A 144,179-nucleotide genomic window follows, 5' to 3' on the forward strand; every position below is an offset into this window, starting at 1 on the left:
GATGCTCTTCTTGGGAAGCCCAGGCAAGCAGGACTGTGCTACTCGCGGCCAGCCAGGCGCGATCTCGTCCCTTATTGCAGCCGGTCCTCGCGGGCAGAACAAGCTTAGCAGGATCCTGCCTCCGCTTCCGCGCTGCTAGAGCCCCGAGGGGATCAGCTTGTCTCTGGATCGGTCCTGATTCGGCCGAGAGAGATTTCTGCGGGGCGCCTTTGTTACGCCCGAGAGGGTCTTTGAGTTGAGCGAGGCTGCAGGAGCAGGTGCCTTCAAGCCCGTGTTTCCCTCCCCCAGTAAAGTCCCGGGATCTTCCAGCCTCCCAGCAGCTTGGAAACGGAGGACTGCGATTCGTTTAACGATGTAACAAATGCAGTAGTTAGTCGGGAGATCGCTGTATTCAGCCGCTGACACGCTCCAGTTTTAAAGGTCGCTAGACTCTCTGCCTTCTGCCTTTCTCTGCTTGATGCGTTATTGCCAATTCCAGCCCAACTTTCCTCCAAAGGTCTCAAGGTGGCCTCCCCACCACGGTTTTGCACTCACAACATGATAAACCTGGAAGCCAACCAATGATGAGGAACCAGTAGCTCTTACAACAACAACAACAACAACAACAATAACTTATTACCTATACACAGCCCATGTGACTGAGTTGCCCCAGCCATTCTGGGCAGCTTCCAACAGAATATAAAAACACAGCAAAACATCAGACCATTAAAAGCTTCCCCATACAGGGCTACCTTCAGAAAGTCATATAATTGTTTATCTCTTTGACATCTGACGGGAGGAGGGCAGGTGCCACTACCGACAAGGCCCTCTGCCTGGTTCCCTGTCACTTCACTTTCCCCAGTGAGGCAACTGCCAGAAGGCCCTCGGAGCTGGACCTCAGTGCCACGGGAAGTGGAGATGCTCCGTCAAGTATGCAGGACCAAGGCCGGATTACATATTCCGTTATCCCTAATTTAGGAATGCAGGATGTAATTTTGAATGTAGATTTTTACATGCTTGCTCTGTGCTGGATCCAAAGCTGTGACTAATGGATAAATATTTGGTGATGTTAATTCTGTGAGCCGCCCCTGCCCCCTCCCCAACTGGGCAATCTTATACTCATGGTGTATATATGTGCAAATAAAACCATATATCCTAAAGACACCACAGTCTCCACTGGTCTTCATTCCAAGGAAAGCAAACCTTGGAAAAGTGCTGGCACCCCTGGAGTCTCTCACTATTCACAGTATTTATTGTGGCATAAGCTTTTGTGGATTTGAGGCCACTCTTACCAGATGCACAAAATTAGTGGTGCTAGACTTTGAGGTCAAAGTACAGGGACCCACCAAGTTGTTGTTTTTTTAATTTTCAAAAACTTTTTATAGGAAGAGGGCAATGGGCCAGGCACATCCATGGCTGCAGATGCTCATTTTATTATTTTTACTTTAAATACTTTTTTCCTGCAATGAAGTGTTGCTTATGCCACGCTTATGCTGCCATCAGGGCAGCAAGATGTAAACCCTCATTTGATCACTATAGTTATAATAGTCCTGCAATATTTTTGCAAACTGGTAATGTGGGCTGTTGCTTTTGCTCTATGTATCAGGAATGTAGAAGCAGTTATAAAGCACAGAATGATAATGGAGAGGTAGGAGGAGAAAAATGTTAGCTGTGGGCTTTACAGCTAAAAAACACATAATGGCCTTATCAAGATCCTTTATGCAGCTAAATCCAGGGAATAAAATTACCTACCGGTAGTTGTTATCCTCAATTAGTAGCTCTATATGCACATGGGTGTAGAGAATGGACTGTAAATAGTGAAGTTAAATGGGAGTGAAATGTGGAAAATAACAGCTTGGGACAATTACATTAAAGATTAAGTGTATGCAAAATAAGCAGTGACTATTCACAAAAGCAATGACTGGTAATTTAAGAATTATTTAGTAACCACACTTATAATTCTGCTTTTCTATCAGTGCACAAAAGGTGGTTTATAGACAAAAGTAATGCCTTGCATGTCAATACAAAGGATATGAAAAGCAGCAGCGACAGGGAGGGAATAAGCAAAATTCTGGTCCAAACTTTGGCATGTAACTATTATTCCAAATCCATCTTCCTCTCTTCTTCACCATCCTGTTTGGAACACAGCATGTGTTATGAGAGACTTTTCACAAATGTCAGCTGTCTGCAAAGTTGCAGGAATACAAAGCTTTTCAGGATTGCATATACAAACTTCCTGCTCCAGTACTTTGGCTTTTTTATATATGTATAGAAATGGGATCAAAGATAGCTACATTTAATAATATGAAATTCCTTTACATACCAGAAGAGGGGACTCATCTTGTGAACATGGCCCACTACCATATTTCCTCACCAGGGGATGGAAGAGCGGCGCATACATTTCAATAAATAGGAGTTTTAAAACATTGGCCTGAATTCTCTGTCAGCAGAACTCTTGGGTACAAAATATTACCATCAGCAAAAGGGGGGGGGGATTTTTGCCAGCTTCCCTCTGTAGCCCCTTGGTCCCCTAGAAAGCTACTTCAGATGATGGGGTAACTGCTGCCACACCCAGATGTGAGCAGGGGAATACAAAAATTGTCTACCTCCTGCCAGTAGATCATCTTGGCTGTGAGTCCTGGAAGACCTGCTCCCTTCCTTGCAGGCCTTTTCCCACCTGGCCTAGGAGGCTGGGGCCCTGACTGACTCCAACTACAAAAGCTGAGACTGCTGAACAGACTCTTGGGTTGGGGTATTGTTTAGAAGGGGTTGTTGCTGTTTTAGATATTATTTTGTATATTTATTTTAGATCTCATTATGATTTATGTGGAAATAGTTTAATTTTGTTGTGTACAACTTATTGTTCAGACTACTTTTGTTACGTTTGTAATTATGTGATATTTCTCATGTTGTTAGCGGCTTTAGCTATGAAAAGGCAGACATACAAATAAAATTATTTAGGTATGTACATCGAAAGCCCTTCCACAAACAGAAGAAGTCCTTTTGCTTTCAGAAGCAGTTATTTGGATCCAAGCTGTAATTTATTGTAAAAAACAATAGATATTGGGAGAAATATAATTTAGAAGAGGAAGCAAAATGCTTAATATACAGTTACTAGGCAACATCTTTAGTACTGGGAGATTGCCTATATACAATGCCACTACTACAGAGAACCTTAATTCTTTATATCTACTCAGTCAAATGGCTCAAATGGGAGGCAGTCTAATTACTGTTCGTGACACTGAAAACAAAAGCGGAATAGCTGACATTATTCCTTGTTTAGTGCAATTTTTGTGAACATTCCTAAATTTTTATATGCATGTAACTGAAGTCAGAGGGTAGACCTATGCATTTTGTTTTCAGCTATCAAGCTACATTAAGAAGTCCAAACATTACCATTGTTGGAAATAATGCATGGCTATGAATACCTTTTCATAATATTTTCCTCAACTGAGTTCTTGATTACTGCAAGGCTTTCATAAACTCTATACTCATGTTCCTTTGCATATTTGAGGTTTACCTGTTTTCACTTCACACCTGTATTGGTAATGAACCACCAGTATGAAAGTATTTCTTTGCATTTGCATTCTTTGCATTCATTTCAGCTCCTTCAGGTTGAAAAGGTTGAGTGAGGGGCTGTGATATATTAGAAAAGGATATCCAGAATGCAATATGCTAGGACTGAAAAGCAGTGCCTATCTAGGTAACCCAACCTTTGTTCTTTGGAAAGCTTGAGGAGTACCCAAAATTTGACGGTCTATATCCTGCTTCTGGACTTCCCATAAGCATCTGCTTGACTGTTAGGAAAAGACAGTGTTGCGCTAGATAGACCTTTGGCCTGATTCACCACTTTTTATGCTCTTCTGCAGAGACCCGCCTTCACAAAAACTGTTAGGTGTAAACACCATATACTTGAGCTATTAAGAGTAGAACCCTACAATTTTCTCGATGAAGTAAATTTGCACTTTGCCTACACTATTGCCATTCTGTCTCCAATTAACTAGAGCCAGAATGGAGATGGTACCATAATTTGTTTTCATTTCCAACGGCAAATTAGCTCTGAACAATTCTGTGGCTTGTTCTCAGGCATGAACAGCTCCGCCAAAATTGCATGCAACCTCAAGGTTCACTCATAAAACCAAACCACAGTTTAAGACTGAACCAACCTATTGTTTCAATCCTAAAGATGCAGGCTTCGAATTAAGCCCTATTGAAATCGATGAGACTTGGGCTACAAAAACCACTCCTATTTCGCTTCCCAATATTTTTAAACCTGAAGCTCAGGGTCCACCTTCAGTATCTCCTCTCATAGTAAATGATCGGTTATTGCTTAGAAACCAATGGATTATTATTTCTACAGTATTATACAACATCTGTCAACACAAGAGCTTGGTTCTGTACATGTTTACACAAAAGTCACTCCCGGCAGTGGGTCTTATTTAGGAGTGGGCACTGAACAGGAGATGGTGTCATTCTGTAGGCTACATGTTGCCCATACACAATTAGTTATTGCTCCCTTCTTTTAAAGATGAAATAGGAAGCTAACTATCTCAGACTACCGCCATAGCAACAAACTACTTTATCTACAGCATATGCTTTTATCAGGATTTCATCCTTATAAAAATATGCAAAAAGAAAAAAACATATATGCAATGCCTTGGCTGAAAAGCATTGTACAATGAATAGCATCTGTGGGGGAATAAACTCTATTTGTGAGCACAAGACAGAGTGTCAGGAAAGAGGAGAAGCCTAAGCTCATACTTCAATGACTGAAGAAAAAAAGAACTTTTATTCACTTTATTTCAATTCTGCACAAATTTCTCCTTCATCAGGGCCACTGTTTCCAGGATAAAGAAGGAACAGGGCTGAAAATATTCAGGCTCAGTACAAAGATAGTCTGACCCAACTGACATGGTCATTTCAAAAAAAGAGCAATGATGTTTATAAATTCAATTTTAAAAGCACTGCATTATCATATGCTCTAGCAATATTCATCTATATGCACATTATTTTATTCAAAATGTTTTCAGTCTATAAAAAATGTACTTCTTTGAAAAAGAAAAGTTAGTTTACATCCTGTGTAAAAGCCCATGTTCTTAAAACCAGCAAGTCCCACAGGTATATGAATCGGCACATATTTAAAGATGCTGAAGTTTCAGGGTGAACTTGGGCTATTCATTTAGGGACCCACATATTTCCATGTGTATCAGGCGCTTTGGTGTAGGGAATATTCCAAATCCATGGGCGATCTGCAACGAGGAAGAAATGGACAGATTTACACCACAGATACAAAACATGATGAGCCAACTGAGAAAATTAAATTAGACCTTCCATTCCTAGATTTTGATAGGAGTTAGATGTTTCACAGCCACTTCATTTTTTCACCAGCTATTAACCTTTAGAAATGAGGTTTTGCTACTCAGAAACTTGTTTGAGGTATGATTAGCTTTGACCTTTATAGCTTCGTTAGTGGGGAGTGCCCAGCGCTGTCCAGTTATTTTTAGAAACCAAAAAATATTGTGATTTTTAAATGGACAGTCCAATCTGTGGGTTTGAACCCGTTGCACCAAACTCTGGGTGACGTCAATCCAAGGTCAAGTTTTCATCTGCCATCTTGATTCAAAATGGCACCTGGCATCCAAGCAAGGCCACTGTTCCCACCTTGCGAACCCTTGCGCCATGTTTGGCATTGATGTCTTGAGAGGAGACACAATCTATGTCAAAAAACAAAGTCATGTCAAAATGAAGTTTTTGTCCATTATCGTGATTCAGAATGGCGCCCATCATCCAAACAGAAATGAAATCTACTGCCCTTACTTTGAGAAGCCTTGTGTCAAGTTTGGTGATGAAATCTTTGAGGTATGATTGAGCTTTGATCTTTATAATCACACAACAAAACACACAAGCAGTTTGTCCCAAGGAGCATCACCCTCTTATAGCAAAGTTTAATGTTGGGACGCATAGCCAAGGGCACTAACTGGAGCATTAATCAATATATTGAACATGTATATGCCAATTTGCTTTGTCAGAATCTGCAATATTTCATTTTCAGCTTAGCTTTATCTTAGATGCTAGGAATGGTTAATAAGACACAATCCACCTAAGCAATACTTACCAAATCCATTTACTGTTACAGCACTCAGACAATGGGGGATACTTTTATAGCCCTATTAATACCCTACTTGAAACCAAGCCTACAGCTTGGGGAGAAACTGGAATGCACAAAGAATACTTCTACACTTCAAAAGGAGGAGCAGGGAAGTTCAGGGGTTGGGATAGTTTTGTAAAACCAGGTACAGAGAACATTATTTCATTTGTAAAGAAAGGTCAGAACTGCATGACACATTACAGCAGAAGGAATACCAGGGTACAATTTGATTGATGTAACAGCAGCAAGACTATTACCTGAAATTTCCACAAGTGCACAAATTTCTCAACTATGATTTTAAAAAATAAATTTGTACCCAACCCTTCCTCGCAATAATCTTGTAAAGTTGGTTAACCAAGGCAACTCAGAGGGCTTCACAGAAGGGCAGGGACTTATAACCAATACTATTTAAAAAATATGTCTATCGTATATACTCGAGTATTAGCCGACTTTTTCAGCACATTTCTAATGCTGAAAAAGGCCCCCTCATCTTATACTCGAGTGAGGCAGGTGGCGGCAGCGGAGGGATGAGCGGCCCAAAAGGAGTCCTTTCTCGCCACTGGTCCCACCGCTACCCGCCTCTCACAAGGGCAGGCACAGGAGCCGCGGTTGGGAGAGCCTGTTCTTGCGGGTGGCAGAGGCAGAAGCCACTGTCGGCGGAGGAACAAGCAGCCCAAAAGCAGCCCTTTCGTTTCAGGCTGCTTGTTCTTTCTCCGCTGCTGTTGCCGCCACCACCAGGTTTGTGGTGTGGTGAACCGGATTATACTCGAGTCAATAAGCTTTCCCAGTTTTTTGTGCTAAAATTAGGTGCCTCAGCTTATATTTGGGTTGGCTTATACGCGAGTATAGGGACACGGGTGGCGCTGTGGGTAAAACCTCAGCGCCTAGGACTTGCCGATCGTATGGTCGGCAGTTCGAATCCCGCGGGCGGGGTGCGCTCCCATCGTTCGGTCCCAGCGCCTGCCAACCTAGCAGTTGGAAAGCACCCCCGGGTGCAAGTAGATAAATAGGGACCACTTACCAGCGGGAAGGTAAACGGCGTTCTGTGTGCTGCGCTGGCTCGCCAGATGCAGCTTGTCACGCTGGCCACATGACCCGGAAGTGTCTGCGGACAGCGCTGGCTCCCACCCTATAGAGTGAGATGAGCGCACAACCCTAGAGCCTGGCAAGACTGGCCCATATGGGCAGGGGTACCTTTACCTTTACCTATACGCGAGTATAGACAGGCTTTTATTGTAGCTCATATAATTGTTTTGCAGTTTTCTCCTCTGGTTTTACTGATTTTGTGTTGTTTTGATTTCAACTGCTATTCATTCCCTTGAATTTTTTTTTTATTGAATAGGATTTCTACATAAAATTACCAATTTACTCTCAATTTTACATAGGGGATGTCTTTGGAAGTACTGCCAAGGCTTTTTGGTTCCACCAGGCTTTCTTAGTGCTCTAAGCTGTCACATATACATAACATTTTAAAAGCTTTCTGATGATAGACGTACTTTTAATTGCTCCATACTATTGTTTTTATTCGTGTTGCACATTTCCTCGGAAATGCGTTACCTTGAAAGGTAGGAAATAAATCAATAAAGTAAATGGGATAAATAATAAATCCAGGTAAAAAGGGAAGAAAGGGGGACCAAAATGATCAAGGTTGAGGAAAAGTTGCAGCATTTGGGACTTCCTAGTTTAGCGAAAAGGTGACATGATATGAGTTTATGAAGTGGTATGTATGGCAGGGAGGAAGTGGGCAGAGAAACGCTTATCTCCCTCTCCTGTAATGCTACAACTCGTGGACATTCAATGAAGCTGAACGCTAAAAGAATCAGGACTGACAAAAGAGACTACGTCTTTACACAGTTGCATAGTTGGACTATGGAACTCTCTCCCACAGGAGGCAATGGCTGACACCAACTTGGGTGGCTTTAAAATGGGATTAAACAAATTCATGGAGGATAAACCTATCTACGGCTACTAACCATTATGGCTATGCTCTGCCTCCAAAGTTGGAGACAGCAAATAGTTCTGACTACCAGTTGTCCTCTTGTGCCCGGGTCCTGCTTGCAGGTTTCCCACGGGCATCCAGTTGGCCACTGTGAGAACAGGATGCTGGACTAGACTGGCCATTGGCCTGATCCAGCGGGTTTTTCTTAGGTGGCTGAGCTAGAAGGAAACAGGTCTCTACAGTGTATTTGCAGCTATGGCACTTTCCCTTCTATTCCGGTGCAATTTTGCAGTTCCGGTTCTCTCAACAGTGTGCATGTCATTTTGGTGGTTGGCACAATACACAGACTGGAGAAACCCAAAATAAAACGCCCAATAATGCAGAATCTTTACAGACTTATAGAATCTATTTAAGTGTGTGCAGCTTTGCTAACCAACGATTCCTGCCGTGTTTCTACTCGTCTTCTACAGAACCACTACGAGGCAGGGAGAGAGACAAATCGGTGAAGTCAAACAGAGGCCCAATGTTTAAAAAACAAAGATGACCAAGCAGAGGCTGAAGGAGCATGTCATCTAAACAACCAGCAAGGTCCCCATTGCAGGCCTTCCTCAAAGCCTAGGGCGTTGGAGTTTGTTTGCAACAAAGATTCTTCCTCTGGCGAAGCTTCAGAGGTTGATTACAGACTATCAAAAGGGCTGTCCTATACAAGCCAAGTTACAGTATCTGAGTGATGCCAAGGTCATTGCTAAGAATTAATACCTTGGATACACTGTGTAACAATAGGCAATGTGTGCTGCAAAAAATAATAACGACAAAGCAATTTGGAAACCTCACACAGTGGTACATGCAGCAGCAGTACATTATGTACAGCAGAACAGAGCTAGAAAACTGCATTCATTCTAGTTACGGTAGAAACTATAGCCTTCTATGGTCTTCGCATTTGCTAATGAAAAATGGCCTTATTTTAACATACAGTGGTACCTTGGGTTACATACGTTTCAGGTTACATATGCTTCAGGTTACAGACTCCGCTAACCCAGAAATAGTACCTCAGGTTAAGAACTTTGCTTCAGGATGAGAACAGAAATTGTGCTTCGGCGGCGCGGCAGCAGCCGGAGGCCCCATTAGCTAAAGTGGTGCTTCAGGTTAAGAACAGTTTCCGGTTAAGAACGGACCTCCAGAATGAATTAAGTACTTAACCTGAGGTACCACTGTACAATAAAATAAGACTGATACAACTTTCTCTGAAGATTTAGACAAAGTTACTGAATTGAAGAATGTTAAAGCAATCCATTAACATTTATTTATACTGCCTTAACAACAAGTGTGAGATGGCACCTTATAAAAATTAGTGTTTAGCTAGGCTTGTTTAACAGGTCTATAGAAGGGATTTATTTCTGTCTACTTTTCCTCAAAGTTGTGTTGCTGTTTTTAACACTTTTAGACTTCCCACTAGTTATTCATAGAGCTTTACAAAGCAGTGTCACACTTCAAACCCTATGCTTTCACTGGAAAGGAAGCAAAAGGGTGTAACAGATATGCAGGGAAAAGACAAAGAGGAAGAAACAAAGTACAGTATGCAGACATATATTTAACCATTCCAAAGGGAGACCCCACATATTGGTATATCCCCTGCTTGCTTTTTTCATGGTGGTCCTGAGTTGTACAGCTCTGGTCCACAACAAGAAAACAATGAAGATTTTGCAGAGCTGAGTTTACAGCTTAAAGTCCTGTCCGATTTCTTTCAATAATACTTCTCCACAGGTTGTAGACTGATAGAGCTGCAGAACTGCGTTGTCAACTTAACTTAGGCAGCATTCCTTAGGTACCTTTCCCAACGTCTCCTAAAGGGCTGTCAACAGGAACACCTTATATTGAAAACATTGTGCTCTGCTAGGACTTAGCACTTCAGGTTTCTTGGGATACTTCACTGGATAAAATCTTGCGGCCCTTTGGCAGGTGTGCAAGATTTTGCTTACTGAAAACCAGAGGAGGGTGGAGAAGAAGGGAAAAGACAATTTCAAAGCCTTTCCCTGAAAAGAATCTTCTCAGAGACCCTCAGGGGTTCTGCAGTTCTATGTACCAACCTTTGAAAAGCTACCCCACTGACAGAATTCTAATGCACACAAAGACATGCTAAAAACCCAGCTTCAAAATTAAGGGAAAGCAACAATGCTTCACATTTTCTTGCTCCTTCTGCGCAAAGTGATGATACCCATTTGTAAAACAGACATAGCATTTCATCTTAAGTATATTAATCTACTGCACAATGAACAAAGAAACCTTTGATTGTATCAGCCAGAATAAAACACTCCTCTCAAACTGCACATAATAGGAAGCCGTGAAATTATGTCTCCTGCAAATGCAGCAATTTGCAATGATTTAAAGAGAGACAATGTCATATAGCAGGTCAATTTCTGAACCTTTGGATTTACGACATTTTTCACTGCCAAGAAGAAAACGGAGGCTATTCAGCTCCTCTCAAAGTCAGGAAACGAAGAATCTAGAGTTCTCCATAAGCAAGACTGTTCAATAAATGGGACCAAGGTTGGCCGACTGCATCAGTGGACCAAAGAGGTAAACTGCCTGACAACAGCGAATGAAACTTTCAGTACATTCCTTTCCTCGACTTGCACACATTTTCTCCCTTTGTGCTGGTGGAGCACAAAGTTATATTTGTCAAAAAAAACCACCAACATTCCATCACAGCAGCATCTCAGGATCACATCAAGAGGTATAGAAGTCTTATTTCTCTCTGTACAGCAGGATTTGCTAGCAGAAGAGCAGAAGCCAGGCAGAACTGAGCAAGAAGCAGGAAGAGGTTGAAATGCTATGCTCACTTGGGACTAGTCCCAGCAAAATGTTACACCTGAATAAGAGGAGGCATCAATGAAAGCACTCTAGAGCCAGTGAAGATCCCAGTCACACCACACCATGATGGGAGGAAAAGAGCCCTATCGATGCTGCAGCTAATCATATCACCATCAGGAATATAGAAGTCCAAACAAGGAAATACAGCTTGCTAACAGCACTCTCTCCCTTCACAATTCCAGAGACCTCGGGTGACACATGTGGGATTTTCTGATAAGATAACATGATGGAAGGGGACATAATGGAAAGGTAACTGCAGGAGGCAGTAGAGGACAGAGGTGCCTGGCGTTCTCTGGTCCATGGGGTCACGAAGAGTCGGACACGACTAAACGACTAAACAACAACAACAACAACATTTTGTACAAACAGCAAGCCAAGGCAAACAAATACAGGAAGGACAAAAGTATTATGCTTTCTTAAGACTCCTTAAGGACACAGGAGGTGCTGTGCTCTATACCACAGAGCCTAGGGCTTGCTGATCAGAAGGTTGACGGTTCGAATCCCCGCGACGGGGTGAGCTCCCGTTGCTCGATCCCTGCTCCTGCTAACCTAGCAGTTTGAAAGCATGTCAAAGTGCAAGTAGATAAATAGGTACCACTCTGGCAGGAAGGAAAACGGTGTCTCCGTGTGTTGCTCTGGTTCGCCCGAAGTGGCTTAGTCATGCTGGCCACGTGACCCGGAAGCTGTACGCCGGCTCCCTTGGCCAATAAAGTGAGATGAGTGCTGCAACCCCAGAGTCGTTCGCGACTGGACCTAATGGTCAGGGGTCCCTTTACCTTTAAGACCCCTCATAGATACATCAGAGACAAACACCCACCTGGAAGCCCAATGTCACATTCTTGTAAATGAATTTGCAAGGCACCCACACAGGTATGCAAGGGAGGGGAAGGGCATACATTTCTGAAAGCCCAATTTTGGCATATAAGCTACCTGGCACAAATGGAATCATAGGACCAGCCTATCAAAGATTGAAAGGCTATTCTATTTGTTGCTACTTGTGTCCCATTCTTCTTCCAAGCTCAGCCCATCATTGTAACAACACTTGGGCAGATCCATAATGACCTACCTGAGGGTTTTTGAGCCAAGCAGGATTTCCAAAGTTTGGCTGTTAAAGTCTAATCCCCAGACCTGAAGCACTAGTTGCCACAGCTAGTCTTATAATGTGGAGGATCTAGTCCTTTTGATGAGTGGAGTTAAAGAGCCAGACAATTCCGGTACTTTAAAAATTACTTCCATTGGTCTCTTTTGGATTAGTCTCACTTTCTAGATATCATTTCCCTTAGCTCCCATCAATGATTATAAGTTTTTTTCCGCCAAGAGCCAAAGAATAAAAAGATATTTTGCTCAAGTGTAGTACTTGTCGTTCTTCCCTACATTTGAGGAGGACATCTTACCTTTGCTTTCATACTTCTCTGGGGGCAGATCATAAGGTACAGGAAACGATAACACCGGCTCATCAGAAAACATGTTTTCCTTCACTTGAAAGTAGCCTGCATCCAAGCCCTGTGAAAGGTGCACACACACACACACACACACACACACAGAGAGAGAGAGAGAGAGAGAGAGAAAGAGAGAGAGAAAGAGAGAGAAGTGATGTTACATTCAATCCATCACTTCACTTCCTTTTATCAGAAAATATCCATGAGGCTTGCAAACATATATTCTGCTTACATTTCCTTCTTCCATTCTATATTCCTTGGGACCACATTTATATCACTGTGATGGGCTCCCTGGTTAGCAGCTACAACATATAGCCCTGTATCCAGCGTTAGTCATACTAGGAGTAGATACATTGAAATTAAAGGGCCTGAGTAACTTAGGTCCATTCATTTAAATGGGTCTACTCTGATTAGAACTTGGCTAGATGTTAAATAGCTCACCCAAAGCAAAGAAACAGACAATTTATTAGCTTTGTAAATGTCTTGTTCCAAACTGCACAAGACCTCAAAAGGGCAGTTTCACAACTTTTAGGAACTGTGATACAGATGCACATTGCCTGATGGACTGACGTCATAATGGTATTTATGTATTTATGAATACATAAAAAGACTTGATTGCATTCACTAAATGAAGCATTATATGGAATTAGATCAACTCACAAATTCTGATGGCACGAAGAGGACTCCTAGCTCATATGATCGGATCATCATCTGTGTGCCATTTTTCTCAAACACTCCCCAAGCAGCCTTAGAAAGATTGGCACTAGAGAGAGAAAAACTCAATGAAAGAGGGACCGCCCATTTCTGAGACTCACAAGAAAGAAAGAAAAACATCAAAATTGCTACCTATTTTAATTAAAAGAGGGCAGAGGGGCCAAATGATCATCAAAGCAGCTGTTCCGGAGGAAATACAAAAGAAGCCAGAAGACTTACCTTGTAACTAGAAACCATGCAATCTTCTGGAAGTCTGGAGATGATCTCATGTAAGTCTTAATGTGCGGCATTGCGTGGCTACGACCTGACGTCTCTGCTGACCACTTGCTCAAGTATTAAAAAAATGAAAAGGGAAGTTTTAGGTTAAACCTTAATTAAGATGTTTCCAAATTCACATCGTTCCCAAGCATTTCTGCCAAGCTTCAAATACAGGCCTGTTGGTTTCTGCTTCCCTCACTGAGCAGCAGAAGTGCTTGTCACAAGACAGGTGTTTACATTCCACACAGTCTGTACTGTTGGAGGTTTTCCCACGGGAACGGGAGACTGGATGTGACGTACACTGGTTTCCTGTTTTTCACTGTTCTTTGCAGTTTCAGTTTGAGATTCTCTCCGTGCCTTAGAGGAGAGATGACGCTTTCTCTGCTCTGGCAGAGGGAAGATGTTTTTCTGTAACTTACCAGCTTTGAACTGTAAATAAAGTAGTATAGAGCATGTTGGCTCATACTTCTCATCATTCCGCTGTGCACTGGACACTGCTTATCAACAACAAGGCCAACCCCCATGTTATAGATAAGAGTGTACAAAGTTTGAAGTGGCTATCCACATCTACTTTCAGTATGCACAGGAAAAGTCTTCAAACATGGTTTATGCCCTTACTACACGTACTGTGCAAAGCAGCATTCTGCAACCATTCCTAGAGCATATGACCGGATAATGATCAACTGTGCAGGTTTAACCTATTGCTAAGCACCCCACCAGCACTCTCACATGCAAGAATTGTCAATGGGCACGATGCGCTTAGATTCCAGTCACAATTAACTAAACGTTTTACCCTTCAATTTACAGATTCACTGGATTCAAATTACACTTGACTTAAACCAAGGAATGTATGTATGTTTACAAAAAATTAACAGCAGGAAGAGCACATTGTTGCTGCTCATCACTGTCTACTGATGATGTTCTTTTTTTGCAATCAAGACATAAAATAACATTTGTTGGATCAGGCCACCTCAGTTTCTGAGAAAGCTTAAAGATTTTATAGGAATGTACATCATAATCCAATGAGTTTTTAAAATGAACTTTCCAAGGCTTCTCTGATTTCCTTGTTTGTATGCCTATTTCTCCTGCAAATGTAACGGATCTTTTTAAAAAACAAACAAGCCCAAAATGTCATTAAATAAAGAGGAGATAATTTTACTTACTGGAAGTAAGAGTGCAGCCAAAGCTGTTTCTGTGCTGTTTGTATACTGTACGGAAGAGAACCACCAGCTTAGAGAGAAAGAAAAGACCCATTACTCATAGTTAAGTGTGGCATTGAAATGGTTTCTCACAATAGAATAATGAATTATTCACAAATTTTCCCTATACATGCACAAAAAAACCAACAGATTTAGTAGGATTTTAAAAAGCAATTTACACCCCAGCCTCTTTAAAGAATACTCTATATGCAGATTTTCGATTATGTGAAATGGAACCTGCAGTACATAAAATAAACATCAAGATGGAACAGTCAATTGGAAGTGACACGGAAAATGCCAGCAATAACTTGCTAGTTCACATTAGTAGAGCATAAATTAACTATGCAATATGTCTTCTATATTTGATAAATGTATTTAGTTATGAAAATATCAAGGCCAAGACAGTTTTTTTCTGATGGGCGTTTGGTTTGTGTTGATTCTCACCTCCCACTCTGTTTTTTTCATAATGTGTTGATCCTCTATTCTTATATTCTTAGGCTCTTTGTATTTTATTACATAATTAACTTTCGAGTGTGATCTGCCTCAGGAGCCATTATGAGGGTTGAAAGAATGAATAGAGAAAAATGTTTTTTTTAAAAATAAGTTTTAAAATACCATGAAACTTCTAGAAACTCTTTCTGTTGTTTTTCCCCAACTTTATAATATCCCCTTTCTACACTGCACCCAAAGGCATATGTTTTTACCTGGATAACCTTCTAAACTCTGTCTCACGTTGTCCACTGATGGGTAAACCTAAAGTAACAAATTGTAATAACTAGTTAGCTATAATAAATTGTAGCTCAGTTGACAGCTATACTCTATTGAAGCACAATTAAGCTCAAGCCATTCGTGCTAAGTAACAAGGTAGCAAACAGCTTAAGCCACAGCCCTACTTGGAAAAAGATCTGCAGAAATAAGTAAGACTCTCAGAATTAAAAATCTTTAAAAAAAAATAAAATAAAAGTGAACAGTGAGTTTTTCATACAACACGAGTATGGTGTTATACATTAACTCAGGAGAATTTTTAAATGCACAAAGTATATCGAGTTCAATGAGGCTTAAACATTTGTCTTTTGCTGCATTCAACTCTAAGAACTTCAAAAGGATTTGGAAGATTACCTGCTAGCTGAAGTTTTGAAGGAAAATGTGTGGGGGTTTTTTTAATTTAAAAAAAGCAGTAAGTAATAAGCAAGCAATACCAGGTGAACAGGAACATCATGATTTGTCAGAGTCTTTGTGTTGTTTCCTAGAGAGGTCAAACTGTCTCTAAATTCTGAACACAGCCATTTGGACTGATCAGCTCCCAAAGATCCAATGCTCGAGAACTGTCCTATTACAGGCCAAGAATGCTGATCGGGTAGCTGGGTTGCATGCTCTTTCAAAAGCTGTTGGGTAGAAATTGGATACAAGAACAAAACATCACCACCTTTGGCAATTCAAGTTGTACTGGACAAAGTCACTTGATTAGCTGAAGTATGACAAAGGGATTGCTTATTATGAAGGACGTCATTAATCTGATTAGCTACTCAGCCAGCATCTCATCCAACCCTCCTTTACCACCAATGGATTCATAATAGGTATCTGTGCTGAATGCTTAGTTTCTCCCTAAAAAATACCATGACAGAGTTCCCTCATTGTTTAAAAACAGTGGGAAAGTCATGTTATTATGTTAACAGTAAAAATGGCCAAATCCTTGCGTACCTTATGGAATCACAGAATCCAAGTTGGAAGGGACTGCGAGGGTCATCTAATCTAACCCTCTGCAATGCAGGAATCTTTTGCCCAATGTGGGGCTCAAACCCACGACCCTGAGCTTAAGAGGCTCCTGGCATAAGCTCCATGAATTAGTCTCACAATTGCATGGTTTGGTAAGCTGGTACGAAGAACCATAGAATTGCAGAGTTGGAAAGGACCCCAAGGATCATCTAGTCCAGGGGTCAGCCACCTTACCACGCCTCGGGCTGGTGTCTCCAGTGCCAATCGCGTGGCGGGCCAGAGGGTGGGGGAGCGCGCGCCCATACGCATGCGCACGTGCTATTTCTGGCGCACTTCCGGGTCGGAGGAGCACCGGAAATAGCTTGTGCGCATGTGCATGGGCCTCATCCGACCCGGATGTGCACCGGAAATAACGCTTGCGCATAAGCTATTTCCGGTGCTCCTCCGACCCGGAAGTGGGCAGTCGTGCAGCACAGTGCCGGTAAGAGCGGGTGGCGGCGCGGGCCAGATAAACGAGTCTCTTGGACCTTATCCAGCCTGCGGGCCTTAGTTTGGGGACCCCTGATCTAGTCCAACCCCTTGTAATGCAGGAATCTCAACTAAACCATCCATCCTCTGCTTTAAAACCTCCAATGAAGGAGCATCTACAACCTCCACTGCTGAACCTATCTTACTGTCAGAAAGTTCTTCCTGATGTTTAGTCGGAATCTCCTTTCCTGTAATTTTAACCCACTAGTTTGAGTCCTCCCTTCTGGAGCAGGAGAAAACAAGCTTTCTTCATCTTCAACACCACAGGCCTTCAGATATTTGAAGATGGCTATCGTATCTCCTCTCAGTATTCTCCTACATATACGTGGGGACAAATTGGGATAAGCAAGGAAAAGACACCTAGTTTTATGAACCCACAGGATCTAGTTAAGAGTGTCATCTCCTCCCAATTTCTCCAATATGATTTGTGCCATCACCTACCAGCAGTGCCCTCTTCTGCCATTTTACACAGACCCAATATATATATATATATATATATATATATATATATATATATATATATATATATATATGCAGGTTTTGGTGTCCTCGGGTGTCTTCCCGTGTAAAAGTTGGGGTGTCTAGGCGACGTTTCGACGAGGTCTCACTCGTCATCTTCAGGCTGGTGCTTTCGGCTTCTTGTTACTGGAACAGAGCAAGATCTCAGTGTTTGAGTTCCTATAAATACTGTTGAGGGGGTGTGGTGTATAGCCTCCAATGTTCTGGGCAGAGAGGAAGTTCCCAGGCTAGTGTGCCTTTTCTTCTTTTGTTCCTTAATTACTTGAGGGATATCTTGAGTGATTTCTTGAGTGATATCCTGAGTACCACTTAGGTGGGTCATTAGGTGTGGATTAGTTGCTAAAGTCTTTGTGTCTTGACCTCTTGAACTTTGTGAAGAGTTTTTCTGAGAAGATGGCTGTACTGCACTTAGTTGTGCTCTGGCTTGGCTTCGTGTATAGGGGCGAGCTGTGGTTTTGTGGCCTGTGTCAGCCAGATCTGTGTAGGGATTGCAGGGGGGTGCAGCATCCGGAGGTGCCACCATGGTTTGGCTACTGGATGGTGTCTGTAATTTATCTGTGGAGAGGGTCTGGGTTTGGGTCTGGTGTGGTTGATTGGTGATAGCGTTCTGTGTGCCTCTGGATCTGGTGTCAGTTTTTGTGGGGAGGGCTAATTTCCAGATGTCTGGCAAGCGGGATGTGTCGTCACGCTTGTTCATGTTGTGAGGGTGTTTCTCTATCTCGATGGCTTCCATGATTATTCTCTTGTGGTGATGTTCCATGTTAAAGAGCAATTTGGAATCTGCAAAATTAATTTCGTGTCCTGTTTCTTTCATGTGTTGGAAAAGAGAGGAAGTTTTTTCTTCTTTTTTGACGGCATTCTTGTGTTCTGCGATACGTGCATTTATTCGTCTGTTTGTTTGTCCAATGTACGTGGCTGGGCAGACTTTGCAGGGTATTTCATAGACCCCTTGGTTTTCCAACTGGATTTTATCCTTGGGGTTTCTGAGGATATTGGCTATTTTTTGGTTGGTGCAAAAGGCTGTTTTGATATTGTGTTTATGGAGGATTTTGCTAATTTTATCTGTAGTGCCCTTGATATAAGGAAGGAGGGCCATGCCATTGTTTTCTTCTGTGTCTTGGTTTTTGGGGGGTGTTTCTTTTTGGATTAGCTTCGTAACCCTGTTTTGCTGGTATCCATTGGCAATTAACACATTTGAGAGATTCTGTAACTCAGTTGTCAAGTGGTCTTTGTCAGCCAGGCGTTTGGTTCTGGAGATGAGAGTCTTGGCTACGGAGTTTATTTGTGCAGGGTGGTGGTGTGATTGTGCATGTAAGTAGCGGTTGGTGTGTGTTTTTTTCCGGTAGATAGTGTGTCCTAGGGAGCCATCAGTTTTTTTGTAGATTAGGACGTCAAGGAAGGGAAGTTGGTTGTTGGCTTCTATTTCCATAGTGAATTGTATTTTGGGGTGTAGGCTGTTGAGATGTGTGAGGAAGCTATCCAGTTTTTCCTTCCCGTGTGGCCAAATTACAAAGGTGTCGTCAACATATCTGAGCCAAAGTTTGGGTTTGTGTTCTGACTTGTCTAAAGCATTGGTTTCAAAGTGTTCCATGTACAGGTTTGCGATGACCGGTGAGAGGGGTGATCCCATAGGTGCTCCTTCTATCTGTTTGTATCTTTGTCCATTGTGGATGAAGTACGTGTTGGTTAGGCAGTGGTTGGTCAGGTCCAAGATGTATTCGGGGGGATTGTATTTGTTTTGAATGGCTGTCAAGGCTTCATTAATGGGCACTTGTGTGAAGAGAGATACAACATCGAAGCTCACAAGTAGGTCATTAGGATGTAGGTTTTGCTTCTTTATTGTTTCTATGAACTGGAAGGAGTTTGGAACGTGTGAAGAGATGGATTCTGCATAGGGCTGAAGTTGCTTGGCGAGAAATTTAGCGAGATTTTGTAGAGGTGAGCCTATGGAGCTGACTATTGGTCTGAGTGGTGTTCCTTCTTTGTGTATCTTGGGGAGGCCGTAGAGTTTGGGGCATCTGGATGATTTTTCTCTGGGGATGATTCTTAGCTGGATTTCTTCACTGATAGGAGAGGCTTTTATTTTGGATTTGGTGGTTTTTTCCAGATAGGTGGTGGGATCTGTTTTTATAGGTTGGTAGGTAGGATCTTGGAGTAGGTTTGATAGTTTTGCTTGGTAGTCCGATGTGTTCATCACAACAGTGGCATTACCTTTGTCTGCTGGGAGAATGATTATGTTGTTGTCTTTCCTCAGGTTGGTGAGTGCTTTCTGTTCTTCTTTGTGTAAATTGCTTCTGGGTGGTTTGCTGGAGCAGAGGATGTTGGTGACTTCAAGTCTGATTTTATTGGCTTCATCTGGGTTGATTTTGGTTAGGCTAGCTTTGACTCCGCATATGATGTTTTCCGTGGGGATGCGTCTCGGGGCGACTGCAAAGTTGAAACCTTTGGAGAGTACTTTGGTTTCAGTTGTGGTGAGGATCCTGTCTGATATGTTATGTACTGTTTGTTTCATGGGTTGTTGTGGAGGGTGGCTGGGCTTCTGGCGTTTCTCTAGTTTGTGCACAATCACACCACCACCCTGCACAAATAAACTCCGTAGCCAAGACTCTCATCTCCAGAACCAAACGCCTGGCTGACAAAGACCACTTGACAACTGAGTTACAGAATCTCTCAAATGTGTTAATTGCCAATGGATACCAGCAAAACAGGGTTACGAAGCTAATCCAAAAAGAAACACCCCCCAAAAACCAAGACACAGAAGAAAACAATGGCATGGCCCTCCTTCCTTATATCAAGGGCACTACAGATAAAATTAGCAAAATCCTCCATAAACACAATATCAAAACAGCCTTTTGCACCAACCAAAAAATAGCCAATATCCTCAGAAACCCCAAGGATAAAATCCAGTTGGAAAACCAAGGGGTCTATGAAATACCCTGCAAAGTCTGCCCAGCCACGTACATTGGACAAACAAACAGACGAATAAATGCACGTATCGCAGAACACAAGAATGCCGTCAAAAAAGAAGAAAAAACTTCCTCTCTTTTCCAACACATGAAAGAAACAGGACACGAAATTAATTTTGCAGATTCCAAATTGCTCTTTAACATGGAACATCACCACAAGAGAATAATCATGGAAGCCATCGAGATAGAGAAACACCCTCACAACATGAACAAGCGTGACGACACATCCCGCTTGCCAGACATCTGGAAATTAGCCCTCCCCACAAAAACTGACACCAGATCCAGAGGCACACAGAACGCTATCACCAATCAACCACACCAGACCCAAACCCAGACCCTCTCCACAGATAAATTACAGACACCATCCAGTAGCCAAACCATGGTGGCACCTCCGGATGCTGCACCCCCCTGCAATCCCTACACAGATCTGGCTGACACAGGCCACAAAACCACAGCTCGCCCCTATACACGAAGCCAAGCCAGAGCACAACTAAGTGCAGTACAGCCATCTTCTCAGAAAAACTCTTCACAAAGTTCAAGAGGTCAAGACACAAAGACTTTAGCAACTAATCCACACCTAATGACCCACCTAAGTGGTACTCAGGATATCACTCAAGAAATCACTCAAGATATCCCTCAAGTAATTAAGGAACAAAAGAAGAAAAGGCACACTAGCCTGGGAACTTCCTCTCTGCCCAGAACATTGGAGGCTATACACCACACCCCCTCAACAGTATTTATAGGAACTCAAACACTGAGATCTTGCTCTGTTCCAGTAACAAGAAGCCGAAAGCACCAGCCTGAAGATGACGAGTGAGACCTCGTCGAAACGTCGCCTAGACACCCCAACTTTTACACGGGAAGACACCCGAGGACACCAAAACCTGCATTCCTGTACCCGTGAAAATCTACGAAAGCATATATATATATATATATATATATATTGGGGGGGGGTCATATCAGAACACCAATGACAATTCAGAAACCAATGGAACATCAGACCAAGAACATTCCAACTCACAAAAGCTTATGCCTCAATACCTCACTATGGTCAATGTCTCTATTGTACCCAGAAAGCTAAAGAGTCTCATCTCTCCATGCTATATCAGGAGGTATGGTCTTCTCTGGCCACACACTTCTCTGGTCTTCTCTGCAATTCTTTTTGCTAAATGTAACCCGCCACTACCTTTCGTGTACCACCAAATTTTGTGTACCACCAAATAGCCCAGTTATCAAGATAGCTTCTAAAACTGCACAATTCCCTCGGTGTTCAGCACAGAAGGCGGCTTCCTGTTGTTGTACTCTAACTCTCCGCACTGGAAGAGAAACACTAACACCAAGTATTTTATAGATATTCCATTTACATTTGTGTAGCAAGTTAGAGACATGCTACTACCCTGAGCCACCAACTGAAGATGCACCTTTCTCTCCCTGTCAGTTTCCACTGTCAACAAAGAACTACTGGAGGCAAGCCTTGAAAAAGAAGAGCTTCAACAATACATCCTTAGAGGGATAGGAATAAAAATCCAGTACCTTTCTAAGTCTGAGATGACCCCATTTCTCTTTTTCACTGCCTTGGTATCGGCCTGGAGTTGACCCAAGAAGATATACTCTACACAAAAGATGTAGACACAAATGAAAGGATGCTGAATCATGGTAAAGGTTACAGTGCTTTTCCAAATTGCGCTATTATCAGGCATTAAGTCTTCTCAAAGATGCTACTGCCTAGTTAAATTGTTCCAACATGCAAAGAGAAAACGATTTTTTAAAAAATCAGCAACCAGCTTTCAGTTAGAACCTTAATTTTATCACTGCTCCATTCTCATTGTATCCCTTCCCTCTATCATTCTCAACATGCTAAAAAAAGAGAAAAGCAAGCCAGGAATAAGGATTCAGTGCAATTCGTTGCAAAAGAAACCCCTCTCAGATTATGTACCTTGTCTCTGAAAGATCATGCTGCTTGATTATTTCAACCCATTCATTGAGAGTAGGAGAACCGTAAGACCTCAAATAGCTTATTAGGTCACACTTAAAATTGGTACGAGATTCACCAGCAGATTCAGCAGCTCCAAGTGGCAGTTTTGGATACAGAGGGCTTAGCCATATTCTGGAGGACAGAAATAAAAGAATGGCTGATGTATTACCAAATGGTTATATTGCATTTAGAACAACAAATAGTTTCGTTAAAGACTCAGTGTGATGGCCAACTAATGCTGGATCTTGCCCTAACATGTTATAGAAAATGCTTTCATGGAGCAGAGTTAATTTCTATCAAATTCAAAGAATAAAGATTTCCATTCTTTTCTCTCTTTTTTACAATTGTGGTGCGTCATCTTTCAAAAGTAAAGCTCAGGGAACAGGCTTATTCTGCCCTTATTTAAAGGAAATATTCAAGCGTAACAATCTGGAAAATGTTTCAAATCTTGAAGCGAGATTCAGCTAAGTTGTTGCATGCACGGAATGCTGTTCATTCATGCAACCGGACTTCCCACTCCTCGCCTTCCCAATGCTCCCTAAATCTTCTCCGGACAGCTGAGGAATTTAGCCAGCTTTGAAAACTGCCTAAATATGTCCTTTGTTTGAATATCCTAGTAGGAGATACAAAAAGGTAAGTAGCAATAGGCGAAACATTATGTGGTAGATAACTTTGTAATACGCTACTTTTACCTCTAATAACAATAGTTATTATATTATAGTTCAACTGAGGAGACAGGACCTTCCTTAGCTATGTAGACAATTTTTCAATATGAGCTGCGTTGTCTATTGCCAACAAACAAACAAAAGAGCTCTTGTATCACTTAAGTCTATCCACATATGTCACTGACATATTTTCTTTGTTTCTCATAAGAATATTGGTATAATTTCTGTATCAGGAAAGAAACTAGAAATCCGACTTAGAATCAAATCTCACTTTACTACTCACCTGCTAAAAATGCAGTAGGGGAAAAAAGTATGCTTTATAAAGAATAAAACGTACCTGGATCATATTCTCTGTAAAAAGTAAAGACTGCATTTTATGACTTCTGAGCAGCCTGACCCAAGCAACTATCGTCTCAAGATGAACTTAAGTTATTAGAGCAATAAACTAACTAGGAGTCCTCTATTTATATTTATAAATATGAAACAGTGCAAGACTGACAATTCCCTGTAATAGCTGAAATCTTAAAATTCACTGTAGATAAATTCATTAGAACAATCCCCTTGAGGCATACCAATGAACAGAGTGAAGTGGTACCCAGTGATTACTGACATTATTCAATGGTGGAATACATTCCTGGAATTTTGCTGGTAGGGTTATGGAAGAAGATCTCTACTTTAGAAATCATGCAGTAATCAATGATACTTTCAATTATAGTACTAGACATTATACCATCTACAACCAAAATACAGATAAGGTGATAATAAATCTACAATTCATTATTTTGAAATACTTCATCCTGTGTGACTTTATTGTTTTGTTTTAGATTCTACATTGGATAAGGAATGGGGCTTATTAGCTGTGCCACTGTCTGGACTGGAAGTTTGCTACTGGGTTTTATAACGGAAGGCATTTGAGGCAAGCCAACAATGGATCCTCTGGGAAATAAGGTAGCCCAGAGACCATTAAAGAGGAAATAATATATGCCATGTAGCCATAAACCACAATATTAAATGCCTTTCTAAACAGTGAGTGGTTGTGCATTACCTCTGAGAATCCTGGACGTATATACATTAAACACATGCAATATACAAGGTTTTAAAAAACCCAATGATACAAATGACAGTCATACAACATGCTATTTTATTCTGTGAGCTGCCATGAGATCTCACGATGGGTGGGGTACAAATAATAAATTATTATTATTATTTTATAATAACTTTCTTACCCTTGTGTTTTCTGGTACCAATCATCATCAATAAGGTTGGATGTATGTATCACCACGCGAAGCCCTTCTTCGTAATGTAACAACATCATTTTCCTATACAAAAGTGTTGTAAGTATTATGGGAAGGGAGCACCAAATACAGCAAAAATGAAAGAGGGCTCAAACGCACAAATGCAACTTCAGAGCATTCAGGGTGTCCTCAGATATAATACTTTATATTATAGCTATAAATATGTTTACGAGGACATTGACTTTATGGCTGTTAAAATATTTCTTCAATCTGGCAGTAACACTCAACTATGTATCTCAAACAGTTTCAGTCTGGATTTTGACCTAGGTATGGAACTGAAACTGCGTTGGTCATCCTCCCTAAGAAGAATGGGGCAAGAATGATTAAGGTGGTGTTGGAGGACTTTTGCTCAGACCAGTGGCATTTCTGATACAGAGATCCTTAGAGCAGTGTTTCCCAACCTTGGGCCTCCAGATGTTTTTGGCCTACAACTCCCATCATCCCTAGATAGCAAGACCAGTGGTCAGGGATGATGGGAATTGTAGTTCAAAAACAGCTGGAGGCCCAAGGTTGGGAAACACTGCCTTAGAGCTCTATTGTGTCCACTGTGCTGTTTAACACATGTGCTGTTTAACACATGGTGCAACTCTAATTCTTTCCGTTAGAGTCTGGTAAAGAGGAGGAAGTTCTGAGCAGGCATTTAGAGAGTGAGCACTGAATTAGACAAGATCAAACAATAAAAGCAAGGCACAGCTAGTAGATGGATTATCTGTCTAGGAAGGGGATATACATCAAGTTTTAGGTGAAACGTCACGGTATCCTAAGGGGCACATTCATAACATGCGGATACTAACAAATACAGTTTTTATTGTAGGTACCCAGGCTACATCGCTAGGATGAAGTCAGGGGCGGACTTTCATAATATGGTGCCTAAGAGAGGATAAAATTTACCCTCCCCCCATTTATTTTTTACACAATGATTCCTTTTGGAACAGAGTTTGTTAAAAGTGCCCTCGCCTTCCATTCTGTGCGTGCTCTCAAGTGCACTATTTAGTGATTCCCTCAGCTCAGCTCCCTGTGCTGGGGAACCACCTGCACCACCCTAAATCCGGCAATGAAATAATTTATACCAGCAGCTGTTCATGTATCAACTGTAACATCTCTTGGACAGACAGACAGCTATCCATTCCCTGAAAAGAAATAGACTAGATGACTAGAATAGTAGAAGTTTGAACAATAGCATTTTATTCTCTTTGGGGAAAGTAGGAAGCATGGTGTGGCGATCACACAGGGTCCCCGGACGTTTGTTAAAATTAAACCAAATAAACAGGTTTGTTTTATAAACATTAACAAGTTTATAGTTTCTCAGATAATTTTCTTGTCAGTTTCTTAACCATAGTTTCTTTACTGGCCTATACCTTCCTAATACCTTCTGACTGATTATCTCAACTTTTGACTGACTCCTCTTAACAGATTCTCTCACATCAGACCAGCCCAACCCACAGACTTATCCTCCCTCTCTCTTCTCTGACTCCAGACTGACTTCTTAACAACTCTAACTCCTCCCCTTGAGTTCCTATAGGTTAGTCATTTTACAATTAGTTAACCCTTTCCTTATGAACCCAGTATGATGTCACACACCTAGGAGGGCAAACGCCACACATGGGTTTTATTTTTGCAACTTTACTAGCCCTTGTGACTGCTGAGGACACAACAGCAGCCAGCACTTCCACGTGAAAGGCACCAAACTAGGAAGGCACCCTGTATTCCAATGACCAACCAGATACCAGCAAGGTGTCTACAAGCAGGACAACAGTCCTCTCCCACTGTTGTCCCCGCCCAACAACTAGTCTTCAGAAGCATGCTGTGCCTTAAGCTGGAGTCATCATGACTATTAGCCAATGATAACCTGATTAACCGCCATGAAAGAGTGTTTGGTTGCAGCAGGCTTTAAATAGAGGGATATATTCTTGGCAGCCACCCTTACTAAAAAGCACTGACTGTCTTTTTTTTGCTCACTAGGACAATAGTCACTAGGCCTCCCCAACCCAAATTTTATATTAAAAAGCCAATTACCTATCCTTCTCAAAAAAATCTACTCACATGGCCTTTTATTATTTAAAAAGGAAATATTGTTAATTAGGTCCACCATTGTCCTTTCCTGTTGGTGTAACTACCATATTTTCTGTGTCCTTTGTTTCAAAACTTTCATTAAGTAAATTATAGTAGAATGCTAAACAGAAAGCATGCCATGTGTTGCCTTGGCTTATTCCCCTCAAAGAGCCAGGTTGCCTTAGAAACTGGTACTTAGGAAGGAAAATGGCAAAAAATATGCCTAGCTCATAATGCTGACTCATTCCAAGACCACACATAATAGCATTGCTAATGATATGAACACATGAAGTTGAAAAACAACAATAGCTTACTCATAAATTGAAAAAACTGTGTGCTATAGTGCACAGCAAACAATCAAGGTCTGAAAGACTATTGAAATACTACTTCTGAACAAAGTGAGGATGCTATTAAAGGCACTCATGGGTGGGTTGCCTCTTTCTGGTGGGTGCTACTTTGGTGTGCATTTTATTGGTTTTTTTGGGTCCTGGTATTTTACCTGGTTTGAAGGGATGGGTGGGTTGAACAACACAAATTTTTATTTTATGAAATTGATATGCTGTGGTAAAACTGTTTTAGTTTTCCAATTGTGCAGCAATGCAAGTACCGTATTTTTCGCACTATAGGACGCACCGGACAATAGGATGCACCTTGTTTTAGAGGGGGGAGAACAAGGGGAAAAAATTCTTCCGCTCTCTGACCAGCGCCCCTTCAGCGAAGCGGCAGGAAGCGCTGCGCAGAGAGTGGGAGAATTTTCCCCCTCTTGTTTTCCCGCTCTAAAACAAGGTGCCATTTAAGGTGCGTTCAGGCGGCTACCTTGGAAGCCTGGAGAGCTAGAGGGGTCAGTGCGCACCGACCCCTCTTGCTCTCCAGGCTTCAGGTTCCTTTCGACCTGCTCTTTGGGGCTGGCGGGGGGAAGCCCACCACCAGCCCCAAAGAGCAGGTCTGGGAGCAGCGGAAAGGCGCAGCGGAGAGGCTGCTGCCATAGTCACGCGTCACTTCTCCAGCTGGGAGAGGGTCGCGGGGCTATGGCTTCTTTAGCCCCGTCCGCGCTCTCCCGGCTGGAGAGGTGACGCACGGCTATTGAGGCTCCTGCCATAGCCGCGCGTCACCTCTCCAGCCGGGAGAGGGTCGCGAGGGGCTGCTTTAGCTCCGTGCACGCTCTCCCGGCTGGAGAGGTGACGCGCGGCTATGGAGGCTCCTGCCAGAGCCGCGCGTCGCCTCTCCAGCCGGGAGAGGGTCGCGGGGGGCTGCTTTAGCTCCGCGCGCGCGCTCTCCCGGCTGGAGAGGTGACGCGCTGCTTTGGAGGCTCCTGCCAGAGCCGCGCGTCGCCTCTCCAGCCGGGAGAGGGTCGCGGGGGGATGCTTTAGCTCCGCGCGTGCTCTCCCGGCTGGAGAGGTGACGTGCGGCTATGGAGGCTCCTGCCAGAGCCGCGCGTCAACTCTGCAGCCGGGAGAGGGTTGCGGGGCTATGGTGTCTTCGCTCCATAGGACACACACACATTTCCCCTTCATTTTTGAAGGGGAAAAAGTGCGTCCTATAGAGCGAAAAATACGGTATATACAGTGGTACCTCGGGTTCGTACTTAATTCGTTCCGGAGGTCCGTTCTTAACCTGAAAGTGTTCTTAACCTGAAGCACCACTTTAGTTAATGGGGCCTCCTGCTGCCACCACACCACCGGAGCATGATTTCTGTTCTCATCCTGAAGCAAAGTTCTGAACCCAAGGTACTATTTCTGGGTTAGCGGAGTCTGTAAGCTGAAGCGTATGTAACCTGAAGCGTATGTAACCCGAGGTACCACTGTAATCATGTTGTGAGTCCCCCCCGCAAGGAACAGCCAATAATGTAGCCTAAGGGCAGGGAACGTCATGTATTCATGCTGCTGCCTCACATGGCAAGTGTTCCTAGATGTTACGGCAAGGAAGGGGGGAGAATTTGCATCCACACGGCAATACGTAGGCCACTTCTTAGCATCATATCCGTGTTAGAAGTATCAGGACCACTCTTTGTGCTGTTACAATACTGTACACAGAAAACACAATTTAACACAAAAGGCTACATAGACAATGCACAGGCTTTTAAATAGCCACTTAATTGTAGCAGGCAGGCAGAGGAGTTGTTAGGCAGTGACAGCTGTGGGCTAGCAATATGGTTAATGGTCCCCTCCCTTACCTCACTGATATGCAGAAATGAAGCAGGTGAATATTTCCCCAACACTTTACCCCGCCCCCAAATATAGAAAGCTTCACCTGCTAGTAAGGTTCTCTGTGTTAAAGGCACAAGATCAGGAAAAGACTATAAAGCTGACAACCCTAGCTAGTAACTTCTGTGCACCTATTTGCAAGGCTGATTTAAAGTATACATAACAGAATCAAGGTGCAATTGCAATGGGGCACTTCCTTTTCAAGACTTTTGCTTACCTTCTTTCATTACCTGAACAAATCTAAAGGCCTCACATTGTGTGCTGTGAGTACACAGGGGCTTTTCAGCTCTTCCCTTCCAGCTGCAGGCAACTTCCCCAAAGGTGGGGGCCCTGTGGAGCAGCACTCCATGAGGCATGAGAGCCTGCCACTAGAATAAGTTGAGTCAATCATCCTCTTGCTTTGGGCACAAATACACCCCAAGTTGTAAACAGTCAGAACTTTTCCTATTATACTGAGATTTAATTATTATTGTTTATCTATTTAAAATCATTTGTACCTCCCTCTTCCTCTCTAAGGAAATAGTTCCTTAGTTATTACCATAACTGGCTTTCCCCAATATAATACAGATTACATACGTGTGGTGTGTTCCAAAGGCAATATCCAACTTTGCCTGAAATAAAAATGCAATTTTTAAGAAGTCTTTTCTAGTACAGAAACTCTTAATATTATACAGTACTGCCTATAATGATTTAGGATCAGTTTTTTATTTTGCTTTGGCTTACTGCTCCCTGGTGGACTCAACACATATTACACCATAGCCGTCTCACCCAATACTAAACATGTCATCTTCAAATTCTAAAAGTCAATCTACAGATTTTGCATGCTGTTCTCTATTGCCAACTGTTCTATTATAGCTTCAAGTATCTTAGGCTGCATATAGAAGACTCAAGAGAGGTATACGAGAGACCACAGGGAAATGGAGAACTCTGATCAAATAAAAATATTTCCCGATTGGTAACATTGCCATAAATATAGTCCTTCTTACAGAAAACTATTAATGGACTGAGGATCAACAGCCACCCCCAACCAGGTGCCCTCCAGATGTTTAGGACAGCAGCTCCCATCATCTCCGACCTTTGGTCATGCTGACTAGGACTGAAAGAAGCTGTAGTTCAAAACACCTTGAGGGCACCAGGTGGGGTAAGGCTACAGAAGAGAATACTTTATCTTTTGTCAATATGCAGGCAAGATAAAAATAATTACCTGGCATAAGCGAACATTTTTATAAGGATGTGCCTCTTCATGTAGTGCAGCCTTGGATTCTCGCTTCTCCCCATGGATTATTAATAAAGGTTTGTCCCTTAGAGCAAAGGAAACTTCATTAGACAACTCACTGGTGATAAGGACCGCACAAACCTCCAGCTGAACTACTGGCTATAAGCTGCTTAATTATGCTGGAAGTATGTATTGTCAACTCCAACTGGAAATGCCTCTCAAGATTTTCAAAAAAGTGTTTTCTGACAAGGGACATTCCCAGCCCAACAAGGGGCGTCAGGGATTGAAACTGGGACCATCTGCATGTAAAGCAATTGCTCTAGCATGGTGCTACATCCCTTTCCCATGTCAGTCAATGTAACTGAATGATTGGGAGTGTAATGTGGACTCCCTTACCCTCCTTCCCGCAGGTTCCCTCATGCATCTTCCTTCACTCACTTTCACGGTCTTCTTTTCTTCTTTTCTTTGCATCAAGTGGTACATAAATTTTATGAAATACCGTATTTTTTGCTCTATAAGACGTAACAGACCACAAGACACACCTAGTTTTTGGAGGAGGAAAACAAGAAAAAAAATATTCTGAATCTCAGAAGCCAGAACAGCAAGAGGGATCGCTGCGCAGTGAAAGCAGCAATCCCTCTTGCTGTTCTGGCTTCTGTGATAGCTGTACAGCCTGCATTCGCTCCATAAGACACACACACATTTCCCCTTACTTTTTAGGAGGGGAAAAGTGAGTCTTATAGAGCAAAAAATACGGTAAATACTTTAACCAGGGGAACACATTATGTCCCTGTAAACCATGGTTAGAACCAGGATGGCCCTCACAACAAGTTTGAAACAGATATGCAGATATACAGATATGCAGATATACAGATATGCAAACCATGGTTGCAAGACAGCCCAGTTTGCACTGTTACAGACATAAAACAATGCTGCAGTTAAGAACTGCAGACTCAGTCCAAAAAAATTGGAGACAATACCCCACTATTATTCCCCAGCAACTTATATTCAGTGGTATACTGCCTCTGAACATGGAGACTCCATTACATTTATGGAGATGAAATCTCTAAAAACCAACATCACATCATTACAACAAATTTAATCTCACAAAAAGTATGTAACCTAGACCATTTTTATGTCGATTCAATTGAACTTTAAGAAAAGTTCATCATCTTGTCAACTGCCCTGAGACCTTTGGATGAAGGGCGGTATGTAAATTTAATTAATAAATACAGTAATGTGAAGAAGAAGAAAAGCACTACAAGAGGGAGCTCCTCTCAAAGAAGCATACCTGAATTCCTTTGGATACTGTTTGACAAGCCACTCCACATCTATACAATAGTTAAACTTTGTCATGAAGAGAAAAAGAAGGAATAGTTAGAACCTGTGTGCTACCTTTCCCCATAGCAATGCTTACTGAAAGTTTAGAGCAGCCTTGTCCGACCTTGGATTTCCCAGATGTTGTAGCTCAACTTGTGGAGACCCAAGGTAGGGGGACAGTTGGTTTAGAGAGATTTTTATTTCCTAATTATAGGAGTCATTATACACACTAAGCAAGAAAATGCTTACCCATGTAACTAGCACCTTTAAAATGCAGGACATGCTTAAGTAAGGTTTTTACTGCTGCACATTAATTAGGCTTCATCTGCCACACAATGTATGAATATAAGCAGTCTCATTTAATTTCAAGGTATATGCAGCATTAGCAAAAAAATCAATCCAACACGGCAAAAAAATTATCTAACTAAATGCATAAAAAGGTGCAAATAGGAAAATAAAAATTGAAACCTCTTCCCAAATATTAGGACAAATCATATTCAGCAGAAAGTTATGATGGGGCAAAACCTTTATCAGGACCAGTTAAAATGTCACAAATGTCAGCAAGCTTTAAAGTTCATTACACCCTTTCCTCTGAAAAGCTTGCTTGATGCTTTTTGACATTTTAGTTGGTCCTAATAATGGTATTCCTGAGATGGTGTTTGATTTTTCCCGCCAAATGGGCAAACAAGCTGACCAAAAAGTTATGTGCATCTTCAGAAAACTCCTTTAAATGCCCCTGCAAATCCTATGGGTAAGGGAACAAGTAATACTGCATTGTGTTTTAAAATAGCAACATGAATGTATAAAGTTACCTGAGCAGAAGATACAAGAGTTCCAAAGAGGGGAGACAAAATATCTGTCATAAAAATTTAAAGTTTTGTAAATAAACATTTCTACTGAAATAAACATCAGCAAATTTGTTTTAACAACATTAACCATAAGTCAAATTCAGGGTTGAGACATGTAACTGAAAACAAGCCTACCTCAGAAAAGTGTAAACTACTATTTGTTCTTTAACAAGCTGCATACTGTGTCAAAATATTCATCAAATGATCTACCACTATTCCATACGTTCAGGCCCTAAGTGTTTATGTGAAGTTAGGATTTTTTGTCCCACTTACAATGGGACACTTACATTTATCATTTTACACCCTACTGGGTGTTAAGTGTCATTTTAATCTCTGGTCACATATTTTGAAGAGATGCTTTTCAGAGCTTTTCACCATACCTTTTTATTCTTACCATTCTGAACCATTTGTTGTCAGAAAACCAGGCAACCTCAGGATCAACCCCAGCTACAGGACATCCATAAACAAAGTTAAAAGCAGAGATCCCAATACTAATACTCAGGTGATCCTTTTTCACAGATCCCTCCATTACGAGAACTGTCAATTTATTATCTCCGTCCTCTTCTGTAACCAGTTAGTGATTCCTAAGAGGACATGTCCTCTTATCCCCAAACTACTAAGCTTATTCAGGAGTCTTTGGTCACAGGCTTTATTAAATAAAAACACCTGCTAGAGCTTTAAAGGTAAAGGGACCCCTGACCATTAGGTCCAGTTGCGGACGACTCTGGGGTTGCAGCGCTCATCTCGCTTTATTGGCCGAGGGAGCCGGTGTACAGCTTCCAGGTCATGCAACCAGTATGACTAAGCTGCTTCTGGCGAACCAGAGCAGTGCATGGAAACGCCGTTTACCTTCCCACCGCAGCGGTACCTATTTATCTACTTGCACTTTGATGTGCTTTCGAACTGATAGGTTGGCAGGAGCAGGGACCAAGCAACGGGAGCTCACCCCATCGCAGAGATTCAAACTGCCGACCTTCTGATCAGCAAGCCCTAGGCTCAGTGGTTTAGACCACAGCGCCACCTGCTGTTTAGTATCACCTAAAATGCTATGCTTTTCAATTGAAACCACTGCTAGTCAGCAAAGATAAATAAATCAAACGGTGTACATGTGTGTGAACCCCAAGCTAGTTTTCTGACCACTGCAAACTTTCATTTGTTTAACACATTACACTGCTATGCCTCTATACACCAGCTACAGTAACATTTATACCATCTCTTAGAAAAAGCTAACACCCAAAACGTGTATGCATTTATCCCCATTCCGGTATACCATTACTTACCTTTTATGTGTAGGGATCCAGAATTGTACTTTGCCTTAATTCCTTTGACTTTAGTGAGGAAGAATCTGAAAGGGTTTCGTCCATTTAATAGATCCCAAGCATCTTGTACTCTGTCAGACGGCTCTGTCGTTTCGTGGCTTGGTGGAAGTTTATGGTTTGATAGGATCCCCTTAGGAGCACAACTCCTTTCCTGCCCGACTCCAGCTGCTGCACCTCCTTTCCCCCTTCGCTCTTTCAGATCGTCTTCATCATCATCATCACTACTAGAAAGGCACCAACCTAAACCTTCTTGAGAAGGCTTCTGTTTCTGAGCCGGGGCCACTTCCTGCGGAAAGCTTCCATCGCTATGCTCCAGGGGAGATGCTTTTCTTTTGTGAGCAGTTTTCCTGGCCTCTGAGCAAGGGTAACGGGGACCCTTCTCTTGCCCAGTTTGCTGCAGCAAAGAGGTGGACGGCATCTCGCTGTTCGTTTGTTCCCCTGCACTCTCATCATCACTACTAGACACTGTCCATTTCCCATGCTCACTTTCCTGAGACATGGTATCGTGCCTGGAGGATCAGGGTGGGTGGGGTGGGGAGCAGTGGTGATACCTAGGAGGAGCTCAGGGGTTACTATGCCCACCTCCTCATCACACTCCCCTTTCACTTTTCCCGTTGTTTTCGCTTTTTCACACGTTCTCCTCCACAGCCCACACCCTCTTCCCTTCAGCCCAGTGAAGGGCCAGTTAGCCACGGGTGACCTTTCAAAAATGTCTTTTTTTAAAGGGCTAACGCGGGTGAAGCTGGCGCGTTCACCTACCGGGCGGCTAAAAAAAAGCGCTAAACTCAAACGCCTATTTTTTATTTTATTTTCAGAGCGGCTGACATAAGAAACACGGCAGAGGAAGAGTTTGGGTCGCTTCTTGCAACCGAAAGCGGACGGTGTCCTGGCAGGAGCCTTGCAGAGCTATCCCTTTGCGGAGGCCGCCATTCCCTCAGGAAGGAAAGAAACAGGGAAAGAAGCTCCTCAAAAGCAACCGGTGCTTTCGAGCCAAGCGCGTTCAGGGCAGCGTGGAGGAACCAGAACCGCCAGGGGCGGCCCTATAATAGAACGAGCTTCCGGTTCCGGGAGAGTAACCGCCCGCCTCGAAACCATATGACAGACGCCTCACCCAATCAGACGATTCCTTCGGCCCAGATGGGGGAGAGAGTGGGTGGGGACAATAGCGGCTTTCCCGCCTCGCGCTTCCAGCCAATGAGGGGCGGCGTTGGGGTTGCTAAGGAGAGCGGTTGGGTTGCCATGGGAAGCTTGGCGGCGGTTTGAGGCAGCGTCTGCGATGTGCGCTTGGCGTGAAGAGGCAGAGAGCGGATTAAGTGGCGAGGAGAGTCGCAGGAAGCGGTGGGTTAAAGTAGGTAACGAGGTGTGGTGTGTGTGTGTTGGGTGTTCTTTAGTTGCATTTGTGTTCCACTTTTCCTCCGCTGTCTTTCGTCCTTACAACAGCCCTGTGAGGTAGGCCAGGGACTGACTGGCCCGAGACCATCCCAGGCAGCTTAGTGGTGATTTAGACCTGGGTCTCCCCAATACGTACTCCTAAACATTTCATCATAGATGCTGGAAATCCTCGGTATTTGGATGTCTAGTCTTTGCTTGAAGGTCAGTAGCGACCCACCCCCAACACAAAACCCCCCAATATTGACAACGACGACAACAAAACAGTTTATTTATACCCCGCCCCTCTGGCTGGGTTTCCCCAGGCACTCTGGGCAGCTCCCAACAGAATATTAAAAACACAATCAAACATCAAACCTTAAAAACGTCCCTAAACAGGGCTGCATTTAAGTTCCTCTAATGTTCAATCAAAATACACCCTCTTCCATCGCAAACACATTAGGTATAGCCCTCCCATCTAAGGCAGAAAAGATAAAGGCTTTGCCCTCTTCTAAAGCGTCAGCCCTTCATTAGAAGATATTTGAGGAGTGCTATAATCCCACCTCAAATGGACGTGGGTGGCGCTGTGGTCTAAACCACTGAGCCTAGGGCTTGCTGAGCATGTCAAAGTGCAAGTAGATAAATAGGTACTGCTCCGGTGGGAAGGTAAATGGCGTTTCCAAACATCAGCTCCCTCGGCCAGTAAAGCGAGATGAGCGCTGCAACCCCAGAGTCATTCGCGACTGGATTTAACTGTCAGCGGTCCTTTACATTTACCTTTTTATAATCCCACCTCAGTCTTTTTCCTTCTTCAGGGTACTGTATGCTTGTTCAACGTTTCCTCATAAGGACTTCATTTCCTGTACTTCTGTCCCCTTCTAGTTGGTCCACATCCTTCTTAAAGTGAGAAGTCCCAGACCTGGACACGTTACTCCAGATGAATCTAATGAGGAATTGTTACTTCTCATGACTTGGAAACTAGCAAGAGGCTTGGGTGCTTGTAGGCTGCACTCTGGGCTAGACCAAAGACGAAACAAGGCTTCATTCCACCCAGGTCAAAGACTCAGTTTGGCACACACAGAAACCCCACACATTGGGAACCTCAGTTGTGTCCCTCTGGAGGCTTCACCTCGCTAGTCCCTCCATAGCTAGCCAAATAATTAGACACTAGCCAAATTATCTGCAGTGTGTTGGTGAAAGGTAACTGCATTTCCAAAAGTATTAATTCCACAGTTCACATCACACGAACAATTGCCCTGATATATCAGAATTAATTGTAAATACTTAAGGTAAACATGCACATGTTTGCAGACCTAAATATCTTGAAGGAGAAGCCCTATTCTATTCAAAGGGAGTACAAGTGGTTGTCCTACAATTACAGACCTTCCCTTCAATTGATTTATTCACCTGTTTAATGTGTGCTTCACCTAAGGATAGAGACAGACCTGGATAACAGTTGTGTTTTGTATTTTGTACTTCCAGAGACTTGGAATCAGCCATATTCCTCCTTACCTGTTGTCCGCTGTAGCACTTATTTGAATATCTACTCCCTCACTAATACTCCATCTTTGTACTCTTACCAGATGCAAAATCATGAGATCACCATCAGCCAGTTCCACCCCACCCCATCCCCTCACACTTTGTTTACCATCTGTAGCCTGATGAAGAATTATTGAAGTTTGCACACTATTGTTATAAGTCTTGGGTTTGTGGGTGCAAGTTGCCCATAATTCTTAGAATTATTAAAAGTTAGAACAAATCAAGGTTTGATTAAACTGTGCTGGAAAACCCTGGATTTAGCTTATGCTAACAAGCCAGGCTGTGTGAGTGAGAAAGTTGATTAGAGTGTACTGCTGATAATGCCAAGGCTGTAGATTTGGTCCCTGTTAGGGACAGCTGCATATTCCTGCAGAGGACTGGACAAGATGATCCTCAGGGTCCCTTCCAACTCTGTGATTCTATAATCAGTATGGTGATGGCCTTTTAATGGCAAACTCCCGTAGGGAATTTCACAAAACAAAAAAGAATAAGCAGAGCCCCTTGGAGGATTAGTAGAGCATTGGATCCTGTATATTCAAAGCCACAGGTGCCCCACCAGCAGAACAAAAATTTGGGGGCTTTTTGTTTGTTAGCACCAGCAGAACTACTGGTAATACCTTACTGCTCACCTGGACACAGCTGCTACCTATAATAAAGAGAGATCTGTGGCTGCCACCATCAACATTGGGATTAAGAATAGAATTGCATTCCTATTATGATTTTTTTTGACCTGTGGAGTAATCCTATGCACGTTTACTCAGAGATAACACTTACTGTGTTCAGTTGGGCTTTACTCCTAATAAGTATGCTTAGGATTACAGAATTGAACACACATTATAATACTCTGGGAAGAGATATTTGTCCCACCACCTTAAAAAAAATGCTGTGCCAAGAAATATGGCAGTTTTTCTGAGCAGTTTATCCTTTGTTTAACTATTACTACAGTTAGAAAGTTTATTTTTTGTTTTGCACATTCACCTCATACCAGTGCTATAATTTCTGTGAACATTTAGAACTAGTTGTCTTTCTGCTGTGTGGGTGTCCAGGATGTGAGAATTGCTTCTTGCTCACCTGCTGTTTGAGAGTTTCTCATCTCCGCTGTATTAAAAGATTGTATGTAGGTGTTAAAATTGTGAAAGCTATTAGTTGCTCCTTTGTGTGTTTATCCAAAAAGTCTAAAGTAGTCCTGGTGTGTTTTCAGGACCTGATAATTTGCTCATGCATTTCATTAACAGTTTTCTCCACCAAGTGCTTCTATTGATAATCAGTAGGCAATCTGCCATTTTTCATTTCTGTTTGGGTTACTTCATAAGCATGTTCCTGCATGAGGCTGTAACAAATAATAAAGTCAACAAGCAGAGATTTCTATTCACTGGTCCAAGTGTTTAATGAGAAATGTGGTTAGTTGATTCATTCTTAGTCTCTCTCAGCATTTTATCTTTCACAAGCATTCAGAGTACATTAGAATATTTCTCAACTGCTGGTATCTCTGCAGTCTTGCTGTTATCTAACTCAAGATTGCTTTTGACAGCATTTTCATTACTCTTTGATGGACATTTTAGTGGTTGTTAAAAAGTAAAGTCAGCAGTTGTTGTGATGGGGGGAACTGAGATGCTGTAAAACTGGATCTTTGTTGTAGGTTCCCCACCACCACCCTTTGGCAATATTTTCTAGATCCTAAATTCATTATATTTAACTATTGGGAGCCTGTAAGGTGTTTGGCAAAAATAGTAAGAAGGTGCCACTGCTGAGCAACAGCTGGCGGGGGGGGGCAACAAAACCTCTTTGTTGACTTGGGCCTTTTTTGATGTTTAGGACAGTTAACCTGTTCAGCTGCTTATTTTGTTGTTTTTACCTGATGAATTTTTATAACGTGTTTTGTTATTTTCTGATTTTTATTTAATTTTATTTCAACTCGTTAACCACTTAGAGAGTTTTTTTTCTCTCTAAAAAGTGAAGCAGTTTATCTTAGAATCATTGAATTGGAAGAGACTCTGAGGATCATCTAGTCTAACTTCCTTCATTGCAGGATATATGCAGCTGTCCCACATGGAGATCAAACCTGCAACCTTGGTGTTATCAGCACTACACTATAATCAACTGAGCTACCCAGTATATAAATTATCTAAATAATATCAGTGATTTTAAGAGCAAAATATAATAATCTCTGGGTCCCTAGAACAGTGTTGTACCTTGATCCCCTTTTACTGTTTTATTGTAGTGGCGTAAGAAGCTTGGGCTTTTTAAAAAAATAAAATTAATTGAAGAGATATATATCGCTTTAATAAAAACATCACATCTAGAAATAATAAAAGCTTTCAAATCCACATTTAAAATAAAATATCCAATTTTTGCTGGTATGAGTCATTAAAATGAATGATTCTAAATCAAACTTTAAGGATCACAGGCTTTTAAAACAGACCAAACTAGAACTGGGCAGTGAATTCTAATCCAAGATTAGACAGAAATGTGATCAAACTTGATTACTCATTTTCTTTTTGCCAAACATACGTCAAGAAATTCTTGTTTTAAAATCATTAATTACCTTGTTGTCTTTAGGCATTTGAGGCATGTGATGAAGACCACAAAGGATATTTAAACAGAGAGGACTACAAGGTGGCTGTAGTGATGCTGTTTGGCTATAAGCCCTCAAAGGTAAAGTTTATTTTCTTCCACCCTGTCTTGAGGATTGGCATATTCATTAAGCACCCTAAAATAAAATAATATATATAACATAAAATAATCAGATAAATATTCTGTAGTTTACGTTTCTTGAATTACGAAAAGTCTTCAAAGTACTGGGGTGTTTTTTCTCTCTCAAATTGCAGGAAATGGCAGTGAATGTTGGCCTTACCTCCATTGTGAGTTCTTGTATTTAAGTACCTGTAATTGACACAAATGTCTCTTATTTTAAGGTGTAATGTTTTATTATGTTTTAATATGTTGGAAGCTACCCAGTGTGGCTGGGGCAACCTAGTCAGATGGGTGGGGTACAAATAATAAAATTATTATGATATTATTAAAGGAGAGTCCCTTAAAGCACAGCACCCCAGCCCAATAGAAGTCAGTGGGTGCATCCTACAGAATCATCATAGATATCATTTGTTTCTAGCTTCATAAAGTATCCCTGAGATTTTGCAAGTGTAATGTCCATCACAGCGTGGGTGGCGCTGTGGGTTAAACCACAGAGCCTAGGACTTGACAATCAGAAGGTTGGCGGTTTGAATCCCCGCGACGGGGTGAGCTCCCATTGCTCGGTCCCTGCTCCTGCCAACCTAGCAGTTCGAAAGCACGTCAAAGTGCAAGTAGATAAATAGGTACCGCTCCGGCGGGAAGGTAAACAGCGTTTCCGTGCACTGCTCTGGTTCGCCAGAAGCAGCTTAGTCATGCTGGCCACATGACCCGGAAGCTGTACGCCAGCTCCCTTGGCCAATAAAGCAAGATGATCACCGCAACCCCAGAGTCGGTCACGACTGGACCTAATGGTGAGGGGTCCCTTTACCTTTACCTATGATGGACAGAGCAGATCAGCAACAAAATGCTGCAGCGTGGAGTGCTCCTGTTCACAATTCCAGTCTACTATACTGTTTTATTCCGGTCCAAACCTTCAGTTTAAAATTAAACTTCCTGGATTTTTTTTTTTTTTTACAAAACACATAGTTGTATGGATTCCTTATAACCGAAACTGAGCCACCCAGTGTAGGGATGCTAACTTGGCTGTTTCTCTATTTGAGCTAAAATAAAAGCTAACCTTGGTTATTCCAGTTTCTGAGATGGGGCAGGTCTGCCTCAGCTATTTTGCCAATAGAAGCTGCTTTTCTTTGTTCTTCGGAAATCAGTGTTGCATGGTGTAATTCACTCATATATCTTTATCTACTGTTTCTACATCAAAGCAGATTTCTCAATAGAATGTGTAGCTGGCTTGACCTTCTAAACTTCAAAGTTGCTTAAACAAACAAATGTTGCCCCACATCCCAGTCAATTATGCAAAATAGCTAAATAGAATCTTACCATATCTCAAAAACATATGCACAAGTAGATTGGGAATTAAAATTAGAAACTGCTATTGAAATGAAAATAAGAATTTCAGATGAACATTGCATTCACAACCAGTATGTTGCGCAAGTGACAACAGGAGCTAAGTCAAGGCACACTTGTTTTTAAAAGTTAGATTTTCCTAACTACTGTGTCAGTTGAGACATAATGACAAACCACAGCTTGGTGCTAAGTGAACAAGCCTTATGCTTACACCTTCCCTCCTTCTCCCCTTGTTCTACTCTGATTTCCCCTCCAACATCTGGATTAGCAGCAAACAAGGATTGCAAGCCTAGTTCAGCTGCTGTTCATGATCTTAGACTCTGTAAGCCGTGGTTTGTCCAGTTAGGGTGTAATGCTAAAATATGGCTTGCCACTAAACCAGGGAAATTCAGCCTGTTTCTTCAGTCCCAAGGACAATTAACAGCACAATGCTGTACAAGTCTGCTCAGAAGTAAGTCTCATTAAGTTGAAAAGGAATACATAGGGTTTCAGCCTTAACAGAGAAATAAGTGCTGTTGAACTCATTGGGGTTTACTTCTGAGTAGACATGCTTAGGATGACATTGCTTATTGATTTCCAGCCTTGAAAAGATTTGCCTAATGAAGTTTTAACAGATTTTTGTTTCATATTACCATGTATGTGAATACATGTGAAAGATGTGAATCAAAGTAATACCTTTTGTGACCATGAGATGTCACTGTTAATGCTTTCCATAGTGATTTGGAAAGTAGCTGATCTATGATATTTTTCAGTGACTTAATTAGAAATTCTGAGGCTGCACTTACCTGTTCTCTAATCTGTGAGAAAGCTTTACTGAGCACAGTTGGATTTGCTTCTGAGTAAATATGTTTAGGATTGTACTTTATGTCTGTAGTCTACAGTTCATTTGCTCCATATTTGTTCTGCTAATTCTTATAGAGTAAATGGCTTACTCTATTCTTATAGAGTAAACCATCCCAGTGGTCAGGGATGATGGGAGTTGTAGTCCCAAAACATCTGAAGGGCCGAGTTTGCCTATGCCTGGGCTAGCCTCTGTGGTGGAGTGCCCATTTGCTTGTGCATTCCAGAGACTTGGGACACAACCTGCACAAATAGTCCTGCCCACCCTGCTCTTGAAAAGGAGAGCAGAGGGGCATGCCAACTGTTGAATCAGTATATTAGCTAAGCTTATCCACGTCTTGTAGTTACCTGCCAGCTTGTAACTTGTAACCCCATGTTGGAACACTTTTTTGATTTCACAGTTAAAGCATTAAAAACCCCATGCTCTTCTCCATGTGCACTGCCTGTTTGGCTTAGCATCTCAGCTAGTTCAGAGAAATGGATCATGCCTTTCATTTTCTGACATCTGAAGTAAACAGCTGAACTGAAGGTAATTGTGGGTAAGACTGTGATAACGGTTTTGCAGAATTGGCTTATGTAGAGGTAGCAAATGAAACAATGAATTGAAAGAAATGTACCAAGTCATTTCTTGATGGTGTCACTTTTGTCTATTCTAGGTGGAAGTAGATTCAGTCATGGCTTCTGTGAAGCAAAATCAATCTGGTATGTACAAGCATCATATTTTGATCTTCACTCTCTTTTTAACTAGCGATAAGAGCTCAAACATGACAGAGTTAGAAAATAAGTATGGAATAGCTTTAATTACTAAATTTGTGAGAAATAATATATTGAAAAATATGCATTCAGGTTCACTTTTGGTGTACGATATTGAGCTAAACACTACAGTTTTAATGCTGCCCAGCTCAGTAGAACTGGAGAAGTGATCTTCTCTACAGCACTCCCCACCCCCCACCCCTTATTGTGGTGTAGAGGTGAAAGTAAGGAGCTCCAGTTTCAAGTCACAAGGGAATGGGAAACTGGATCATAGTCACACTTATATTTCATAGTTCGTATTATTTATTTAAGAAATTTCTATCCTATTTAAGCAAAACCTCTCAGAGCTGCTAACATAATAAAGATGAAAACAACAATAAATTCTTGAAACAATAGTGACAGAAAGACAGCTAAGTCTGATTAAAACAGAATATAAAAACTCACTATCTAGAAGGAAGGGAAGGGAAGATGGGATCTAGGCTGATATCAAGGAAAATAGAGAGGAAGCAAGAGGAAAGGGACAGGGCAAAATGTTCCAGGTTCAGTCTTCAGGTAGGACTGGTGTCTGAAACCCTTAAGGTTTGCTGCCAATCAATTTAATCCTGAGCTAGATGGACACTTTCACATGCTCCAGAAAGGGTTCGCTTACTCAGACAAAGAAAAGGCAAGAATTATAAAAGAATGTATATTACACTTTGTACTTATCACAGCAGAAATAGTGTTTAAAAGTGCCTTTTACAAGAGGGGTTATAAAGAAGATTTAATCCATTTTCCCTCCGGTTGCCTTGGAGCAAGGTTGTTTTTTTTTAAAATAAAACAAAAGCAGTCCTTCAGCTTACAGAAATATATGTTTATATTTGTAAGGGACTTTAATCTGACATTCTTCCTTCACTGCCATGATGTACCTGAGTGGCATTCCTCACTCCAGCTTCCATTTCACACCTTCCGTTTCTGCTTGGAAATCAGTCATCTTATTCCTAACAACATCTTTGATGAAAGATGAGAAACTGAATCTGAACTTGAATGGAAACTTCAGTTCAAATGAAAACACATTGGTGTAAGATACCTTTACTAAACCGAACAAAATCTTTCATGAAAAATGAATGAAAACCATATGCTGCTTAAGGTTCCTCTGCGACTCGGCATTTTTGAGATGAGAAGTTATGTGTGATCTCACCTCCAGACCTAAGTGTTTGTTGGAAGATTTTGCAAGGGGGCTTGTTGCTTGCAAGACAGAATGCCTTGCATTGATCATAGTGACAGCCTAGCTCAGGATTATCTTATGATGTGCCAATGCAGTTTCTTTTCAGTAGGCATGGATAATCCTGTGTTCTGATTTCTGTGAGCCTTCTAGATGTATTGTGAAATTACACGCACATTATTTTGAATTGTCCTGTGTTTCCTATATCCCCAAATCAGTTTTGAAGGCCCCTGTGTAGATGTGACTTCAGAATTACGTGAATCCTTTAAGCTGCTAAACTGACGATGTAAGAAGAGCCCTAACTGGAGCAGACCACAGACCAATCTAGTCCAGCTCCCTGTTTACCACTCAAGCCAACCAAACACCTATTGGAAACTCGCAGGCAAGAGATGAACACAGTAGCCTAACAGTGTGTGTGCGTTTGTGTGCACAAACATTTATAAATAGTCAGATGAACAAGGGAAGATACAACATAAGAAACCTAGAATGAAAGGAAATAGAGTAGAATTTCACACTTCTCATCTGCTAAGTGTGTAACCAGCACAGAAGGCCTATGTGCATAGCATTTTAAGCCCTATATTACATTCATAAGACTAAAACGCAAGCTGTTGGCCTGGAGAATTTAACTTTATCTAATGCTCCAATGAATACATATTGGGAGATGAGTGTCTGTTAAGCATGGGTCACTTCATAATGTAAGCCAGCGTGCATTAATGAAATTGGATATTCAGGCAGGCAAATGCAGTATGTTTAGGCATTCCCTGCTATTAAAAAATTGCACATCATAAACAGAACCTGATAGTTGAAGACAGTGTGGTCTTACAATCCTTGAAATAGACAACATCCCCAACCCTCTGAAACAGATTTTGGAGGGTGCATGGAAGTCTGCAGGGGTGAGGAGAGGAAAAGATAAGTCCCATTTGTGCAAGTGAATTGCACAAGAAGAATGCCACAATTTAATATTACCCATAATGTTTCCATAAGTGAATTGTGAAAACAACATTCAGATAAGCAGTTCATAGGGTAGCAGGCAAGGGTGGTGCTCCTACCTGTGTAAATGATATGATGTGGGAATGAATCCTGTAGTTCTTACATTATTTAATATTGAGATTCTGTTTCGTTGAGCTGTAGATGTTGGAGTAGCGGGTGGTGCTGTGGTCTAAACCACTGATCATCTTGGGCTTCCTGATCAGAAGGTTGGCGGTGTGAATCCCCGCAATGGGGTGAGCTTCTGTTGCTCTGTCCCAGCTCCTGTCAACCTAGCAGTTCAAAAGCACACCAGTACAAGTAGATAAATAGGCACCGCTTCAGTGGGAAGGTAAATGGCGTTTCCATGCGCTCTGGTTTCCATCATGGTGTTCCATTGCGTCAGAAGCGGTTTAGTCATGCTGGCTATGGACAAACACCGGCTCCCTCGTCCTGACAACCCCATAGTCGCCTTTGAATGGACTTAACCATCCCGGGGTTCCTTTACTTTACACAAGTGCTCCATGTTATCTGAATAAATCATGACAGGAGTGAGGAGCAATAAGGTTTGGGCTTGTATGCTCCCTTTTTTTTCTTCCAGCATGGCTGCAAGGATGAGTTCAGAAGCTTTCACTTTTAAAAATAAATGTCTGAACCCAACAAACCTATTCATTTTATATACAGTTTATTTGAAATAAGTTGACTTCAAATCATGAGTTATAAAACTAGTTTTGTTTAACAAACTATAGTTAACTAACTGCCCTGTTCCTCATAGGAAAGGTGGTATGTAAATTTAATATAAATAAATAAATAAATAAAATTTAACCACAATTGAGGGGTTGGACATAACACTAAATTGTGTTTAATAAAAAATGGAAGCAAAAAATGTTGAATCTCCTCACATAGGGAGATGTGCATGAGCCCAGGGCTTGCTGCAACTTATCTCTCTCACAGTGACCCATGTTTTATTGTGACATTTAAACTGGCCCTATTATCTATCTGTGCTCATTAACTGTGTTCTTGGTTTTGACAAGACCACAGCTGTACCTGTTCTCCCTGTCTAGAGGAAAAAACACGGGGTTAAAAAGAAAATACACAATCAGATTTTTCTGTTGACTTAAAAAAAATACGAAAGAAAATAGAGAATTCTGACTTTGCATTTTAAATTGTATCATTGGCAGAATAACTTCAAATCAATTCCAAGTTGTTTAGTTCAGTGCCCATTTTTACACATCAGCAGAGCAGAACACAGAATCAGTTGTAATGGAGTATCACAGGAGGTACTAAAAAATAAGATCCTTTATATTTATGTCACACATAGCTCAGTATAGCAGCTTAAAATCATAACTTCTGTATACTAACAGCCACCTGTTATAGCCCACTGGTTTCTCTCTTTCTGCTTATACCCAACTAGTTTCCCACCAGGGGATTAGATTCTTATAAGCAGTAGCATTATAACCCTGTTTTAGGCTGCAATCCTATAGCTACATATATGCCTGTAAGTCCCATTGAAATCAACAGAATATACTGTGTAAATATGTTTAAGCCTCATTATTTGTGCAGTAGAAGAGAAGTGAACTGCAGTAATATAAAAACCCTATTTCAAGAATTGTTCTTTTACTTAACATATTAAGATTGCAGTCCTCCCACTTATTGGAGAGTTTGCCACATGGTACTTACTTTTGAGTAGACATGTATAGGATTGCAGGGTAAGACTGCAATCCTGTGCACACTGACTGGGGAGTAAATAGTGACCCCTCCTTCTGAATAAGCATTCATTCCCAAAGTGCTATGCTGCTTGTGTTGCAAATAATTTTTGGAGGAATAATGATAAGCATTTGACATATCCCAAATTTCTTATTTTTCTAGGTGTATCACTTGAAGAATTTCTAAATCTTATGAGTACAAAGAAGGCTGCACATTTTTACCAAAGCGAAGTAAGGCAGCTATTCACTGCTTTTGACAGGCAATGTAAGTTTTGCTTTCATATTAATTCCACAAGTCTTACTGTTTTCCATCACTGTTATCCTCACAACAAGCCTGCGAAGCAAGTACAGTCATACCTTGGAGGTTGAGCAGAATCTGTTCTGGAAGTCCATTCGACTTCTAAAACGTTCGGAAACCAATGTGCGGCTTCTGATTGGCTGCAGGAAGCAGGAACAGTCACTTCTGGGTTTGCAGCATTCGAGAGCCAAAACGTTTGAGAACTAAGCTGTTTGAAAATCCAAGTACGACTGTATGGCAGATACTGGCAGGCCCAACATCATCCAAGAGCTTCATAACCAAGAGGTGGTTTGAGTTAGGTTATCCTCAATCTTTGTCTGACCCTTTAAAGTGCAATACCACACTAGCTATTTATGAACAAGAAGAGCTCAAGAAAATACAGGGTCTTGTATTTCCTGGTATTATTTAGTTATTAAACCCAAACACAATAACCAGGTCTGGAACTAAATTGCCTCTAAACATACGTGCACTTGAGACGTCACATCCTTTAAAAAAATAATAAGAGGGATTCACACTCTTAGGGAGCCCTTGGTTCCAGGCTTTAAATCTGTCTTAATCCTGATTTATAGATTCACCACTCTTCTAAATATTTAAATGTCTTTCCTCGTATACTTTCTCCCCCTCTTTATCAAGGTAGAGGATATTTGTCTTTAGAAGATTTCAGAAAAGCTTTCAGTGTTGTGGCCCCAAAGCTGCCAGAGAGGACTGTAGTTGAAGCATTCAGGTAAGATGAACAGAATCATTTGGTTGTGTTTCTAAACTGCAGACATGGTTCAGTCCAAACCACTGCAGGCCTTGTGTCTACAAGCAAAAGGGTCTACTTAGTGGAAAGCAGAGCCCTGTTTCCTCTTCTCTCCGCACAGCACCGTCACACAGAATGGGAGACCTGCACACATCTCCTATAGCCCCGTCCTCTGTCAAAGAACTCAGGGCAGCTAGTAATATTTGAAAACAAGAAAACCTAGGAGAAAAATTACCATGTAAAGCAAATGCCGTTAATAGTAAAACAACCTCGGCAACAAATAGTAAAATCAGCAGAATCAGATTGCATAAAATGCCAAAGAGAATTAAAAGGTCAGCAAGGCTGAGCAGCTGCATAGCTGAGAATGGAGACGGAGTTCCAAAGACAAGGCACCACGACTGAGAAAGCCCTACTCCACTTCAGACAGTACAGGCATTCTGAGCACAGTGCATCTTAATGGTCAGCCAGGATCATATGGTAGCAGGAGAACTCTCTCCATTAGCAGCTGTTCTACCTGGCTGCATCCAAGGGACAAGTGGCATTTATTTATAAAAAATATTTTTTCGACTGCCCTTCAGACAAAATCTTAGGATAGTGTACAAAAATATTTACGAATGAGATAAAATCCCATTAAAAACAATACAGTCTGATCATTAAAATGCCTGGTTTATCTTAAAAGCTGAAACCACTGAATAGGTCTGTCAATACAGAAAAGTCTCCAAAGGCACCGGAACATTAGGAATGACAAAGCCTGCTGAACCTCTCCTGGAAGAGCATTCAACAGTCTTGGCATTCAGTATATGCACCTTGAGTGCATTGGCAGAAAAGCAATATAGTGTGATGTAAATGAACAAATAATAGATATCATGCACCCCAGAGCACCTTGCCTTCTATTCACACTGCATTGCTATCAGTTGGAGGTGCTTTGGAATACACATCTCAGGCAGTACTTGTGACACATGTTATTATTACTTGTTGAGAGCTCTGAATCCTAACCACTAGACCACCAGGGAAGTGATTATTATTATTAATTGTTAATACCTTTTCTAAAAATTGCAACCACTGTTTGATGAGGATGAATATATATTTAGGAGTTTGTATAGTATTTAAAATTGCAAGCATTGATTCGAGGGTTTAAAAGGAAATTAGTCATTTTTAGGGCACATACAGTAGTATACTATATGGTGCTGCTATCCTTTACCTTATACTATATGGGCTACTTTTACATTTGCAAAAATTGTAAGTTTTTTTCGCTTAGAGATTATGTTAAATGTGTGTTGTCCCTTCTGTTCTCTGGATAAAAGATGTCCAAGTAATTCCGTAATCCAGAAGATTTATATAAAATGAAGTAATCTTATATATTTTACACCAAACTACTCATGGTGGGACAAACAAAAATGTATTGCAAAGAGCTCCAAAAAGATCTCTCCTAACTGGGTGAATGGGCATTAAAACGGCAATGCAGTTAATTATAAGCAACTAGAAAGTGGCGCACATTTGGGGCAAACTTTGTATATATGTGTCAGGGTTTCTGGGAGAGAGGAGGAGATGACAGAGGAGACGGAGAGCGAGTGGGAGGAGGGGCAGAAGGATGAGGAAGAAGATGACGGAATTCTGAGGGAATCCACGAGTCTGAGCAGCGAGTCAGAGGATTCTCAAAAGGGGGTTACCTTAATCAAGCAAAAGGGAGGAGAAGGGAGAAGCGGAGAGGAGCCCAGTGGAAGACAGACGCAGCAAGAGGCGTCTCAGCCGGAACGGAGAAAAGGGGGTGGAGTCGTCAGCCTCTCGGAGGGAGCAGGATTAGGAGAGAACAGAGAAAGGGGGTTGGAGCAAGGTGTTCAGCCGGAAAGGGTGGAGAGCAGAACAAGGGGTGGTGTAGCGGTCGAAAGAAAGGTCAGCAGCAACGTACGCGCGCCAAGTTCAAACGTAGAGGCGCGCGGAAGTGGAGAGAGCTCAGGGGAGGAGCCCGGCCCTAAAGCCAGAAGGAGGGGGGAAGAGGCGGCAGAGGATTCAGCCTCAGGCGAGTCACGGAGAGAGGGAACCCAGGGGGGCAGGAAGACCCTGCGGAAAAGAAAGGAGAGGAAGAGGTGGTCTAGAGCCAGGCTATTAAGTTGGTGTGGAAGAGGGGAGGAGTCAGAGGGGACTTCAGCGGTCTAACGTGACAGACGTACGGCCACGATGCTGAACTGTACGAGAAGCAGAAATCTTCAATAAACTTTTCCTGTAAATAAACTGCAACGGAGTGAGGTCTCTTGTGAGCTGGGACCCGTCCTGGGTGGCCGTGACAGTAAGTCCCCTCTCAGAAAGCAAAATTTTTTTTTTGCGAAGCTCACGAACGGGAGCAGCCATGAGCGCTGAGGAGCAGCTGGTTGCACTGCGGGATCAGGTTACCGCTCTCACATCGGCAGTCATTGCTTCGCAGAAGAAGAATGACGACTTGGAGAAGACGTGCCAGGATTTGCAGGCAAGGTGGGAACACGCGGACAGGGCGGGGGCCCCAGGTTCCAGAGCGGAGGGCATTGCGCTTGGTCGGAGGGGGGGTGCCCTGGTTCCGCATTTTAATGGCAACTTGCAAGACTATCCCAATTTCAGAGCGGACGTCGTATATGCACTGCATTTACTCCGTCACGATTTTAAAGATGAGGAGGAGAAAGTGGGGTTCATTGTTTCGCACCTGCATGGGGAGGCCAGGGCTTGGCTACGCAATCTGTGGCGCGAAGATGGACCGGCCCGTCGCAATTCAACTGCGTTCATCAAAGCGATGGATTCTTGTTTTCAATCCTCTGTGGATGTGGACATTGCGCGCCGTCAAATGCACGGGCTGAGGCAGGGGAAAGCGACTGTGCGCCAATACCACTCTAAATTTTTTGCATTGCTCACCGCCTTAGATTGGCCAAAGGACAGTAAGCCGGTCAGAGATCTTTTTTGGGAGGGATTGAGCCCCCCCATCAAGGATGAGATCGCTAGGGGGGACAGACCCCAGACCCTAGAAGACGTGGTGCACCGGGCTTTAGCTATTGGAATTCGACATGAGGGACGTCCGTGGCACGAGGAGGACGGGTCCCAAGCGCGTGCGCAAGCGAGGACTCTCCCTTTTGTGCACAGGGATTTCAGCCGTGCGCACCCCTCGCCAATGGGGAAGGACAGCGAGGAGCCAATGGAGATTGGTGGTGCTAGGGCTCAGAAGCCATCCCAGAGCCCTGTCCCTGGTGCAGCCAAAGCGAAGCCTCCTAGAGGAACCAGGAAGTGTTACATCTGTGACAGTGCGCACCATAAGGCGAAAGAGTGCCCCCAGAGGCTCCAGAAGCACACTGCAGCACTGGCAACTGTAACAGCAGAGGTGCAACCAGGGGAGCAGCTTCAGGGAAACGACAGTGCCTGGCTGGAAGCAGAGCTACTGGGGCTCAGCCAGGCGGATCTGTAGACAAGCCCCCAGCATCACTGCAGAGCGTGGACCCTTTGCCTCCCAGACCGGCAGTTCTGCTCACAGCAACACTCCAGTTGCCTGATGGGAGACTCCTCGAGGTTCCAATAACGATCGATTCGGGGAGCAACGCCGACTTCGTGGGACTGCAGTTCGTTAAGCAGCACAACATGGCGCTCCTGCCTGCAACGACGCCTCTAAACGTGGTCACGGTAGACGGCAGGAAGTTGCTGGGGGGGCAAGTGGTGCAGCAAACCCCTCCCATGATGATGCAGATTGGCAACCATCGAGAACTTATTAGTTTCAATGTCACCCACTTATCGGACACACCCATCGTGTTAGGCATGAGTTGGCTGGAGAGGCACAGTCCCGCGGTTGCGTGGTACCAGCGGCAGATCACCTTTTGTTCATCGTATTGTGCTCAGCATTGCTTTCAGACCGATCAGGGAGGAGAAGCCGAGCAGCAGTTGCATCTGGGTATGGTACAAACGGTGCCTCACAAGTACCAGGACTTCTTGGAGGTTTTCTGTGAGAAGGAAGCTGACAAGTTGCCGCCTCACAGACCTTACGACTGCGCGATTGATTTAGTGCCAGGGGCGCAACTGCCTGCTGCCAAGCTGTACTCCATGTCGGAAGACGAGATGCAAGAGCTTCGGGAGTTCATAGACCATAACCTCAAGCGAGGTTTCATCCAGGAATCTAAAGCAGCGGGTGGCAGCCCTGTGTTCTTTGTGAAGAAGAAAAACACGCCCCAAAAAAGGCTTATAGTGGATTACAGGTTCATAAACAGCTTGACTAAGCCCAAAGCTTTCCCCATGCCCAAGATTGACGACCTTTTAGCGACCGTCAGGAGGGGCAAGATGTTCACCAAGATGGCGCATTTCATCCCTTGTGCCAAGGTGGCGACGGCAGAACAGACCGCAAAGCTCTTCATCGATCACGTCTTCAGAGTGCATGGACTTCCGCAGTCCGTCTTGTCCGACAGGGGGCGCCAGTTTGTTTCCACTTTCTGGCGAAAGCTTCTGGGCATATTGCACGTCAAAATCAACCTGACATCGGCGAGACATCCACAAACCAACGGTCAAGCGGAGAGGGTCAACGCGATCATGCAGCAGTACCTGCGGTGCTACGCCAACCAGCGACCTGCGGCGTGGGTGGACTATCTGCCGATGGCTGAATTCGCCTACAACAACACGAAACACGCATCCACCGGGGTGACGCCTTTCTTCGCGAACAATGGCCGTCATCCCAGAACCTTCCCGAGATTTGCGGCACCAGGAGGGGGGGGGCCTCAAGATGCCGACCAGTTTGCAGCGGAGTTGCAAGAGGTGCACGAGGAGCTGCGGAGACATTTGGAGCTGGCAAAACAGGCGTATAAGGTGCAGGCCGATAAGCACAGGAGGGCGGGAGAGGACATCCAGATTGGGGACTGGGTGTGGTTAGCAGCCCACGCGATGCCGGCCAGGTCATTGGCCAAGAAGAAGTTAGGACACAGGCAGCTAGGGCCATATCAAGTTGAGGCTAAGATCAATCCGGTGGCTTTTCGTCTAGCCCTTCCGGAGGGTTCCAGGGTGCACCCGGTCTTTCATAGGTCGGTGCTCACTCCCTACAAAACCCCACACAGGTTTCAAGAGTCAGGAGCACTCCCAGAGCCACGTAGGAGGGCGCCTGAGGGGGGGGAATCGCCAAGACCAGAACCTCTTAACGAGGTCACAGAGATACTGGACTCGAGATGGGGGGAGGAGGGAGTTGAATATTTTCTAGCCAGGGAAGGCACTCCGGCCTCTGCCAATAGCTGGGTGCCGGGTTACGCGTTGGACGAACCCCTGTTGAAGGAGGAGTTCCATGCACTTTTTCCGCACAAGCCCATGCCCGAGGAGTATTTTGATGATTGGCTTTTCACGCCCACTTTGTCAGACAGCACGTTCGAGGGTTTCTCCTCACCCGAGGGCCATACGCCCGAAACAAGCCCGACCAGGGATCCGAGACTGGGGGGGGAGGAGACAGGCCCTTGTTGGTGGGTGGATCAGCCAAGGGAGGCATGGAGTCAGAGATGGATGGTAGGTCCTTGGCAGGCAGCGCCAGGAGAAGCAGTGATGGAGGAAGAGACTGTGAGGTCTGTGGGTGGGGAACCCGAGTTCGAACACACATATACGGAGATGACAGAGGAGAACGTTGAAGTGGACGACTTGTATCCTGCACCGACCCCGGAAGTACCACGTTTTCCTCAACCTGCACCCGGCGAGCGGGAGGGGGGAAGGGGGGGCTTCGAGGGGGGGATGGATGTCAGGGTTTCTGGGAGAGAGGAGGAGATGACAGAGGAGACGGAGAGCGAGTGGGAGGAGGGGCAGAAGGATGAGGAAGAAGATGACGGAATTCTGAGGGAATCCACGAGTCTGAGCAGCGAGTCAGAGGATTCTCAAAAGGGGGTTACCTTAATCAAGCAAAAGGGAGGAGAAGGGAGAAGCGGAGAGGAGCCCAGTGGAAGACAGACGCAGCAAGAGGCGTCTCAGCCGGAACGGAGAAAAGGGGGTGGAGTCGTCAGCCTCTCGGAGGGAGCAGGATTAGGAGAGAACAGAGAAAGGGGGTTGGAGCAAGGTGTTCAGCCGGAAAGGGTGGAGAGCAGAACAAGGGGTGGTGTAGCGGTCGAAAGAAAGGTCAGCAGCAACGTACGCGCGCCAAGTTCAAACGTAGAGGCGCGCGGAAGTGGAGAGAGCTCAGGGGAGGAGCCCGGCCCTAAAGCCAGAAGGAGGGGGGAAGAGGCGGCAGAGGATTCAGCCTCAGGCGAGTCACGGAGAGAGGGAACCCAGGGGGGCAGGAAGACCCTGCGGAAAAGAAAGGAGAGGAAGAGGTGGTCTAGAGCCAGGCTATTAAGTTGGTGTGGAAGAGGGGAGGAGTCAGAGGGGACTTCAGCGGTCTAACGTGACAGACGTACGGCCACGATGCTGAACTGTACGAGAAGCAGAAATCTTCAATAAACTTTTCCTGTAAATAAACTGCAACGGAGTGAGGTCTCTTGTGAGCTGGGACCCGTCCTGGGTGGCCGTGACAATATGCTTAAAGGGTGTAAATTGGCAGTGATTGCCCAGGAAAGAGATACAGTGGTACCTCAGGTTAAGTACTTAATTCGTTCCAGACGTCCGTACTTAACCTGAAACTGTTTTTAACCTGAAGCACCACTTTAGCTAATGGGGGCCTCCTGCTGCTGCTGGGCCGCCGGAGCACGATTTCTGTTCTCATCCTGAAGCAAAGTTCTTAACCCAAGGTAATATTTCTGGGTTAGCGGAGTCTGTAACCTGAAGTGTATGTAACCCGAGGTACCACTGTATTGGGGTCATAGTGATATAGCTCAATGAAAATGGCCCAGTGGCATTGCTTGGACAACACAGTAAACCAGATTGTGTCTTAGCAGCGCTACGTGAGCATGTGGGTTCTCAGAGAGGAGCTTCCAGCTCCTTTGCTCCTCTGTGGTCCTAAAGGAAGCCAAGGTTTGTTTCTGATTGTCCAAACCCAGGCTCATGGTGCAGCTCTCTCCAGATTGCCATAACCGATCAACAGTGCCAGATGCAGTTGGTTGGTGGCTCCGCAAAAAACACCCCCAAATTACCCAGCATTTCAGATTAAAAAAGGATCAACCTGGAGGCCAACTAGATGAGATGAGAACCTAAGAAGTGCCTCAAAATGGCATCCATGTGAGATGGGGGCAGGGATTAGGACATAGTGCAATGCATACAATTTATTTTATTTTAACTGTCATCCATATGACAGATAAGGTAGTAAAATACATGTAGGTGATATAAGTCTGAGTTCATCATTTGAGGAACTTGCGGTTATAGTGAGTACATAATAGTACATGGACTGGCACCCCTTTTTAAAAGTAAGGTTTTATATGGCAGATTTTAGAACAGATTAAATAAAAATCATACAAAATAATCCAGCAATGTTCATCTCGTGAGTCAAGTGACTTGAGAGGGGAGAAGATAAACTGTGCTCAGCTAAATGTTGCTGCTTTCTATTCCTGCTAAGCATTTCCAGTTGTTGCAAAGTTTTGACATGCAGGAAAAACTCTCAAGGGTATCATTAGTTAGAAAATATTCCCTACTAAAGTGCAGAGCACAGGCCATTAAGAGATAGTATATTACATGCCTAGCACTTAAGAATATACAACACACTTATACAAACAAATCCAATAGCTGCCTGCTGGGGTCAAGACACAGGTGGTTGTATGAGCCAGTGAGAGTGTTTATGTATGTGCTCATGCGACTTACACACACACACGCATATATAATGAAAATAGTATTTTTATAGAACTGTACACATTAATTTATATGTTCCTTGAAATAGCCATGTTTATGTAGACATAATGTTTTAAATGTCTGCTTTGCTTTTGGGAGTGCAGTCCCATTATGTGTTTTACAAGCTGGTCTCTGACCATATAATAAAGTATTATTATTATTATTATTATTATTTAGTTAGACATATTTTCTTCCCGTTCATTAAAAGTCTAATTTGTTATAAACAGAATATTCTGCCATCAAAGTTTTACCAGTTTGTACACAAAATCTTTATAATGTGGAGCACCAAAATAAACATGCATTAATAGATCAGTTGAACCATTTGGTGGTGCTAAATAGCCTTTTCTAGGCAAGTAATAAAAAAGGACAAACTATAATACATGCATTTGATATTGTTTAATGGAAATCAGAATTGTTTTCCATCTTGCAAAGTATGGTTTTTCAATGTAACTTTTCAAGATGTTCATATTAACCAATGTTGCTGAAATCTGTGTAATATATTCAATTTATTATGGTCAACATACTAGAAATAATAAAAATAAAACTGTACAGTACATCATTATTTTAAGTATAGAGTAATATATAAAACAAGGTATAAAAAATGACTTTGGCTCAGGGATGCTTATATAGAAGATAACATATGAGTTAAGTAGTTCTCCCTCCCCAGTGATCATTCCGACTTGAGATAGGTAAAATCTGTTACACACATGTAACCGTTTGTCTTAGGTGAGTTTGAGGTTACTGTTAAGCTCATTATTTGGTCTAGTGTCTAGACTGTAGAAGATACATTATTATTATAGCAGTGAATACATATCAGTTTCCTTTTATGCTGTCTGTTATCTTAAGTCTGAAATGCACATCAGGCACTTCATGTGGGCTAAATCTGCAAAAGTGTTACATTGAACTGATATTAATTTCCCTCCCTCTTGTTCCTGAATTCCAACAGTCAACCAAGCCTAGCAAACAGCAGGCATACTAGGGCTGGATCTAGACACATCAAAGAAGCAGTTCAGTTAAACATGTTGTAAACTTCATATAGGGAAATCCTGGTGGCGAAAAACGGGACTCCACAGCGCCATCTGGTGTCACTGTGCTACAACATATATAATGCAATTTATTTTTATGCTGCATAGTATTGGAGCTATACAATTACTGGCAGTGCTACTCTTGTCCTGCCTGGAGCCTCTTTGCCTAGGGTATCGCTAGTGTAGGTGCATGGCTACCTTGTCAATATTAAGTGTTCCTGGTGTTTGCTGGCTACTTCAGCTTTCTGGGGTGGTGGACAGAAAGGGAAGGGAAAGCAATTTGTTGATTGCTAATGTATAGACTAGCTTGATGTCTTACTAACATGGAACAAGTGGCAGTTTTTGTTTGGTAGCATAGACTTCAACACTGTTTTCTTTTGTTAGCTCAGGTTTAAATTGATGTAGCAGGTCAGAAAAAATGATATGGCAATAAATCACTGTATTTCAGCAAAATGTATTGTGTTTATGCTATAATTCAAAATGGGCATCTCCTCTGCAAGTTGTCATTCAGAGACCAGTTAACAGAAAGGCTTGCATATTTTGTTGTGAACTGCTCGTTTTATAAGTGTGAACCCGTAAAAATAATAATGGAAAGGATGAGAAGAAGCACAGGCCAAAAAGGGAGGAAAGTTTCACACCTATTACCCTATCAACCGGGGAAGGGAGTCCATCTAGGACAGTGGTGGCGAACCTATGGCATGTGTGCCAATGGCAGCGCTAAGAGCCCTCTCTGTGGGCACATGCGGAGCCGCCAAAGCACGGCCGTTGCTGGGTTTTGGCAAAGTGGACGGCCTCACCCCCCATGCCGTTGCGTGTGGGAAACGCTCCATAGAGTGTGTGCCTCCTGCAGCAGCGTCAAGGGGAGTTGTGTGCCTGCCAACCAGCTAGCATGGAAGGGGAGCGGGAAAACAACAGGTCTTTGGGTGAAAGAGAGAGCGAGAGAGCATGCACAGGAAGGGACACGTGTGCAACTTGCTCACCACACTTCCTGTTCCGGGCTGGGAGGGAGGAGTGGCGCCCCTGGTCTAGGTGGACGCCGCTCTCCGCCTCCTCAGGGCTCCTGAAAGACATGGGCAGGAAATTCTCTGCAGCGATAGTGCGTATGATTGGTGGCTGTGACAAGGGCTGTTTTCGATTTTGCTGCGTTGCAGTGGAGACGATTGGTGTAAGTCTGTGATGCTGGTGAGCGGTTTTCTGCAATCCCTCCCCCAACAGCTCAACAAATCTTGATAATAACCCCCCCCCCCAAAAAAAAACCCTGAACAACTCTGGACAATCCCTCCCCAAGCTCTTAGTGGCTCTTAATACAGCCCTCTAGTGAACCTTCTGGAAAAAGTGTATTTCCAGGATTTGATGGCTCATAACTATTTTTTGGGGGGGAGTAATACCAGTGCTTTTTTTCTGTGGGGACGCAGGAGGACGCATACCCCTAAACATTTTGTGAATTTAACGGGAGAAGAAAATTCCCTGTATTTATTTTCCCCAATTAGAACTGTATTTTCCCCGGTGGTGATTTTCTTGAGTCAAAATGAGAGTATCCCTATATATATATATATTTTAGAAAGAAAAGTATTGAATTTTACCATAAAATTATATATCAATGGAAAGGATTACATTAACCCTAACATATGAGGGTTTTTTCCCTAAACTAAAACCTCAGAATTCAGGTTAAATTGCCGTGTTGGCACTTTGTGATAAATAAGTGGGTTTTGGGTTTCAGTTTGGGCACTCATTCTCTAAAAGGTTTGCCCCCACTGATCTAGGAGAGGTAAAATTCTGGTCCTAAATATTGGCTGCCTTGCAGCATACCGGGTATCTTCAGAAAAAGAAGAGGCTGATGAGTAAAGCCTACACAATTCCGAAGTGGAGTCCTTAAGGCTGTTGGATGGAGTCTTGTATGCCTCCTCCCGGCAACTCATGCATCTGAGCTGGTGACAAACATATTGCTCTGCTTTTCTTTGGACCACATAAGCAAGACCAAGAGAGGGGTCTGTCCTATTTTCTGGGCAGCCCAGGACTGCCATACACATTGCCCAGGTTTGCACCCTGGGAAGTCACTTTGGTGCTGCTAAGGCAGCAGTTTGACTTCGCACCCCCCCCCCCGAGGTGCATCCCATTGTCTCTTGAGACAGACAGATGCCAACAACAAGTCCTGGACTGTCGTTTTCCCATTTCCTTCTCCATTGAATATGCATGCACCCACTTTTCTAACAAGAGAATAAAGGTTGCCTATTGCTGTCAAAAAAATACCACCCACAAGCAGTCTTTAATTAAAGAAGTTATTCAGACATAAAGTTGTTAATCAGGAATATTTTTTTTAAAAATCCTTAGTTTTGCCAGTTCACATCTATAAAGAGTGATGTGATGACAAAAATGTAGAAAGGAATAGATGCTATTCTGCAAGTCTTGGTGGTATCAGTTGAGCAAAAAGAATTGTGGAAACAGGGTTCTGCAAACAGATTTCTTCTAATGAGTGTATAGAGACCTATCTGTATATTAGCTGAAAAAGCGTTCTTATACATTGAGATAACTCATGGATCCTATACTTTACCCCATAAGAATCCCTACGTGGCTCAGTCTTCTGCACTACACCTGATTATTATTTCTGCTTCCATGGTTCTTTGGATCAGGGTATGTGAGATGACATTAACCAGAAGCAGATAGTACATTCTATTGTGTTCTGCATTTTATGCTAGTTTACACTTGGATGAATAGGATCACACACTAGAGGCATACTAATGCCTGGCATATTTTTGTCTCCTCTGCTCCAAAATGACCTCATTGTTTCTGGCCTATAATTATTCAGTAATATGAAAATAACCTGGTTTTGTGTAGATAATCTTCAGTCAAGATCTTGTGCTCTTTATGAAATTTTGATTTAGACATGTACTGCAGAGCAGAGTGAATATGAAACATTCATCTTCCCATGGCTAGTTGCCATGGGAACATAGTATACAGTGCAATGTCATTCCAGTTCTGGAGATGTCTGCAGTAGTTTTTCTTTGTTGCTGTCCTTTCTTAGGCCATTGTGTTGCAGGCTGCATACAGCTGCATGCACACGTAGCATCATCTTTGCAGAATAGTCTCTAGTGGCTGACACATCTGCTGGCATGCTTTTCTCCTAAGTCATAACTCTTATTTGGGTCTGGAATAATAGTAAAAAGTTCACAGTTCTTCACATTTTGGTTCTATAGAATGAGATGCAAAATGTATCTTTGTTAGCCCAAACAGATCATGTAGATATGTTCTGAAAACAGGGCACTAGCTTACATTAGATAAAGATGCAGAGAAAATAATTCCTTTATTTTCCCCTACAGCCTTCTATATCCCTCCCTGAAGTAGATTGTCCATCTGCTACAGCGGTATTCATTAAGAAATTACTAAAAACCGATCCAGAGATAGAAAATATTTGACAGGGTCATTGGAGGGAAATGTACCTGAGACAAGTATTTTATTTCAACATGCTAAATGTAAATTGCTTTATATTTTTATTTGAAGACTGTTTTTGAATTTCAGGCCACAGTTGACTGCAACAGGAATTAATTTCCTCCTGCCTATTACTTTATTCACCCCATATTCACCCCTCCATTAAAAAAAACCCTTTCATGCCTCATTATTCAGCTTTTGTTTACTTTCATATATTTTCTAAAGATTTTATATTCAAATAGCTCAGATTTTGTCAGTATCTTAAAAAACTGTTTAGCTAATTTCAAATATAGATTTGGTTTAGTATGTTCCTTAAATATTTTTGCTTTAAAAATCCCCAAAGTGTGCTCCTGTTCTTCTCTGTGTGACCCAAACACCCGTCTCTTAAGAAGCCCACTGTGGCTCCCTCCTACTTCCTTTTGTTGTCATTGTGAGTAGCTTCTAAATTAAACTCACTTAATGGTAAGGAATCTGTGTGTGTTCCTTGACCCAGGCTTGTCCAGTTGAAGACAAAAGCTAAGCTTACAGTTACAAATTGGAAACTAATGATTTGAGTACTACAGATGCAGATACGATGCAATATTAATTGCACTTTTATGGAAGCATGTTACATCAAAATCAGTGGGACTCTTCAACCTAAATGTGATTAGGAATGGACGTTAGAAATCTTATTTTTCCAACACCATTGTCCTTTTTCTCCCTTTAAGCATTTATGCAAACTGAATGTTGTTCATTTTGCAACCTTAGGATTTATGGCCTGCCTCTGCTTATAAAATTAATTATATCCTTATGCATATATTCTTAACTTATGCAGTCATTAATTTAGTGAATTTTGCTGTAGGTTTTGGTAAAAATTTTCCTGTGCTAGTATTTGTGCTTGTATAATTTTCTTACCTCTGATCTTTCTATTCGTATATTTTAAGGTTTGGATAATTGTTAATTTCAGAGTCATGAGTTTAAGCCCCATGTTGGGCAAACAATTTCTACATTGCAGGGGTTTGGACTAGATGACCCTCAGGGTCCCTTCAAACTCTACAGTTCTATGATTCTATGTACATGTATACGTGTGTTAATCATTATTGGTAGTTAGAAATTATTTAGGGAGGAAAATGTGGAGAGGGCAAGTGTAGATACTGCAGAGGAAGGAACAAGAAATTGAAGGCATAGTAAATTCAATTGTGATAGCAGTTTGAAGTAGAATAGTACATATGGGAAAAAGAGAATGTTCCAAGATAACCGAACATACATCTTAATGTTATGCATGTTGCTTAGCAACAAGCAATAAAAATGTGGACTAATGTGTTAAAAGTAATTCAAGAGGGGAAACCATGTATGTCTTGTAATCAAGTATTGTAAGGGGTTAAAAGCAAGAGCTGGAGAATAAAGAGCAAGTGTCCAAAAAGCTGCAGAAAAATATGAAAACAGATTCTTGTCTCTCATCATTTTACTTCAAAGTAGCTGACACAGGGGGAGTCATTGGTTTTCAAACAGCGGCGCACCATTCACTTTTGTTTGTTTGTAACATTTTATATTCTGTCTTTCCTCCAAAGAGCTCAAAGCAGTGTTCTGACCTCCCCTTCAACAGAACAACTCTTAGACTAGGCTAAGAGATAATGACTGGTCCATGGTCACCCAGTGAGCGCCATGGTTGAATGCAGATTTAAACTCAAGATATCCTGGTATCGGTGCAGCATCCTTAACTGCTGTACTGGCTCCTTTTTGCAAATCTCACATTAGGAACATAGGATGTTGCCTTATACTGCGTCAGATGGTTGGTCCATCTAACTCAGTATTGCCTCCTCCAAGGTTTCAGACAAGGAGACATTTTCAGCCTTACCTGGAACTTAAAGTTGAGACCTTTCACATGCAAGGCAGATGCTGTAGCACTGAGCTACGGCCCTTCACATTACAGCATTTCCAATATATAAATCACTTACAATGTATAATAAAAGTTCATTTCAAACTTTTCCTTTTTTATAGTAATTTTTTACTTAATTTTCAGAAGTTAAACATGTATACTTCAATACATAATAGGTTTGTCTTTTCCTGACTTCCCACCCAATTTCCCATGGTGTTTTAATTTCCTACCCTCTGCTGTACAGTGCCTTCTGTTTCTTATACCAAATGCATCAATGCTGTATTCTCCAATTCCTTCTACTGCTCATATTTCAAATCCTGCTTGCGAGTTCATCAAACTGTAATATTTCCTTAAATAGTCCAAAAAGGGTTTCTATTCTTCCACAAAGCAATCATTGTTAACTTCTCTTATTTTGGTTGTTGGTTTCAAACATTTCCATGGTTCAAGGTAGGAACAGATCTTTGGAGCACCATTGTAGCACTTTTCTGTAGTGAAACATCAAAATAACAACATTCTTTGGATTGTGATCTTACAGTTTTATATTATGCTTTTATGCTGATGGCCCATGGTTAATCCAGTTACAGTAAGATAGGAAATAAAAGTGTGAGCAAAATCTTGAGTATATCTCCAAATCTGGGAGAGCTGTGTACAGCTATTAACCAAATGAAAAACAACAAAGCCAGTGGACCTGATGGGATACCTGCCGAAATCATCAAAGTGGGCGGAATTGAACTTACACAACAACTTCACAAGCTCATTGAAAAATCTGGGAAAGAGAAGAAATCCTAGCAGACTTTAGAGATGCCAAAATTATCAGTCTCTTTAAAAATGGTGACAGAACTGATTGTGGAAACTATCAAGGCATCTCTCTATTAGCTGCAGCTGGCAAAATTCTTGCAAGGAGCTTAGCAAACCGTCTCATAACAATATCCAAGGTGACCCTTCCTGAATCCCAAAATGGTTTTCGGCCTTCTAGGGGGACAGTGGACATTATTTTCACCGCTCAACAGCTTCAAGAAAAAATGCAGAGAGCAAAACCAAACCCTGTTTATGGTGTTTATTGACCTAAGGCTTTCAACACTGTAAATCGTAATGCCCTGTAGACTGTCCTTCTGAAAATTGGCTGCCCATATAAATTTGTAAACATCATTCTGCTCCTCCATGATAATATGACAGCAACAATCACAAATAACAATGGCTCTCAAGCTTTATTCAAAACTTTATTATTGCCTCAACTTTATTCATTATTTTCATTCCAATTATCCTACACTTTGTTGAAGGGAAACTCCCCACCGGAGTAGAAATCATATATCGAACAGATGGAAGGCTCTTCAGTCTGAGCAGACTAAAAGCAAAGAGTAAGGTAACCGTAACTTCCGTCATAGAGCTTCAGTGTGCTGATGACAACGTAGTGTGTGCACGCTCAGAGGATGACCTCCAAACCATCCTAAATATCTTTGCAGAAGCTTACGAAGCTTGGCCTATCACTCAACATCCAAAAAACCAAAGTGCAACACCAACAAGTACAAAATAACCCCTCTGCAGAGCCACAAATCCAACTCAATGGTGTAACGTTGGTTAATGTTGTGATCACTTCTCCTACCTAGGCAGTTATCGTTCCACAAGGGCCAACATTGATGCCGAAATGCAGCATCGCCTGAGCTCTGCGAGTGCTGCTTTCTCCCAACTGAAGTGCAAAGTGTTTGAGAACCGGGACATTTGCAGGGAAACCAAAATGCTTGTTTACAAAGCTATTGTACTACCAACCTTACTATATGCTTGTGAAACATGGACCACTTATAAACGCCATCTCCAACTACTCGAACGATTCCATCAATGGTGCCTCCAAAATTTTTTGCACATCACTTGGGAAGACAGGCGAACTAATATCAGTGTACTCGAAGAAGCAAAGATCACCAGTGTCGAAGCAATGATTCTTCAACATTAACTGGTCATGTTGTATGGATGCCTGATGATTGTCTTCCAAAGCAACTACTCTATTCCAAACTTAAAAATGGACAGCGTAATGCTGGTGGTCAACAAAAGAGTTTTAAAAACTGTCTCAAGGTAAATCTTAAAAAATGTAGTATAAACACTGACAACTGGAAAACACTGGCCTGTGAGCACTCCAGTTGGAGAACAGCCTTTACCAAAGGTGTCGTGGGCTTTGAAGACACTCGAACTCAGGACGCAAGGGAGAAACGTGCTAGGAGGAAGGCACGCTTGGCAAAACCACACCGTGATCAACTCCCACCCAGAAACCTATGTCCCCATTGTGGAAGGACGTGTGGATCCAGAATTGGTCTCCACAGTCACTTACAGACTCATTGTCAAAACTGTGTTTATGGAAGACAATCTTACTCGGCTATGAGTGATCGCCAAAGAAGAAGATATTCCCTTTACGCAGAAATTTAAACATACTTGGACGAAGAATTCATTGCATTTCTACAGACTTAAAATGTATGCTTAAGATCTCACCATTTTCTTGATTCCTTATTTTTCATACTTATTGCAATTATGCATACATGATAGTTGACTTGGCTCAGGAGAAGGCACAGCTGACCTGATTTCTGTACGTAGTGGTAGTAGACTTTGCAGGCCTCCAAGGAAGCCATTTAACTGTCATGTGTGCCTTCATTTCTCTTTTCTTAATATTGGCATGCTTGGCAATTTCACATCTGTAGTCTGGAATCCTTCTGTGCCACATCCACAGGGACCTTTTATAACAAAATCTAATGTTAATGCAACAGAGCTGTTAAAATGAGTCAACCAAGAATAATTTTCCCATTTTAACAGAAGTGAGCAATGAAGAATCTGCTATTCCAAAACATATAATTAAGCATGAAGAAAATAATGTATTGAAGCCTTTTCTGGTGTTCATTTCTTTTTCAGTTTCATTATCCAGATATTGTAAGGTGACAACTCAGTGTTGAATATAAGTCAATACTGTGGTACAACTGGAGGCTGAGGCTAGTGGATTGCTTGAGCTCAAGAGTTTGGGGCTGCTGTGAGCTACGCCAAGGTTACTAGAGCATCAACAACAGAAGTTAGGCTATCCCTGTCCAGATAGGGGCTCAGCTGGGCTACCAGCTGAAACTGTTGGAAAGCTTATAATATGCCCCAAAGCTGATGATACGGCTCTTTACTTTCTTCCTTTTTTTACTGGCTATATTTATTAAACTGTAAACAGAACAAGTAACATGATGCGGTCCCAAGTTACAAGCAGAGTAAGGGAGAGATAGTGAGGAAAACTGGAATTAGCAGATATGAGGAAGTAAAAGTGTGTGCTGCGGGGAGAGGAATGTTCCATTTAGCAGGCGTGAGAGAACAGGTGACTTTTAAGCAGGGTTTGGGTTTTCATTTTCATTTATGAAAGAGGAAATAGATGGATTTGTGTGGGCATTGGTGACAAGGGAATTCCAGAATAATGTGACGTGATGGAAAATGGTGTTAGAAAGAAGGAAGGGAACATGGATTTGAATGAAAATACTGGAACTGGCAGAACAAAAAAATAAAAATGAAGAGTATAGAAAAGAAGAAGAGATGGGCATAAGAGATGTAAGCAAGAGAGTTTATAGATTGATAAAATTCTGCTATCATTTTTTTTATTCTTGTAATTTAATTAAATTTCTATTCCACCCTTTCTCCCAAAGGAGCCCAGGGTGGCAACAGAGCAGCAAAGCAAAGCAATTTCTAAGAAATAAAATAAACAGAAACATTCAAAACAGTCTGATATCCTCACAGCTAATAATTTCAAGGTTGCCCAGAACAATATCTTTCAGATACTGCCTGTACAGTCAGGTTTCAAAATTCATATTGAATGAGGGTGACAGATGGACTGCACCTGTCTCACCAGAGACGGCGCTCCATAAATGGGGAACCACTACTGAGAAAGCCTTACCATGGAAAATGACGCCCTGGGCAGGATTTCTTCTTTTAAATTACTACCACTCCCTTCGGGGCAATACTTGAGACCTTCTAATTGCAAAGCCATATTTGCTTAATATTTTGGCAGTATTGCCCACCTCAAAGGCCCATCCAACCTTGGTACCTCAGTGGGGTCCAATAACAACAAGGTTTCCCTTACATTTCCTCTGTTTATCCTCCATACCATAGACGTTTTAGTATCTTCCAGACTTGTATTAGGATATATGACTTACCTTATGGCAAGTTAATTTTAGCTTTTTGCTGCCATTTCACATCTTTACAGCCACAGTCATGTGAGATCCACGGCAACTCTAATGATCTATTTCTTCTTCCTTTTAAGAAGGACTGGATTCATTTTGCTTTGCACAGCAGTTTGAAAGTTCACACAGGGAGAAATATTTCATACTATTTATTACCAGTTATGAATAGTGCCTGGATAAGAGCACTTCTAGAAATTCTGCAGAATTGCCATCTAGCACCATGGCATGCTGGGAAAGGAAAATTTGCCATGGCTGGCAAGCATTTTTTGCCCCTTGGAAAGTAACCCTAATGAACTACGGCATTGCCGTCTAAGGTCCTATTTCAATCCCCAAAAGTGACTGTAGTTCTTTGGCCCATTTATCTCCTTGCAGAGAGATACCTATTTCTCGAGTTGATTGATGACAGTTACGTATGGGGTTTCCTTTGCCTTTTGGAACCGCTAGCCAGGATTCAGAGTGCTATAAAATGAATTCTACACACAGGGCAGGGTGGTATTCTGAGGTTTAATTCTGCAGCCCTCTTCCAGTGTTCCAAACCTCTGGAATCTGCAAATGCTGCACAGAAAAATCCTGAAATAAAAATCTCAGAATGCATGTGTGAAACAAGCGGAGAAGATGATTTGAAGGTGTTCCACTGAAATTGTAAAGGATATGTCACAAGTTTGCTGGCCTGAAGTATTCAGGATATGATGTAATGCTATTAGTTCTCTGCAAGTGATAGGACAAATAAAAGTAATGTTTTAGGACTTGCAAGTATCTAAGATGACTTGAAAAGTGAACTGAACTATTCTTGGATGTGATTAAGAGATAAAATGCATGGGATTAAATGGATGAAAGGTTCAAGAAAATGTAAATGGGCTCCACTGTGGATCCCGCTTAAAGTTTTCCATCTCCTGTTTTATGTTCTCTTCTGAGTATGGACAGACAACTAGTGTTACTGAAGGGATTGTGATGTTTTAAAAATAATAACATTTTAAACCAGTAAGACATGGACTCCAATATAGTTGGTTTTAAGCAGCTCCCTATTAGTGGATCTTTGCCAATTTGCTGTTTCTAAACAACCCAAAATTTAAAAAAACAAAAAACTTGTGGGTTGTAAATGTTGCTGATAGGGAAACTGCCTTTGATACCAACTTTTTTCTGTTGCTTTTTAGTGAGTTTTCCTTCTTGCACTAAACCTCCAAACTTCTACAAGATTCAGGGGAATTGGGGCATCAGTGTGGGGATTTACAACAGAGAGATTGTTTCTTAGGAAGGAAAATTCTTAAGCTACATTGGTTTCAAAATCATTCATAAGTACATAATTACAGTAGTTCCTTCTCTTTGGAGTATTTTTTCCTGAATTTGTAAATCTCTGTTCTCTGCTTTCACATGCCTTGTTCATGTCACAGTTTTAGCCCATGTGGCTTCAGGATTGTGTCCAATGCTGTGTAAGTGGGTTTCTGCTTGTGCAGCAGAATGTCCTTTCCTCTCCCCTCCCAAAAATAAAACCGCTCCGGATGGTCCCCCAATACTCAGGAAGATTTGAATGCACACAGAGGGCTGTAGGCAGCAGGAGAGTAAGGGGAATTTCTGTTGTACACATGGAAGCGTGTTGCTCGGATGGCACTGCAGCATGGGATACAACCCTCAGTTCTTTTTAATCAAGTAGTAACTTATCCATCAACAATTTCATTTCAATTAATGCTGCATGAATGAAATGTCCATTGTGTGCAATCATACCCCTTTATTACCAAGTTATTAAAGTAACAGCCCTTATGCATTTTGCTCGGAACTTGAGAAGTTATTGGGCTTAAAGAAGGTTGCAGAATATGAGATAGAAACAGTTATGTTCTTGAGTAGTATGGAAAGCTGGAGCAATAAGAGAAAAGTCTTCAGTGCTTTTCTCTGCAAGGTACGATAATAACCTTGAGCTCAAAATTTATTTATAGTATTAATAGAAAGAAATGTCTTGGGGACAATACTGTGAATAACTTTGCAGACGCGCCATTCCGAGAGTGAGAGAACATTAAATTGATATCCAGGTCTACTCATTTCTTCGCAATTTTATTTTATGGAAGAAATATTAAGTGCATTGTTTTGTGGGATGGGGTAGAAAGAAACAAAATCTGTAGACTTGGTGAATGTTCAGTGAGAGCTCCACTACCCAATATAATATTACGTTCAGGTGGTGCAAGCCGCCTTCTTCCTTTCTTCCACCTATGTCTTGTCTCCTGCTCTAGACAATCCCACAAAAGCATTTATAATCCAGTACTTTGTTCCAGTCCCATTGGGGCTTTGCCCACATATAAATGCACATAGAATTGAATGTGGGTGAAAGGAAGAGAAGCCCACTGGGGAACACATACACACATGCGTTCCTTAGCAGATATGGCTATCTTTGCAATGAATTTGATTTATCATGCACCTACCACCTCTGTGTCAGGACCAGCCCAGAATTTCATGAAACCTGCTCATAAGACTGCACATTGCCAGCCCTTGCATATGTGGTTCTTTTCATGTGGTGTATCTGCTGTTTACCTAAAGTGCCACGGCATGGGAACTTGAGAAGTGGCAGTCATACCAATCCCTTAACGGAAATGTTGAGTCCAAACCAGCTTTTCCCAATCTCGTGCCCCCAGATGTTTTTGAGTTCAGCTCCCATCATTGGCTGTGCTTGTTGGTAGTTCAAAACTTCTGGAAGGGTACCACATTGGTCTAAACTCGTAGCATATTTGGTGATTGGAGGTTTGTTTCCACTCATTTTCTCCCATGTTTCAGCAGCTGTTATTGGAAATAATTTGAGACAGGAATTGGCCTTGCAAACTTATGTGCTGCAGTTCTCAGCCTAAAGTCATAGCATTCTGTTGATTCTGTTTTCTTCATATGGGACCACTCCCAAGTTCAGACTGAGACATTTAACCTTTTACTAGTGTGGCACTCTAGAACTTCAGTTAAATTACCGTATTTTTCGCCCCATAGGACACACCTCCCTATAGGACGCACCTAGTATTTTGGGGGGGGGGGGAAATAAAGAAAAAAAATTATTCCCCCCCCCAGGCACGGGGCTGGCGCGGGGGAAGCCCAAGCTTCCCCCAACCCCAGCCCCCAGAAGAGCCTGCTATCCGCAAGCCTAGGGAGCCGCACCGGTCTCCCCAGGCTTGCGGATAGCTGTGTGAAGCCCAGGCGCGCTGAGGCTTCCTAATGCAGGCAGCTCTGCGCAACCCTCTGGAGCCCGGCGCAGCTTGGTGCAGAGGTCCGGAGCATTGCGCAGAGCTGCGCAGACCCCGGGAGGGCAGGCAGCTCTCCGCAACCCTCCGGAGGCTGGCGCGGCTTCACGCCGGCCTCTGGAGGGTTGCGCAGAGCTTCCTGAAGCCTGGAGAGCGAGAGCCTCTCGCTCTCCAGGCTTCAGCGAAAGCCTGTATTCGCCCCATAGGACGCACCCACACTTCTCCTTCATTTTTGGAGGGGAAAAAGTTCATCCTATAGGGCGAAAAATATGGTATAATTAAATTTACACTCCAGTTCTTTAACTGAGGAGGACATCCTCTGTTAATTTTATTTCAGTTCTACAGTATTAATGTTTTTAAATGATTGCTCCCTCCCCCATTTTTAGCTGTTTCCATTTTAGTTGTAAGATGCCCTGAGTCCCTGTCAGAAAAAGGTGAGATATAGATAAGTATAAAAAAATAAAAATTGTTTGATAGTACTCTTGAATAAGTGTGTGAGTAACATATTGCAGTAAGAATCCTCAGCAAAAACAAAAAAAAGCACTTTATTTTTTAAGTATCCACACATTTTCATTCTAAAGAATGCAGTCTCTGCATAGGAAATACTACTTCCTGGGCTGTCTTCTTTTATTTATCTTTGTATTTTGCTTTTATCATTGCCGACAGATTTGCTTAAAGTACTTCGGTCTGAAATAGAATATGGGTATGGTCTTGGAGTTTAAAATATTTTCAATCATTGGGGAAAATATAATTCTAAGAAGAGAATTTATAAATAATGGGATAATAAAATCTTGAGATAGAAAAGTTATATTAGGTCAAGTAGTCAATTTCCCTTTGCCACATGAAGATAGTTTGCTTTCTATTAGGTATGTTGTTCACATTGATGTATGCCAAGCAGCGCTCTACTTTTTCTCCTGGGATATCATTCTGTGGGAATGTAAGATATTATTGAGGAGTTGGGGAGAAAATCAAGGTCAACTTCAAGCTATTCCGGAGCCTAGCAAGTTCTTTTAGTAAAGGTAATATTCAACATCAGCATGTTTTTATCTAATGTTTAAATATGGAACTATGCCATGGCAACCTAAAACAGCAAAATGATTGGACATTATAATGGGAGAAGAAATTTATAAAAAAAAAGTTACTGGCAGGCTATATACAGACCCCACCATTTAAGATTATTGTCAATACAGAACACAAGAGTACCATTTTGTAAATCTGAGCAGTTTTCAGAATTGGAAAAGGGATAAAATTAGGATGGAAAGAGAAAGGAAAGAGATCCTTTTAGGTTTTCCTATGTGATCTGTGTCCACCCTCTTGAAAACTCAACAACAACAGCAACAACAATGCTGCAGCAGACAGTAAGAGACTTATACTAAGGAGAACTGAAAATATTGGACATATTTACTTAGAAAAGAAGGAGGGGAGTGAAATGAAGAAAGAAGACAGTCAATATAAATTTAATCTTTTTAATTTTAATTTTTGATACCTAAGGTGAAGAAATTTTTACAGATTGCACAACTTATTTCTTGGCAAGAAATTAATATTTGCAGATCCAAAATGTTAGTTGGAACAGAGAAATATTTGGAAATAAAAAGCTTGAAAGAATATAAATGTATTTTTACGTACATATCAACCTCTAACTGATGACAGCTAGGAATAAACTTCTATTAGAAACAGACTATTCTATAATGGGTCTTTCCTGTGACATATTTGCTTATTGAATACTGCTGGAGAGGAGATACTTAGACCTGAGAGATCACTGATTTGGCCATTATGACAATCCCTTTGTTTCTTTATTTTGCTTTCCATAGATTATTGTTGACTTAGAAGGATAAAGGAAAAGGAAAAGCTATTTCAGCTCAGAGGATGGATTAGGCTCTGTATCCAATCCAGTTCTAATTTTGCAGGGCTTACTTATACCACAGCAAAAGCAAACCCTTCTGTGTGATCAAAAATCTTTGTCTTCTATTACTTGTTAAAAGATCACATACTGCCTTACATACTGTTAAGTAAGAATATAATCAATAGTCTTCAAAATCTATTATGGAGTGTAGCATTTTACATTGTTTTTGTTTGTTTTTCCTTTTAAACAGCTTCTTAATAGCACAGACAACAAATTATGTTTGTCAGTGAGTGTGTGATTGAAATGTGTCAGTTGAACTGATATTCATAAATTGGTACATAACTCTGGTTCTAAACAAGCCTGAAATTGGGTTAATAACAAACATTTTCATAACATTTCTAATCATATATTGAATTGCAGCATACACTTTTCACCAAAATATATTTTTTGATTTATCAGTTTCCTATAATGGTAAATGAACACTTCTTCAACAAGTGCTACAAAGCTTGCATTTCTTTATTTAGACTCTAAGTAAAAAAATGCAAGCTTTATATCACTTGCAGGAATTCCCCCTAAATTTTTGGGATTACCGTCAAAGCAGATAGCCACCAGTTTTCATGAAGAAAATTTGACATTCCACTGCAACAAGCAAAAATGAACTAGTTCATTCACAAATAACTAATTTATATAGGAATAGTACACTGTCAAATTGGTTCTGCAGCCAGTTGTTTAGACTGGTATAAACAGGTCTACTACTTGCATTTGGGAGCGGGTGGCAGTGTGGGTTAAACCTTGCCGATCAGAAGGTCGGCGGTTCGAAACCCCGCTCCCATTGTTTGGTCCCTGCTCCTGCCAACCTAACAGTTCGAAAGCCCGTCAAAGTGCAAGTAGATAAATAGGTACCGCTCCGGCAGGAAGGTAAACGGCGTTTCCGTGCGCTGCTCTGGTTTGCCAGAAGCGGCTTTGTCATGCTGGCCACATGACCTGGAAGCTGTACGCCGGCTCCCTCGGCCAGCAAAGCGAGTTGAGCGCCGCAACCCCAGAGTCGGTCACGACTGGACCTAATGGTCAGGGGTCCCTTTACCTTTAAACAGGTCTACTGCTTGCATTTGGGAGCTTCTAAACTCCACCTTTAAGCAGAATTCTTATGGTGGTTTCAAATAGCCTCCTGGGCTTTTGGATCAGAACTCCATTGGGTATGTGAAGCTCCACTGGGTATGTGAAGCTCTTGTCCCCTTTCTCTCATCCATGAGCAGAAGTGCTTTCCACTCACATACTGAGAATGATGGTATGTTACAGAAATTCATTTTTTATTAAAAAAAAAAATAATCTGAATATTTCAGTGAGCCCAACTAAAACCCCAGTTCAGGCAAAGCTAAGCTCTTTTAAGTTCATTGATTCCAGTAGTAGAGAAAGGAGCCCACCCAAAACATTTCATTGAAGTTAAGGAATTTAAAAGTGCTTGAATGGTAGTGCCAATTTTTCTATCGAGAAAACATACCTACATTTGAGTTGTTGCAATATGGAATAAACTGAGATTTAAATCAATAGTTCAGGCAGATGTTGGAAGTGTAGATTAATGCAGAGCAATTTCTATCAATTTTCTGGTTTGTAGCTGCCTGGCACAATTTTCCTTTAATAAACATTAGAGCATGCCACTGTTTATAAAAGCTGCAAATTTTGTGGAACTGCATATGCTAAATATAATGTTCTGTTGCTCCATCTGTTCTTACTAAGACAGCTATGCTAGCAATCTATATTATCTAGCCCGATGAAATCCTAATGTGTTATTTTATACTTAAACAGATGCGTGAATCTAATCGATAAGGAGTTAGGAAATAATGTTCACTAGGAAAGCATAAGCATAGATTTTTAAAACAATCCATTATTGGTCTAACACTATTTTGACCTAAATGTTTTTAGAAGATGCATATACAGCTTGAACCTAAGAACTGCTACATCAGTGAAGTATTGAATGGGATGTATCATTCAGGTGCGGGTGCTTGATAGGGCTCGTAATTTTGATGCAAGGTTGAGGAATGTATCTCTATTAGGAGCAGCTACCACTTCTTGTGAGTAGTAACAACTATGAATTACTGAAATTGGATGAGACCAGAAGTAGGATACAAGGAGAAGCAGTGCATACCATCCTACAGGCATTCCAGCCACTGCAGTGGTGTAGCAACCCCTACCAATCACCCAAAGCTGATGAGGTTTTTTTTTAGGAGATCACAAAATTATAGAGCTTTTTGGGGGGCGGGAGAGATCAGCCAAAGTTGTTGCACACCATCTTCTTAGGCACAAATCTGCCATGGACCACCATAAGCATTTGACACTCTGGCCAACCAATATAATACAACCACCATGCAGAGAAGCCTCCTTAGAATTTCAGAAGAGTTGCGTTTTTTGAGTCTGGAATTCGTTTGTTGTAAAAAAGCATAGTGTTTCAATTTTAAAACCCAGCATTTATATTCTTTCTTAAATGTTTCTGGAATTTAGATGAAGAAGTCCAATAGTAGGTGGCAACTTCTGCCTAATGATATGCATTTTACTGTTACTGTTTAACTGCATTCATATAGCTGCTTTGTAACAGAAGTTCTCTGGACAGCTTACAAAAGAAAAAATCATAATAATTTTACCATCTTTAATACTAAGGCCATAGCCATCTTTCCCATTGGTCTTAGTGGTTTGTTGTGCCAGGGCGCCGGACTCTCAGGGGTGCCCTGGCGAGTGGGGGAGCTGTGTGGCTTTGCTGGCAGACTCCCCTTTCCCTGCATGCTCACCAGCTGCGCCCCGCCAACTACCGTATTTTTCACCCTATAGGACGCACTTTCCCCCCTCCAAAAATGAAGGGGAAATGTGTGTGCGTCCTATGGGGCGAATGCAGGCTTTTGCTGAAGCCTGGAGAGCGAGAGGGGTCAGTGCACACCAACCCCTCTCACTCTCCAGGCTTCAGGAAGCTATCCGCAAGCCTTGGGAGCCCACGGGAGTTCCCGCCGGGCTCCCAAGGTTTGTGGACAGCAGCCTGCAGCCCAAACCTGGGGAGCTCAGCGGAGTGTGCCCCGGGATTCGGGCAGATATCCGCAAGCCTTGGGAGCCCGGCGCGACTTCCCGCCGACTCCCAAGGCTTGTGGACAGCAGCCTGCAGCCCGAAACCCGGGGAGTGCAGCGGAGTGCGCCCCGGGCTTCGGGCAGATATCCGCAAGCCTGGGGAGCCTGGCGGGAGTTCCCGCCGGGCTCCCAAGGCTTGTGGATAGCCTGTTCTGGGGTCGGGGGAAGCTCGGGCTTCCCCCAGCCCAGCCCCGTGCCTGGGGCGGGGGGGGGCAGAATAAAATTGTTTTCCTTTATTCCCCCCCAAACTAGGTGCGCCCTATGGGCCGGTGCGCCCTATAGGGCAAAAAATACGGTATATGGCTGGCGGGCGTGCAGCTTCCTTCCCAAGAGCAATTTCTGCAGAGGCCTAGGAAGGAAGCTGTGCACAGCTTCCCTCCCAAGCCTCTGCATCTGCTAAAGATGGCCCTGCTCCCAGTGGTTGTCCTCTTCCTGCTTCCTGGAAGCACGCAGCCTTCCCGAGCTACCTTCTCAGGCGCCCCAATGCCGGAGAGCATGTCAGCCAGCACGTTTTCCTGCTTGATCGCTGCCGCCACGCCAGGAATCGGGGTGGTGGGGGAGGCAGAGGACATTTCCCACCGCCCCCTCCCTTGTTTTGGAGTTGTGGGGGGTGCGCGGAGGGATCTTTGAACGATGGCGCTAGATATGCTTAAGTCAGCCCTGACTCAGGCTTATATCTGCATGTACTAATCAGCATATGGTCACTTAATAAGCAAGCAACCAAATTGTGGCAAGTTCAGCCTTTCTTACACATTATATTTTTTTATACAGTTTGCTGTCCAAGTCGTCTTGTACATCCTTAGAATGTTTGCTGCGTTGCTACCAGAAACATAATTGTTCAGCCAAGAGGCAAAGACCTTACGCATTGATCTCCTTGGTCTGTCTCCCTCTCCCATCCCTACCTGTTAAAATGAGCATGGTGCACTTCATGGTTTCATTTTTTGGAAGGCCTTGCTATGGTAAAAGTCCATGTGGCTGGAAGCATAATTTCCCTCCTTGATATGCTTTTGTTCTAGCTAGATTGTAACATGCCAGAACACTGCTGAATGAAGTGAAAAGCTCTTCAGTAGCTGATGTTAGAGGATTAAATGATGACCATTCCTGTCCCATTTCTCTTATCTCATAATCAAGCTTAAGATGGCACTAGATGGCTCTGTTAGAGTGATTATATATTTGAAATAGAAATTATTTGATCTCTACTTAGGTATCGCAGCATTTAGAGAAGACTCGTTTCTTTCTCTTTAATGCTGAATATATTTGTAGTGCTTTATAGCTTTCTACTTAGATATATTTGTGCTTAAAGTGTACTTCAGTCTAATAGGGACATGTGCTGCAGGGGAAATTTCAAGCTTTTTTATTTACACTGCTGCTAATGGTATCTTTCAGAATAATTGAAGTGCACTCACAATATGTAGGCATAAAGTAAGGAAATTGGTTCACTCAGGAATTGAATAATAGGAATTTCACTTCAAACACTAGCTGGCTAGCTCTGTAGGATGCAAATTGTACTCAAGTTAGTTTTTTCTAATAATGACATGAACTGTCAGGAGATAATATCATTTACAGAATTCTCTGCCTGTATGCGTAACACACATACACCTGCTCCATCCACTGTTTTGTAGCAAGATCACATGCTTTAAACTGCTTTACAACACAAATCATTTAGCAATTCTCAGAACTGAAATGTCATTTGCTTGATAGCCATAACAATCCTCTCCTAAATCATGTCTTTTGGCTAAAAGTCTCCATGAGTTTTCAATACCTGTGTGGGTACCATTTGCAGTATGCTAATACATTCTATGCTGCTTAATTTACCCTGATATTGCCCATAAATTACAGCCAGAATCAAAAGGTTTTCTCACATTCCCAGAACCAATCAATTTGCATGCGGCTCTCTCTGACATCAGAATGTTTGGGTCAATAACAAGCAGCTTGTACCACTAACGCGTACTAGTACTAAGTGGCTGACTCACCCTCAAATGCAACAGATGCCCTCCACTGTTCTGCTCAGATATCACAGTAAGCCAGAAGGTTTATAGTTCATGGTGGAGGGCATACGTTGCAGGTTCAACCCTTGCATTTCCAGGACAGGATGAGAAAGACCCTTGCCCAGGAGAATTGCTGCCAGACAGTGGAGGCAATACTGAAGTTAATGGACCAGTGGCTTGGCTCAGATTCCTATGTTCTAAAAGTTAGTTGAAGACAACCAGGAACTGATTCACATTAGCAAGTGTGTCCGCCCCCCCCCCCCCGGATTATCACTTCTTGCTTCCTTGTGATTCACATGATGCTCATTCCCACTTGAGTTGGTACCACTAACTTTTGACCCTTCTGGGATTTCTCAGAGAAGTTTTATGCTGACTCTATTGTGTTTTGCTGCTGGTCTTCGTCTCATGTGCACCAGCTGCATATTTCCACTGATACTGGTGAGAGTGGCTTCGTTCCTACAGAATCAGTTCACCATCATTTCCTCACCTTCCTCCAGCGCTCCATATTTGACCTTAGACTGCATCTGTCTGAAGAAAGAGAACTCCCTATTGAATGCAATCCCTTGAGTCGGGGCTTTTTTTCAACCAAAACTCACCGGAACCCAATTCTGGCACCTCTCAAATGGGCAACATTGCTCTACTAAGAGAACGAGGGAGATGTTCTTGGTGAGTTCCAGCAGCTCTTTTTCTAGAAAAATAGCACTCCTTTTAATCATGACAAGTGACTGAAAACATACTTTGTGTGCCGTGTTTTGCACTTACTTGTGTGATGATAAATGGGTATACTTTTAAAGGAATGCTTGCATTTTCTCTTAAGTTCAGGTTTCATTGGGAGTGAACTCTGTATTTTTTTGTTCCCACCTTGTTTTATTAGTTGCCCAGAATAATTCAGACATTGAGTTTCCTTAAATATATTGTTGGAATACTGCTGTCACAATAGAAAAAAACCAGCATCAGGTTTAAAAAAGAAGTCATTCCTGTTCAGTTTTCTTACCACAATGTATTGCCTTTTATATTTAATCCCATCATTTTAAACTAGTTTGTGATTTAATCCCATCATCTAAAAAACCGGAGAGCACTCCACACTATTTCAGGGGGTAAGTACCTACAGATCTTGATGATATTATGACAACTTAAATGGTTCCTTAAGGGCTCCATCACTCAAAATAGGGATTTTGACTGCAAGTAATCCTATCAGATCTGTACTATTTTAGTTGACAAAACTACAGTAATCCTCTTTACAATTCTTCTATATTTATTAAGTATTTAGCTAGGTTTTCTTAACGTCTGTGTCTTCTAAGAAGTGAAATTAATACACATGTTGCTACCTAAACTGCAGCACGCTGCAGGAAGCTGATCAACAAAGTAACAAGCATTAGAAGAAGAAAGAACTGACTGATTTATTAAAGGAAAAGGCAGTTTCCTGCAGAAGCTGTCATCCTCGAATCTTCAATTGGTGGGTCATTTCATCCTCAGCAGGGACTCAATGCATGAAGTCTCATCTTTACTCTCTATGCTCAATCAGTACGGCACTTCAGCCTGTACTGCAGTAGCAGTTTAGATTCCTATTGAAACACATAAGGACATGAATTTTTTCATAACTTTCCAATATCTGACTATACAATTGCTATTATAAAAAAGCTTTTTGGGCCAGTTCTATTTCCCATATCCACGAAAGTAGAGCAAGTGAAGGTATTTGTTTCTGTCTAGGGTTGCCCTATAAGACAGTTGTTCATACATTTCAGCTTTGAAAAGGGGTGCTACCATTCACAGCCTCTTCCAAAAATAGCAAGATGCATTCTAAAAGCAATGTTGACATTTGGAAAGCTTGTCAGCAACTTGTCCGTTATTTGTGCAAAGACAATTTCAGCCAGAGATAACCTGCTTGCCTGCATACATAGAGAAAAGCAATAAAAATGCATCTGTGAATGCATGTTCGAGATCTAAACCTTTCCTTTAAGTGTGGTGTATGTTGCTCTCTTTCTCTCTGCTCTTCTCAATGATAAGCTTGTCCATTACAGAATAGAAGGGCTGTGTGCAGAAATTGTCACTGGCACTCAAATGTGTGTCATTAATATCCATGCCAACTTTTTATTTAAAAAAAGGATTCTCAGTTGTTTACATTGTGTAGTCTCTTGGTAGTTAGATGGTAGGAGTCCTTTTGCCATTATTTTGTTCATGTTTGTTTTTACTATACAAAAGTATTCACAATGTCATGGGATGGACTCAGTTACTAGCGATTTAGAACAGCTGGAGGAGAAGCAACCATTGTTTAGTTTTCCAAAGGGCCATGCCCTGGGCTAAGACGGGGATAAGGTTTCCAAGCAGCAATATTTGGGGTGGGGGCAAGACCTGGATTGAGACTTTGGTGGGAAGAAGAAGCTAAATTCAGAACATGAGAAAGAGAAATAGGAGTGGGGGTTTAGTATGCCAAAGAAAAATTGGGCAGGGCAGGGGAGGGAGCTAGGCTTGAATGATTTTAAGGGAGATGCCTAGATAGAGATTTGGAGGGAAGAAGGATACAGAAAGAAATAGAGAGTTAAGGGGAGCTACGCTGATGGGGGATATCTGTCTATCTGTAGATATACATCTACAGAGAAGGCAGCACATTGGCATGATAGCATGGCTGGCATTAGGACAGTAAGCACACTCAGCTGTCATTGATTTCTGTCTTCATGAAACAAGCACCTCATAAAAAAAATTATCAAAAAGCTCTGCCCTTTCATCTTAGGTCTGGACAAATCTGTCATGGTTGGTTTCTTATTTTTCCAATCTTACGTTCAGTTCTCTATATTTCCAGTTTGCAGTTTTTAAAAAGTTCTCGTGAGAATTTACCATCTTTTTAGTGCCTGCAGTGACACATGTTTATATGCACCTTTGCCTAATATACCCATTTTAGCGAAGCAGTTTTCCCTAAAACAATGCATTTTTGTATGTGACACTCACTACTGCAGTATATGACTTTTTTTTTAAGTGCACTTTACCCAAGTATATGTGTTTTTGTACATATTACTTGGCTGGAGAACTGCATTGCAAAAGTTAGAGAACTGTGAATTTTGGAAGAGGACTGTGTTTGGTTCATGTATTGATTTGAGGAGTTTGATTTATGTAAGTTTTAAAATGTGAACTGAATCTAATTTCTCTTACATCTGTACCTCATCTCATATTCATACACAGACTGCCTGAGATTTATTCATTTTGTCTTTTTATCAAGTCCCACAAAGTATCTCCTTGTCTTCTAACTTGTTCACAGAGGTAAAGAATCGCATGTCTCCTCTCTCACAGACTATGCTGGAAACTGTAACTAGGCAGTGAATAGCAGTCTCATGTGTATAGATCTTTGATTATGGGAAATATATGATGTAAATATTTATAGATCTGTCGGGGGTGCTGTGATTATGAGATGCCCAGGGCCCACTAAGATTTTAACCTGTCCCTGATCATATATGATGGTTATCTTACCAATATGGCTACAGGAATGAGCTATTGATGAATAAAACTGAAAGGGAGCTGAAAGAAAAAGAGGAAGGGAGAACTGGGTAAGTTCAAAAGAGGAAGTGGTACAGTCAAGGATTCAGAGAGAGAGAAGCAGCATAGGGCAGACTGGTGGTGCAAAGCCTTCTGGGAGGAGATTTTGGGGTTAGCACTCTTCCATCTACTCATGGAGCTTCTTTAACCACTAACCTCAAAATTTGGGATCCCCTCCAAACCAGTGCCAAAGTTTTGCAGTCGTTTTGCAGTGGAAACCCAATGTTTGACAGTGCTCCCAAGCTGTGTAATTGTTACTCAAACTGGGGGCAGGGGGCCATAACTATCACCCCCAAACCCAACATTGTCCAATTCACTCCAAACATGGGGTTTTTGCTGCAAAACCTTGGAACTGGTTTGGAGTGAATCAGGCAGTGTTGGGTGTTAATTATGAACCCTGGCTTAATGTATCAATTTCTCAGGGGAGGGGGCACTGCAAAACACAGGGATTTCACTGCAAAACAACTGCAAAACTTTGACACTGGTTTGGAGCAGATGCCAAATTTCAGGGTTCGTAGTTAATAAATCTCACTCAGGTTACAGCCTTGGCAGGAGTTATTTCCATACATTCCCAGCATGCCTTGCTCATCTCAGTTGCTAAGCACAAGAATTGAGCCATCTAAATGTTTCTACTCTGGAATTATATGTCATTAGCTTTTTAAATTCTGATGCCAGCCAAACATTATTCATAGTTTGGAGCTTCCAGGCAGCTCATATTGCTTGCCCAACAGATTAGTGAAAATGATTAGAAATCTTGAGTGTTTAGATAATCATGTGGATGGTCTTTTGTTGTGGTCATTTGCTTAACAGCAGTCCCAAACCGTTTCTTTCAGCAGAGAATAATGGTGTTGTAATGGATGCCGAACAAGCATTAGACAAAGGAAAGCCTTTGCTCCAAAGAGTCTTTTCTCTTTTCAGATTAAAAATGTGGAAGATAACGTAAAGGGAAGCAGAAACTGGAGGGGCGGGGGCGGAGTGAGGCTGAATGTAAAACTTGAAGCATATTAACTGGGTAGAAAGAATTTGAAGGTGTAGCTCTAGGTAGGATATGTTGAAAGCCCGGACCTTCAAAGTGGCTTTCTCTGAAATGTTCCACATGCAGATAGGCAGAGCTTTATAGTCTCAATATGTGAATGAGATGGTGGGGAGTTGGATATGTTAGGCACTGGGGATGTTTTTGAACAAGCCAGGCCAGTACAAAAGGTTTGGGTTCTACTTGAACCAAGATGGAACCAGATTGTTGGTGGTTAAAACCAAAAATGTGACAGAACACCTTTTAAATTGATTGCCGGGGTAAGGCTGAGAGCAGGTGAGAAGCATCCATTTTGGAAGAATTCCCCCAGGGATGACAGAGGAGTTGTCTATTGTTATTTAAATAGGGGAGGGCTAGAACTAGATAAATGGCAAATAAAAGGTGACATGATGGAGATATATACAAGTAAACATGGTGTACAGAAAGTGCACAGGGAGATGGAATAATTCTAGAACTTGGGGCCATTTAAGGAAGCTGAAAGTTGTACAATTCATCACACATGAAAGTATTTCTTCACACAGTGCATAGTTACACTATGGAATTCGCCCCCACAATATGTAGTGATGCCAGGCAATTTGGATGGTTTTAAAAGAGGGTTCAACAAAGTAATGGAGGGTAAAGCTGTCTGTGGCTTCTTGCCATGATGGTCCTGTTCTACCTGATGTCAGAGAGAGTATTCTGTTGGATATCAGGCATCACACATGGGGAGAGCACTTTTAATCCTGAGGGTCCTGCTTTCAGGCTTCCCACAGGCATTTGGTTAGCCACTCTGAGGAGAGGATGCTGATCTAGATAGACCTTTGACCTGATCAGAAGAGTTCTTCTCAGATTCTTAGGAATTTTTTTTGCCTTGGGGGACTTCTGACTTAATATGGCAATTATATGGGTGTTAAGATTTGAAGAGAACAATGCAACTGATTTTTCCTTTGTGTTCTTTGAAAGGTATGGTTTCTAATCCTTAAACATAGTGGAATTTTTGAAGAATGTGGCTATATCAGTAGACATTATTCATGAGACTGTTGTTTCGGTACTCTAATTTACCAGATAGGAAGCGTGTAAGCAAGCCAATATTGTTCGGTTTATCAACCCATAGGATGGGTTAATATAACCTAATGCCAGTCATAGTCCGAGCAGTTCCATTGAAATCAGTGGACTTCTCCTACTGAGATCCATTAATCTTAATGTGTCTACTTAGACTATGTCTAGCATTGGATATCGCCAGTAGAGAGGACAAGAGAGGAAAAGGACACATTCCTGTGCACACAAAAGTCCATTGTATCAGTGGAGCTGCAGCATTGGATACAGCCCAATTGTTTAGAAGGAGACGTCCCTAACTGCTTGAAAACATTATCTGAACTTGAAAGTCTGTTTTATTTGATGTTTTTCTATTGCTGTTATATTGCTCTGTACCTTTAAATTGAATTACTCCAATTCAGTCTCCCTGTAATGATTGCCAGCTGGGAATGGTTACTTATGCTTCAGGTTTCATGCAACTTGTAGCAGTGGTTACATATCCTCAAACCGCTGCTCCTTGTGCATTTTTCTAATCTATGGGGTATGTACCTTTGTCCTTCTTATTGTAGTTATAGCATATGGATTGTAAAGTGTGAAGTTCATATCGCTTTCATGTACACAGATCATTGTTTCATATTTGAATTCTTTTGTAGTTGTGCTGAAGAAGATTCCAGTGGAACAGACAGATTATCTGGGATCACTGTCCTATGTTGTTATTCACTTACTACTTTGGCACCATGAACACCTAAAATTTTTTACCGCTTAGCCCACAGGATAGCATCTATTACTTGGTTTCAACCATAGACTTATTATACTTTTATGGTTACAGATAGGTAGCCGTGTTGGTCTGCCATAGTCAAAACAAAAAAAAATTCTTCAGATACCAAGATTCTGAAGAAGGTATCTGAAGAAGTGTGCATGCACACGAAAGAAGGTATCTGAAGAAGTGTGCATGCACACGAAAGCTCATACCAAGAACTAACTTAATTGGTCTTTAAGGTGCTACTGGAAGGATTTTTTTTTTGTTTATACTTTTATGGACTTTCAAAGATTGACAGATGTGTGTTCATTTGTTTTCAAATATAATAGAGAATTTACAAGTGTACACATTTTGTTTTTGTTGTACTAAATCATGTATATTATGCAATAAGAACTACAGTGCCATCTAGTATACTGGTCTTCGTGTTGCTTGTGTTGTTTGTTGTGTTAAGTTTGCGACACGGGTTTGTTGTTCTGTATTGGTGAAAACATTATCTGAACTGGATGGTAGCACCAGGATAACTTTTTTTTTTAAAAGAAACCTGTCTTGCATCTTTGTACAATAAGGGTCAGTGTTGGGAGACAAAGAATTTATGAGACCCATCGACTGTAGGTAATCATTGATCCAAAGTTATATTCTTAATTCTGCTTTCATGTGCACCATTATAAATGGCAGCATGAAGTCTGGAATAACTGTCAATACAAAGACGCTGGAGAAACATTCTCGATTTCCCAGGAGAAACATTCACCTGTTTTCAGACTACACAGGCAAGTGAAAGTCATTATTAATCCCAGAGTGTGGCAAGCCATCAACTGAGTGTCTGTAATTAAACATATGACATTGCTGTGCTCCTTACAGGGGGCACTTCATTGTCTACAGAGAGTCCAAAAGGGATAATCAGTATGTTTCTGGAGAAATAGTAATAGTGGCCAGTATAAATATATCCCCACCACATAAGGACAAAAGGATTGCACATTTGTCAACCTACTCTTCTGATTGGAAAAGGGCAGTAGAAATAGATTGGATGACCTTTTAAAATTCACTTCCATTCCTAACATTCTGGGAAATAGTGTGTGCTATAATACCAAAATAGACACAGTATAACTTTCCAACAGTAGTATGTCTAGTGTGAGGAGTCTGACAATCAAATATACAATTTCTACACTTTAGGAGCAAAAGGAATCTTCCCATGTAATTTAGAAACATGGAATCAAACATTAGGTGATTGGAAGCCCAAAGGAGGTTCACAATCTGGAACAAAGTGGTGGTACCTATCCTGGTTTGTTCGCCTATTTTATCATAGAATCCTTGAGCACACTGGATACAGAGATAGAACTTTGTCTGTCGTGAGCACTAATAACACTGGTCAACAACAAATTTGTTGTCTGCATTTTTTCAGATGATTTAGGACGAATCTGCTGTGCTGAACCCAAAAATCACATAGGTTTTGCTCAATCAGGTCAAGTTATTGACCTATGGCCACATCTCTTTTTTTACGTTTTTGTTCACATGTACACTTGTGTGGAGCATTTTAGAAGAAGTTGGTGGGGGTAAAATGCCATGTTGAATAATTGTTTTGATTGGAAATGATTATTTTAATGACAAGAAGTATTCAGGTCCGATAGTTCTGGGTGATTATGTCGAAAAGGCATCAATTTGAAGTCATAAAACCTCAAAATCTTCCATAAATTGGTGCGGCAAAGCATAAAGTTATTTTGGTATTAAACTTGGTGACCAGGATAAAGCTTGGGCGCCACACATGGTGTGCAAGGCATGCACCGAGACTCTACGTGGGTGGACCAATGGCAAGAGGAGTCTGAACTTTGGAATTCCCATGGTTTGGAGGGAGCTGACAAACCATGTCACTGACTGCTACTTCTGCGCTGTTGATGTGACTGGGATCAGCCTCAAGTATCCTGATCTTCAATCAGCATGTCGTCCTGTAGCTCATTGTGATGAAATTCCAGTGCCTATCTTTGGAGAACTTCCTGACATTAGTGACAAAGATGCCTCCAGTGTTGAAGGACATGAAGAAGAAGAAGTGGTTCCTGAAGATGATGCTCCACATCCATTTTCCCAAAAGCAGTTGAATGATCTAGTTCGCGACCTCAGCTTGTCAAAGGACTCTGCCGAACTGTTGGCATCCAGATTGAAGGAAAAAACCTCCTCTCTGACAGTGCTCGCATCAGCTTCTTCCACAACAGGCATCAAGAGTACCTCCGTTTTTTCTCGGAAGGGAAGGACTTGGTGTACTGTGCAGATATTGTGCAGCTTCTGCGCAAGCTTGGAGTGCCACAGTACGAACCCAAAGATTGGAGACTGTTCATTGACAGCAGCAAGCGATCACTGAAATGTGTTCTGCTACACAATGGCAACCAGTTTGCCTCTATACCCCTGGCTCACTCGAGTACACTGAAGGAGAACTATGAAGCGGTGCTGGAGAAAATTGGTTATGATCAGCAGAAGTGGTTTATTTGTGTTGACTCGAAGATGGTGAACTTTTTGTTGGGACAACAGTCTGGCTTCACCAAGTACCCATGTTTTCTGTGCATGTGGGATAGTAGGAACCGTGCTCAGCATTACACAAAGAAGGACTGGCCTGTGCGGGAGGAATTGGTGCCTTGCAGAAAAAGGAACGTCATTAACGATCCTCTGGTGGACAGAGACAGAATACTCTTCCCACCACTGCACATCAAGCTCGGCTTAATCAAGCAGTTCACCAAGGCTCTGGACAAGGATGGTGACTGTTTCACTTACTTGTGCCAGGCTTTTCCAGGATTGGCCATGGAGAAGTTGAAAGCTGGCGTCTTTGACGGTTCTCAGATCCGTCAGCTCATCAGAGATCCAGAGTTCAGAAACTCAATGAACGAAGTGGAACTGGAAGCATGGAAGGCATTTGTTCTGGTAGTGAAGAACTTTCTTGGCAACAACAAGGGCAGAAACTACGCAGAACTATTCAACAACATGCTGACTGCTTTCAGAAACCTGGGCTGCAACATGAGCGTCAAGATGCACTACCTATTTACACATGTGGACCGGTTTCCTGAGAACCTGGGTTCAATGAGTGACGAGCAGGGGGAGAGATTCCATCAGGACATGAAAGAGATGGAGACCAGGTATCAGGGTCGCTGGGACGCAGTCATGATGGCTGACTACTGTTGGACTCTGAAGAGAGACCTCCCTGCCGCTGAGCATTCCTGGAGTTCCAAGAAACAGAAGTTCAAGTCCTGAAGTTTGAAAAATGGTGAAGCAGCATGCAATTTACATGTACTTACCTTTATCAATGTCCACCATTCAGTTTACAGTAATTGATGTTTCTATCAGGTAATCAATATATTTTGTTGGAAAAACATTTTTTTCTCTTAAAAACATATTTAGGATGATATGTGTTGACAAAAGTCAGCTGATAATGCCACAAAAATGTAATCGATTTTGTCACAAGATCCTGATTTTTTTCAAATCAACATAACACAAAAACCTGACCTGATGGAGAGAAACGGATGCCATTTCCTGATTCAGCAGTGCAAAAATACCCTAAATCAGTTGTAGAAATCTAGACAACATTCAAAAAGTAAAAAATTGTTGCCCAGTGTAATAGACTGACTGTCCTTGCATTTAGCTAGTACATAAATTATATTAGAATGATATATGTTGACTGCATTTGTGTGTAACACTAATTTGGTACTATGTGAATAAGCCTTGGGCCACACAGCCTTCTCAGGTGTTGCTCTGAGAAGTTGCTTCTGTTTTCCATTAGCCCATGGCTTCTTGTTATGTCCAAACAGGGACAGACTCTGGTTAGTTTTTGTATATTTTGTCCAAATATATGAACTTTAGATTGTGGTTTATGATCCTGGCTTGTTCAAATAAACCATAGTGAAGACATATCATAGTTTCCACTTCAGGCTTTAGACCTCTTCCTTGCAGCTGTACAAGAAGAGTTTGGGATTTGATATCCCGCTTTATCACTACCCAAAGGAGTCTCAAAGCGGCTAACATTCTCCTTTCCCTTCCTCCCCCACAACAAACACTCTGTGAGGTGAGTGGGGCTGAGAGACTTCAAGGAAGTGTGACTGGCCCAAGGTCACCCAGCAGCTGCATGTGGAGGAGCGGGGAAGCAAACCCGGTTCCCCAGATTACGAGTCTATCGCTCTTAACCACTACACCACACTGGCTCTTTTATGTATAGCACACATAAAAGTTTAGCATTACATGAAGCAGGGCATTATGTCTAATTCAAGGAATATTTTTCTCATGAAATCTAGGATCATAGTATCATAGAATTGTAGAGTTGGTAGAGACCACAAGGGTCATCTTGTTCAACCCCCAGCAATGCAGGAATCTCTTGCCCAATGTGGGGGTTGAACCCACAATCCTGAGATTAAGAACGGATCTACAGTACGCTGGTTGTCTATAATGTTTAAAATGTGTTATTAAAATGTGACACTAGAGGGTGCTGTAGAGCAGCGAACCTTCAGTAATGGAAAATTGCACTGAGAGTTATATAGCGTTATATTTAATGACGTTTTTACAGATCAATGTCGATCCAGCCTAAGAGTCTCATGCTCTACTGACTGAGCTACGTCCTATATAGTATATCTGCAGCTAGGTATCTTTAATCTAGCAGTCCCTACCCTGCTAAACAGTATACCAAGTGTAAAGCTCCTCTAATTAAAATCAGGGCTGAGCTAACACAGAGAGGGCAGGGTTATTTTGCAAACATTTTGGTTGATCCTTGTGACAAACCCCATCTTCTGATGTAGTACTTCGTCATGCAGTGCATAGTTAAATTATGGGACCAGTTTCCATAGGGGGACAGTCATGGCTACCAACTTGGATGACTTCAAGGTGAAAAGTCATGGAGGGGAAGGTGCTAACCATGATGGCTGTCCTCAGTTTGAGGCAGCAATGCTTCTGAATACCAGTTACTGGAAACCAGAAGAGGGGAGAGGGCTTTAGCGCTCAAAACCTGCTTGCTGGTTTCCCACAGGCATCTGGTTGGCCATTGGCCCGATCCAGCAGCCTCTTTTTACATTCTTACACTATCCTCTTCAGTTGACCCTGAATGGATAACTTTCCCCCGTATTGTCCTTAAATGCACATTCTCCAGTTAAGCTCTTTTCTACAATAGTTCGGCAGTCTGAATTGGCCACACCTTTTGTAATGTAAATTCATAGTCATTGGGAAGGTGGAACTAGTGTGTTGGTAAATTTCTGGTTGGCTACATGGACCTCTGACATGGAATTTATTTTGCCATTGGACAACACATTGGTAGAACATCACAGGTATGCAGAGCTTCCTTTTTTAGCAGTCTCCCACTGCTCTTGGCTCCGCATTCATCTCAGGGCATACTGGGCATGCTGCATGGTGAGCAGGCCTTTCATTCTGTGGTCTCAAGGTGAACAAGTCACTTGAGTGCTACTTTGAGAGGTATAGAAGCATCTCCCTTTGGAATGAATGGTCTAACAATGGTGCTGCAGTGTGACAAAGCAGCATCCTGATGAGAGAAGAGAAGACTATCATGGCTTTTATGGATGGCTCTGCATCTCAGTAGGTTTGTACTGTTGATGGGCATATTTGGAGTGTGCAGAACTTTTTTTTTTTAAGAGCAACACTGCAGGCAACACACTGAATATCTTCCTTTTTCAAGTATCTACTTGCACAATACATTGAGATTTAAAATATTCCAGCTGGAGAGGTTCCTTACCACAGATGTGGGAGGGAACTTAACCAGCTTTAGGAGACCTTAATTATCTAATTTAATAAGAGGGTAATTTATATTCTACAGTGAGTTAAGTTGTGATACTAATTACTTCTACAGTTCCAGTAAAAGATCAGCCTTAGGTAGCAAATGCCACAAAATCTACACTTAGGTTTTTCCAGTGTGGAAAGTTAATGAATAATGTACTCTAAAGTGTAGTTACTCTAGACTACAAATTTGTATATTTTGTTTCTTGAATCAAAAAGGTAAGTATTTCATTCGCTACAAGTGTGAGTTAAGATGGAGGTGTTGCCTTCATTATGACTCTTCACTTGTAAGATGCATCGAGGAATATTACAAGGCAAAAGCACTGCATTTGGCCAGCAGGGGCGATGGTTGGAGCAGGGTGTTTACCTGTTTCTGGGGATGAATTTCCACAACTAAACCCCTTGTGTGGAGGAGACACTGTTTCTCCACTGTTTCTCCACTATCACTGTGTGTGGCAAGGAACTAGAGATATGTGCTGCATGTTCTGTCTTACGAGTTACGATCTCACTGTTTTGGAATTTTAAAATGGCAGATGCTGACTTGCACCATATCTGTACAGCTCAGGACACCAATACCTCAAAGATTGCTTCTCACATGAAATAACCTGGACCATGCAATTGTCAGCTGATACTATTCTCTGTGCACATCAAGTTCAGAGCTGATGTAAATGTGCAGTCAATCGAGACACAACCATTGATTGAAGGTGCATAGCCCTATATATACCAGGAGCAGCTCGACCCCCATTGTTTAGCCCGGACTTGGAGGTCCACCTCCAAGGGCCTTCTGGCAGTTCCCTTATTGTGAGAAGTGATGTTACCGGGAACCAGGCAGAAGGCCTTCTTGGTAGTTGTGCCCTCCTTGTGGAATGCCCTCCCATCAGATGTCTAAAGAGATTAAACAATTACATTACTTTTTGCAGACATCTGAAGGCAGCCCTCTTTCAGGAAGCTTTTAATGTTTGATGTTTGGTTGTGTTCTTTTATATTCTGTTGGAAAGTGCCCAGAGTGGCTGGGGCAGGCCTGTCAGATGGGTAGAGAACATGAAATAAATTATTAGTATTAGTATTAGATACTGCATAAAAGCATTCCGTGCATGCCATCCCTGTGCCACCCATGCCTCCTCCCTGTTTTAATCACAGCTCTGGCATATCTTCAGCGGATCAGCTCTGCCAGCAGTGTTTCACTTGCATATCTGTCATGGCAGTAGCAAATTTCACATACAGCTAGCCCGGCAGGGCTTCCATCAAATCCTATGGCACCTTATTCAGTGGTTCCCGAGCATATTTTTGCACCCTAAAACTCTTTTTCATTATTAACTTTATTTGATTGAGTATGATAAATAAAAAATGTTAGCCCTTGGTCAGATGAACTTTTACAATGTACAGTGGTACCTCAGGTTACAAACACTTCAGGTTACAGACTCCACTAACCCAGAAGTAGTACCTTGAGTTAAGAACTATACCTCAGGATGAGAACAGAAATTGTGTGGTGGTGGCACAGTGGCAGCAGGAGGCCCCATTAGCTAAAGTCTTACCTCAGGTTAAGAGCAATTTCAGGTTAAGAACGGACCTCCGGAACGAATTAAGTTCGTAAGGTACCACTGTTTAATCAAACTACAGTAAATATCATTTATTCTGTTATAGTGTAGCACACTAAAGTCAGAAAGGAATTGCTTTTGTTTGCATTCTAGAATAGTAGCTTTACTGGTATGTGGTACCAAATAAAATAAAATCCTCTGAGCATGACTCCAAGGGGCTTACTTCTAAGTAGATCTGCATAGAACTGGGAATTCTAATCATGCTGAAGATTGAAGCAAGGTCCTCTTTATTCTGGACTAGTTAACCCAGGACACTTTTGCTTCTGACTCCAATTGTCCTCAATCCTTCCACTACCTGCATGCGGCCCTCAACACATTACAGAGGGAATACAGCTCTCAACAGAAAAAATGAGGCCAGCCTTGCTTTGTATAAATAACCTGATTCACAATCACTAAGGAGATGTTGAATTGCCACTCTACACCTTAAACCACAGTATCATTTAATATGGATTAGCCAACTGTTTAACTATTGTGTTAAGTAGTTGAAACTGTCTTTTATTTACCACTCTTCTAAAGCACATGGAAGAGTCCATTATTACAGCCTCCTATTGATTCTCGCCTTTCTTTTGGACTCAAGTGCTCCAATATGGATTGAAAATGCCGTCCATTGAACGTTCAGAAGAGTGAGAATGCTTTAACCTTACTTTGACCAAGGTTTTTTTTTAACTGCAAAACAGTTGTTGAAGCATGTTAAATGATTACGTTAAGTGAGTTTGTGGAAACTTAACAGTCAGTTCAGTTACACATATTTGGAGAAAATGTCAAAGGCTAAAAACAGCATATGAAAACTATTCAGAAAAGACTATGTTCTGAAAGCTTGTTTGATTTCACTCTTGCCATGCTGAAATGTTCTTTAGAGAAAATGTCTGAGCTTTTCATTAGCATATTTTTTCCAGGTGAAGAACAAGCATCCTGTTTAGTATTATCCTGGGGGAACTGATAATTTAAGATACTCTTTTCAATTAGTCACAGTAGTCCCCTTTGGGAATGTGCCTGACCAGTATCTCCTAAACAGTCCATGGACTGAAAATTGATGAAGGAACTAGAGTAGCATTTATAAGGCCAGAATGCTACTCCTTATGATGAGCTCCTCTGTGATGGTACCTCTGAGGAATATGCTTAAGAGCAAGAGACTGACAGCAACTTTGTTTTTCCTCTCATGTGACATCAAAGCATGCCAAAATAGGTGGGATATTGGAACGGTATTGCTACCCTGCTTCCATTTTTATATGTGGAATGTCTGTTCTGTGGCTCTGCAGAAGTTGCTGGGCTACAGCTCCCTTCCTCCCTAATTATTGGTCATGCTGGTGGGGACCAAACAACATAGGGCCACAGGTTGCCATCCCTGTTTTATACCCTGGTCTGGCTCCCTGGCAGATAGAGTTTAGTAAGGAGCAGGTGTGTTGGCAAATGCATACAGCATAGCACACTCTTAATAGTTCTAGGTTCCTTGTTATGGAAGCCATATTAACTTTCCACAAAACGGATGGCATAGTCAGATGTTGCTGCCTTTGCCTTCACCATGTATAACCAGAGATCCACAATAAGAATGGTGTTAACAGAATTCTAGGTATACATTCTCTGAATTAAGTGATAGTTCTAAGTGTCAATGTTTTTCTTTTGTAGGGAAGTTGATCAGGACTCTGATGGCCATATTAGCTTCAAAGACTTTGAATCGGCAATGAACTATGGACAGGATAATTTGTCAGCGCTTCCTCTCATCTAATGAAAGCGGCCAAAGAAAAAACTCCATAGCCAAGGTTTTCTAAAAACTACAAAACATTTTCCTTCAGAATCTTTTTTAAACAAATCAAGGTAGATATGCTGCCATGAACAAGCTGCCTTTTGAACCTTCTATGGAATGTATTGTGTCTTTAAACATATATTCTGTTTTTCCAATAAATTGTTTTTTGACTTCTGCTTCCTTTACATTTGCTGATATTCCTTTTCATGATTATTGTTAATATGAGCAAAGCCAGCAGATATAGCTGATTTGTTTAGAAGTGAAAAGGGGCAGTTTTTTATACTGTGAATGAATCCATCTATATAGAACAGGGGTGCACAACCTGCAGCCCTCCAGATGTTTCTGGACTACAACTCCCATCAGCTCTAGCCAGCCTAGCCAGTGATCAGTTATGATGTGAATTTTAGTCCAGAAACATCTGGAGGGCTGCAGGTTGTGCACCCCTGATATTGAATAACCACATGCAACTCAGGAAGGGGGTCTGTGGAATTATCTGTCTAGGTTTTTATTTATTATACATAAATGTACATCTGTTTTCAAGCATTTTCAAAGCACTTTACAGAAAAAATACAAAATATGAGCACATAATCTGTAGTCTGGGGTTTGGCATGGTTGTCCAAAAAAATATACTTTTGTGTGCCACCTTTCATCTTAACGAGCTTTTTAGGTAGCAATCCTGTACAGGGGAGTAAGTTCCAATGAAATCAGAAGCCCTTGCTTCCAAATACATATGTGTAAGATTGCTGCTGCTTCTTTGGTGATCACTCGTAGCCGAGTAAGATTGTCTTCCATGAACAGTGAGTCTGTAAGTGACTGTGGAGGCCAATTCTGGATCCACACGTCCTTCCAGAGTGGGGACATAGGTTTTTGGGCAGGAGTTGATCATGGTGAAGGTTTGCCAAGCATGCCTTCCTCTTAGCGTGCTTTTCCCTTTTGTCCTGAGTTCGAGCATCTTCAAAACTCACAACACCTTTGGTAAAGGCTGTTCTCCAATTGGAGCATTCATAGACCAGTTGTCAGTGTTTATACTTCATTTTTTTAGATTTGCCTTGAGAGAATCTTTGAACCTCTTATTGACCCACCAGCATTACACTTTCCATTTTTAAGTTCGGAATAGGGTAGTTGCTTTGGAAGATGATAATCAGGCATCTGAACAACATGACCAGTCCAACAAAGTTGATGTTGAAGAATCATTGCTTCGACACTGGTGATCTTTGCTTCTTCCAGTACACTGACATTAGTTTGCCTGTCTTCCCAAGTGATGTGTAAATTTTTTCTGAGATGGAATCTTTCGAGGAGTTGGAGATGGCGTTTATAAGTGTTCCATGTTTCACAGGCATACAGTAAGGATGGTAGTACAATAGCTTAGTAAACAAGCATTTTGGTTTCCCTGCAAATGTCCCGGTCCTCAAACATTCTGCACTTCAGTCGGGAGAAAGCTGCACTGCTAGGCTTGCAAATAAACCTGAGTGGCGGGTTAAAGAGACTCACTCACCCAATGACATTCCTAGAGCTTGACAGCTGATGTAAACCTGGGTTTCCCACATTCAGACCCATACATTAGGCAAAGGACTGCACTTGTTTTTATTATCATAGCCTAAGTCCAGCACAACTTGAGTTCCTTGTTTTGAAGCCAAAACCCATCTTCTGGGCTGGCATGGCAGCTGTTGGTACTGGTGTGTTTGCACTTGACCCTTGACCTTGGTCACAGCATAATGGCTCCATGAATGGGTTGCTGCACAAGCAAATCAGTGCAGCCTTCATGGCTTTCCTGGAATTAAGGGAACAGCTATCTGCATGAACCAAACTGCTCTAGGTCAGCTTTCCCCAGCTAGGTACTCTCCTGATGCTTTGAACTACAACTCCCATGCTGGCTGAGGCTGATGTGATGCAAACCATCTGCAAGGCATCAATATTGCCTTAGCCCAACTAAATATAATGTTTAAGGATGGCCTGCTAGATAGAACCCAATGCCATTATTCACTGGTTCTTCAGTCAATTTCTAATAGTATTTTGTTCTTTGACATTCTGAAATGCTATTAAAGAATGTCACACCTCTTGTCATTTATTTTAACATTGGAGGGAAAGTTGTGTCCAATCATCTATAGACAAATGTGGACAACATCCGCATGCCGTTGTATATCGTAGTTGCCAGGTTCATCTTTGTTGCACGTTTGGAGATGTCAAGTGTGAAGAGGACACACATGCTCCCACCAGCAAACATGCCTGCAGCTGGAGAGAGCAAATCAGCTCTTCGCTGAGAGAGTTTGGCAGAAGAACAACCTTGTTTGCTGTAACTGTGTTCTGGGTAGTATTGTCTTGACAGACAGTTCAAGCAAAACTTCACAGTTCTTTACTCATAAATGAGATGTGAAGTTTGACACCAAATGAAGATATCCAAAGAAGAAGGAGGACATTAAAGATTCAGCACTTGTCAGAAGGCCTCCATAGTTAAACAGGAATTGCTATGACATTGCACTGTTGCACTTCAGAGCAACTCAGATTTCTGAAAGATTATTGTTACCTCTGGATCTGAATGACATCACTTCTCATTGAAATGGCAATCTGCCATCTCTCACTTGAGTGACTTGCTTATACTATTTCTCTTGCAGTATGGTTTCAGATGGAGGTCTACAAACTGTAGCTTACAGCTACCACTACTAAAAAAAATTTTCTTTTCAGCACATGGAAAGTTCTCAATACACGTAATGAGAAATATCACAAATAAAAAACTGAGAAAAAGTACCTTTGCTTCATCTTTCAGTCCCACAAGAACAGCAGACCCATCAGAAAAGCAAACACCAAATCCAGACATTTGAAAGCTAGCTTCTTTTCAACTCGCTTCTGAGGTTAGGCTGGCCCTCAAGTGCAAGAATGGTTGCTGCCTATCTGAATAGGAATCTTTCAAAAATCTGATCGCGGGTTGAAAAGAGACATTGAAAGACGTAGAACCACACCTGATGTTCACCTGTGGGGATGCCTCCTCTCATTTAATTTTTCTTTCTTTAGGCAAAATATTTTCATATTAGAAGTGTCTGGATGCATGCTATCCTGCCAGGAAGTTTGTTTTGTTTCTGATAATAAAAAGTTCTTCATTATAAGTGCATTTATGTACACGCTGCTTAATATGGTGATTATATTAATATTATCAAACAAGGTCTCAATAAAACAATACCAAAGCAAAACAGCTCAATACAAAATAACAAGTCAATATGTTAAAGTATCTTACTCTGAGGCATTAATTTGTGGGGTACTCCAGGGGTTGCCAGTCTTTGTGGGTTTATGGGCACATTTGCAAAGGAGAAACACACACAGAGACATATGCAGCCAAGCACACATTGCAGCCTACTCTTATTGACTGTGATCAAATGGTTTTTAAAGCCTAATTTCAATGGCAGAAAGGGCCCATTAGACACCAGGGAAGGCCTCTGCAGGCATATATCTGCATCCCTGTGGACGCCATGTTGGGGACTCCCGTCCAACTCCATAATATCTTTTCTATACTACAGATACCGGATTATTTTGAGCAGAGGTGCAGATGCCCTCCAGACTCAAACCCTGAGGGATAGGGAATCTGTGACCAATCTGATGGGAGCTGGGATCCAATATCATATGAGGTGCTGCAGATTCCTTATCCCTAATTGTGGCAGTCTTCAGTACTAGCAATCTCAAGCTCAGAGAAGCAACCCAAAATGGCCATTATGAAGGCAATGGCTGGTTGTAAAGTGGTTTGTAATGGGGAGGATGGGTGCATAAACAATCAACCACACTTAAATAAAATAAAAATAAAGTAGCAAAACCAGGAGTTCTACCTAGTAGGAACACATCTGTCCCTTGATTTCCCTAGTTTTCTTGTCCTTAAAATGAAGGACATGTAGTTCAGTGAAAAGATAGTGAAATTTGGATTAAGGACACCTAGATTCAAATCATGCCTCTATCAGCCTCATTCTATATTATTGCTAGTAGGGAGTGCCCAGAAATGGCCAGGTATCTGTAGAAACCAAAACATATTGTGATTTTTAATGGACAGTGTAATTTGTGAGTTTGGACGTGTTGCACCAAAAATTGGGTGAAGTCAGTGCAAAATCATGTTTTGGTCCAATATTCTCAACAGCTAGCCAAACCTAGATAAAAAAACAGGAAAGTCATGCCTAAGTCATGTTTTGGTCTGCAATCTTAATTCAAAATGGCCAAATGTTGACATAGACCACCATCCTCATCTTGGGAACACTTGTGCTGAGTTTGATTGAAGGAATGGGTTTCCCAAAACCCCAAAACTGACTGTGCAGGCAGTTTTAAACTGCACCAAAATCCCTATTTTTCCTTAGCTAAAATGCATAAACTTTAGCCGTTGAGCAAATGCATAACAAGAACACAACTCTCTCCTTTATCAGTTTGTGACGTCAAGGATGACCCTGACTATACCAGTAGAACAGAGAAAACACGTTTGTGCCTTATCTTATGTTCTGACCACAAAGACGCGCAGACCCACGTCTGGGAATAACGCCAGAGTGTGTTCTCGGAAATGGTGACCTCTGGCTCCAAGATAAGAGTAGGAACAGGCATATCCTTTTATGGTCAGGATTGCAGGAAGGAAATCCCTTTTATGGTTAAGAGTGCCGGAGCAGGAACATCTGTGATGTCAACCTGTGTGTGCAAGCTGATGTGGCTGGGGAAGGGGGAGAGGGTGTCTGGAGGATATAAATATTGCATGAAACTTCTCATTTCTTTGGACTTGCTGTGGACTCACCACGCAAGTGCCTTCTGCTATCCGGAGAGCAGAATAAACTCTTTCTTTGAACCAACTTCGGTGTCATTTGACTTCCTTCCTCCTGTCCCGGAGCAACACAGACCCAGTCGGTGAACTCCAATAAGGCTACATGATGATTGCACATTGAGAGGTGACTGAACCCACACCATAAAAAAGTCACACAAAAACCATGGTTTGGTCCACCCATCTTGATTCAAAATGGTGTCCAAGCGGTGATGAAGTCCACTGGCCCCAACTCAAGAAACCTTGTGCCGAGTTTGGCAACAATATCTTGAGAGGCTGCTGAACCTATGCCCCAAAATGAGTGAAGTCATGCGAAAGCAACGTTTCAGTCTGCCATCTTGATTTAGAGGTACAGGTGGTGTCCAAACATCGACAAAGGTGGCCGAACCTATAGAAGACAAATGGACAAACCATTTCCCAAAATATATAGTAGATTATTATTATATTATCATAACCATCATCCCACCCTTTGCTCCAAGGTGGGTTATAAGCATTTAAAACACAACATGAATTGCAGCTAAAACAGTTTACTATAAAAAGGGTTGGGGTCATAAATATATATACATCTCAGGTATCAAAGGCTGTCTTCCCTGTGGAACGCCCTCCCGTCAGATGTCAAGGTGATAGAGAACTACAAAACTTTTTGAAGACATCTGGAGGCAGCCCTGTATCAGGAAGGTTTTAATGTTTGACATTTTCTAATGTTTTTACAGTGGTACCTCTGGTTATGAACGCTTCAGGTTACAAGCTCCACTAACCCGGAAATAGCTGCTCCACGTTGCAAACTTTGTGCCAGGATGTGGGAGGCCCCATTAGTGAAAGCGCACCTCAGGATAAGAAGGGTTTCAGCTTAAGAACGGACCTCTGGAATGAATTAAGTAACCAGAGGTACCACTGTATATGTGTTGGAAGCTGCCCAGAGAGGCTGGGAAAACCCAGTCAGATGGGTGTTTTGTTTTTTGTTTTGTTTTGTTTTGTTGTTAGCCTCAGTGATCTGTCTATACAGTAGTATTAGTAGTGACCTAACTCAGAGATTGATTGTAGGACTAAACAGAATATGGGCCCCTGAAATTAATTTGTTTGATAGCTGTGGTCTAAACCACAGAGCCTAGGGCTTGCCGATCAGAAGGTCGGTGGTTCGAATTCCCGCGACGGGGTGAGCTCCTGTTGCTTGGTCCCTGTTCCTGCCAACCTAGAGTTTGAAAGCACACCAAAGTGCAAGTAGATAAATAGGTACCGCTCTGGTTGGAAGGTAAACAGCGCTTCCGTGCGCTGCTCTGGTTCGCCAGAAGCAGCTTAGTCATGCTGGCCATATGACCCAGAATCTGTACGCTGGCTCCCTCGGCCAATAAAGCGAGATGAGCATCGCAACCCCAGAGTCGGCCACGACTGGACCTAATGGTCAGGGGTCCCTTTACCTTTACTTTAGAAGGCTCCAGGTTCAATCTCTGCCATTTCCAGGTAGGGCTGGGAGAGAATCCCGCTGGAACTCTGGCCAGCGACTGCCAGTCAGTGTAGACAATACTGAGCTTGATACACGAATGGTCTGACTTGGTGAACGGCAGTTTCCTATGTTCCCTACATGTATTCCCCCCTCCAAGACGGAAACGGCAGTAGCTAGAAACACATTGCTTATTTGCTGAGTTTTATTTTAGGCAAATTAACATGCTAGCACAAATGTAATTGGGCTTATTTTTAAAATCCTCCTGATGATGCTTTGGTTTGCCTTGTGGGATCGCAGATAGAAAACTAGCATCTGGTGTTTGAGGCTGCTGGGGATTTGCACCATATTATGTGTAATAGCTCCACTGTAAATAAACAAAATGAATAATTAAATGAGTATTAAGGTGGCCCGAGTGATAACATTTTAAAAGCATTCTCTGCAGAGGAACTGGTGTTATGTTTTGTAACACAGGGGATGCATTCCTAGTTAGATTTTGCTAAGGGGTCCCCTTTACCTTTCTGGATGTGAAGCAAGGTGAATGTCCAGACAGAAATCTAAAAGGTACACTAATCGGAGTATTCAGCCTTCCAGTGCCTAGGAGAATGGTCTTTTGCAGTCAGAAAAATAAAGTACCTCTCCGTGGAATATGCAGCAGAATAGATTTTGTATGTTATGTTGGCTAAACCCAAATCAGTAACTGTGTATGTTATGGAAATTCCCATTTTGGTGTTTTACAGCTCTTATTTAGGAAAAGTGGTGTTTGCTTTTCTTATAGATAAAAATGTAATAAAAATATTTAAGGGAGGGGGGAGAATATTTAAGGGAGGGGGAGACAAAAACGTATATTAAAACCATAAGTCTCATTAATGTTAACTTACTGGACAAACATTATATATTTCTTAAAAATACTAGTTGCATTTGTATACCACACTTCTCAGAAGTGTGAGAAGTTACTTACGTGGACTTATAATAAGACAAGGAGATACCGAGGTAAGGTCTATCACTTCGCTTTTATTATAACGCGTTTGCAAAGGCGGGCTCCCCGTCCCAGGGTGGTACGAAGAGCCCCGAACAATGTACGGGCAAGAGTATATATCCCTATTGCTGCCGCCCCTCGTTCGAGGCTTGGCTTACAATCTACCTATCACCATAAGACACGGTACTAATACATTAACCATTCTACACTTTCTAAACCTAACCTTAATTAGAGACTCTTTCTACTTCCTTATCTTGTCGACCTGGCTCCCCTGCAGCCGAACCCAACGCTGGAATTTACAATAGCCCAACGCTGGAATTTACAATAGCCCAACGCTGGAATTTACAATAGCCCAACGCTGGAATTTACAACTGAGTTCGAGGCACACCCTGTTTTACTCCTTCTCACAATCCCCCCTCTTTTTGTATCTTGTCTCGAACTCACATAATAATTCTTGGGCTGCTATTTCTGCTTCCTCATTGGATGTGGGTACTGAGGCATATTGCATCTTCATGAAATAAGTGGATACCTTCCGTTCCGCTAGGAGGGACAAAGAATTATTGATGGTTCTAACAAAGATTGGCAGAACGCATGGAAGTAGTACGCATCCTGCCGCAATTAACCCAATTAGGGCCACTATGGCCTGCAGACCAGGTAATTTAGGGAACCATGAACCAAACATATCCTTAAAATTTAATCCATCCCAAGTCTGGACCGGTACATGTGCTAACTTCACCATACGGTCTGCTATGTCTTTTACCACCTTCCCACTATCATCTATTTCAATATAACAATTAGTAAGATTAAATTTTCCACAAACCCCGCCTTCTTTTGCTAATAAATAATCCAAAGCAAGCCTGTTTTGCAAAATATAGGTTCGGCTTTTAGCACTTTCCTTAGCTAATTTGGTTAACGCTGCGGCTGTTTCATTAGTAATTATTTCTACAACTGCCTGTAAACGGATAATGCGATTCAACAAATAGATGGGATCTCTGCCAAAGGATCCGGCTGTGCCATCATTTGCCCAAGTGGCTGGACCATAATACTGGATAATTCTTTCTGGGGGCCATTCTGTATCTGTCCATTTTCCTATATGGATTCCCCGTTTTCGTCGTGGTCCTATTTCATCATATACTGGGACTCCTAGTTTTGCTTTAGTATGCAAAGGGAGTAGGAAGAAACTAGGTCTTAAGGTTGCCAATACACATGAGCCGACCCAATTTAAGGGTAACTTATTGTAAGCATAGCTCCCACAAGCCCAGTAAAACCCATCGGGGGTTGTCCATTCTAGCATTCTGTTCTCCGGGTCTAGGAGAAAGCTCATATTGGTAATATTTCCGAGGGGAGAGGGCCAAGTTTTATTATTATTCCCTTGACTCCACCACTGTTTGTCCTCCCATTGTCCTATGCAAGGGAGTGTCCCCACATGCGTTCCATTCGTTCGGCTGGTGTTTCTGGTGAAGCATTCTGTCCCAACTAGGTGATTAGAGATTTGCCATACCTCGTTACCTAAATGCTTATAAGTGTAATTGTTTTGTGTTTTATATACTTCCGTATAGTTTACCTCATGAGCCACCCATGGCCACTGATCCCCCATATTTGTTCCTCCACATACAAAACAATTTTTCACCGTTAATTCCTTGGCTATAGTCTCAGCTAAACTCAGGAACATATTATGGGCTTTAGGGGGTAGGGGAAGGGTATTTAAATGCTGTATTTCTTCTTCAAAATCTTCGAATACTGATATGGGTTGTCTTGTTACCTTAGTTGTGTGTATTTGTATGATGAGATATCCATAGGGATCCTTTCCAATCCCATCAATGCCTATACCTATGTGCACAAATTTAGGCGTAGTAGAAGGTCTCTCACTCGCCCACAGACATACAGGGTTACATTTTCCCGTGGAGCAGTCGGTGGAGGCAGCTCCCCTAGTGAGATTTATTCCCTCAGGGCCTCTATAGGTGGGCTGCTTATTAACTCCCTCTGTGTACCAATAATTATATACCCCGGCCCCAGCCCCCACGTTACTTCCTTTTATTCTCTGGAAAAGGTACTTTCTTTCCTGTAAATATGATTGTTCCCAACCACGATTTCCACACCAGACCCCTGCCCCTCCATTTGGGCCCTGTCCTTTATCTATTGCGATACAAGCATCAAAACAGACCATAATCCTGCCCTCTCCCCTTGTTGTATTATGTGCTATATAACCCTGTTGGTTTTGGGCCAAGGAAAACATACTTCTCCCCTCACCAGCTTGATTAGCGGTTCCGCCCTTATATCCGTAAACATATATACTGGAAGTTATAGGTCCCACCGCCAGGGGTTCATAGCATTCCGTCTTGTTTCCTTTTACCCTACATCTATAATATTGAGTTTGGTTGTGAACACAAGGATCTAACTGTTGAACACATTCTGGGGCTATATTATAATACATTAGGGTCTGTGTGATCTTATTGCCTGTTCGGGTTGTCTGGATGCATTCGGTGCACTGGGGTTCCGATTGGGTTGCCCATGAAGTGGCCCATCCTATTAATACTATTCCTAATACTTGCCAGTTACCTTTCATGTGTGGGGTTCAAATAGATTAAAGCTTGCCTCACCGTTGGGGTTTCTGCTAATTGGCACGTTACCTCCCCTCCTAATTTCACTTCACAATATTGGAGTATAACGTCCTCTATAAAGATGATGCTGCACCTTTCAGTACAATGCACACACTGCACACACCCTTCGCAATGTTGACAGCAACAGCACTCGAAAAAACACACACAGGTACAAAACAAACACATCACAGTCTAGGTGCGCCCTTCTGGATCCCGGTTCCTGATTTGGTAAGCGTAACTTTCAGCGGATTGTTTGGACTAGTCACTGCCGTCCAATTTTCAGGTGGAGCTCTTTTCACCCGGTGGTAATGGGTCCATCCATGCTCTCTGGTCCGTACTGCTGATTCGGTTGTGAGCAGGACCTGGTATGGGCCTTCCCAACTCGGGCTGAGTTTCTCCGTCCGCCAAGCCTTTATCAGGACCAGGTCTCCGGGCTGGAAGGTGTGCTGTTGCTCCAGGAGCGGGGGCCGCTGTGCTAGTATGCCTTGTCTGTGGAAAGATAACAGAGACTGGGACAGTGACTGCAAATATTTCCTGATAAACTGATCCCTGAACTCGATTTGAGGGTTTCCTAATACTACCAAATATGGGTGACCCATCATCATCTCAAAAGGGGACAGACCAGTGTCTTTTCGGGGAGCTACCCTCATCCTTAATAGTGCCAAAGGGAGATTTTTCGTCCAAGGCAGCCCATTTTCAAGATATAATTTAGTCAAATGCTTTTTTATTTCCCCATTCGCCCGTTCCACCTTTCCGCTGCTCTCAGGGTGCCAGGGCGTGTGGAAACTCCACATGATCCCCACAGCTCTCATTACCTCCTGCATTGCTTTTTGGGTGAAATGAGTTCCCCTATCAGAGCCTATGACTTCTATTATTCCATACCGAGGAAGAATGTGTTCCAGAATGGCTTTGCTAACCACCTGAGCTGTGGCCCTACGGCTAGGGAAGGCCTCAATCCAACCTGTCAAATGATCTTTAAATATCAACAAATACTTCTGCCCCCCCCCTTTCTGGCAGTTCGGTAAAATCTACTTGTACTCTCTGGAAGGGCCATACCGCTAGAGGCCGCCCACCCCTTTCAGTTTTCCTTGCCCGGGCTTTGTTAACCTTTTGACATATCAGACACTTCCATGCGATGGCGTGCGCCATCGGCCACATGTCTCTACTCCAATACACTGACTTCACCAAATTCACCATTCCCTCCGTGCCTAAATGACTTCCTTCATGTATTTTCTCCAATATATTTAACATAGTTGATTTTGGAAGGACCATTTGCTTTTCCGGAGTCTCCCAACTTTCTCCTTTTCTTTTCCATCCCTCCTTTTCCATGTATTCTTTCTCCTTTTGAGTGAACACTATATCTTTTACATCTTGTGGGTCAATCACAGGTACTTGCAGGACACATTGTTTAATTATTTCCTTCCTTGGTTCCCCCTCCGCCGCTTCTCGCGCTCGGAGATCAGCCCATGCATTTCCCTGTTCCTCCGGGCTGTGTCCTTTGGTGTGGGCGAGGATGTGCACAATGCCTATCTTCCGAGGTCCCATCAGGGATTCCAGTAGCCGCTCGAGTAAAGCAACGTGTTCAATTTGTTTCCCATCCGCCTTTATGAAGCCTCTTTCTCTCCAGGTCCGACCGAAAGTGTGTACCACTCCCCATGCATACCTTGAGTCAGTCCAGATTGTCACATCTAACCCGGTTGCCAATTCCAGGGCTCGGGTTAGCGCCATTACTTCACATTTCTGGGCTGACCACGTGCTAGGGAGGGCCCCACTCTCTATCGTCTCCCCGTCTTCCTTGACCACTGCGTATCCCGACCTTCTTTTTCCTTCCCTCACATGACTAGATCCATCTACGAACCATCTTTCCCCTTCCGTTAGAGGTACCTCGCTTAGATCTTCCCTAACTTTGGCCATTAATTCTATATCTTTAAGGCAATCATGCTCCTCTAGTTCCCATTCTTGCCGCTCCCCTCTTAGGAATTCCACTGGATTCAAATTTCTATCTGTCCCTATGGTTATATCATTTCCAGTTCTGAGTATCCCTTCATATTGCACTAGGCGCCTGTCCGTCATCCAGGTGGGTGCAGCACCTGTCAGTACCGCGCCTATCTGATGAGGGCTGTGCACTATCAGTGCTCCCCCAAAGGTCAATTTCCTGCTTTCCAATACTAATTCGGCCGCTGCAGCCACCGCTTGAATGCACGCCGGCCATCCTCTAACCACTGGTTCTAAGGTTGCGCTTAGATAAGCTACTGGCTGATACCGCCCCCCTCTTTTCTGAGCCAGGACTCCTACTGCCGTCTGAGCAGCCACTGTCACATACAAGTGGAACGGCTGCTGTAGATTTGGCAGGGCCAGAGCCGGACTAGTTATTAAAGTTTTCTTAATTTCTTCCCACCTGGCCTTATCTTCCTCGTCCCATTGCACCTCCTCTTGTTTTCCTGTCAGTTTCCTATTCAAAAACTGAGTCAACTTTGAATACTGATCTATCCACAATCTGCAATATCCCAATAATCCTAACATTCTTCTTACATCAGTTTTATCTTTAGGTGGTCGTAGTTCCATGATCCCTTTGACTCTATCTGGGTCTAATTGCCTGGTTCCCCCATCCAAAATATGTCCCAGATACTTAACCCTCCGCTCAGTGAATTGCAATTTTTTTCTGGATACCTTAACTCCCAAATCACCTAGCCAATTCAATAGCCGAATAGAATCACATTTAACTTCCTCCTCTTTTTCCCCAATCAATAGTAGGTTGTCTACATACTGCAGAACCTTGTTGGATCCAGTGGGTTTAAACTCCCTCAATCTTTCCCCCAGTGCCTGTCCAAACAACAGAGGACTCTCTGTGTATCCTTGGGGCAAGACCGTCCACTGGTACTGCCTCTTCTGACCAGTCTCCACCTCTTCCCACTCGAAGGCAAACAAGTCTCGACTGTCTTTGTCCAGAGGGCATGCCCAAAAGGCGTCCTTTAAATCAACTACTGTATACCATCGAGTGGAAGGAGGGATCCGGCTCAATAACGTATAAGGATCTGGCACGGTGGGAAATCGGGGTATCACTATGCTGTTTATATTTCTCAAATCCTGTACCATCCTATATTTGCCATCTTTCTTCTGTACGGCCAATATGGGTGAATTAAAAGGTGACATCGTAGTTTCTATAAGCCCTTGATTTAAAAGGGCGTCGACCACCGGCTGCAAACCTATTCTCCCTGCTCGTTTCATTGGGTATTGTGAGGTCCATAGATGAGTAATGCCAGGCTTCACTGTGATTTTTATTGGGTCCATTTCCATCTTCCCCATAGTTTTCCCATCCACCCATACCTTAAAATTGATTTGTTTCTCTTCTTCTGCTTGGAGTGTATACATTGGAGTTCCTTTTTCCTCATCCATTAATCTATACCCCAATGAAACCATGAGATCCCTACCTAATAAATTTATTCCTGACTCTGGTATGAACAGCAGGGATGCTTTGATTTCCTTTTCCCCCCGAATAATTTTGCTTGGTTCCAATTGGCAGACTTCAGTGGATTTACCACTTACCCCTATTATTTTGACTGTTTTTGATGTTTTCTTTACCCCTGGTATATTTACAGAAACAGATGATCGGGCTGCCCCAGAGTCCACCAGAAACACAACAGGTTTCCGAGAGGGACCCACAAACAAATTCACCAGTGGCTCATTCCGGGTCCCAGAGCATGAGCCGGAGCATCCCTAGTCTTCGTAGAGACTATACAATTCGGTCCCCGTGTCCTCATTATCTCGGGGAGGTCCTTGTCTCTGTCTGACAGGCGCATCGGGTATCTGGTCCCGCGGCGTCCTACACTCCCTAGCAAAGTGACCCATCTTCTGGCATCGGTAACATATTATTGTTCCGGTCCTAGGACCAGAGCCCCTGCCCGGTCCATAAGACCCCCTGCCTCTGTAACCTCCACTTCCTCGGAAATTCCCCTTGGTCTGAAATTCTCGGTTCCCATTCTGTTCTCCGATTTTCTTTTTCTCCTCTCCTGCCTTTTGGATAGCCGCTACCATCATCTGGCATTTTTGCTTTTGTTTGACTACCTCACGATTAACAAAAACCTGTTGTGCCGTTCTTACTAATTCTATAGTCGCGGCATCTTGCCAATTCATCTTTTGCAATTTCTTTTGAATATCAGGCCATGCCTTGGTTACAAATTGCATCTTTAACAGGTTATCAAATGCTGGAGAGTCCGGCGTAACTCCGGAATATTTAGTCAAATGTTCTCTAATCCTTTGTATAAAATCGCCTGGTGACTCGTCCCTCATTTGATTAACCTCAAAAGCCTTGGTTAAATTGGTACTTTGAGGCACTGCCCTCTTGATACCCTCCAAAATCATTTCTTTTAAATCTGTAAGATGGGCACGATGGTCTGGATTATTTATATTCCAATTTGGATCCCCTATGGGAAATTTGGTCTCCGGCGGAACTGCCGCCGGAGCCCCCTGGTCACCTGCGGGCGCAGCCACTCGCGCCTGTTCCCTTACTTCCCAATATTGCATTGCTGCTCTCCTTATCATTGCCTTTTCTTCTGGAGTGAACAGGTGTCCCAATATATACATCAACTCTGTATATGTATATATGTGTGGTCCCATCCACATTTGTAGGAGGTTTGCTACCTCCTGACTATTCTCATGTAGTTTAGGCAAAGTTTGCTTTAATTCTCTGAGTTCAGAGGGTTTTATAGGGCTGACCACATATACCATTACGGGCTGTCCGGTTGCATTGATTCCGCCAGGGGCTTCCCTCAGGGGATAATTTTGTACTATGCATGGATTTCTCTTTCTCAAGTTGGTACTGCTGTCTGAATCGTCATCCGGCAATGGATAATCTTTGTACGGTAAATTCTCCAAATCTCGTTTACACTGTTCCAATTCTTTTCGTAGCCTTGAATGCCTTAACATCTCATAGAGAGGGGGACTAGACATTACACCGTCGTTGGGCCTCAAAACATTTGGGCCGGATGACGGGGCTGTCTCATATGGGGGTGCGGTCGCCCTGACTGCGGGGGTCGGACTCACACGATTATAGTCCGGAGGCAAATCACTGAGTCCTCCACGACAGCCAGGCTGTGGTGGCGGAGGCAGTGGTTGGGGGAGGTCGGGCAATCCAGGCACTGCCAGGGGTGCACCGGTGGGTGGAGGTGTCATTGTCTCTTCATCAGACTCTATTTTCTTTTCCTTAAATGGAAATTGTTTCAACGGTGGTGGATCTGGCCCGTAAAAAGTTACATGGGACCATAATTCTATGTATGGTTTTTCTTTATTCCTTTTGAATTTAATCAAATAAAATTTTAACTGCTTGATCCAGTATGGGTTTGTTTCCCCATCTGGATCCCAACGATACTTTCCATCGGGTCCTATGGGGAATTCTGGCCACCTTACCCTACACAGATTAATCATTGTCTCTTTGACTAATCCCTTACTATAAGGTCTTATGTCCTTATCATCCCAAGCCAACAGGACCTGTCCCAAAGGACTATTTGGATCTATGGGGTCTTTTGTTCCATTGCTGGGGCCCCTTTTACATGTACTCTGATTCTTTCCCATACTCTATTATGTCTCGTTCTCATTCACTCACACAATCACGCGGAATCGCCTGGCCGTTTCCCTCGCGGGAGAACGGAACCGCAAGCTAATCCTCCCGCCGGGGTCCCAGGCCCCCCGGTCCACACTCACGCGTCCGTTTGGAACCTCTCTTTCATACAGAGACCACACACCAACAACACCCAATATTCCCCCTCCCAGGGATATATTACCAAGATACTCACCCCCTTCAGTCTAGTGCCTCCTTCTCGGTGGCTGGTAAACTGGCAGGCGTCCCTGCAGGGCGAGGCAGTCCCCGACTGCGGCGGTCCCAGACCACCAGTCTTTCAGAATATCTTAAATCGGTTCTCCGTCGTTTCAGCTCCCGGAGCCTGTCACCGCGGGCCCTGAGCAACAGATCTCTCCGCAAATCGGAGTGCCGGCTGATCCGTTCCCCAGCTCCCGCCGAGCAGGTTGTCGGGAGCCCCACGTTGAGGCGCCAAGAATTGTGAGAAGTTACTTACGTGGACTTATAATAAGACAAGGAGATACCGAGGTAAGGTCTATCACTTCGCTTTTATTATAACGCGTTTGCAAAGGCGGGCTCCCCGTCCCAGGGTGGTACGAAGAGCCCCGAACAATGTACGGGCAAGAGTATATATCCCTATTGCTGCCGCCCCTCGTTCGAGGCTTGGCTTACAATCTACCTATCACCATAAGACACGGTACTAATACATTAACCATTCTACACTTTCTAAACCTAACCTTAATTAGAGACTCTTTCTACTTCCTTATCTTGTCGACCTGGCTCCCCTGCAGCCGAACCCAACGCTGGAATTTACAATAGCCCAACGCTGGAATTTACAATAGCCCAACGCTGGAATTTACAACAGCCCAACGCTGGAATTTACAACTGAGTTCGAGGCACACCCTGTTTTACTCCTTCTCACAGAAGGAACTCCAGTGTGGCTTATTTGTGCTTTTTCCCATTTAATCCTCACAACAACCATGTGAAGTGAGCTAGACTCAAGGCTTCCCAGACAATTTTGTGACCGAGGAGGGATTTGAACCCAAATCACCTTGATTTGTGCACAACTGTCTCACCGCTTATTCCACACTGTCTCTCACAAAATGCCTGTGAATTGCCTCTGATAGAATTCAGGGAGCCAGCAACTCATTTATAAGAAGCAAAGGCCTAGGATTGAAGCCAGCCTGGAAGCTTTGGCTTTGAGCTAGCATCTCTACCAATGCCACATGTAGAGGAGACGGTGATGTAAAGGCACTCTGGACATGCTCAGGAGCACTGTGTTCTTACTAGCCTTTGGTACAACCCTCTGGTCACCATGCCCTCAGGTAGAAATTCTTAGCATACTCACCAAGACTTACGGAACTCAACAGGGCTTGCAGCATCAGAATAGGATTGCACTATATTACTGAAATAATTATATATTATTTCCCTTGTTTACCCCCGCTGCCACTTTCCTTCCTTTCCCCTATTATTCAGCCCCTCATAAGGATAAGTGGCATATCTGGCTCCACTAGTATATTGAGGCAGTGAAGCTTCTTCCAAATATAGCCTCTCACCTGGTTACCTTAAGTATAGGACTGCATCCTAAAAACATCATAATATATGCAATACCTTTTATTCATCTCAATTGTGAAAGAATGAGTGTAGGGACCTTTCCAAAATATTACCTTAACGTGCAGCTAATTCTGTTTTTTAAATGATGATGATAGAATATTCAGAAGGGGGAGGAGCAGTTATAGATCCCCCTATCTATTATTAGAAATGTTTAAACCCCTTCTAAACTTTTAAAAGCCAGGTTTTCTGCCTCCTGTAATATCTTCATTCTCTTTGGCAATAGGACCACCAGTCTTTAGATACCCTGCTACACAAAATGTGGCTTGCCCATCTGCTGGCAAGGACCAAGTATTTTTAGAGCTGTCATTTGCAAAACAGCACCGGAGCTTTATTGGTCTTCTGATTAAAAGAGGTTTTAGTTTGGATCTGTTAACTTGCATGTTGTGCTTACCAAGTTGCGTGCTCCAGTTCGGTATCATAATGAAACAGATTCTTGGGGGGATAATCATAATGCTAATTTGAATTGATCCTTTGGAGATTTGGGTTTAGAGATATGCCATGAAATCGGTCGATTAGCATGAAAAAATAGAACCAAGTGTTATTCTTGGATTTCTCAATGGACACGAATGCTTCTGAGGACCTTTTGAGATACCATATCTCAGAAAAAAGAAGAGAAGAGAAGAGAAGAAGAGAAGGTTGGAGGGAAGGGGGGGGGAAGAGTTAAGTCCACAAAAATTCATTTAGGACTTAATTTTCAGCCAGAGGATCCTAGGTCACAGACAGTCTTGTAACCGTCTTAGGGTTGAGCTAAACAAACTTCAGCATGTAATTTCTTAAAAGAGTTTTGGGACATATCCTTTGACCTGCAGTCCTGCCCCCTAATTTCCAATATACAGTGTTGATATATGAGGCTGTCGCTCACACACTGCTATAGAAATGCATTCCTACAACAGGTGCACATATGTGGCACCGTATATTAGTCTGTCCTTCTCTGCTGCCTGTCAGCTGTGATCCCATTAGGAAAGGTTACTGCCAGCAGCGATGGCCAACACGATGCCCCCCAGATAATGTTGGGCTCCAACCCCAATCAGTGTTGGCCAGTAAGAACAAAGGAGACCTGCTGGATCAGACCAAAAGCCAGAGGCCAACAGTAGGTGGAACAAGAGCCATCACAGGCAGAACCAACTAAGTCTACTTTTGTCTCCCTCCTCCCTCCTGCTGAGATGTACAAGTGCATATCCTCCAAGTATCCATCTTTTCCAGGGACAGTCCCAGAATTACAAAGCCATCCCAGCTTCTGATTTGATCCCAGAATGTCCCTGTTTCCCCCGCCAGTGCCAACACAACCAAGTTCAGGGAGTGTCAGGTGTGCATGCGGGAGCCAAGCCCTGTGACCAATAGGACTTTGCAGGACTGGGGCCTTCCTAAGTTTGTTCTGAAGAGGCAAGGCGTGGCCTCACAGGTGAGGCCGATTGGTAACTCGCAGCACCTGGTGGCAAGAGCTGGGAAGGGAGATAAGGTCAGCATTTCCCTCCGGCTCTTTGCCACAGCAGCACACTTCCTGCCTTGCTGCATTTGGCTTCTTGATCCTTGAACCTCAGCTTCTTGACTTCTTGCTTCCTGATCCTCAGACTCTTGGCTTCCTGACTCCTGGACCTCCGTTCTGCTCCCACCCCACCATCTTTCCCCTGGTCCTGACATCCCCTGCCGGGACTTCAGTCACCCGTGAACTGGACCATGACAGGGAGAAGAATGAGCTGGCACTTGCCCTGAGCTGCAGTGGCGGCAGTGGCAGCTGGGAGGGAGCATCTCATTGCCTTCCCATCGCCGCCGCCAGCCTCCTCCCTTGGGCAGCTCGTAGCAGCTGCTGGAGAGCGGGCGAGGAGGAGGAGGAGGAAAAAATATTCCCTCTTCTCATTGTATGCATTTGTTGGGATACTTAGACATGCAATTCTTCTTGCTCGATTCAATTTTTTCTTTTTTGCTATCTGCCCATTGAGCGCATTCACAACTTCAGAATTTCTCAGGAACAATAGCGGGGAGCCTTGATGGTTCAGTTTCCCATCCCATAAATTATGGAAGGGAAATGCATTAATCCTTTAAGTCCGTGCATTCCAAACCTAACAGTAATGGAAGCTGAGAAAGTTGGGTGGGGCTGCAGTTGGACATTATGACAGCTTGCCTTTCACAATTGATTTAGAAACTGCTTCTGATTCTTAGGAAAGGGCAGGGTATCCAATCTGACGTCGCTTCCTCCTGTTAGGTAAACATAACTTGAAATAACAGCTGCTTCCCAATGTATATCGGGAACAGAAATGTGTATCCCCCATTTGTTTTCCTGGTTTGTTTCCATGGAGCTGGAACTCACCAGAACTCAGTTCCGGCACCTCTCAGGTGGGCACCATTGCCATCCAAAGAGAACGAGAGGTGTTCATGGCGAGTTCCGGCACCTCATTTTCTAGTAAAATAGCATTGGGGTTTCAGTAGCTACTAGCCATGCTACTGTCCTTTCAGCGTTGAAATACACTCGGAGTCGAGAGTGGATTTTATGCTCTTTATTCAGCTCATAGTGGTGAGGAGGAATGGAAGTTCCCCCACAGTATCTGCTTTATATACATTATTTACACAATGGGCTGCATGTGATTGGCTAATTCCGGGATTCTCCTGTAGGCCAATCAGGTTGTGGATTCACTTCCATCTGGAGCTGGATTGGGTGGTTCCTGCGGACCAATCAGACTGCTGCATTGTTCTAGGACCAATCAGACTGCTGCATTTTGGATCATATTCAACTCAGTACATAACACCCCTCCCCTCTAAATTCCAGTCCTGCCTGGGAGGTTGCATTCATAGTCCTCAAGGTACGCCGGCCGCCTACATGTGCGTTCAGTACATAACAAGCGTAAAGGCAGAATGCCTCTGAATACCAATTGCCCATCAGCAGTACAGTCCACCACTAGTTAGCTCCTCGGAACAGATTGAATCAGCACCTAGGTCTGTTGGCCACAGTCTTCCCTGCTATGGCAAGATGTATTATATTTCTATTTAAATCATAGTAATGAGAGAGGGGAGACAAATGCAAATTGTTTGCAAATCTGAGTCCTCACTTTTGCGATGTGCAAGTTGCCATCTTAATTTGTAGACTGAATCACACGCATGGGGGGGCGGGTTATGTCATGTTTAACTACATCTTTGCAGTGGTCCTATATTTAGGGTGCACTGCGGTCAGGAGTGCAATTTCTTTGAACTCAGTAAACATGTTTAAAGGTAAAGGGACCCCAGACCATTAGGTTCAGTCTTGGCCGACTCTGGGGTTGCGGCGCTCATCTCGCTTTATTGGCCGAGGGAGCCGGCGTACAGTTTCCGGGTCATGTGGCCAGCATGACTAAGCCGCTTCTGGCGAACCAGAGCAGCACATGGAAACGCCGTTTACCTTCCTGCTGGAGCGGCACCTTTTATCTACTTGCACTTTGAGGTGCTTTCGAACTGCTCGGTTGGTAGGAGCAGGGACCAAGCAACGGGAGCTCACCCCGTTGCCGGGATTCAAACTGCCGACCTTCTGACCGGCAAGTCCTAGGCTCTGTGGTTTAACCCACAGTGCCACCCGTGTCCCTAAACATGTTTAGGACCATGCTTAATTAATTGCTCTTGGGGAAAGTACAGGGGCGGGGTTCTGAAGGAAGGAGAACACTCTGCTTGCTATCTGATCTCTGTCCATGGAATCACAGAGTCAGAAGGGTCTTGGTGACCCTTCTAGTCCAAATCCCTTTTTGATGCAAGAAATCCAGAGCTAGAGCCTCCATAATAGATGGCTGCAAGTTCTGCTTGAAGACCACCAGTAAGGAGAGCCCACCACCTCCCTGGTTAATTGTCTTCATTGCCCAAGTGTTCTTACCATAAAGAAATTTATCCTAATGTTCTGCTGAAATCTACCCTCCTGTAACTAGGGCCCACACATTCATCATACATTGAAAGCACATTTATGCCACTCATGGCTCTCCCCCTCCCACCCAAGAATTCTGGGAGCTGTAGTTTACTAAGGGTCCTGGGAATGGTTAAGAGACTCCTATTACTCACCCTGAGCTACGATTCCCAGGGAAGCAGGATTGATTATTAAACCACTCTGGGAATTGTAGCTCTGGGAGGGGATTGGGGTCTCCTAACAACTCTCAGGACCGTTAGCAAACTAGAACTTCCAGGATTTTACTGTTAAATTGGTATAATAGCACTTTCATCATGTTTTTAATATTCTTTTGGGAGCCGCCCAGAGTGGCTGCGGAAACCCAGTCAGATAGGCAGGGTATAAATAATAAATTATTATTATATTAGTAGTAGTAAATGTATGCTATGGATGTGGCTTTATGTTCATTTAAGCTTTGCCTTGCCTTCTGGAGCAGTAAAGAACAAGAGTTCTCAGAGTGAAACAGAAGCCATAGAAGAAGAAGAAGAAGAAGAAGAAGAAGAAGAAGAAGAAGAAGAAGAAGAAGAAGAAGAAGAAGAAGAAGAAGAAGTATATTTGTATCCTACCCTTCTCCAGTGAGCTCAAGGTAACACATATTGGGATATTTAGTTTGGTCCTCCTAACAACCAGCAAATCAGGCAGAGAAAGAGAGTGAGCGATTTGCCCAAGACCACCCAGTGAACCTCTTGGCTGTGCAAGGATTTGGCCCAAGTCCAGCATTCTCTTTAACATTTGCTAATTCACATTACAAACAGAAGGCCCCACGTACCCTGCTATTAGATGTACACCCCCCAAATACACACAGCGAGGCCAGACTGGGCCAAGATGTCTGACAGGCGGTATCTGTAGGAGTTGTAAACAATCTCTAACAAAGCCCTTTCCAGCTTGTCGTTTGCAAGAGATCTTTTGTATACTTTTGACCAGCTTTCATGCGCACCTGCTACCTGTGCTCCTGCAGCGTTTTATTGGCACATGTTGAAAACAGCGGCTCATGCAGTCAAGTGCATAAAACAGGCAACTGTCAGTTTGCCACTTTGCCTCCGCCGCTTCGCTCTGTTCTTTGGAGCCATTGCGGGAAGGCAGAATATCACTCAGCGCGTTTTAATCTGCAGGAAAAGGCTGTTTACGGAAGACGTTTTGAAAAGTGCAAGGAGCGTTGCTTAAGTAAGAAAAGGAAAAGGCAGATATCGTTGAATCAAAACTTATTGGGGCCTAGCCTTGTTCTTAGATGGGGGCAGGGGGAAACTTAAAAGTATTTATATAGAAAAATTATCTCTGAAAAGTCAGTGACAAAGAGCTGGTACAATCAAATGCGCTTGACCTTCCCCTCTCTGACACAGCTTTGATGCAGACTATAGCTCTCATTGGCTTTGGCCAGTATAGCCAGTCCCGGTGGGTCTGATTGGATTTGTAGAGCAAACCATCTGGAGGGCACCAAGTTGGAGAAGGCTGCTAGAGGGCACAACAACCTTCTCTTCCAACTGACCTCGTTATTTAGTTAGCTTGTTTAGAACACTTGTATCCCATTATCTTTGCTTTGAAGGCATCCAAAGCAGTGTACAAGGTACACATTAAAAAAACCAAGCCAACATCTTTTATCTATGCACAAGGTTGTGTGTACAGTCTTAGGGTTGCCATATTTTGAAGAGCAAAAAGAAGGACTTTCATTTTTAATTATGGATTGCTAAGATGATCCTCATTTTATGTACCCATGAAAAAGAGGACATATGGCAACCCTAAGAAGGGAAGGCATGTGTGCAGTTTTTGTATCTCTATCCAACGCTCCCCCTCCACTTGGGCTGTGTACGCATCAGGCCTTTAAAGCACCTTCACAGCACATTCCCACCCCACCTGCCATTCTGGGAACTACAGCTGCCAGTGCCCTCAACAAACTACAATTCCCAGTAGTGGGTGGGAATGTGCTTTAATGATCTGGTGTGTTTGCAGCCTTGGTCAAGTAACGCCGAGCTCTGACCACGGCAGCACTTTTCCAGCTGCCTTGTTCCTGGAAATTGCTGCCAGCTATGCTCATGAACATCCAGTTGGACATGGTTTTTCATGATCAGGGTAGGGAAGCTCTGCAGAAATTTCAGCAAGTGTAAGTCTTCAGGTGGGATGCAGGTGGCACTGTGGGTTAAACCACAGAGCCTAGGACTTGCCAATCAGAAGGTCGCAGTTCGAATCCCCGTGACGGGATGAGCTCCCGTTGCTTGGTCCCTGCTCCTGCCAACCTAGCAGTTCGAAAGCACGTCAAAGTGCAAGTAGATAAATAGGTACCGCTCCAGTGGGAAGATAAACGGCGTTTCCGTGTGCTGCTCTGGTTCGCCAGAAGCGGCTTAGTCATGCTGGCCACATGACCTGTCTGCGGACAAATGCCGGCTCCCTCGGCCTATAGAACGAGATGAGCACGCAACCCCAGAATTGTTCACGACTGGACCTAACGGTCAGGGGTCCCTTTACCTTTACCTTTAAGTCTTCAGGCAAGCTACACCTGCTGGAATTCCCTCTATTAAAATTGCAGGAGCACTGTATGGCTGTAGCTCATTGGCAGAGAATCTGCCTTGTGTGCAGAAAGTCCCAGGCTCCGTCCTCAACATCTCCAAGCAGGTCTGAGGAAGAGCTTTGCCTGAAATGCTGGGTGGCCACTTCTGGTCAGTGTAGACCATTCTGAGCTAGATGAGCCAAAGGTGTGACACAGTATAAGGCAGCTTCCTGATTCCTGACAGCATTTTTACCTGGCCATCCTAGAGTAGGGGGAATGTGATTGGAATATTTGTTTTACTCCCTTTTCTTTTTTAAAAAAGTATATATCAAGGGGTGTGCAATACATTATGAGAGGCTTGCAATGTTTAGCACATCAAAATTAGGAAAGTTCTGTGTTTTCACAGTCAGCGGTATAACAACCTACTAACACTCTGACTTTACGAGGAGCTCCTCCCTTATGGTAGAGTTACGGATCCTTCCTTTTCTACTTGCCAAAACATGAGCGAATGTCACTGCTGGGTTCTATTGAGGAGAATTGTTTTGGCTGAAATATGATAATCACAGATGGTACCACAAGATGCAAGCTTCCCTCCCTTTTCATCTGAACAATAAACACAGGGTCTCCCGATGGTGTGTTCAGGAAAGAATAGGAGATTCAGCTGACATTATATCAACAGGAGCAACATGCCTTGAGGGGGATCGCTTTTGTTTCATCCTCTTCAGCCACCTCCAAGTGAGTTAAAACTCCTGCCCAGTCTTTCTCCGTAACATATTGCTCCACATTCCCTACGGAATATTCGAAACTTCCAGGGCTGTTTTATATGTAGTCTGGTCCTCTTGAGTGCTGAAGGGCAGGGTTTTTGTAAAATCTGTTTGTTTACAACAGCCTTTCCCAAACTGGTGCCCTCCAGAAATGTTGGCCATCATCCCTGACAGTAGTCCATGCTTGGCTGGGGCTCACAGATGCTGTAGTTCAACAGCATTTTGGAAGTACTGGGTTGGGGAAGGCTGGTTTATAATATACAGGTAGCACAGCTTAGGGAACAAGGAAGCACCCAGACAGTTGGTGGCTAAGTTGGGGACTTGTGGTTGAACAGGCATAGGCAAACTTGGCCCTCCAGATGTTTTGAGACTACAACTCCCATCATCCCTAGAGAACAGGACCAGTGGTCAGGGATGATGGGACTTGTAGTCTCAAAACATCTGGAAGGCCGAGTTTGCCTATGCCTGCACTAGAAGCTACTTTATGTCAGTATTAGGTGAACTTTTTGTGTAGTAGTTGTGCAGGAATCTCAACTAAAGCATTCATGTCAGATGACCATCCCTCCTCCTCCTCCTCCTCCTCCTCCTCCTCCTCCTCCTCCTCCTCCTCCTTCTTCTTCTTCACCCCTGAAGCACATTGCCAGAAGTAGGTACTCTAGCAGGCTACACACACACACACACCACCACCACACCACTTCTGTAAAGCTGTATTGCCCTAGCCATTCTTTCAAGCATTGTCTTTCAGTAGTGAACTCTTGGGCATCCGGCACAATATGACAAAATTGCTTTACATTCCCTTGGGAGAAGGGAGACACACTTCTACTCTCAGTTTTGCTGCTGGTGTCCCAGTGGGAAGATGTTAGCCAGAAACTCTTATCAACTGGAGAAAGAGCAAAGGAAAGGGGTACATTCACCTCGATGAACACAGTTATGAATGCCTAGATTAATGAAGCTAATGTACTGAGAAGAGCTCACAGACACAGAAGCGTCCAGTGGAGTCTTCCAGGAGTCTTTTCCTGCCGACCCAAGTGAATATAGGGTGGATGGGTGTGGAAACACAGTCTAGAGCTTTTCATGACTTCTGATTCATCGAGTGGATGAACACAAAAGCTTGCTAGTGTAACTCCTCCTATAGTTATCATCTAGGAGGATCCCCAGTCACCCAGGCCTTACCTTGGTGACAACAACTAACCCACCAGCTTGTAGGCTTCCCACAAGTATCTGGTTGGGCCACCGGCCTGATGGTTCCTCTTATCTCCCTATGTTCTTAATCCTATCAGAAAGGAAAGTTTCATAACATATCCATAATTCGGGTAGGTTGTTACGAGACAAACTTACCTGGTAGGATGGTCACTTACACTTCACCCCCCCCCCAAAAAAAGAGGAAATGGACCACTAAGGGAGTAATATTTGAATAACATTTGCCTGTGTGTTGTTGTTGGGGTTTTTTTAAAGTAATGATGCAAGTTTAGAAACCACTGCTGTAATTTCAGTGGCAATACAGTGCATCTGACCATCGTGGGGGAAGACTGTGAGCAGCTGACTTATGTGCCCGCTCAGCCTTGCTATTCAGGTGCAATCTGTTGGTGGGCATCTTCAAGGCTTCTGCTGCTCTCCCTTCTTGTGGCGTTTCCCCGACAAACTGCCCTTCCCAGCAGAGGATGTGTCCTCTGTCAGCCCTTTGAACAGAACCCTTCACACCCCGGGAGTGTACAGCACCCCTTAGCGTCTTTGTGAAATCATTGCCACATGTTCAGGGGTTTTTTTAATATGAAAAGGAGAAAGAAAAAAAGGGAAGGGCTTCTTTTCATTTATGTCAGGGGAAGCAAGTTTCAACAGATATTTTTAAACAAAATTAATAGTGCCTCTTTCATAGATGTGTGGCACCGAACTGTAAAAGCCAACCTAGTTATTAAGTATGCTCAAACGGCAGTCTTCAATCCCCCAGAAGCCTGATTCACGTAGGTGTTTATTTGGGTTGCTACAGTCTGTTCTCTCTGCGGAAGGGGGGGGGGGAGAGCGCTGAAGCTAGGTGAGCTGCATCTGTTCCTTCTTGGCATCCTGGCAACACAATTTCTCCTGCAGAGGCAATCTGAATCTCTCTCTCCCTCCTCTTTCCTGTGCAGAGAGACGAAAGAAAAACAAAACAAAGAGACCTGGTGATGACAAGCTGATTGTGGCTGCCAAGGATCTTAGAATTTGTGCTTCAGAGAAGCCTCTTTTAATGATCTGAATATACCCAGCCAAGTTTTGTTTGAAACCCAACAAAGCGCAACAATAACCCGCTAGGTGTTGGAGCTCCTGAATCAGACCTTCTTCCTCAAGCTAAAGTGTTTCCTTTAGAGCTTGGTTGGCATCGCACTTGCATCAAAGAGAACCGTCCTTAAGTGTTTGCTCCCCAAGTCTTCCTCTTCAAAGTGGTAGTTAATTGAGGGACATCAATGGGAGCCAAGCAGCCATTGTTGCAAGGGCCACCAGTCACACTCATAAAGAGATGCTTCATTGAAGTGTAGATATCACACCTGCGTAAGAAAACCGGCGCATGATCCTGTGATTCGGCCTTAAGCATTAGCCAGTTCACAGCCTTTCCTGCCACAATATGGGCTGTGTACACACCATACAAAGAGTTGTGGGAACGGTAGTTTGTGAAGGGTGCTAAGAATTATGGCAATGTGTAAACTACAATTCCCAGAATTCTTTGAGGGGAGAATGCTTGAAATGTGTGTTGTGGTGTAGGCACATCCGTTGTCTGCTCTCAGGTGCTCTGCAGGTAACCACGAAGGGAGTTGGCATAAGGATGAGAGTATCCTTTCTTGGCACAGCACATGGGACCCTGGTGAGGAGAGGGTCTCTTTCAGTTTCCTGAGAATGGACTTTCTGAAGTTCCACATGGTTATTTTGCTTGATCAGCTCCACTTTTTCTGCTAGTTGGATGTGGGCGAGAAACCTTATTGCTAGCTATCTTACAGGGTACACATAGTAGAGCTGTGCCAGTCAAGAAGCACAAACTCTTTCACACAAGCACTTGTACATGTATAGATGCAGCTTGTACTTGAGTTCAGTGTAATGTGTGAACAACCTTTTAGTTAATTCAACTGCTGAATTAATTGCTTCACGTGGGTATAATATTGATATTATTATAAGTAGTGGACATTGCTAAATAATCTGCTGGTATGAATTACATTCACTTAAACTTTCAATATTTTTGATTTGTTTGAATTGGTAGTGTTATATTGTAATGTGTTATAATTCTGGTTATTTACTTAAGTTGCCAATCCTGTGAACCACTTTGTGCACAAAATATCTGGTAAATGCCATTTATAAAGAGGCATTTGCCATTTATTTATGAAAATAAGTAAATGCCATTTATTTATGAAAATAAATGTGGCTGCGGACACAGCATACATTTCAAACACATGACTTTCCCCAGAGCATCCTGGGAATGCAGTTTGTCAAGGTTGCTGGGAAACGTAGCTCTGTGAGGAGTAAACTACAGTTCTCGGGATTTTCTGGGGGAAGTCATGTACGTGATGCATTTCATGGTGCTGATTAAGGTTTAAGTTGCTATTTTTAATTGTCATTTCAAACAATATTGTTAAGTGTGATTTTAACACTGTCGTTTGCCACCCTGGGACTCTTGAGTGAAAGGGTGGACTACAAATACTTCAAATCAAAATACAGATAAATGTAACAGAGGGGATACCACAGCAGTAGAAGAAAAACACGTCCTCTGTCTGTGTCACCGGATGACTCACTAGTTTCTACTCAAAGTATCTTTATCTAGGAGAAGGTGAAAGCTATATCTCTGTGGGCAGAGCAATCCCAAGGCATCTGCAAGGCCTCCCTCCTGCCCTGCCTTTCCTCCCTGACACACCATCACGGTGGGCATTTAGCTTCTATTTTATATTTTTATTAAAGACTTCTTACTTTACAAAAGTAAAGGGATGCGGATGGCACTGTGGGTAAAACCTCAGCGCCTAGAGCTTACCGATTGTATGGTCAGCGGTTCGAATCCCCGCGGCGGGGTGAGCTCCCGTCGTTCGGTCCCAGCTCCTGCCCACCTAGCAGTTTGAAAGCACTCTTAAGTGCAAGTAGATAAATAGGTACCGCTTTATAGCGGGAAGGTAAACGGCGTTTCCGTGTGCTGCGCTGGTGCAGGCTCGCCAGAGCAGCTTCGTCACGCTGGCCACGTGACCCGGAAGTGTCTCCGAACAGCGCTGGCCCCCGGCCTCTTAAGTGAGAAGGGCGCGCAACCCCAGAGTCGGTCATGACTGGCCCGTACAGGCAGGGGTACCTTACTTTCCAAAAATACATGCATTGTCTCTTTTTTCAAGTTGTCTTTTCTACAGATCAGTTTCAATTGTTGTGAGACATTAGTGTGTTATATACAGTGTTAGGTTAGGAAGAAAAAAGGGGGGAAGGGGGGTGAGTGGGGTGGGGTCAGGTGGCAATGCCTCTATTCTTCTATTTAGTTTATGTGTGGGGTTTTGTATCAGCATCACTTGTGTGGGTTGTCTTACTATTCAAGGATGGGGGAGGCCTAGGGTGTGGTTGGTTGTCTTTGGTTGGCTGTAGTGAGATTTGTGTGTGTGTGTGTGGTTTTTTAAATCAGGTTAGCCAGACTGATTCGTATGCTGCCGGCAGATTATTGTCGTTGTCTTGTTGGATTGTGTATGTGATAAAAGGGAGCCATACCGAGGTAAAGGCGTATCCTTCTGTTTGTCTCCATGTCAGTTTCAGTTTATTGGTTAGTTTTTCTAATACATTGGTGCCTTCGTTCTGGAGGTCCGTTCTTAACCTGAAACTGTTCTTAACCTATGGTACCACTTTAGCTAATGGGGCCTCCCGCTGCCTCTGCGCGATTTCTATTCTCATCCTGAGGTAAAGTTCTTAACCTGAGGTACTATTTCTGGGTTAGCAGAGTCTGTAACCTGAAGCATCTGTAATCCGAGGTACCACTGTAAGGCTGTTTCTCATACTATTTGATACCATTGGTCCATGTTTAGCTTATAAACCATCAGCAGTGGTAGATGCGGGAGTCGCTTGCTGAAGACAGAGAGCAGTCCCGAGTGCTGTGAAATGAGCTTTCAAAAAAAGAGGGGGGGGGATTTTATTTATTTATTTCTAAAGCACCAGCAGCTGAGCTCATCTCTGCTGGAGTTGCTCGACCCTGGAAATAGATTTGATCCCATCCATTTTCCTTTGATGGTATTACTTGGAAACATTCTGCTCAGTTCCCTCAGAAATAAAGACGCAATGTGTTTAGTGTAGTGGCCTGACAAGTAGTACTCCTCTTGTGTGCTCTTTATAGCGGAGGATGCTCTGGCTCCCTCTCCCAGCCCTTCTCCTTTCATTCCTCTCTCTTGATACAAAAGGCTTCCCCTCTTCAGATTCCTGCTTTCTTTTATTCAGACCTATCATCTCCCTGCAGGGACTCCGCTGACAGTGATTGAGACTAAGGGATATAGTATCATCTCCATGCTGAAGAGCGTTAATGGGAGTTAAGTGCATAATTCCCAGCAGAATGAGCTAAGAATATACAGTAGAGCCCTGTTAATTTACTCTTTGGTCTTTCACAAAACCAAAAGGAGACACGGCTCCTCTTTAACCTCTGCTAGTCATGCAGCTTTTTTGTGTGTGTGCTCTGGCACATAAACAATGCTTTGCATTTCCCTGCATGTCGATACTTTGGTTACAGAATCATAGAATTGTAGACTTGGAAGGGACCCTGAGTGTCATCTAGCACAACCTTCTGCAAGGCAGGGAGCTCAATTAGATCATACATGACAGATGGCCGTGCAAAGCTAATGGGGGCTGCTGAGCAAAATGATGGTTTCGTCCCCGCTTATTATTATTTGTTTGTTTGTACAGTCATACCTCGGGTTACAGACGCTTCAGGTTGCGTTTTTTCAGGTTACGGACTGCCAAAACCCGGAAGTACTGGAACGGGTTACTTCTGGGTTTCAGCAATTGCGCATGCGCAGAAGCGCTAAATCGCACTTTGTACATGCGCAGAAGTGCCAAATCGCACTTTGTACATGCGCAGAAGTGCCAAATCGCACTTTGTACATGCGCAGAAGTGCCAAATTGCACTTTGTGCATGTGCAGAAGTGCCGAATCGCAACCCGCGCATGTGCAGACGGGTCGCTGCAGGTTGCGAATACTGCGGCTTGCAAATGTGCATCCCGCACGGATCATGTTCGCAATCTGAGCGTCCACTGCATTTTAATAAGTTATAGCCTGCTTCTCTGCTCTGCACTGCAAGGTTCATAATAACGCTGAAGCAAAGTGGTAATAAAACAATAACCATAAACATTGTCACAGAAACCAATTTTGGAACGTGTAACAACTGTGGTCTGGTTATGCAAGCATACAAAAAAATATTTATGGGTAGTATTCAGATAGCTTGACAATCCTGTATTATAATCTCTTCTACAAGCATAGAAAGATAGACTCTCACACTAATAAGGCACAAGGAGGGAAGTCCTAAGATGAATCAAAAGCAGGTAGGGAAAGAAAACAGCAAAATTTAGGGCAGTTCCACAGATGAGCATATTCTCCTTCACAGTGATGGCTTCGTACAATACAGTCTGTATTCCTCTTCATGTGGTGAGCAATCCCATTTCATGTCACCAAATCTATTGTTTGTTTGCTTGTTTTTGTGAAATCTGGTCCTGGATCAGGAGATATGCAGTCTGTAGTGTCTCTACCAGTTCCATCTTGTACGCAGGCTGAGACCCTACCTGCCCGTGGACTGTCTCACCAGAGTGGTGCATGCTCTAGTTATCTCCTGCTTGGACTACTGCAATGCGCTCTACGTAGGGCTATATTTGAAGGTGACCCGGAAATTACAAAAAATCCAGAATGCGGCAGCTAGACAGGTGACTGGGGGCGGCTGCCGAAACCACATAACACCAGTCTTGGAACACCTACATTGGCTCCCAGTACGTTTCTGAGCGGGACACGGGTGGCGCTGTGGGTTAAACCACAGAGCCTAGGACTTGCCAATCAGAAGGTCAACGGTTCGAATCCCTGTGACGGGGTGAGCTCCCGTTGCTCAGTCTCTGCTCCTGCCAACCTAGCAGTTTGAAAGCATGTCAAAGTGCAAGTAGATAAATAGGTACCGCTCTGGCGGGAAGGTAAACGGCAGTTCTGTGTGCTGCTCTGGTTCACCAGAAGCGACTTAGTCATGCTGGCCACATGACCCGGAAGCTGTATGCCGGCTCCCTTGGTCAGTAAAGCGAGATGAGCGCCGCAACCCCAGAGTTGGTCACGACTGGACCTAATGGTCAGGGGTCCCTTTACCTTTACTTTACATTTTTGAGCACAATTTGAAGTGTTCATGCTGACCTTTAAAGCCCTAAACTGTCTCGGCCCAGTATACCTGAAGGAGCGCCTCCAACCCCATCGTTCTACCAGGACACTGAGGTCCAGCGCCGAGAGCCTTCTGGTAGTTCCCTGAGCTACCAGGGAACCAGGCAGGGGGCCTTCTTGGTAGTGGCGCCCGCCCTGTGGAACGGCCTCCCATCAGATGTCAAAGAGATAAACAACTACCTGACATTTAGAAGACATCTGAAGGCAGCCCTGTTCAGGGAAGTTTTTAATGTGTGACATTTTAATGTATTTTTCATCTTTGTTGGAAGCCGCCCAGAGTGGCTGGGGAAACCCAGCCAGATGGGTGAGGTACAAATAAATTATTATTATTATTATTTATTATTATTATTTAATACTTGTATTGCTAAATTTATAGCTACGCCCCACTGGCCATAATTAAATTTGGAACTGGGACTAGGAACTCTTCTGGAGTGTGTACCTCTTGGCTCCGAATGTAACTCAGGAAGAATAATGAGCAGTTAAAAATGAAGTGAGAGGAGATGCCCCAGGAGAACAGGAGTTTCCGTGCATTGATCCTGTTTTGCACTCGGTGAACTAGACTGAAGAAGCCATGAAAGACAGACATGGCAAAACGTACTCTCCTTGACAGTCAAGTCTGTGAATATATATATATATAACTTTTGTGAGAGAGACACCTCAATACCTTTAACTCTGATATAAAATTACGCTTATTGCAAGTGAACTGTTGCTGAGAGGAGGAGACTTCCACCGTTGTCAAGATGAATCCTTAAAGGGAGAGGCAGACAATTGTTTTTTAGGAGCTGAAAGTGGTTTAAAAGAGTCACAACTACACCTTACACATGTAGGTGTTTTATCAGCTGGTGGAGAGGGAGGTGAGGGGGCATGGAGAAGCAATTTAAACTTCCTTGCCTGTGGAACTGAGGAAAATCTCTTTTGGGAAGCTGCTACTTGCTTACGGGGGAGATTGTTTTATGTGTATGGTGAGGCTTCCTTCAGTGTTACAGTGGAGCAGAAGTGTGGTGGGGACAGTGCAACTTTAACACTTTTTCTCTCAGCAGGAACAATGACCGCATCTTCGGGAGAAGCATTTGTCAGTAGAATAAGCTTAGGCCTTGGAGGAAGTCTCTGGCCTGGCAGATAGGTAGACTCAGGGTCACCCAGTAAACCTTTTAGCTGATCAGGGATGTACAGTAGACTCAAATCCCCACTACACTACACTTTTACTAGCTCTCTATTCCATAACTGTCAACTGATAAATGGATATTATGCTATGCACTGCTGCTCTTTGGTGATGTGTGTGTCTTGTTTTGTTGGCACCCATCTGTTTATTTATTTTATTCATTTATGTTTATATAAGGGACGCAGGTGGCGCTGTGGGTTAAACCACAGAGACTAGGGCTTGCCAATCGGAAGGTCAGCAGTTCGAATCCCCGCGATGGGGTGAGCTCCCATTGTTCAGTCCCAGCTCCTGCCAACCTAGCAGTTTGAAAGCACATCAAGTGCAAGTAGATAAACAGGTACCACTCCAGCAAGAAGGTAAACGGTGCGCTGCTCTGGTTCGCCAGAAGCGGCTTAGTCTTGCTGGCCACATGACCTTAAGCTGTCTGCGGACAAACGCTGGCTCCCTTGACCTATAGAGCGAGATTGGCGTGCAACCCCAGAGTCGTCCGCGACTGGACCTAATGGACCTTTACCTTTACAGTGGTACCTCGGGTTACAGACTCCACTAACCCAAAAATAGTACCTCAGGTTAAGAACTTTGTTTCAAGATGACAACAGAAATCCAGCGGTGGCGGTGCAGCGGCAGCAGGTAGCCCCATTAGCTAAAGTGGTACCTCGGGTTAAGAGCAGTTTCAGGTTAAGAACGGACCTCCACAATGAATTAAGTTCTTAACCCGAGGTACCACTGTACCTTTTTTATTTATGTTAATCCCATGCCTTTTTCCCTTATAGGAACTCAAGGCTTCTTACAGATAAAGCATTAATAGAATTAAAACTATATATTAAAAAACTACAGGGATGAAGTCAAACCACTGCATTAGCAGCGCCAAAGTGACCTCCCTGGGGAGCAAGCCTAGCCAGTGTGTATGGAGGCAGTCCTGGGCTCCCCATACAACAATATATATGGATCAACACAGCTGTTGTAGCTATGCAGGCTGTCATAAAGATCACCTTCAAAATTTGCCGTTACCCCACTGGTTTAATCTCTACACAAATCCTAGTTTAAGAGAAAGGATTTCCTTTAGGGTTGCAACAGGTGTGGGTGTGGGTGGGGGGAGCCAAAAGACTCCATATGCGAGGGCAAAATGGATTTTTATTTTATTTTAAGAAAATGGTCCACAGACTGATGTTCCATAGTTGTGTCTATGTGCACTTCTGGAGTTTAAACATATTTGTGGAATGCCTGCTCTGATTTTGATTTTAAAATACGCATGAAACCCAGCACACTGAATGTAAAGAAAGATGCATTTAGTACCCCATGTAGCTTGGCCTTTGCTCCCAAAAGGTTGTACCCATGGGGACTGGTTTGAGTTGATTTTGGTGGGAGAAGCTTTAACAGCCACTGAATTCTCACTTTCAAATCAAAGGATCTTAAAACACCCTTAACTTCAGCTGAACCATATGTCCATAATAATATGGGACAACATTTCCGAGGGTTTTAAACAGAGGGGATGAGTTCATTGAAATAATTGCTGCTATAGTAAGAGTTTGGATTTGATATCCCGCTTTATCACTACCTGAAGGAGTCTCAAAGCAGCTAACATTCTCCTTTCCCTTCCTCCCCCACAACACACACTCTGTGAGGTGAGTGGGGCTGAGAGACTTCAGAGAAGTGTGATTAGCCCAAGGTCACCCAGCAGCTGCATGTGGAGGAGCAGGGAAGCGAACCCGGTTCCCCAGATTAAAAATCTACCACTCTTAACCACTACACCACACTGGCCCTAATGTAAAATGGTTTGTGGAACTCCTATGCACACATGTGCACTGGGACCCAGCAGGAAGGTCCCTCCTTTTCTGTGATTTTCCAGTACCTCTGACACAAGGATAAGTCTCAGTGTGCATGGAGTCTGGGCTAGGGCTGCATTCTGTCTGGAGGGATCATTCCAAATGCTGAACAAGACCAGAATGAAGGGATTAACTGTGTGAATATAATAAAAACTGCAAAAGCAACTAATGCAGGAGGCAGCGAGTGGGGGTTGGGGGGCAGGGTTGGGAAACCTGCACATACAAAGATTAAAAGGTAACTAAAATGGTTCTCATTTCCTGTCTTTTAATCTTTGGCTCAGGATTTAACATTGTCATTAGAAGCTTATAAAACATCCAGCAGCTGCATTTGTGAACACTTGGAGTTTGAAGTTTCTGTGTCGGCAGACTCTGTTTTCCTGACATTCCCTTGGTTTTTAAGCTGACAACTGCGTGCAGCTCATGGTGATTGCGGGAGGAGTATTGATCTCATCCTGTTCAGTTGCAGAAGTTCATTTGGAAACAGGAGCAAAACTTTTTTGTGGAGCCACAACTCTGTGGGCGAATGCTGTTGCCCTTTGTTTTTTAAAGCAAACAAACAAACTGGTGCTAAATTTATTCTAGAAATGCCCAACATGCTAACTTTTGCCATTTAGTTGACACAGACCCAGTAACACCTTTTCAAATTAATTCTAGCAAATAACATGGGACTCAGCTACATTTGTAAAGAGAAAGTGCTTTATATGCGTTATAACACTGTGACACCAGATGGCGCTGTGGAGTCCCGTTTTTCGCCAACGGGATTTCCCTGCATAAAGTTTACAATGCATTTAACTGAAACACTTCTTTGATGTGTCTAGAGATTGTTCAATCTTGATATACAAGAAAGACTCTCAGAGGCTGCTCAGTTTTTTGTTGGATTGTTTGGATATTTTGTGATAAAGATGCACCAAAAGTGTGCAGTGGTCATAGCAAGTGCATCTAAAGTAGATGTGCTGTTTTGCTGTGTCCCTTTTTAAATTAAGATACTGTACTTTTAAAAAGAAAGAATCCTCCTTTTTTAAAAAAAAAAGTCAAATCCTAGCCTGCGGTAAATATCACTCCTATTATTATAAAGTATTGTTATAGTTGTATCCCACTATAATTCCAAGGAGCTCCAGGTTGTATACAGTGGTACCTCAGGTTACATATGCTTCAGGTTACATACGCTTCAGGTTACAGACTCCCCTAACCCAGAAATAGTACCTCGGGTTAAGAACTTTGCTTCAGGATGAGAACAGAAATCGTGCTCCGGCGGTGCAGCAGCAGTAGGAGGCCCCATTAGCTAAAGTGGTGCTTCAGGTTAAGAACAGTTTCAGGTTAAGTACGGACCTCTGGAACGAATTAAGTACTTAACCCGAGGTACCACTGTACAAGGTTTTCCCCTCCTCATTTTATCCTAAAAACAACCCTGGGAGGTAGGTTAGGTTGAGAGACAGTGGCTGGCTTAAGGTGACCAAGTGAGCTTCATGGCAAAGTGGAGATTTGAACCTGGTTTGCTAGGTCCTCCGTAATCATTCTCAACCAAGTTACAGTCACTCAGCACCTCACAGGATTACCTAAGTCTTGCTGAGTATTGTGTTTAGAATTATGCATAGTTTTGGAAGTAGTCAGATTTACAGTTCTTCATTTAAACTGGATTTCGTAACATTTCAGCTATATGGCTAGAATAATAAGCAAAGGTTTGAGAGGAGTATGTCATTGCAGCTATCCTATGAAGGTTGTCACAAGCTCAGGATTCTAGTCAATGAGCAGTTTCTTTTGGGTTAACATATAAATGACAATATTTTTGTGTGTGTGTGTCCCCTGACTTAAAATCGCTGTGTTCAGTTGTTGAAATATGTATAAGCACACAAACGCATGCAGAAGAATTTTTCTGTTACATTCAGATATTGAAAGCAGAACAACTGAGAGACATTTTCCTGTTTTCTTCCACTTCCTGAAATACTGATTTCTAATTTACCTGAACTTTGCCCTGGATATTTTGGTTGGTAGTGGTGCATATTTTCTTTCTCTTTGGATAAAACAGACTGCTTTTAGCCCCTCCTCCAGTCTAGTCATGGGTCCAAGAAGGAATTTAAGTTTTGCATTAGCAGGATACTGGCAAATTGCTGATGTTGTTGCTCATGTACACTGCATTATGGAAACTTTAATCGCAGCAAGCTGTGAGATCATGCCACTCCCTTTAGGTGTGAACGACGACTCTGAGAATGGTTATATCACTAAATATTTCTTCCACACAATGGAGTGAATGGAAAGTAAATTTAAAAAGTACAAACCGTGGAAAGGAGTTTGTGATTGATTGGGCTTTTTCTAAACCAGACAGTATCTGCTAGCAATCTCTACCTTTCAAAAAGGCCTCCGTTTTTATTTCAGAAGGTGAGATTTATTAATAGCAACAAGAATTGTCAAGCCGTTTCCAACGGGAGAAAACAAAAAGCCCTTTTAAGGTATTCAATCTCTCGTTGTTACACGTCACTGGAGTAGCTCTGGAGTGGGAAAGTCCTCAGAAACTGGCAAACCTTCGGAAGACTCCTCTGATTGGCTTAGAAATTTAGACACAGGAAGCTGATGGCATCTAATAAGAGACAGAGGAGACCCTGTTGTCATGGAAACTGAGAAGAGTACTCTCCCTTTCCATTTGGAGCAGGGAAGTGGGGAGGGTTGCATGTCATCGCAAATGCCTGCAGAAAGCTTTGGCTTCTGTTGCCTTTTCCACACGGCATCTGTTGAAACCTGAGAAGGTTGCCTGTCAAATCAAGGCCATTTCACGGCTGAAGGGGGGTGGGGGAACCCAGCCAGAGTCTGTCTAGTACAGTTTAGCGGTAGGTATTACCACATAGGTCTGCAAAGAACAAAGAGGGCAGAGAAATAGCTTTGTCTTTAGTCAGGCAAAACTCCCATAGATTCCCACAAGAGGCTCCTGTCAGTCAAAGCTGCAGCTCTGGCATGCTCGATGGCTGAAGGTCTGGGCCACTTTTTGCTGATGGATCCCTTTCAGCTGAAAGGCAGGGAGGGTATCTAGTGAGATGTCACATGGATTTAACTGAGAGCTGGTCTAGTGTAGAGGCTGAGGTTCACAGTTCAAATCCTGCCATCCATTCCATAATTTGTTTTAGGCCAGCCACTGTTCAGTCGAGCTCAGCTCCTTCTGTGGAGATAATCTGGCCTACCTCATAGGGGTATACAGTGGTACCTCGGGTTACATATGCTTCAGGTTACATACGCTTCAGGTTACAGACTCCACTAACTCAGAAATAGTGCTTCAGGTTAAGAACTTTGCTTGAGGATGAGAACAGAAATCGTGCTTCAGCGGCGCGGCGGCAGCAGGAGGCCCCATTAGCTAAAGTGGTGCTTCAGGTTAAGAACAGTTTCAGATTAAGAACAAACCTCTGGAACGAATTAAGTACTTAACCCGAGGTACCACTGTATTGTAAAGATTACTGAGTAATGTGAGCATTCTGAGTCAAGGGAAATGTGAGAGAATTGCTAAGGGTCATAAATGCAATATTTTATAATAATATAATAATAATTTATTACCGTATTGGCCCGAATGTAAGCCCCACCCGAATATATGCCACACCTTTAAAATTCAAGGGGGGAAAGGAAAAAAAGACAATACCCGAATATAAGCTGCTCCCTTAAAATTCCACAGCCACTCACACCCATTCTGTTTTACCGTATGTCTATTTCAGCAGCAATATCATAAAAGCCGGTTTTTGTAAGGTCATGAATTTAAGCCACACTTTAACTTTTCACAGTCGGAATTTGGGAAAAAAAAGTGAAGTTTATACTGAGGCCAATACGGTATTTATACCCCGCCCATCTGGCTGGGTTTCCCCAGCCACTCTGGGCGGCTCCCAATAGAATATTAAAACACAATAAAACATCAAACATTAAAAACTTCCCTAAGCAGGGCTGCCTTCAGGTGTCTTCTAAAAGTCAGATACCTGTTTATTTCCTTGACATCTGATGGGAGGGCATTCCACAGGGCGGGCACCACTACCAAGAAGGCCCTCTGCCTAGTTTTTGAGTTGCAAAGTTGTTATATCAGAGTGATGTTTCCTTTCTAAAACCTCATTCTCAACAGATGGGACAGCAAGCCTGTTTCATGACTGTGGCTAGTCTCCGTTTTGGGTTGTTTTTCTTCTCCCTTTTTTGCTGCAGCTGCAGGGTGATAGATGGCCACATCTCTGCCCAACAACTGTCAGATCACCAGTTCAAGATCTACTGAAGAGGGAAAGGTTGTAATGAGTACACATTGTGGAGTGAGTTATGGGGTCAGCATATACGTCATCAGTGTGATTTATTGACATATTTAACAACATATTAAACTGTATTTAATTTATTCCTTCAGCTTAAATTCAACCCTTTGTCACATGGTCAGGTTACAGCAAGTACATAGCTAAAACAAAATATTAAAATCCTATCATATTCTATTGAGTCTGCTTGGGAACTAAACTCCTTGACCTTTGAATTCTCCATTCTTCCCAATTGTGTGTGGTTTTCTAAGGAACTAGCTGACCACACTAAAAACCTTTTGATGCTCGTGCCACACTGGAGAAATTAGCTCCTTCTAGAATTGGACCTTGCCAACAAAGGTCCGTATAGTTAAAGCTATGGTTTTCCCAGTAGTGATGTATGGAAGTGAGAGCTGGACCATAAAGAAGGTTGTTGCTGAAGAATTGATGCTTTTGAATTATGTTGCTGGAGGAGACTCTTGAGAGTCCCATGGACTGCAAGAAGATCAAACCTATTTCCATTCTGAAGGAAATCAGCCCCAAGTGCTCACTGGAAGAACAGATCGTGAAGCTGAGGCTCCAATACTTTGGCCACCTCATGAGAAGAGAAGACTCCCTGGAAAAGACCCTGATGTTGGGAAAGATGTAGGGCACAAGGAGAAGGGGTCGACAGAGGACGAGATGGTTGGATAGTGTTCTCAAAGCTACCAGCATGAGTTTGACCGAACTGCCGGAGGCAGTGGAAGACAGGAGTGCCTGGCATACTCTGGTCCATGGAGTCACGAAGAGTCGGACATGCCTAAACAACTAAACAACAACAAAGAATTGGCCCCTCAGCATCTGACAACCAAGGGCCTAATTCTCCTCCAACTGAAAGCACTTTTACATGTGACCTTGACAAAGAGTCTTCCGGATCAATCCAATACATTCATAATAAACTTGTTCTCCCTGTGTAGCTAACACAGCACTCCCAGCACATGTGAGGGAAGTATCAGCAAGTTTGAGGGCAGAAAAAGATTTGCAGAAGTATTTTAAAAAAAACTTTTGGGGGGAGGGAGAGTGGCAGCTCTGAAGACTGAGGCTGCCCAGTGGCCGTTGAATGCTATTTACTTACATACTTATTTATGCATGTGTATATTAAATTGCAAACGAGTCCTTCCTGAGAATGAAAAAGGGGGAAACCATGTTTGCGGGGGCAGGAGCGAATGGATTGGCGTATCCTATGACTGGGTGGAACCATGGCATTCCACACTACAACTTTTTTCAGGACTCACTTGCGTAAGCTCATTCCACAGTGCTAATGGTGATTCACCCGCTGCTTGGGCAAAGTTGCTGAGATACATAAAACTGTAGATTTCAGTCCACATATTCACTGAGACAAAAGTTTTTTTTACTTACATTTAACATAAAATGAAGGATGCCAGGCCTGAAAGCAAAAGGGGGTTTCTTATCTAGAAGGAAGTTCACAAGGAGGAAGTCAATCACTGGCTTGTTTTTACAAATGGAAGGAAATTAACTGGAATAGGCGTTTCTCAATTCATAATATGGAAAGGAGAATTCCTGGTGCCAAGATCCAGGTTTGGGACAAGTACTCTTTGGTGAGACAATGCCAGCAGAGATTTAAAGTCACAAAACATGTAAAGTAAAGCTTGGAAATATAGACTTAGACCTTTAAAATATACCCTTTAAAGTGAGTTCCAAAATTTCTCTCTTCCCCCAGCATATGAAAAGGCTGCACATTTGGGAAGTTAAAAATTATTTACTTACAAACTCTCCGAAGGTCAGATCCACCTGCTTCGGGAAAGTTGCAGAGGCAGTAAAACTTAGCTTCATTACAAAGTGGTGATAGTCCCTAAATGATTGGTATCATCATGGCTTGTGAGAGCCATGCAGCTAACCTGGAGCAACCAGCACTATAGGCTTCATTGCCCATTTCCTCCCAAGGTAAGGGAAGTGGGCATAGCTAAGCCTGGCAGGACAGCTTACTCTATGGTTTTAACCCCTTCATGCATTAATTAGACTTCAACATAGTGGTTAAATGAGGCTGGTTACACCACATCCACCACCAAGGGAAGATGTTGGCCCAAGCAAGTAGGCTAAGGGTTCTGGAACAAAGGGGAAAGGAAAGCAAGGGGAGCTCACGAGATTGGAAGATGACCAAGGTGCATCCAGATGTACTTTCTGGAAAGTTATTTAGTTCTTAGGTCATTGTTAATTCAAGACATTTCAAAAGAAATTGCATTCCACTGAATATGCTTAGGATGATAAAGATTTCATTCCTATTTGTAATTATTTTTTTACTACTATAACAATGCATGTACAATCTACTAAATATACTAATCAGTGACCTAATTGCTTCATCACTTCACCTCCTTGAAAATGAAAAGAGTAAAGAAATGCTGATTATTCTTTTTCTGTGTAAAACAATAAATAAAGCTACCAGAAACTGATATCACAGAAATAAAATGCAGGAGTTTTCCTGGTTCAGACTTTCCTATGCCCCTGGGAAATGTAACACCCTTGCCTTGGGGTCCCCCACCCCAAACACCAGTGCAGTCTTTCTCAATCTGGATGTTTTAGACTCCAACTCTCATTAGTCCCAGAGATGAAAGGAGTTGTTGTCCCAAACACCTGAAGAATCCCAGGCTGGGAAAGGCTGTACTAGAGCATAAAAAAGGTGAAAAATCTGACTAGAGACACATAAGATGTACTAGTGGCCAGCATATTCTGAGGGAAAATATTGCTATCATTTGAATTTAATGCAGTTTTTTCTTCAGCAAAAGAAACCCTTTGACAGGATTGAAAGATTACACCCTTTCTCAACAGCAAGCTGACCCAATAAAGATTTATTATTTCATCCGGGCAGCAATGTCCTGTGCAAAGAGAGACTCCATCTCACAGAAAATTAATTTTAACTTCTTCCATTTTTTTAAAGGGGCATAATAGAGATTCAAAAGCTGATTTGTGATAGTGGTTAAAATGTACTGGTTAGTTTGGACAAATACTATGTATTCCTTAGAAAGCGATCAGAGCAAGGTTGGAGAACAAATGCTGAAAATGTAGCTAACAGTGGACAAATAATCCAACTGTTACGCTGTAACAAGATGGATAGAAGGAATTGGGGGATCTGCTAGAAATAACTGAAGGAACTGTTAGAGAGGGAACATGCAAACTCAGTTTCTTCCACCCATCACCCAATAGAAAACTGAATTTTGCCAGGGGTTGTACACACAACAGAAAACTAGACCCGCCTCCCTGAAGTGTATACTCTTGCATACATATCTGTACGTTGATTGTATTCATGAACATTTGCTGTACAGTGGTACCTTGGGTTACAGACGCTTCAGGTTACAGACTCCGCTAACCCAGAAATAGTACCTCGGGTAAAGAACTTTGCCTCAGGATGAGAACAGAAATCGCGTAGCGGCAGTGGGAGGATCCATTAGCTAAAGTGGCACCTCAGGTTAAGAATAGTTTCAGGTTAAGAAAGTGCCTCCAGAACGAATTAAGTTCGTAACCAGAGGTACCACTGTATTCATATGTTACAGGTGTGTAATGAAGATATTTTACATATATATACAGTATATATTGCAAAGCATAATATTTGAAGTAACTTTAAGAACCTTGAGTGCTTCTGAAAGGAGTATTGAGGGAACGGCGTCAATATTAGTATTATTGACTATATCTTCTTGGCTATGAAACTAAAACTGGGGAGGTCAGCAGGAGATAATGTGTCGGTTGTGCTCTGGTGGCTGACGTGGTGATGTTTGGCTGGAGGCGCAAGTTCAGGAGCAATCCAGCCATGAGTCAGAGAGTCACCCTCCAAATGGCATATTATCCCTGCAAGTAATTTGCATTCATGTAGCAGATGCCTCTCCGTTGGTGGCAGACAAGTTCCTTGTCACCAGCTGGGTCTTTGAGCTTTGGCATTGCCGGCCCAAAATGTGACTGTTTTAAAATAAATATATAACATCATGGCCCCAGCTATCAAAAGAGTTTAAAGGTCTGACATTTGGGGTGAATGATATAACAAAGGTGTGTATCTTGGATATTTTAATTCACAGCCTTTCAAATACAGTGGGTTGTAGCCCATGCTAGTCCTACACAGAGTAAAGGTAAAGGGACACCTGACCATTAGGTCCAGTCATGGCCGACTCTGGGGTTGCGGTGCTCTTCTCGCTTTATTGCTTTATTGGCGGAGGGAGCCGGCGTACAGGTTCCGGGTCATGTAGCCAGCATGACTAAGCCGCTTCTGGCAAACCAGAGCAGTGCACGGAAAGGCCATTTACCTTCCTGCCAGAGTGGTACCTATTTATCTATTTGCACTTTGACGTGCTTTCGAACTGCTAGGTTGGCAGGAGCAGGGACCGAGCAACGGGAGCTCACCACATCGTGGGGATTCGAACAGCTGACCTTCTGATCAGCAAGTCCTAGGCTCTGTGGTTTAACTCACAGCACCACCCGTGTCCCCTACACAGAGTAGACCCATATAAATTAATGGGTGTGACTGACATAGTTCCATTACTTTCAATGCGTTTACTTTGAGTAGGTAAAGGTAAAAGGTAAAGGACCTCTGGACGGTCAAGTCCAGTCAAAGGCAACGATGGGGTTGCGGCACTCATCTCACTTTTAGGCTGAGGGAGCTGGCGTTTGTCCACAGACAGATTTTCCAGGCCATGTGGCCAACATGACTAAACCGCTTCTGGTGCAACGGAACACCTTAATGGAAGCCAGAGCGCACAGAAACGCTCCTTTCCACTGCACCTTTCAACCACAGCAGTACCTGTTTATCTACTTGCCCTGGTGTGCTTTTGAACTGCTAGGTTGGCAGAAGCTGGGACAAAGCAACAGGAGCTCACCCCATTCCAGAAATTTGAACTGCTGACCTTCTGATTGGCAAACCTAAGAGGCTCATTGCTTTACACCACAGCACCACCTGTGTCCCTAGGAGACAGCCCAGTGCTCTCCATTTGCCAACATTCTCTCTGCAAGTGTAGCCTTCTTAGACTTTACCGACTGGTGGGGTCTGCGTTGCTCCTGGGAGGGAGAAAGGAAGTCAAATGACACCGAGATTTGGTTCAGAGAAAGAGTTTATTCTGCTCTCCGGATAGCAGAAGGCACTTGCATGGTCAGTTCACAGCAAGTCCAAAGAAATGAGAAATTTCATGCAGTATATATATCCTCCAGGCACCCTCCCCCCCTTCCCCAGGAATCCAACCACGTCAGCTTATACACGTAAGTTGACATCCATGACCATAAACAGATATTCCTGTTCCGGTAATCTTGACCATAAAAGGTCGTTCTTGTTCCTATACTCTTTATCTTGGGGCAGGAGGTCACCAACTCTAAGAACACTCCTGGCGCCATTCCCGGGTCTCTTGTCAGACCTGACAAGGTCTGTGCATCTTTGGGGTCAGGATGTAAGATAAGACCCAGACATGCCATCCCTGCTCCACTCGGAACTGGCAAGGCCATCCATTGCCGTCACGGACTGATAAAGGAGAGGGCTTTGAGCACTTGTTTATACAGCTGGCTTTCTGTTTATACATTGACTCAAGAGCTCAAGTTAATGCATTTTAGAAATGCTCCCTTGGAGGAGGAAAAATGGGGATTTTGGGTCCCGTTTCAGGCAGACTGCACAGAATATGCTTCACAAGCATATTTTCCATATAAAAATTGATTTGATTAAATTCTTAAAATTTTAATTTTCACTTGCAGACCTAAAAATGTGCCATAGGACCATTCTAGAAGGGATGATTAACACATCCCTTAAGGTTGAGGTCTTGGGTTTTGGTTGTAGCTGAGCATCTGCTGGGGGTCCGTACTCCAAGATGGTGCCTACTGAGAAGAACTACCTGGACCAGCTGCAGTGGGGAGGTAGACTCACTGAGGGAGGGGAACATGGAAGGCGTTTAGTGCAAGGGCCCTCAAAAACTTGGAGCCAACACTTAATAGCGTTCAAAAAACTTGTTCATACTTATGCTTGTCCTGTGCCTAGAAAGCACAGGGCTGGGTGGTTTTCTACTCGTCCTGTGCTTTCTAGGTACAAATCCCAGTGGTTTTCCATTTGTCCTGCTTCTTTCCCTGGAAAAACCTGTTCTTTAGTGCTAAATCGGAGCAAACGTTAATCCACAGAAAACCTTTTTGCCGTTTGCTCTGATTCAGTGGTGAAGATCAGGTCCCCCTGCCCCAAGGGAAAGTAGGAGAAGCAGAAGTCTGGATGATCCCTTAGATTGTTGTGCAGTGCTCCCAATCATGCAAATATTTGACACAACTGCTATATATGGATATTTATGAGTGCATAGTGCAAGCAGACTGTGAGCAACTGGATGGAGTACAGAACATTACACCAATAGCTTTACTTGTGGGTACTTTGGATCAGGATGGAGGGAAGGGACATGTGGATTTGATGAAATGATCCCTATTCTTGCTTCTCTTTCATTTCTGTAGCAGTACAGACCACAAGTCAACACGATGACCATCTATCTCAGCCCTTGAATGTAGTAATGAAAAGTTATTCATTTTTGGATTAGGATTAGAACATGCTTTACATGGGAACATGCACTCAGCACAAGAGCTCCACTTCACGCAAGCAAGAGCCTTGTGCGTCTTTGTTGCAAAGCACAGGCGAGAAGAGGTTGTTGATGATCATTAGGAGAGGGTGAGTGGTGCAAGTCGCTACCTGAACGCCTTGATTACTGTGTTTAGCCCCTCCATAATGAATAAGGACTTCCACTACCTTTGAAATGTGGCTCGGCTGATTAAGTGTCGTCTTGGCTGTTGTAAGAAAATGGTGATTTGCAAACAGAAGCAACACTTCTGTGCAAGGAGGCATAAGTGTGCTTGATTTTGCTTAGCGTTGCTATCTTCTGAGTAGGAGAGAGGGGAGATTACTTTGAGAGCTACCTTTGTGGAGCACGGTGCTGATTCCTCCACTGACCATTGGTGCCGGCGGCGTATAAAATGCAAGTGTGGAAATGGCAGCAAAGGAGAAAGTGTATTTGATATGAGGGGTGCCATTCTTACCCACAATCACCTCCCACAAGCTCTATGTTCAGGGTGAGATTAGGAAGGCCTCTTGGGCTCCTGAATCTCTGATCCCATCCTCTCACCATGCAAAGTATATGTATTCCGTGAACTGAAAGATTCTGTGTTTTATTTGAATGTGGGCACCAGAGTTTGGATCCCAGTGCCAGGGAGATTCCACGTTCAGATAAATGTAGGCAGAATCTCCCAAATCAGATGCTACAGTCTAACCTGGAGTATGATGTGGGTATGGGCCAAGTCCAAGCCACACACTTGGCCTCACCCGGCATAAATATTCCAAGGCGGGTTGTACTAAAAGCTATTGTTTATTCAGATAGTTTAGTTTTTTTATTAGGTGTATATGGGGTGTTAGAGGAGGGTTGGTTCTTATGGTGGGGGACACACATCATGCTCCTTCTGGGATGGTTTATCCACCTTTGGTCCCCACCCCACACTCAACTCTCACCTGGGGCTCCTAGAAGCTGTAAGCATGTGACATAACAGTCTGGGAACTGGCTGGCTGAACCAGGTGAGGGTAGCCAATGGGTCTCAAACTCTTGGTGAGTGTCAGGTGTCAGGGACTCAGCTTCCTCCCCCCCCCCCTGGCAGTAGATAAGCAGAACAAAGCGAAAGGAGTCTCTTACCAGTTAGAAAATTTAATGAGCACAGCAAGAGAACAAAGAATCCATTTCGAGAAATGAAGGTGCTCCCAATTAAGGATTCCATCCACTTTCCCACATTGTCATCCACGTCACTCCCGCATCTCACAACCTGATCTCGCAACCACTTTGCTTTCTGTGCTGCCACCTTATCTGCTCCCCTTGACCTTGGGCTGAGCGGATGGATGCTTTCCAGTGAAAGAGAGTCTGTAAACTCTCTATCTCCCGGTTCTTCTTCTCCTAGCTCTTCACCACCCAGTTCTTCCCAGCTTCTGTCTTCTGAACTACGTCCCTCTGCAAACCACTGTTCCAAATCTATGCTGTCCCACTGCTCTTGGGAAGATTCAGGATCCTGATCAGGAGTAGGGGGAGACTCCCGCCATTCCTCCTCAGTGCAGCCCTGTTCAGCACAATCCCTGTCAGTGAGTTAGGGGCTCCCCATGCATGTGAAGACAGGCTTTGGTTCAAAGATGAAAATGTGGTGGGAGAAGAGCTGGTCACAGCAGGAGGGGAAGAGTCCCCAGATTCTTCGGCAGCCTGCCTCTTCTCTGTCTTCTGTTCCTGCTCCCCTCTACAGTCTCTGATTCTGGACTGCTGTCTGGTCCAGTTCCGTCCTGCCCACTAAACCATGTTGCCTCTTCCGTTTCTAACACCTCCTCCTCCAAGTCTGTCCCCTTTTCTTTCTCTGACCATTCATGGTCATCCCACCGTCAGTCCCCTGGCTCTGAGCCTTCTTCCCCTGCGGGTTCCCCAGTTGCTGCCTCCTACCACTGCTCTGCTTCCAGCCAGTCCAGGACATTCAGCCTGAACCTGTCCCTACCTTGTCTTGACTCAGTTGGCCTTGGTTCCAGACTGAATCTCATTCTTCATCCACCCTGAATTCCGCCTTGCCACATAGCAGGACAGGGAACACCAATGAAAAGCCAGCAATGCCAAGAGCAATTTGTTTTTCAAAAAATTATGCCTCTAAAACCACAGGAGAAGATGTTAGCGGTACTGAAACCAGTTGGCTTCTCCCATGGGCCACACAACAAATCCCATTATGCTACTTGCATGACTAATGCACATATCCCATTAGAAGTCATGTAGGAATAAATCCTTCTATATGCAGAAATACACTTGGCTGCACAGTTTTATGCTGTAGTTACTTCAGATATTGAGCTCGCAGTACTCAGCTTGTCTTTGACATTTATATTTTATGAGAAGAATTTCAATTATAAAAAGATAACTGACCCAAAAAAAGAAAGTAAAAAAAAAGTGAATGAGAGTGAAAAAGTGAAAATAGTCACATTTCCATACATTAGTACAATCTTATCCTAATACAGATATATTTAGCAATATCCTAATATATTCTGCATAAACGCATTCCAAATGTCATTATATTTATCAATTTGTCAATTGAGATTGCTCGTTGCTTAATCACGAAGGCGCAGCAGGGTGCTCTGGTCTAAGGTGTTGGGGAGGACCTGTGTCCCTCCAGATGCTGCTAGACTACAACTCCTATCATCCCTGATCTTTGGCCAAACTGGCTGGGGCTGATGGAAACTGAAATCTAACCATGTCAGTTTCCTCAATCCTGGACTAAATGTTTGAAAACGTGCCGTGTCCTTTTCTAAGACTAAAGACAGTAAGGCCTGAATGCACTTTAAGGGAATTTACTTTTTTATTTCTTTCAAATTTGCCATTCCTGGCCAAATTGGTCAAGATGACATTGGTATATCTTCAGGCAGTTTGGGATGTGATGGATTACCTGGGTGTATTTTAATCTGGTTTCAGGATAAGGTCCATGATCCAAGGTCCAAGGCTGCCCTAGTTGGCAACTTGCACTGAGAGATGCAGGATCATGACCTGTTGGTTTTTGTGGGTCCCTTGGTTGCTTTTCAGCTTATTGACCATGATATCCTTCTGTGCCGTTTGTAAAGATTGGGAAGACTTAGTCAGGATGATCTACAGTAGAGGCCCTTCTCTAGACACCCTGACATGAGTCCCGAGGAGATGCCTTCGAGGGGCTGGTCGGATCAGGATGAGGGATGGGAGGAGTTGGAAGGGTTACCCTTTGACGTCCTGGGACCAAGCTGGTTGGAATAGGCTGCGTCAAGGGTCATGAGAAACAGAGGAGCAACCCAGGGAGGAGGTAACAGGTGGGGATTTGGATCCTGGGGAGAGTCCCAGCAGTGTGTCCCATCTGCGCCCATGTTACCCAGGCACTCTGGGTATCACCTCACCTCCAACTCCTGTGCCAGTTCACTCCCAGCACCGGCTCAGCCTTCAACGAGGTGTCCACCAATCAGTCTGGCTCAGAGCCAGTGCTGACACCTCCTTCATTGCCTGAGACATAGAGATGTCCATGCTGGTGTGAACAGACTACAGTCTCAGCCCACCTGAAGGAAATATGATTTGTAGATGAAGAACACAGCCCTCCCTTCAGAGGTGAGAAAGGTTGTGAGTGACCTTCTCAGTGATGGGGCTGTGTTTATGGAATATGGTCCCCAGTCAAGTCAGGGAGGTACCAATAGTAGTACTTTTGGGACTAAACCCATTGAATTCAAATTCATGGGATTGTGGTGTTAGTCCTTCTATTAGGCATTGTGATATATCGGCTTGTGTTACACACTCTGTGTTTTAAACCCTTATAATCTTCCTGCAGAATCAGTTTCTCGTATCTGCTTTTCATAATCTATTCTCCTTTTTCTGAAATACCTCAGGCTCAGCACCTTTCCCCAGGTAGATTATGTCAGTGGCGTAGCGTGGGGGTGCAGGGGGGACTGGCCGCACCGGGCACAACATCTGGGGGTTAGGGTCAGGGGGCGCAAATCCATGGGTTAGGGGGCACAAATTACTTGCCTTGCCCCGGGTGCTGACAACCCATGCTACGCCACTGGATTATGTAAAATCAAGGCATAATCAGTTATCACTTTTAATTTCCTCTAGTAGCTGTGTCAAAACAGTGTGAAGACTTAAAAAACAATATTCAAGAGGCCCCAATAACCAAAGATGGCTTTCTCATAAGCTCACCCTTTTTTTTGCAACAGGTAGCTAATAATAATTTTGCAAACCAATGGTGGCATCCAACTAACTGCTTCCATTAGGGCAAGGATTTCTGCCACCTCTCCTCAGACTTGTCCAGGGCCCTCTCCAAATCTGCTCTGGAGGGTTGGAACAAATTTGGAGGGCATGCAGAGGAAGTGGGGGAGTTGTATTGCCCCAGTGAAAATCCTTTTGCTGATGGAATGAGTTAGCTCAGTACCACCTGAATCGTCTTAAAATGGAGTTGAAAGGGGTGTCAACATATTACATTCAAATACAGTATAAACTTTCATACACATCAGTTGAGCTGTTCACCTGTAGCTTTCAACAAGTGTAGGGTCTGTGCACTTATATACACAACAGCTGAGCTGTAAAAGTCAGCAAGTGTACACTCTTTCACACAAACACTTATACCTGTGCAGAGACAGCTTGGTTCAGTGCAATGCACGAGCAAGCATAACATCCACTTTGAACAGCCATCTAAAGGAGTTGTCTTTAGCAATCAAAATTCACTTATATGAGCTGTCTGGGCTCCTATCACATGCATTCCCTTTCCCATCGGTTTCATTTTCCTAGACAGGAGAACAACAATACTCTCTGCCAGCTGGCAAGAAGACATAGAAATATAATTTGTCACCTGGGTGTCCCGAATCTCTGTTGTCTAATTGTTCTAAATAAAACTCTGGATGCAAAAGGTCAGAAATTGAATTGGGCATATACTCTGTGCTTAAAATATATAAATATTGCACTGAAGCAACCACAGTTCTGTGCCAATGAAGGCTGAATATCTCAACTCTTGAATGTGCAGGCATGAGACTATAGATTTTATGCATGCTGACATATACAGAAAAAAGGAAGGAAGAGGGAAAAAACCTGTTCTGAATGGTCCCAAAGGCACACTATGCTGTCACCATGCCAAAGTTAAGCAGGTCTGGGTCTGGTCAGTGCCTGCATGGGAGACCATCAAAGAATCCCATATATGCACTTTGAATTCAATGATGGAAGAAATGTAGGCTCTAAATGTACTGAAAGAAAATAGAGAACTGAACTTGGGAAAAGTTCCAAAGATATTACATATTTATTATCATAAGTTTGTAAGTCTGCATTCCATAAACGAATGAAACACAAGGAGTGATGTACAGTGGAACCTTAGTTCTCAAACTTAATCTGTTCCGGGAGTCTGTTTGACTCCCGAAACTGTTCAAAAACCAAGGTGTGGCTTCCGATTGGCTGCAGGAGCTTCCTGCACTCAAGCAGAAGCCACTTCGGACATTCGGTTTTGGAAAACATTCACAAACCGGAACACTTACTTCCAGGTTTGCAGCGTTCGGGAGCCAATTTGTTCGACAATTAAGCCATTCGGGAACCAAGGTACCACTGTATTCATTATGAGATGGTTTTGTAGGATTCTAATGATCGACTGCATTACATCAAGGCTTCCCCCCCCCCCCCAAGTATAATTCTGCAGTGTTGCCCGATATGGTCAGGGATGTGGAATTAAAAACTCATGGATTTGTAGACAGTCACCATCCAGAAACTGATAGGATTTGTTACTCCTGGACATCTGTGGGGCATTTTTCATCATCATTAATCATGACATTGTAGCCTTATTGAAATTCACCGATTGGGTCAGCGTTGCTCCGGGATAGGAGGAAGGAAGTCAAACGACACCTGAGGTTGATGCAAAGAAAGAGTTTATTCTGCTCTCCGGATAGCAGAAGGCACTTGCGTGATCAAGTCCACAGCAAGTCCAAAGAAATAACAAGTTTCATGCAGTATATATATCCTCCAGGCACCCTCTCCCTCCTTCCAACCACATCAGCTTGTATATGTAGGTTGACATCACATATGTTCCTGCTCTGGCACTCTTAACCATAAAAGGGATTTCCTTCCTGCACTCCTGACCATAAAAGGATATTCCTGTTCCTACTCCTATCTTGGAGCCAGAGGTCACTACTTCCGAGAACATGCTGTGGCGTTAGTCCCAGACTTGGGTCTCTGCGTCATTTGTGGTCAGGACATAAGATATGTCTGTGTCTGTTCTACTGGTAAAGTCAAGGCCAGTCTTGCCGTCAAACTGATAAGGGAGAGAGCTGTGTTCTTGTTTTGCATTTGCTCAACGGCTAAAGTTTATGCATTTTAGCTAAGGAGAAATGGGGATTTTGGTGCAGTTTAAAAACTGCCTGCACAGTCAGTTTTGGGTTTTGGAAACCCATTCCCTCAACATCTTGAGTGCCAGGGGGTGCAGTCTTATAACACTTATTTAGGAGTAAGTCCTTGCTTCTGAATACAACAGCATGAGATTGTACTGTTAGTAGGGATTAAGCTCCAAGGAATATAGCAGGGCTTGTTTCTAAGTAAACACTGAGAGATTTAAGTGCTTAGTTTCTGGTTAGTACTAGACGTTTATTCATTTATATGCAACATATCTAACCCACCTTTCATCATAAAGGATCGCAGGCTACAATAACATTCCATTTAAAATATAACAGTTTCAAAAAGCAATAACTAAGAGAGCAAATGAAAGAAAGAAATGCTATCCAAAAACCTTTAAAATGTACCTGAACTGACCAGCTAAAAACACACACCGAACAAGATAGATAGATAGATAGATAGATAGATAGATAGATAGATAGATAAATTTATTGTCATTGTCCGTATATACACAGTATACACAACAACGAAAATCAAACACCCAAAGACACAACAACAAAAATCAAACACCCAAAGAACAAACCATGTTTCTAGCTGTTACCAAAACTAACAAACAAAAAAGAATTGCTGCCAGATGTATATAAGAGGGAAGGCCAATCTGCAGTTAGGATGTCAACAGAGAGAAGGCCCTTGCTGGTGCTAAGACTCTTTTGTTCCTTGTGGGGAATGGCTCTATGGACTACTGCAAGGTGCTATAATGCCTCCGAATTTATTTCATGTACCTTGATGGGAGAGACTGATGACTGATGATTTTTTTGTACATATCATCTGAGTGCATTGGTTGGTGACCTAACCAGTGATAAACTGAGCAAGTTTGAATAAGCTGAAATGCTAATAAATGTAATAGAGGAGATGTCTTGGAGAAATGTATAATGTACTGTATAATGCAGTAGGAATAAGGGTGGGAACAAAAGCAGCACAGAAGTAAGGGTGGGAAGTCAAAATGCCAAAGGGAATTAATATCAAAGTTGAAGCTAATATATATTAAAAAAATTGAAATTCAGTAAAAATTTAAATTGGAAGATCATAAATAGATAAACTGAAATTGAATTCAGACAGGACTTAACTGATGATGCTGGGAGACCTATGTAATCTGGCGGAGGTACATAAACCTTTCTGGGACAGGATCACAATTTCTTTGAAAAGTCAAGTGTACAACTTAGGAGTGGTACTTCATCTCTCTGTGGTCTTGGATGCTCAGGCAGCAGTGATGAGTTAGGAGTGCTTTTTATCAATTGCTTTTGATATGTCTGCTGCCACCATCACACCTGGACCTCTCTGTCAATTTCAGCACACCCCACAAGTTTAAAGAGTCATTTATGGCAGTGGGCCCCAAACTTTTTCCCTCCTTGAACCATGTGAAAAATGCTGAGGGTTTTGGTGGACCACTTCATGTTTTGTTTTTGGTTTTTTTTGCCTGTCGTAGCAATTGTAATTCCATATATTTCAAAGTGTAATAGAGTCAAAATTGCAAGAGATTAAAGAAGCAATAAAAATACAATTAGAAATCAGTCTGGATATTTCATGCAAAGGATGTCTTCCATCTCCAACCACAAATCCACAGGCATGCCATGGACCACCTGAGTTAAGATCATGGACCACTCGAATCATTGGAATCCAAAACCCCGTGGTGGCTATCACCCATAGACGCATTATCATTTAAAATGTCAACAATGAAAGGAAGATTGCCAACATATAGAGATTTACTAATAGAACAAGAAGGAAAGTTGAAACTGAAAGATTATGATGAGATAAAGGAACACTTTCAGAGCTGGTTGTACTACAGGCAATTAAATGAAATCTTTAAAGAAGATAATAAGAGAAGATTCACTTACACAGTTTCCAAATTCCAAAAGGATATCATAGATGATAATTCCAAATTATTAAAGAAGGCGTATAATATTCTGTTTGAATGGGAAACTAAAGATGAGGAAGTCAAATCAGTAATGATTAAGTGGGCACAGGATTTAGGTCACAACATACAATTGCATAAAGCTTTGGAAAGTGAATTTGAAATTTACGGATTGCATATTGTTGAAAGAGAATTACATGAAAAGGATGTATAGGTGATATATTACTCCATTAAAACTGGCAAAAATGTATAAAACAGAACA

At 42.9% G+C, this 144,179-nt stretch overlaps 2 protein-coding genes across 4 annotated transcripts; one reads left to right on the forward strand and one right to left on the reverse strand.

Annotated features, from left to right (window-relative positions):
• Positions 1–4,762: 4,762 nt before the first annotated feature.
• Positions 4,763–33,849, reverse strand: TDP1 (tyrosyl-DNA phosphodiesterase 1). Of its 2 annotated transcripts, XM_081911877.1 has the most exons (15): positions 33,132–33,849; positions 31,816–31,859; positions 30,975–31,030; positions 29,672–29,768; positions 29,044–29,078; positions 24,143–24,235; positions 22,213–22,383; positions 21,810–21,888; positions 15,747–15,932; positions 15,252–15,300; positions 14,512–14,578; positions 13,310–13,417; positions 13,037–13,139; positions 12,332–12,440; positions 4,763–5,228 (listed from the first exon to the last, which is right to left on the reverse strand). In XM_081911877.1, exons 1-15 carry the CDS (start codon positions 33,667–33,669, stop codon positions 5,155–5,157), a joined length of 1,809 nt encoding a protein of 602 aa, XP_081768003.1. In that variant the 5' UTR covers positions 33,670–33,849; the 3' UTR covers positions 4,763–5,154. The 2 variants fall into 2 exon arrangements, with proteins under 2 accessions (XP_081768003.1, XP_081768004.1); XM_081911878.1 differs by lacking the exons at positions 4,763–5,228; positions 12,332–12,440 and having other exon boundaries at positions 13,310–13,413.
• Positions 33,850–34,359: 510 nt separating this feature from the next.
• Positions 34,360–90,597, forward strand: EFCAB11 (EF-hand calcium binding domain 11). 2 transcript variants are annotated; one of them, XM_081915980.1, is made up of 7 exons: positions 34,360–34,518; positions 38,637–38,732; positions 41,612–41,657; positions 45,745–45,846; positions 46,513–46,603; positions 89,185–89,291; positions 90,295–90,597. In XM_081915980.1, exons 1-6 carry the CDS (start codon positions 34,447–34,449, stop codon positions 89,261–89,263), a joined length of 486 nt encoding a protein of 161 aa, XP_081772106.1. In that variant the 5' UTR covers positions 34,360–34,446; the 3' UTR covers positions 89,264–89,291; positions 90,295–90,597. The 2 variants fall into 2 exon arrangements, with proteins under 2 accessions (XP_081772106.1, XP_081772105.1); XM_081915979.1 differs by lacking the exon at positions 89,185–89,291.
• Positions 90,598–144,179: the final 53,582 nt, after the last annotated feature.

The sequence above is a fragment of the Podarcis melisellensis genome, assembly GCF_964234715.1.
Source record: "Podarcis melisellensis genome assembly, chromosome: 1".
Lineage (NCBI taxonomy): Eukaryota > Metazoa > Chordata > Lepidosauria > Squamata > Lacertidae > Podarcis > Podarcis melisellensis.

Coding starts and splice junctions, on each gene's coding strand:
- TDP1 (XM_081911877.1), bottom strand. CDS start 33,669: ATGTCTCAGGAAAGTGAGCATGGGAAATGGACAGTGTCTAGTAGTGAT. Junction 24,236..29,043: donor GCCTTTGGAACACACCACAC/GTATGTAATCTG, acceptor ACTTTTGTATAG/GAAAATGATGTTGTTACATT. Junction 15,933..21,809: donor GTCATCTCAGACTTAGAAAG/GTACTGGATTTT, acceptor TCTACCCAACAG/CTTTTGAAAGAGCATGCAAC.
- EFCAB11 (XM_081915979.1), top strand. CDS start 34,447: ATGTGCGCTTGGCGTGAAGAGGCAGAGAGCGGATTAAGTGGCGAGGAG. Junction 41,658..45,744: donor TGTGAAGCAAAATCAATCTG/GTATGTACAAGC, acceptor TTATTTTTCTAG/GTGTATCACTTGAAGAATTT. Junction 45,847..46,512: donor CACTGCTTTTGACAGGCAAT/GTAAGTTTTGCT, acceptor CTCTTTATCAAG/GTAGAGGATATTTGTCTTTA.